We start from the raw sequence: 124,341 nt of genomic DNA, 5'->3' as shown, positions 1-124,341 counted from the left end.
GCATGCGCAGACCAGCTGGCTGGTGTGTTTACGGACATATTCAATCAATCCCTATCCCAGTCTGCTGTTCCAACATGATTCAAGAGGGCCACCATGGTTCCTGTTCCCAAGAAAGCTAAGGTAACTGAGCTAAATGACTTTTGCCCTGTAGCACTCAATTCCGTCATCATGAAGTGCTTTGAGAGACCAGTTAAGGATCATATCACCCCCACCCTACCTGACACCCTAGACCCACTCCAATTTGCTTACCGCCCCAAAAGGTCAACAGACGAGGCAATCACACTGCACACTGCCCTAACCCATCTGGACAAGAGGAATACCTATGTAAGAATGCTGTTCATCGATTACAGCTCAGCATTTAACACCATAGTACCCTCCAAACTTGTTATTAAGCTCGAGACCCTGGGTCTCGACCCCGCCCTGTGCAACTGGGTCCTGGACTTTTTGACGGGCCGCCCCCAGGTGGTGAGGGTAGGAAACAACATCTCCACCCCGCTGATCCTCAGCACTGGAGCCCCACAAGGGTGCGTTCTCAGCCTTCTCCTGTACTCCCTGTTCACCTTATGACTGTGTGGCCATGCACTCCTCCAACTCAATCATCAAGTTTGCAGACAACACTGCAGTGGTAGGCTTGATTACCAACAACGACGAGACGGCCTACTGGGAGGAGATGAGGGCCCTCAGAGTGTGGTGTCAGGAAAATAACCTCACACTCAACGTCAACAAAACAAAGGAGATGATCATGGACTTCAGGAAACAGCAGAGGGAGCAGCGCCCTATCCACATCGATGGGACAGTAGTGGAGAAGGTGGAAAGTTTTAAGTTCCTCGGCGTACGCATAACAGACAAACTGAAATGGTCCACCCACACAGACAGTGTGGTGAAGAAGGCGCAACAGTGCCTCTTCAACCTCAGGAGGCTGAAGAAATTTGGCTTGTGACCAAAAACACTGACAAACTTTTACAGATGCACAATCGAGAGCATCCTGTCGGGCTGTATCACCACCTGGTACGGCAACGACTCCGCCCACAAACGTAAGGCTCTCCAGAGGGTAGTGAGGTCTGCACAACACATCACCGGGGGCAAACTACCTTCCCTCCAGGACAAATACACCACCCGATGTCACAGGATGGCCAAAAAGATCATCAAGGATGAAAAACAACCACCCAAGCCACTGCCTGTTCACCCCGATATCATCCAGAAGGTCGAGGTCAGTACAGGAGCATCAAAGCTGGGACTGAGAGACTGAAAAACAGTTTCTATCTCAAGGCCCCCAGACTGTTAAACAGCCATCACTAACATTGATTGGCTGCTGCCTACATACTGACTCAAATCTCTAGCCACTTTAATAATTAAACATGGGATGTAATAAATGTATCACTAGTCACTTTAAACAATGCCACTTCATATAATGTTTACATACCCTACATTACTCATCTTATATGTACAGATGACATCAGAATTTTACATACACCTTAGCCAAATACATTTAAACTCAGTTTTTCACAATTCCTGACATTTAATCCAAGTAACACTTCCTTGTCTTAGGTCAGTTAGGATCACCACTTTATTTTAAGAATGTGAAATGTCAGAATAATACAAGAGATAATTATTAATTTCAGCTTTTATTTCTTTCATCACATTCCCAGTGGGTCAGAAGATTACATACAATCAATTAGTATTTGGTAGCATTGCCTTTAAATTGTTTAAGTTGGGTCAAACGTTTCAGGTAGCATTCCACAAGCTTCCCACCATAAGTTGGGTGAATTTTGGGCCATTCCTCCTGACAGAGCTGGTGTAACTGAGTCAGGTTTGTAGGCCTCCTTGCTCGCACACACATTTTCAGTTCGGCTCACAAACTTTCTGTAGGTTTGAGGTCAAGGCGTTGTGATGGCCACTCCAATACCTTGACTTTATTGTCCTTAAGCCATTTTGCCACAACTTTGGAAGTATGCCTGGGGTCATTGTCCATTTGGATGACCAAGCTTTAACTTCCTGACTGATGTCTTGAGATGTTGCTTCAATATATCCACATAATTTCCTTTCCTCATGATGCCATCTATTTTGTGAAGTGCACCAGTCCCTCCTGCAGCAAAGCACCCCCACACCATGATGCTGCCACCCAGTGCTTCACGGTTGGGATTGTGTTCTTTGGCTTTTCTCCAAAAAGTACGATCTTTGTCCACATGTGCAGTTGCAAACTGTAGTCAAGCTTTTTTTTTATGGCGGTTTTGAAGCAGTGGCTTCTTCCTTGCTGAGCGGCCTTTCAGGTTGTGTCGATATAGGACTCGTTTTACTGTGGATATAGATACTTTTGTACCAGTTTCCTCCAGCATCTTTACAAGGTCCTTTGCTGTTGTTCTGGGATTGATTTGCATTTTACGCACCAAAATACATTAATCTTTAGGAGACATAACGCGTCTCCTTCCTGAGCGGCTGCGTGGTCCCATGGTGTTTATACTTGCGTACTATTGTTTGTACAGATGAATGTGGTACCTTCAGGCGTTTGGAAATTTCTCCGGGGAATGAACCAGACTTGTGGAGGTCTACAATTTTATTTCTGAGGTCTTGGCTGATTTATTTTGATTTTCCTATGATGTCAAGCAAAGAGGCACAGTTACACCTCCAAGTGACTCAAATTATGTAAATTAGGCTATTCTAAAGCCATGACATCCTTTTCTGGAATTTTCCAAGCTGTTTAAAGGCACAGTCAATTTAGTGTATGTAAACTGCTGACCCACTGGAATTGTGATACATAAGTGAAATAATCTGTCTGTAAACAAAAATTACTTGTGTCGTGCACAAAGTAGATGTCCTAACCGACTTGCCAAAACTACAGTTTGTTAACAATACATTTGTGGAGTGGTTGAAAAATGAGTTTTAATGACTCCAACCTAACTGTATGTAAACTTCTGACTACAACTGTATATTTGTGTTGATTGTGCAGGGTGAGCTGCACAGTGGACTTCCTACTAGGACACACCGCCTCAGTGCCAACAGTATAACTCTGGTTCATAGGCACATTATTACGGCATACAATAACTGTAGGATCAACAGATGCATTCAGGGCGGTTAGGGGGACATTGTAAATTAAGTTACTTACAATGTGTCTGCCAACGCTCCTGGGATAATGTACATATGCTCCAGCATTATGACAACTCAGCGACACATTGGTAGGGATTAATTGAGCTTGTTTTTGGGTCATTGATAGGTCATTATCTCAATGCAGCCTTGAAATGTGTGAGGAGTCCAGGAGTTAAGATGATTTGGATGGACTCCGTCATTCCTGTAGACCATCTTCTGTTTCCAAAAGCTGTCAAAGTTATCTATAAAAGTAATCCCAGTAGAGCTACAGTAATCTTTTAGCCAGGCGTGTATTGCCAGTAACCTGCTGGATATGTCACACCTGCAGCCCAATGACGGTATAGGACGTGAAATAACTGGCAGCTTTTTGGAATCCTTCAGTGCTAAAATCAGTTATTTAAAATCCATTTTCAGAAGTTTTGAGCTAGCCCTCCTGATGCCGCTTGACCCCACATGGACCACGACAGCATCAGGTCCCTGCCTTTGTCGAAGAATGATCGGAAACAGCCTTGTAATGTCCTGTACTCGTGCTCCAGGATAGCACAGGGTTTTTGCCTCGGAAACCAAGATATTTCTTACAATAGATCTGCCGATGACGAAAGCACGTTACTGTTTACAGCCATGTTCGGGTTTGCCACTTATTCTTAAGTTTCTCTTGAGTTGTTGTTCCCCACCTGCGGACTTAGGCTCATCACGGATAACTGGGTCATGACAGATGCACACTGCATTACGCGAGTCCAGCATGCAACATGCCATTAAATTGGCGGTAGGATTTATATCAAATATAGTAACATACTAGGCATCCGAGGAGTAAACCCAAACAGATTGAACACCCATATATATCCTGGTGGTATATGAAACCCTTCCAAAGACTGTTTTCATATTGTTCTCCTAATGTTACCAAAGGAACACTCTTGCATGCCCACCAATCTCAAGGCCACAGCACAAGAAACACTAACACTGATACTCTTTCTGTACCTCAGCCAGGATGTGGCACTGTAAGGCTATAGGCTCGCACGTCAAAGGGGGAAAAGCAACAAGATAGTTAGCTACACTGAACAAAAATATAAATGTAACATCCAACTATTTTAAAGATTTTATATAAGGAAATCAGTCAATTGAAATAAATTCATTAGGTCCTATCTATGGTTTTCACATGACTGGGAATACAGATATGCATCTGTTGGTCGCAGATACATAAAAAGAAAAAGGTAGGGTCCTGGATCAAGAAACCAGTCAGTATCTGGTGTTACTATTGCCTAATACAGTGCGACATCTCCTTCGCATATAGTTGATCAGGCTATTGACTGTGGACTGTGGAATGTTGTCCCACTCCTCTTCAATGGCGGTACAAAGTTGCTGGATATTGGCAGGAACTGGAATACGCTGCCGTACAAGTCGATCCAGAGCATCCCAAACATGCTCAATGGGTGACATGCCTGGTGAATATGCAGGGCATGGGAGAACTGGGACATGTTCAGCTTCCAGGAATTGTGAACAGATCCTTGCGACAAGGGCCTGTGCATTATCATGCTGAAACATGAGGTGACGGCGGTGGATGAATGGCACAAAAATGGGCCTCAGGATCTCGTCACGGTATCCCTGTGCATTCAAATTGCCATTGATAAAATGCAATTGTGTTCATTGTCTGTAGCTTATGCCAGCCCATAACATAACCCCACAGCCACGATGGGACACTGTTCACAACATTGACATCATCAAACCACTCGCCCACACAACACCATACACGCTGTCTGCCCGGTACAGTTGAAATGGGGATTCATCCGTGAAAAGCACACTTCTCCAGCAGCCATCGAAGGTGAGCATTTGCCCACAGAAATCAGCTACGACGTCAAACTGCAGTTAAGTAAAGACCCTGTTGAGGATGACGAGCAGGCAGATGAGCTTCCCTGAGACGGTTTCTGGAAGTTTGTGCAGAAATGGTTTGGTTGTACAAACCCCCAGTTTCATCAGCTATCTGGGTGGCTGGTCTCAGACGATTCCGCAGGTGAAGAAGTGGGATGTGGAGGTCCTGGCCTGACGTGGTTACACATGGTCTGCGGTTATGAGGCTGATTGGACGTACTGCCAAATTCTCTAAAACGACATTGGAGGGCAGATTATAGTAGAAAAACATACATTCATTTATCTGGCAACAGCTCTGATGGACATTCCTGCATTCAGCATGCCAATTGCACACTCTCTCAAAACATCTGTGGCATTGTGTTGTGTGACAAAACTGCACATTTTAGAGTGACCTTTTATTGTCCCCAGCACCAGGTGCACTGATCATGTTGTTCAATCAACTTCTTGATATGCCACACCTGGATGGATTATCTTGGCAAAGGAGAAATGCTCACTAACAGGGATGTAGACACATTTGTGCACATTTTATAGAAATAAGCTTTTTGTACAAATGGAACTTTTCTGGGATCTTTCATTTCAGCTCAAGAAATATGGGACCAACAATTTACATTTATGTGTAGAAACATTAACTTGAATTCAAAATACAATATGATGTCTTTCTCATCTGTTCTGATCCAGGTTGCACATGTACAGACTGATCCTGGTAGAGCATGACATGAAGACAGAGGAAGGCTATGAGCAGTCCATCATAGTGGAAAAGATGATCTGCCATCCTGACTGAAATTATAATCGTCTTCTGTGGGTAAGAAAGAGCCATACAAGGACCTCATGATTTGCTCAGACATACAGTATAGTGCAAACTGTTTCTAATAAAAATAGGCCGGTATAAACTTTAGATATCACCACTGTGTCATTTGGAAGAGTGACTAACCTGAGTCACTTTCATAGACATGCAGCTGAATAAGGAATGGCAGCCAGTATTAACATAATAGAGACACGCAATCATATACAAATGTAAGCAAAGTTTGAAATTGTTTTAGTCAAACATTCTAGATGTTATTATCGCAACTATTAACAATGTACAGTACATTTTAGTGTGATTTATGTATGCAGTAGCAGCAGACATACTTCAGATTATTTTCAATGTGGCTACTTGCAGCTTTCCATCTCCTCCACCCTGGTCTTCTTGTGTCTCCCCAGGATTACTCAGGTGGGCACCTGAACTGTCAGGGTAGAGATGGTAGGTGGTACATCCATGGGGGTTAACCAGCTTTGTGAATGGTAAAGGCTGCAACACCACCCAAAAACCTACTGTCTTCACCCACGGTGGTTCTTTAATTCCCTGGATCAGTCAGGTGAGTTAGGACTCATCATTTATGAGGCCTCAGGCCTAGGCTGTGTAGCTGCTGAATAAGATCACATAGTTGAAATAATGGCACCAAAGACCTTGTAGGGATTAACTGACTGTACCATGGTGCAGCAGAACTGGTGCAACACATGGATGGTAAAGTGAGTTGGTGTAAAACAAGTGGTAATGCATGAGATTACCTTTAATGTAATTTATCTTTCATTTGCAGACAATGGCTCAAAACGGAATAAAACTCCCATATACACTGAGTGTACAAAATATTAGGAACATGCTCTTTCCATGACAGACTGACCAGGTGAGACCAGGTGAAAGCTATAATCCCTTATTTATGTCACTTGTTAAATCCACTTCAATCAGTGTAGATGAAGGGGAGGAAACAAGTTAAATAAAGATTTTTAAACCTTGAGACAATTGAGACTGATAGATTGGGTACGCTATTCAGAGGGACATTTGGGCAAGAAACGATTTAAGTGTCTTTGAACGGGGTATGGTAGTAGGTGCCAGGAGAACCAGTTTAAGTGTCTTTGAACGGGGTATGGTAGTAGGTGCCAGGAGCACCAGTTTAAGTGTCTTTGAACGGGGTATGGTAGTAGGTGCCAGGAGAACCAGTTTAAGTGTCTTTGAACGAGGTATGGTAGTAGGTGCCAGGAGAACCAGTTTAAGTGTCTTTGAACGGGGTATGGTAGTAGGTGCCAGGAGAACCCGTTTAAGTGTCTTTGAACGGGGTATGGTAGTAGGTGCCAGGAGCATCAGTTTGAGTCTGTGAAGAACTGCAACGCTGCTGTGTTATTCACACTCAACAGTTTCCTGTGTGTATCAAGAATGGTCCAGCACCCAAAGGACATCCAGACGACTTGACACAACTGTGGGAAGCATTGAAGTCAACATCACAGGGCCAGCATCCCTGTGGAATGCTTTCAACACCTTGTAGAGTCCATGCCCTTATGAATTGAGGCTGTTCTGAGGGCAAAAGGGGGTGCAACTCAATATTAGGAAGGTGTTCCTAATGCTATGTACACTCAGTACGTCCTAGATGATAAAATGTATTATAATAGAAAAGGTGCTAATTACTGTCCCTCTGTTTATTTATAAGTCTATTGAACAAAATATATCAACATAATGCTAACAATCTACAATACAAGATGACATTTATTTAACAAAGTGATATCATTGAACTCAAAATTGGTCTTCTACTTAAGTGTTCTATTCGTGTTAGATCCAGCAGCTTTTTCAGAGGTCCTCATAGCACAAAAATGGATCTTTAGCATTATAACCCTCACAGTAACCTTCACCTCAGGTGCCAGAGGTCATGGGTCAACCTCAAAGGTTATAGGTCAGAGGGGTTCCAGGTGAAGAAGTCCATTCCCCGGAGCTCCTCAGGCAGGTAGTCCTGCTCCACAGGGGCACTGAAGGCAGGGTTGTACTTGTAGCCCTCAGCGTAGCCCAGGTCCTTCATGAGCTTGGTGGGGGCGTTGCGAAGGTGCAGGGGAACAGAGGGTAGGGGGCCCTTATGGTTCCTCAGACTGGCCTTCACGTTACCGTACGCCTTGTAGATTTCTACCGACTTAGGAGCCCTGGCCAGGTACACCACACACTGAGCCAAGATCACCTGAGGGTGGGAGGGAAGGAAGGAGCGAGGGGAGGAAAGGGAGTAGAGGGAGAATTACCTTTATTAGCATTTTGATATGGCCAAATATCAAAAGGCATACCGGATACCATGGTCAGAAAATAAGGAGTTCCTCAGGTAAAATCCAATGTCTCTCTTTATTGTATCCACAACATAACAAAGAGCTTATATTTAACAGAGGCAGATGTAAGGACAACTCTTGGTTGCCCTTGGTGACAAGATTTAAGTCTCACCTCACACTCTGGCATCCCGATGAGGTGGCAGGCCTGGAAGGCAGATACAGCCTGAGGAAGGGCAGAGGGATCTGCCATACCTGAACAAAAGGGACAGGACATCCAGTCAGAACACACCAGAACCTTGTCTAGGCCTTTGAGTTGTAAGGGAAGACTCCTTCCATGGCTCTGACAGGTGCAGACCAACAGAAAGTAGACTCTGCATACAAATGTCAGGGCAAAAATAAGATTAGTCTGGGATGATACCAAAGACGCTAGATCATGTTTGTTGACATAATAGTTTGGTACAGGTAATTAGTGCTTGAGCAACATGTTTTATAAATACATTTTTTTTTACATTCTCCTCCTTACAGTGTTTTCTGAGGTTACGCCAATGCAATGGTTAATGTAATTGGGTCAATAACTGATTAAAACAATGGTTTGATGTAAACCTAGACGCATCACACACCCACGTCTTCACTAGAGAAGCGGACTAGTCTGCGAGCCACGTACAAGGGGTCCTCTCCTCCCTCCAGCATGCGGCCCAGCCAGTAGAGGGAAGCATTCTCGTGGGAGCCCCTCATTGATTTGTGCAGCGCTGAGATGCAGTTATAGTGCTCCTCACCTTTATGTAACAAACAACAAAGTAGGGTTGGATGGGTGGGAAAATGACCATATAGATCTAGAGAGAAATAGAAATGCATAGAAATACACTATATACAAAAGTATGTGGACGCCCCTTCAAATTAGTGGATTAGGCAAATTTCAGCCACACCCGTTGCTTCATCAAAATATCTTTTACACTAACAAAACTTAATAGAGCAGCATCAGATTCAGTTCACACAATAGAATAGTGATGGAAGTCTACATGTCATCTCTTGTGGACAGATTCTCATGAACATGAAACAACGAGAATCTGTCAAGGCTCACGTAGAATGTGACCACAAGCAGCAGTTGTTCCTGGTTTGGTGTTTTTGGCATGGATTATTTGGAGAAATCACGATTGGGCAAAGGCGGTGAGCTTAAACTAGTGCGTGGGTTGTCAAGCCTGTGTGAGGATAATTGTTTTTGTTTGCGAGTGAGGAGACTTTGCTTCCTTCCTTTACACAAAAGGTAATCACAATTGTTATTGGCATTCCCTTCCAGATGTAAAACAGGAAATGACAAACTTTCGCGAAATAATTTTACTTCCGGGTAACTGAGATTAGTCTACATGCAATGATGTGAATGAATTTCATCACTGTTTTTTTTTAGGAAAAACATTAAATAGAGTAAATGTAGAGTTAGGCCTATAGCTGGTAAATCCATATATCCTGGGTGTCTAGCAGTTAAGAGGCTGCTGGGCTGGGTCTAGGCTATATTTGTGTTCCTGCTGTATAGTTGATGTACATTAATCATTTCTGGGGAAATTCCGGTTAGATTTTAAATTTGGCTAGCTCCTTGAACCCCATAGGCTTAATTAGGTTCTGGATTCTCTCTGGAGGCCTCAGTCTCCCCAGAGCATTTAACCCACCATTGCGGTGATGTTCTAGCCTGGTCCTGTCTGTTTGACCTGTTTTAGCATCATTGTAAGGCGTGACAATGACCATATGAGTTGACAAGACAGCACTAAACAGGTCTGGGACCAGGCTAGTGAGGGTCTATCCCTTGCTTCCAGTGGCAATGGTCAATGTCCCATTATGAGACAGGTTCAAATTAGGACGGCTATGTCTCATTTGTCACTCAGGTGGTCCCTCTTTCACCTCTCTCCACGATGGATAACTCCCCCACCTCAACCCTCCATATCCCATCCCACCTCCCGAGGCATTAGCCCACCTCCCGAGGCATTAGCCCACCTCCCGAGGCATTAGCCCACCTCCCGAGGCATTAGCCCACCTCCCGAGGCATTAGTTTGTTGACACAGCTATTTTGGATAAGCCTTCATCCACCTGGAGGCCTCCTTCAGCACCCGAAATAGGACACACGGAAACAAGGCAGGCGTCCTGTAAATCAACCAGGCCATGGAGGATGATGGAGCTCAGGGGGTCTCATAATAAATTGCCACGCCAGCTGGCACAAACCTTTCAAGCCCATGACAGACAGCCCTCTGTCCCTGGTGGTGTGTTGGCAGCAGCAGTCAGAGTCAAAGGGTCCCCAGGATCCCCCCAAAAACCCATGTATCCTCTCATTTGCAAAAGAGCCATACACTCTATGGCACGTTTGAAGTGGTTGATCCATTTACCAGTAAATCCTGAGAAGTTTGACAGGGAAGTGTTGAGAGGGAAAATACCAGGAATTTTGAGAAGACTCCTCTACCCATCCTCCACTGAGGTTGACAGAAAAAGTAAAGCTGAGAACCAGAGGTTAAAAGAGACTGGGATCAAGTCCCTTCACCTTGACTTTTCAGACACTAATGCACATAATAGAAGAGTTATGACAGGTACTACATACTCTACGACCACACCAAAGAGTCTATCAATCTCCTAAGTGTCCTCTGACTAACATATTCTGGATATTCAAGGATTCCAGTAAGATGACGCTGACAACAACCAGTCCATGCTTCTAAAGCATCAATCAAGTGCAGTGAGCCACAATAGCACTTGGCAGGCTGGCACCATGGTGATATCACTTGTACAGTCACTGTCTGAGGGTTTTAACCTAATTAGCGCAAGCCGTCTGGCCTGAGTCAGCTATTGTAGGGCATATTGAAAGAGTCTACTGTACGTATTAGAGGGCAAAGTGTTCTTTGGCTGGATCTGGCTGCATATCTCAGACTCAGAGCAAAGGGGAAGTTATCTCTACCAATAGGACCAGCACATTCACCATTTCACAAGAGACCTCTGAAATACACCTAAACTATTCACAGGTCCATTCCCATGAGCTGACAGACAGACTGCTTGGGTTATTATCTCTGGGCTGCTGCTGTGGAGCCAACCAGACAGGATGTCACCACTCTGTCATTATCAAATTGAATCATGACAAGTAACATCATTTGTCATCTAAATTTTTAAATGTCTGTTAGTCCAGTGAGGGGCAGTGTAAAAGAACATCCTAGAAAAGTCAAATGTCCACTGACTACAGCTGAATCGATTGAAAATAATGTACTCTAATGTTATGGTTGAACCATTGAGGAGCATCAAGATCATCAGTATGCTGGAGTTTCAATTTAGTGTACAGTTTTTCTCCATGCACCTGTTAGTATGATAGGTGTGCGACTCCTATACTCTTTTCTATTGAACCATTGGACTCACCTGCTTTGTCATAGAGGATATGGGACCTCTGAAGGCCCTCCTTCACATGCTCCTCCTGCACCACAATGTCATGTGGGGTACTGCCAGATCCTGATTGGCCAGGACGGGCTGCACCCACCCGGGCCTGGACAGCCAGCTGGAGTCCGTTGAGCCCCGCCCGGGCGTCGCCGTCACACAGGTGGGCTATGGTGTCCAGAGCCTTCTGCTCAATATAGACCTTTGGTCTACAAAACATGAAAACAGAAACACATTCAATAATAACAAATAAGAAATGTTTAGCTCCGATTATATCAGGCCTAAATGGCACAGAGAAAAGTGACAATAACTGTGTCTTTTTGCTATACTGCACATAGAAGCGTTCTCATCCAACATCCAATAGAGACCTTGCTGCTCAGAATTTGACTCCTGCAAACAGGGTGCTATGGTTTTTGGATGATCCTCCAGATCCCCCAGCCAACGACCTAATCGTTCATCCCCAGATCCAAACGCTTGACCCTGATGAACAGCAACCGGTACGACGCCACACTTCGAGACCCTCTCACAGCGGCAGGCCCCCCCTGATGTATGGTGACATAAACCAGACCCACACAAGGGGCACTCTTCAATTTAGCCAAGGCATGATGAGCAGTGTCCTTGTACCAGCACCTGGTCTCATACCATGTGTCGTTCTCAAATGATCCCATCTCTAAAACAAGTACACAACAGAGACTTGATCGACTTGGCCACTAGTGATGGAGCAAAAAAAATGAACAAAAAAAAATGTGATAGTTACATATCAGGCAGATATATCGTATTGTTTTGACAATATCACAATATTATTTTTGTGCTAGTTGGCTGAACCGGCACCAAAATAAAATTACAGTACTGAATCGCAATACATATAGAATCGTAATACATATTGCTTCGGCACCTAAGTATTGTGATAATATCGTAACGTGAGAGCTCTGGCAATTCACAGCCCTATCGGCCACTAAGGTGGCAAATAAACAAGCCCTTACCAACAACCACATTATGGAGTCAGCAGGGGAGCATCTTTATTGGACTTGGCCTGGGTGACAATGTCATTGCAGGAGCTGGAGAGAAGTTAGCCTGGGTGTTCTTCTGGTCTGGGTGTCAGGTTAGACAGTCAGGACAGTGTTGAGCCGACAGTCCTGTGACAACATGAGAACTAACGGGGAGAGTGGAACGTGGCCCCTGGCCCCCGGGGCGATGCAAACACCCTCCACCAGCTCCAAGTGGGTCAGGACATGTAAACATCTCGTTACCGATACTGACCCCCTTAATACTGATCCACATAACTCAAACCTAACCCACCATGCCAGGGACCTGCCACCTGAAAAACACATCATTCTTGACTAGAACTTCAGTTTATTGAGTGGCCTCCAGAAACCTAATCATAACTAAATGTATCCATATAATTTGGCATATATTCTAGTTTGACATGTGTAATCATCTATCGAGTTGATTTATGAAGTTCATCATTCTAATCATTTGAGATACCGGTAGGGTGACCGTATTATTAAGTGCATAGATCCATCTCCAGACATGATAAGGGTCCATTCCAAATCAAAACAAATATCACACATATATTATTTGGTTTATGTAAAGACAAGATTAAATAAAGAATTGTCTGATGGGTGACAATATTAGCCGATCACTTGTGAATGATATATTATCACTTGTGAATGATGCCTAGCGTGAGGCAAGAAACATGCATAATTGCATTTGCGGTCACTTTTGATAACGGTGTTTTCCCGCTAATAGAACATTCGCTCTTACAGCCTACTGCCGTGTGCACATTGCTGCGATTAGAATGTGAAGAAATAGCCTAATAGTTCATCAACATTTTAAGCTAAATGTTCTGATCTGTGGCATCAGCCTCATTGCATAATTAATATATATTTTTTAATGCTAATAGTTGTATTAATTTGGGATCAATCACGTCCCACAACTGTCCCAGACTATGTTTGGAATAATTATTTATTGCACAGAATAGATCAACTTTAGGACTATGGGGGATAGTAGATTGACATAGGCTAGTGCTTTTTCTGTTCGTTAGGCCTACTCATCTTGTTGGCTGACAAGAAGTAAATGTGGACAGTAAATGTGGACACCTTGGAATTGGACAAGGACACGCGCAGTTGTGGCCCGATGTGTCGCTCTTCACTTTTAGCTTGTGGGAAAGACCCAATCAGGTGATGGAAAGCCATGTGAGGGAGGTGCTTCGGAGCGCGCAGCACTCAGGGAGAAGGGAATTAGAAGTATTATATTCAGCCCAAAGGCACAACAGCCACTGGCCGCAAAAGCCAGGACATTTTTTAGGGGGCATTACATCCACACAAAAGGGATGCCGCCAGGACATTTGAGGCATTATCAAGTGCTTGTCAAATTGTGAATGAGAGACTGTTGAAGTGTATACAGCTGGTGCAAAAAACTAAGCAGAGCTCATGCCTTTCAAGCAACTTTTTTCATATCATCATTAGTCGCATCATGCAGTCTTAGAATGTATTGCAAATCTAAACATATAACCCAATCTTTGTAGAACAACTAAAGTTACATTAATACCTCTAAATTAAGCATATAGGAGGACCTATTTCTTTGTTAACCACAACACAGAATAGCTGCATGTGCGCACTCCCTCAAATCGTTTCTATTTTATACAGCTTTGTTCAATTGCATTCTTCATACTATAAAATCTAAAATAATGCCACGAAATTCCAAGCAAATATTGTCTGCTAAATGAACTAGTGTAGCCCACAGCCATATGGCATAGCCAGATCAGGACCTAACATAAGGACATCTGAGTATCCTATTCTGTTCTTCTGAAATAGACTACATGTTTCTTTAGACCTGTCTAAAATCAAATAAAAAATGGTTATATTGTGAAGGTGTAGGCATGTATTTATTAGACTTTTAAAAATGTAGATGTTTCAAAGTTCTGCATCAGCGGCTTGTAGGCTACATGTTGAATCCATACTGTTACCTGGCAGTTATTTGCTTGACAATCACAGACTGACAAAATGTTGTGACCGCCACAGCCCTAGGTACCAGTGTGCCGATTCTGATCCATAAGCCGAAATGAAACAATAGATCTATATAGTAAATACCTGCGGGTAGATGAATAAAATATACTGTTTAAATGTTGACATTTAAGCCACTAAGTGTGACATCTGAACCACATGCCATAGCTATGTGACACCAACAGCTCATTGGATATCCTACCAACCTTTCAATTCTATTCATGACTTTTGGCATACAATGAAATGATGTGAGGAGGGAGATAAGGGAGGGCACATACTAAACTAGTCTTATCTAGCTGTCCCAGTGGGACCTTCGTGTGAAACATACAGCCAAACATGCCTGTCACCTCCCTTGGCTTGGACTCCAGTCAAGACGATAGCCCCTTTTTAATTTGATAGGGGTGAGAGAGGAAAGCCAGGGCTGAGACCATTTTTTGCTGATGCAGTGTGGAAAATGTCTGGTTTAAAATGTTCCTTGGAACAAATGTATAGTTTGATAAATTTGACAGAACAAGATAGGATGTAAAGATGTGATGTAATAGAAAGTGTTGGTCCACCTGAGCGTAAAAATCTGTACACAACCAAAGAGCATTTCACTCCATGGCCTGCACCTGTACCAAGATCTTTAAACACAAATATAACATCTAATGTTAGCTCAATCACCACCACCACTCAATCACACCCATGTTGACCATGAAGGCTTTCTGCCATGAATCTGGTACACTGTTAAAACTGAGCCCTCATCTGCTGCCAGCAGTTAACAGATGTCTCACTTAAACAGGCTAGGCTATACCGACACACTCCCCTCCATCTCTGTCAACAGAGAGAGAAATAGATAGGAGAGAAAGGAGAGAAAAAGGAGAGCGCGAGCGAGGTTACTAGTTCATTTAGCAGACAAGATTTGCTTAGAATTCCATGGCATTATAGTATATTATTTTAGAATATGAAGAATACAATTGAACAAAGCTGAATAAAATAGAAAGGATATTTTCTCCAAGAGAGAGAGAGAGAAAAGGAGAAAAAGAGAGAGGGCGGAGAGAGAGAGAGAGAGAGGGAGGAGAATAAGGAGAGAGAGAGAGAGAGAGAACACAACTGCCAGGGCTGTCTGCCTATAGTCAGGCCTGCCAGGCCATAAATGACCTAAAGGAAAACATTTTAAGGTGGGCACAGAGTAGAGAGAGGACGTCCCCCTCGACCAATCAGGGTTCAGGAATCCCAGACTTAAGGATGACGTGTCTACACCGCACGTTCCGTGATAACAAAGCACTCATTCCGAGAGGAGGGGGTATCAGCTACTTACTCTGATCTGAGCTCGGTTGGGTCTAACTCGTCTTGATCTATGCGGTCGCTGAGATCTTCTCCCAGTACACTGATCCCCAGCGTAGCGACGGCCCTGAGCAGGATCAACCCCATTGCCTCCACAGACAGCTTGTCCAGAACCAGGACCCTGCACCTGCTAAGCAGAGCCGCGTTCACCTGGAACGAAGGGTTCTCCGTGGTTGCCCCGATCAGAGTCACTGTCCCACACTCCACATGAGGGAGGAAGGTATCCTACATACAGGCAGACAACAAGAGACATAGAAAGAGAGTGAAGAGAGACATGGGAAGAAAAGAGAAGAAGGTGTTGAGCATCCCAAAAGTTGTTCAATATCAAGGGTGAGTCACAGGGCTTTGATTACCTGTGCATGAAATACCATTTGCACTATACCTCACTGTACATTGGTTTAATAGGGTAGCTGTGTAAAAGCATTATAGGGTACATGGTTAAAATACAAATCTATCTCACGCATGCGCTATTATGGCTATGTTTTCCCTCTTAGCACCGCTTTAGCCCGAGCACGGTGTAGAGAGTCGGCCCTGGCTCTAACTGCCTGTTAATTGTTATCAGAATTTACACAGACACAATATTTATTTTATTTTTATTTTACCTTTATTTAACCAGGCAAGTCAGTTAAGAACATATTCTTAATTTCAATGACGGCCTAGGAACAGTGGGTTAACTGTCTGATCAGGGGCAGAGCGACAGATTTGTACCTTGTCAGCTCGGGGATTTGCACTTGCAACCTTCCAGTTACTAGTCCAACGCTCTAACCACTAGCCTACCCTGCCTCCCCTATAAAAGGGTCGTCCTGTGCCACAGTGAGTCCTTCATATTATACTACACAAAATGGAGACAGTAACTGATAAGAAGGATATTTATTGCTATTTTCAGAGTGATACTTGTTTACAATGTTATTGTTACTATAGTTTGTTAAACTTTGTAGGTATATTAAAACAATTGTGGCATGCTGTACGAAGCAATTATTTCAGATCGGATTTTCTATCAAAACCCATCTGTCCATTATAGTGCAATTAGTTCTTTATGAGGTTGGTTCGGTTTCGGTTCGATTATAACTTTTTTTAAAAGGCATTAACTGCACCATGCATTATGTGGGTTGAATGCTGTAACACAGAATAAGAATAAGATAATTAATAAAAGCCCCATGATGGTAGTCACTGCTCTTACTGCTTATCACTTACTAACCATCATTTACTCACATTACTTTAATAAAATATTTCAGTTGTGTATAATACATTTGATGACTTTATTTCATTCCAAGTCATCATCTCATCTCTATAGAGCTGATGCCTACGCTGTCTGACAAAATCACTATCTCAGTAGTTCTTACTAAAGGTATACTTTTGACTGCTAAATACCAAATATAAATCACTTAGATCATGTATTGAGAAGTAGAGATACCTTGCGAAGCAACTACTCTCGATCGCTTTTGATCGAGCTCTCTTATGTCTCTTCTCTCCGTCTCTGCCACATACAGACCGGACAAGTAGTTGGCTCAATGCATTATGCTCATTGTAGTTAATTACCATGTTTTCTGTGCTAAACTATGTAGAATATTGGCCTGTTGGAAACTACAATTACATCGGACAGTTCAGGCTGGATCTGATTAATCTCTTGAAAAATAGAACAAAATGGAATTCATATATTTGCACCAAAGTTGGTAAATTAGTTGTCAAAAAAAACAAACAAAAAAACAGAAATTTCAGTTAATCATTCAGCACTAGTCCATTATGTTACATTTAGAACTAAATATGTTTTAGTCGATATGTACTGGTCAGGGATGTGGACCACAGATGCAGATGAAGTACACACCATTCTTACTACTGTTACACAATGGTGTGGAGTTGTGAAAGAAAAGAATGGCCACTAACATGCAACATAAATCTGAGGCGTTATCTTGGCTAGTTAGGTGATGTGATACCATATTCTAATAGTAGAATTATGCAAACAATCTCTCTCTCAAATGGCTTCAGGGAATCTGATTGAGATACTACTCTAACAATCTATGAATCTTTCCAAGAATCTGTGCTAGATACAAAGAGGGTGGATAATGGGTATTGTTTGAGGAAATTAAGTCTTTATTTTGGGATCATGGGATGGACATTCCTATACTAGTGTGGTTGAGACCGCGCAGACAGACTAGCATGATAGCCAATCATAAGTGTACAGAGATTTCTGACAAATGTGTGGCTGTAGCTAGGCAAGGGCAACTAAATAATTTGGCCTACAACTCCATGGAGTACACTACTCATTATGAAAAATGTGATAAGACATAAGATGAGTGAAATTAGACCTACACATTTTCATAAAAATAAATGTCATCATTGGAATTTGCATCTTGGAGTGATACCCTTTACCCTTTGTCGTTATTATTGGCTGAAACCTGAGCCCAATTCTTCTTATTGGCTGGAGCACTTTGGTTGTTATTACCTGTTGTGACTTGTTGAAGCGATGGATCTCATCTATAAAGAGGATGGTCTTCCTCTTCATCAGTTTTAACTCATTCTGGGCCTGCTTAATGACCTCTCGCACCTCATTGGTGGATGTGCTGGTGGCAGAGAGAGAAACGAAGCGGGCCGTGCCCCTCTTCTTATTGCCGCTGGCTATGATGTGGGCCAGGGTGGTCTGGAAGGAAGGACAGAGATACATAAACGTAAGAGTTCATAGTGACACCATATCTAATTCTTAGAATTCTTATCCATCTGAAGAAAGCGAGTACCTGTGAATACTTCTCGTTCAAAATATGATTACTACTAATGATGAAGATAGATACATAACATGATTCCCTCTTATGTGTGGGGCCCTATGTGAAACTTATTTTTCTTCATTAAATCCTTGGGAATGCAGGCAAGGCACCTAAAATCATGCATCTACTGATCCTTCTGCGTGCCACTGTCACAGCGTTTCCATCTGTATTTTATAGGCCTATAATGCATTTTCCAGTCCCTATAATCCACAGATGGAACCAAGTCCCCTGGTCCCTGCCTAGAAGACCCTGAAGGCAAATTCATAAATCTAGCCTCCACTGTAAATCCTGGAGTCCAGCTCCATAAATCTCATGAAAACTGACCCATGACACAAGAGAGTCAGCGAGAAAGGGAAAGTGTTAAGAGGCATGCTGTTATGGTGGTCAGTCAAGTCCGAGGTAGCTGGCCTATTATGGTGTTAACAGTGCAGATAACGCAAGACTCCAGCCAGTCACTATACAGTATCTAGGCCTAATGGGAGAATTTCAAGCAGTTCCAATTATGTGACTGCCATCCGTGGGCATTGCAATAATCACATGAACTCAGTCAATCATCATCAAAAAACTGTAGAAATGGCCTTATCTTTAGGCTTAACGTTATGTAGGCACTGGGCATATGCACCTATTGTTACATTCCAAGGCTGCTGCAAGGTCTTCCCTGCCCACAGGGGTCTCGTGTTCTTGAGCAACGACAACCTCAGGGGATGGTTGGTTGAAATCAATATTTGCCTGCTTTATAGATTATTTTTCTAACAAGCTGCAACTGAGCAACACATTGGTCTGGTCTAAAAAAAAACAGCGCTGATGCTGGTATGAGAAGTTGCTGTTGCTGCTGTTGTCAGTCCCACTTCTTCTTCGATGAATTTCACCTGTGGTTGGCATCCAATAAATACTTTGCTGAAAAAAAAGCATATTTTTAAAATACCCTTCTATCTAACACGACACTCACAAAAAAATAATAATATATATATATATATATATATGTATATATATATCATACTCCACTATTTAACCCCTGTGTGGTGTTTGGGTCTGTGGGCCCATTTTCAATGTTTACTAAAAGAAAAATGATACAATTAATACTTTTTTTCAAACTGAGACTCATTGACCTTGTGTTATTGTACATGTTCTTCACAGAAAATTAGCCATTTTCACACTGTGCAGCCCCCTACACATTTATATTACATATGTGGTGTTCAGGTCCACTGGACCTGAGGGTAATAAAAGTGTGGGAAAGTGTGTGTGTGGGTGAAAACAAGTAAAAATTTAACAAAAATGTTTGCTGTGTGCCTTCAATCTGTTTTCCTCCTCCCTGGGCCTGCCGTTTCAACATAGCACCAAGAACCTGTCTGTTTCCCTGCCTGTTGCCCTCTTTTCTCACTCTTTACCCTTTGTAGTGTGTGAAACTACACAATGTCTTGTGAGAACATGCACAATGTTATTACAATATATTATTTTAATACATTGTAAATATTATTTTCCCACACTCTACCCCAACCAGGTGCAAATTGGGGGAGGGACACACCAAATAAATAGCTTTGCATATGTGGCTACTTAACACAATCAATCAGTATGGCAAAAATTATCTCTGCTCAGAGGGCCTTAGAAATGTTTTAGCAGAGAGAGAAACTAGTGTGAAAGAAGCATCTTCCACTTGGGAAAATCATGAATTTTGTCCCTGTCAATTCGGAGTCTGACAGGGAGTTGGATGAAGAGGATGAGACTGATAATAAGCCACCCCCACATTCCCAGTGGGTCAGAAGTTTACATACAATCAATTAGTATTTGTTAGCATTGACTTTAAAATGTTTAACTTGAGTAAAACGTTTTGGGTAGCCTTTCAAGTTGGGTGAATTTTGGCCAATTCCTCATGACAGAGCTGGTGAGTCAGGTTGAGTCAGGTTTGTTGGCCTCCTTGCTCACAAGTTTTCTATAGGATTGAGATCAGGGCGTTGTGATGGCCACTCCAATACCTTGACTTTGTTGTCCTTAAGCCAACAACTTTGCCACAACTTTGGAAATATGCTTGGGGTCATTGTCCATTTGGAAGACCCATTTGCGACCAAGCTTTAACTTCCTGACGGATGTCTTGAGATGTTGCTTCAATATATCTACATAATTTTCTTTCCTCATGATGCCATCTATTTTGTGAAGTGCACCAGGCCCTCCTGCAGCAAAGCACCCCCACAACATGATGCTCCCACCCCCATGCTTCACGGTTGGGATGGTGTTTTTTAGCTTGCAAGTCTCCCCCGCTTTCCTCCAAACATAACAATGGTCATTATAGCCAAACAGTTCTATTTTTGTTTCATCAGACCAGAGGACATTTCTCCAAAAAGTATAATCTTTGTCCCAAATGTGCAGCTGCAAACGGTAGGCTTTTTTATGGCGGTTTTGGAGCAGTGGCTTCTTCCTTGCTGAGCGGCCTTTCAGGTTATGTCGATATAGGACTCGTTTTACTGTGGATATAGATTAGAGGTCGACCGATTATGATTTTTCAACGCCGATACCGATTATTGGAGGACCAAAAAAAGCCGATAGCGATTAATCGGCCGATTAATAAAAAATGTATTTGTAATAATGACAATTACAACAATACTGAATTAACACTTATTTTAACCTCTAGTGACACCCCATCCCGTGAACGGGACAGTTGTCATCATCTGACACTAATTAGCATAACGCAACGGACATAAATATTACTAGAAATATTCCTATTCATGAAAATCACAAGTGAAATATATTGAGACACATCTTAGCCTTTTGTTAATCACCCCATCATCTCAGATTTTCAAAATATGCTTTATAGCCAAAGCTAGACAAGCATTTGTGTAAGTTTATCGATAGCATAGCATTTTGTCCAGCTAGCAGCAGGTAACTTGGTCACGGAAATCAGAAAAGCAATCAAATTAAATCGTTTACCTTTGATGAGCTTCGGATGTTTTCACTCACGAGACTCCCAGTTAGATAGCAAATGTTCCTTTTTTCCAAAAATATTATTTTTGTAGGGGAAATAGCTCCGTTTGTTCTTCACGTTTGGCTGAGAAATCGCCCGGAAATTGCAGTCACGAAAACTGCGAAAAATATTCCAAATTAGCTCCATAATATCGACAGAAACATGGCAAACGTTGTTTATAATCCATCCTCAAGGTATTTTTCAAATATGTCCATCGGGACATTTAGTTTTTCAGTAGGACCAGTTGGAATAATGGCTACCTCTGTATTTTACGCGAGAATCTCTCTGGGAGCATCAGGTGACTACTTGCGCAATGTAGCCGCCTATGGGTATTCTTCAACATTAATTTTTTTTTACCATTATTTAACTAGGCAAGTCAGTTAAAGAACAAATTCTTATTTTCAATGGCGGCCTAGGAATGGTGGGTTAACTGCCAGTTCAGGGGCAGAACGACAGATTTGGTCCTTGTCAGCTCGGGAATTTGATCTTGCAACCTTCCAGTTACTAGTCCAACACTCTAACCACCTGCCTTACATTGCACTCCACAAGGAGCCTGTGTGGCAGGCTGACTACCTGTTACGCGAGTGCAGCAAGAAGCCAAGGTAAGATGCTAGCTAGCATTAAACTTATCTTATAAAAAACAATCAATCTTAACATAATCACTAGTTAACTACACATGGTTGATGATATTACTAGTTTATCTAGAGTGTCCTGCGTTGCATATAATCGATGCGGTGCCTGTTAATTTCTCATCGAATCGAGGCCTACTTCGCCAAACGGGTGATGATTTAACAAGCGCATTCGCGAACATAGCACTGTCTTTGCACCAATGTGTACCTAACCATAAACATCAATGCCTTTCGTAAAATCAATACACAAGTGTATATATTTTTAAACCTGCATATTTAGTTAATATTGCCTGCTAACATGTTCACCTCAAGCTGAACCTCGGCAAGACGGCGCTGCTCTTCCTCCCGGGGAAGGACTGCCCGTTCCATGATCTCGCCATCACGGTTGACAACTCCATTGTGTCCTCCTCCCAGAGCGCTAAGAACCTTGGCGTGATCCTGGACAACACCCTGTCGTTCTCAACTAACATCAAGGCGGTGGCCCGTTCCTGTAGGTTCATGCTCCACAACATCCGCAGAGTACGACCCTGCCTCACACAGGAAGCGGCGCAGGTCCTAATCCAGGCACTTGTCATCTCCCGTCTGGATTACTGCAACTCGCTGTTGGCTGGGCTCCCTGCCTGTGCCATTAAACCCCTACAACTCATCCAGAACGCCGCAGCCCGTCTGGTGTTCAACCTTCCCAAGTTCTCTCACGTCACCCCGCTCCTCCGCTCTCTCCACTGGCTTCCAGTTGAAGCTCGCATCCGCTACAAGACCATGGTGCTTGCCTACGGAGCTGTGAGGGGAACGGCACCTCAGTACCTCCAGGCTCTGATCAGGCCCTACACCCAAACAAGGGCACTGCGTTCATCCACCTCTGGCCTGCTCGCCTCCCTACCACTGAGGAAGTACAGTTCCCGCTCAGCCCAGTCAAAACTGTTCGCTGCTCTGGCCCCCCAATGGTGGAACAAACTCCCTCACGACGCCAGGACAGCGGAGTCAATCACCACCTTCCGGAGACACCTGAAACCCCACCTCTTTAAGGAATACCTAGGATAGGATAAGTAATCCTTCTCACCCCCCCCCTTTAAGATTTTGATGCACTATTGTAAAGTGACTGTTCTACTGGATGTCATAAGGTGAATGCACCAATTTGTAAGTCGCTCTGGATAAGAGCGTCTGCTAAATGACTTAAATGTAAATGTAAACATGAATTTATTTTAACTTGGGAAATTGTCACTTCTCTTGCGTTCCGTGCAAGCAGTCAGGGTATATGCAACAGTTTGGGCCGCCTGGCTCATTGCTAACTGTGTGAAGACCATTTATTCCTAACAAAGACCGTAATTAATTTCCCAGAATTAACATTGAAGGTTGTACAATGTTACAGCAATATTTAGATTTAGCCATGCCACCCATTATATAAAATACAGAACGGTTCCGTATTTCACTGAAAGAATAAACGTTTTGTTTTCGAAATTATAGTTTCCGGATTTGAACCATATTAATGACCTAAGTCTCGTATTTCTGTGTGTTATTATGTTATAATTAAGTCTATGATTTGATATAGCAGTCTGACTGAGCGGTGGTAGGCAGCAGCAGGCTCGAAAGCATTCAGTCAAACAGCACTTTCGTGCGTTTGCCAGCAGCTCTTTGCTGTGCTTCAAGCATTGAGCTGTTTATGACTTCAAGCCTATCAACTCCCAAGATTAGGCTGGTGTAACCGATGTGAAATGGCTAGCAAGTTAGTGGGGTGCGCGCTGATAGCGTTTCAATCGGTGATGGAAACAGGTGGCTGTAGACAGGGAGCGTCATAGCGTCATTTCCGGTCACAACTTGCAGACTTGTTTACGTGCTGCTGTGCGGTCTGTTGCCAACCTTACTTTGCTACCTGACAACTTTACAGTTTTTACTTTTTAATTAACGTTTATATTTTTAATTTTTCCCTCACTCAACTTTTTTTCCGTTCCACCTTTTCACTCCGGACGTTTTATCTGGACATGGTTCATCAGGACTTCCAAGAGCCGAAGCTAAGTAGTAACATTAACATGATGCCTTCTAATTGCAGTCGCTGTACTCATAATAAACAGGAGAATCATCACCTATCCACATTGACGGGACAGTAGTGGAGAAGGTGGAAAGTTATAAGTCCCTCAGCGTACACATCACAGACAAACTGAAATGGTCCACCCACACAGACAGTGTGGTGAAGAAGGCGCAGCGGTGCCTCTTCAACTTCAGGAGGCTGAAGAAATTTGGCTTTTACAGATGCACAATCGAGAGCATCCTGTCAGGCTGTATCAACGCCTGGTACAGCAACTGCTCCGCCCACAACCGCAAGGCTCTCAAGAGGGTAGTGAGGTCTGCACAACGCATCACCGGGGGCAAACTACCTACCCTCCAGGACACCTACACCACCCGGTGTCACAGGAGGGCCAAAAAGATCAAGGACAACAACCACCCAAGCCACTGCCTGTTCACCCCGCTATCATCCAGAAGGCGAGGTCAGTACAGGAGCATCAAAGCGGGGACCAAGAGACTGAAAAACAGCTTTTATCTCAAGGCCATCAGACTGTTAAACAGCCATCACTAACATTGAGTGGCTGCTGCCAACATACTGACTCAACTCTAGCCACTTTAACAATGGAAAAATGTATGTAATAAATGTATCACTAGCCACTTTAAACAATGCCACTTTATATAATGTTTACATACCCTACATTACTCATATCATATATATATACTGTACTCTATACCATCTACTGCATCTTGCCTGTGCTGTTCGGCCATCACACAATCAAATATATTTTTTATGTACATATTCTTATACATTCCTTTACACTTGTGTGTATAAGGTAGTTGTGAAATTGTTAGAGGTTAGATATTACTGCATGGTCAGAACTAGAAGCACAAGCATTTGGCTACATTTGCATTAACATCTGCTAACCATGTGTATGTGACAAATAATATTTGATGTGTCTAACTCTTCTACCTTGGCCTGCTGTAACTATATATGTGAGTGAGATGTTAGTCAAATTCCTGAACTAAGTGTTTTCATCATTCTAGATTGCAGCCGGTAGCAACACGAAGAAGTGCCGTGATGTGCGTGGACCCAAGGACAGGAAGACACAGTACACATGCATCAAGTGCAAGAAATACATTTGCAACACACACACACAGCAAAACTCTGTCCCTCATGTGGTGTGTAGACCAGCCTTAATTTGTGTTTTTTAAAAATCACATTTTATTTTTAAAATAATGATAGCACTTTAATTGATACATTTGACCTAGCAGAGGTAAATGGCAAATATTAACTATGCTGTCAATATTTTTTTACATTTAACCTTTAACTAGGCAAGTCAGTTAAGAACAAATTCTAATTTACAATGACGGTGTATTGCTTGTAATTGACGCAAGTCAACATCTAAGTATTTAGTAGTTTTACATAAACTGTTATGGCTGTATTGTTTAAAAACCCAATAATGTTTTGGGTCCGTCAGACCCGCGAACATTGGGTGAATAACAAAAACATGAACACCACACAAGGGTTAAATCTATTTAGTCCTACTTCAGGCCAACAGCCTGAAAGTATGAGCCACCACCACGTAACACACCCTGTACCTCTTCTGATATCAAACCTCACACACCCAAATACCTCTCTGCAGCTGCCACCACAACCTCTATTTTCTGCAATTTATGTTCCATCCCTGCAGGACAGTTGATAACCATTGTTATAAATGCCAGAATGACAGTCTTACTGAAACATATCACATGGTGTATCCCTCCGTACTGGTACAGATCTACTACTCACACCACACCTCACAGGATCCATCCCCCTTGACCCATCTTCCTTTACTTTCTTCAAAGCCTCAGCATATGACAACTTCTGCTCGTCAGTCATAAACTTCATCATCACTCACGTGTTACTTTCGTTTACAACATGGAAACACAATCTAGATTATATGTATATGTTTACAAAGTAGAACACCACACCTTCCCACATCCAGGTGGTCCCCATAGGATCAATGACGGTATCTCCTGAGAATCCAACAGCGACCTGAGAAGGGTGTGTTCTCCTACTACTTTGTTTTGTCCGAAATATTCCTCGAGCGTGGTTGGTCGCAGTTTCTCCGCCAGCGGCTTATCGATATTCAGCAGTGCGCGCACAGGTGTAGTATCACACGGGGTCTTTATTAGTGTGTTCGATGCAGGGGGGTCGATGCAAAACTGTCCCGTCGCTTTACCTGCCCCCATCTCGTCCGGTGAATGACGTTTCGTTCCTTTGCTGACAGCAGTGCTGGCAATCGGTTTATTCGATAAAAATGTATTTCGTTCACTTTGAACTGGACCCTTATTTATGTTGGTCTGAAACATCCTGAAAATCGGAGAGGGCGGCGCGGTACTTTTCCTCGCCTCCGACGAGTCTGTCGTGTTGACTGTTGGACTAGACGCTTTGCTAGAAATGCGAGGTTTCTTGAGAGGTGGTCCGTTCATGTCTTTACTGGTTGATGTCGGACAACTGTCATTGTTTAACAAACATCTGTCCAGATGGGCATTGATTTCTGACGCCGCGAAATCCTTAAAACAAACGGGACATTGTACTGGCTCCGCAACGCTACCTGCTTCTTCGCTCGCCATGTTTTCTTTCCCGCTAAACTTGACCTCACCACGTGACCATAACACCGACACTTTATAAAAATATAATATTTGACATTTATTATAGCAGTTAAAAAATAAAAAAGATGACTTAAGATTTGTGTTCACTTGCAGCATGTGAGCCATTGCTGTCTGCCAAGGACGGGGTCAGAATTTATTTGAAGCATTACGGGATTTGTAGTTTATGGTCTGCAGATAGTGGGCTTCTGGGCTACAGTCGATAAATCAATTAAGCCACTTCAGTTTTACAAACAAAGATGCAATGGAACAGGTGACAGATGCAATAAATGAATTATCTTTTTCTCCATTATCCAAATGTATATCAATATCTCTTGCCAGGAGTAACATCGCCTGCATGCATGTCTGACTGTCTGTATTTCCTCTATTCAGCTCAGACAAGACGCCCAGCAGCCATGAGAGACAGGCACCAGAGGTCCCTCTGCAGAGGAGGACAGAGAGGGCCCACCATAGTTGGGGTCTGCCAGCTTGCTGAAAGCAGAACAACGTAGCCAAGCTGGCATTCTTCTACTACCTGGAGAGGGCGGAGACCAGGATGGCTCATAATAATGTCTAGAACAGAGCGAATGGAATGGCATCAGCTATTTGGAATGGCATCAGCTATTTGGAATGGCATCAACTATTTGGAATGGCATCAGCTATTTGGAATGGCATCAGCTGTTTGGAATGGCATCAGCTGTTTGGAATGGGGCATCAGCTGTTTGGAATGGCATCATCTGTTTTGAATGGCATCATCTGTTTGGAATGGAATCAGCTATTTGGAATGGCATCAGCTATTTGGAATGGCATCAGGTATTTGGAATGGCATCAGCTGTTTGGAATGGAATCAGCTATTTGGAATGGCATCAGCTATTTGGAATGGCATCAGCTGTTTGGAATGGCATCAGCTGTTTGGAATGGAATCAGCTATTTGGAATGGCATCAGCTATTTGGAATGGCATCAGCTGTTTGGAATGGCATCAGCTGTTTGGAATGGCATCAGCTGTTTGGAATGGCATCAGCTGTTTGGAATGGCATCAGCTGTTTGGAATGGCATCAGCTATTTGGAATGGCATCAGCTATTTGGAATGGCATCAGCTATTTGGAATGGCATCAGCTGTTTGGAATGGCATCAGCTGTTTGGAATGGGGCATCAGCTGTTTGGAATGGCATCATCTGTTTGGAATGGCATCATCTGTTTGGAATGGAATCAGCTATTTGGAATGGCATCAGCTGTTTGGAATGGCATCAGCTGTTTGGAATGGCATCAGCTATTTGGAATGGCATCAGCTATTTGAATGGCATCAGCTATTTGAATGGCATCAGCTATAAGAGCGTCTGCTAAATGACTTAAATGTAAATGTAAATGTCTATTTGATACCATTCCACTGATTCTGGTCCAGGCATTACCAGGAGCCCATCCCCACCAATTAAGGTGTCCCCAACCTCCTTTGGTAGGCATATTATACACTGACTATAGAAAACATGAGGACCACTTTCCTAATATTGAGTTGCACCCCTTTTGCTTTCAGAGCAGCCTCAATTAGTTGGGGCATGGATTCTACAAGGTTTCGAAAGCATCCCACAGGTTGACTCCAATGCTTCCCACAACTATATCAAGTTGGCTGGATTTCCTTTGGGCGGTGGACCATTATTGAAACACATGGGAAACTGTTGAGCATGAAAAACCAGCAGTGTTGCAGTTCTTGACACTCAAACCGGTGTGCCCTGCACCTACTACCATACCCTGTTCAAAGGCACTTCAATCTTTTGTCTTGCCCATTCACCACACATACACAATCCATGTCTCAATTGTAAAATCCTTCTTTTACTCTGTCTCCTCCCCTTCATCTACACAGATTTGAAGTGGATTTAACAAGTGACATCAATAAGGGTTCATAGTTGTCACCTGGATTAACCTGGTTAACCTGGTGGTATGATATGGAAAGAGCAGGTGTTCCTAATATTCTTTACACTCTGTTGCCGTGTCTTTGGCTATGCCGGATTAAGTGATATGACATGCTATTCTATAAAATAATTTCTCCGTAATTAATATTACCTGATTGAGCTAATCATGTAAATGTTATTAACTAGAGAGTCGGGGCACCACAAAATAATATTTGTAGAGCTGTTATCTTCCGAATAACCTCTTAAAGACCTAGTAATATTTTACATCAATAGCAGTCAATATTAATCGTCATCTTAATTCAGTCTCATCTGAAAGTTGTAAATTCTTGGTTATCTGCACGAACCCTGGCTAAAAAGTTGAATCAGCAATACAAAATTATGTTTAATTATTTATTTACTAAATACCTAACTAATCACACAGAATTACACATACACATAATTAAATCATAACTTGATTACAAATGACGTCATAAAGGAAAACGTCCCTAGCGGGCAGAACAGATATGACAGCTGGTTACACGAAAGAAAAGGGCTGAGTTTGAGTGAAAGAGCGGGAATACTGAGGAACAAAGGGCGAAGCTGTGCTATCGTAAATACAGAATCTTATGCATTCTAAATTACCGCCCATTTGGAAGAGGAAAATGGAATAAATATTTACTCTGATCTGCGCTTCGGTAGGTTGGTGGTAGATGGAAGGCCGTGTTGCCCAACCAAGTCCTTTGTCCTTTGAAGAATGTCTCTGCTGGTAAATTGAATACGTTGTAGTAACATGTGTGGTAGATGGGATACTATGTCTGTTCCTTCCTAACCTGCGTTTGCAACTGCTGTTGCTAACTCAACGGCTAGGAGGTATCACTTCTGTAGTAATAAGAGTTCAACGTTCATACCATTCGCAACCAAAGCTCACGCTGATGTTGGCTTCGATCTGTAGTTATTATCTGAACCATTCTGACATCGGACCGTCGTCCTCACATCCTCGGAACAGGAGGTTACATTGTCGTCAAGGCTTTATATAGGAAGGGAAAGGAGGGCGTGTTTGAAAAGTTTTATAGCCCATGTCCGTTCACAGGGGCTGGCCACTGATTGAGCATAGCCCTAACCTTATGAAAACCCAAATCTCACATTTTAAAAGCTAAAATCACATTTCATCCCATCACGAATAATTTCATATTCAAACATTTAATTTGAACAACAATTCCATGTGAATCCGATAACTCCGATGTGTAGACTTTCCACTGTAGAGTTTATGTCATCTTATCATTGATGAGAATGTTTCAGATGACAACCGAAATGACATCATATTCTTTAAGTACCACCGCATATGTTAAATTTGTCGGATTACCAGAATATAGTTAATTTCCCCCACCTTCTGATGTTCCCAGAATCTCTATGTTAACCAAATGGTTTGTAAATGTAACATCAGTAGGATAGAGAGTGGAAAAAGGGGGGAAGAGGTATTTATGACTGTCATAAACCTACCCCCAGACCAACGTCAGGACACCATGTATATAGCAGATTTAATGCGTCCTTTTCTTTTGTCACGCCTATGAAGTTTATGGTTGATTGGTACCATCTAGTGTCATAGTCCCTTCACTGCAGCATGCTGCAATCTACTGTGTCACCAAGAAGGGGCTTTAACACAACCCCCCAAAAAGAACAGAACCAAGATGCAGTCAGCGTTTTAGCCACAGGGTGGCATCTCTCTCCACTTTGAAAAAGGAGCCAATAGTTTGACTCCATACGCTGTTGTACGGTTTAGTTCGGGCTTGATAAGAAGCCATTATGCAGTATCCCAAAATAGAATAATATACCTGTTACATAGAATTAATTTGTGCACTATACTGCATTCTATAAGTAGTCAAAGACCAGTGCTATGGTTCACAATCTTATAGTATAAACGCATTTTAGAGCAGTTCCTCAATTTCACCAGAGACAGCAAAAACTTGAATGAGTTTTTATTACATTTTTTGTTTCACCTTTATTTAACCAGGTAGACCAGTTGAGAACAAGTTCTCATTTATAACTGCGACCTGGCCAAGATAAAGCAACGTAGTGCGACAAAAAACAACAACACAGAGTTACACATGGGATAAGCAAACACACAGTCAATAACACAATATAAAAATCTATGTACAGTGTGTGCAAATGTAGTAAGATTAGGAAGGTAAGGCAATAAATAGGCCATAGTGGCAAAATAATTACAATTTACCATTAACACTGGAGTGATAGATGTGCAGATTATGTGCACGTTTTTATACTGTGGTGCAAAAGAGCAACAACAAAAAAATAACAATATGGGGATGAGGTAGTTGGGTGTGCTATTTTCAGATGGGCTGTGTACAGGTACAGTGATCGGTAAGCTGCTCTGACAGCTGATGCTTCAAGTTAGTGAGGGAAATATAAGTCTCCAGCTTCAGTGATTTTTGCAATTCGTTCCAGTCATTGGCAGCAGAGAACTGGAAGGAAAGACAGCCAAAGGAGGTGTTGGCTTTGTGGATGACCAGTGAAATATACCTGCTGGAGTGCATGCTACGGGTGGGTGTTACTATGGTGGCCAGTGAGCTGAGATAAGGTGGGGCTTTACCTAGCAAAGACTAATAGATGACCTGGAGCCAGTGGGTTTGGCGACGAATTTGTAGCGAGGGCCAGCCAATGAGAGCATACAGGTCACAGTGGTGGGTAGTATATGGGGCTTTGGTGCCAAAACGGATGGCACTGTGTTAGACTGCATCCAATTAGCAGAGTTGAGTGTTGGAGGCTACTTTTTAAATGACATTGCCAAAGTCAAGGATTGGTAGGATGGTCAGTTTTACGAGGGTATGTTTGGCATCATGAGTAAAGGAGGCCATAATTTGCAAATAAATTCATAAAAAATTATACAATTTGATTTTCTGGATTTTGTTCTTCTCTTTTTGTCTGTCATAGTTGAAGTGTACCTATGATGAAAATTACAGGCCTCTCTCATCGTTGTAAGTGGGAGAACTTGCACAATTAGTGGCTGACTAAATACTTTTTTGACCCACTAGGTATTTGTACTTGTCCACATATTCTAAGTCAGAACCGTCCAGAGTAGTGATGCTAGGCGGGCGGCAATCGGTTGAAGAGCATGCATTTAAGAGCAGTTGGAAGCCACGGAAGGAGTATTTTAAGATCATTTGGAGGTTTATTAACACAGTGTCCAAGTGCAGTTGATTGGGGTAGGCTGCTATTCACCAGACCAGTGAACTCTTTTGGCCTGTGGCGAATGCAAGGGAATCCAGGGTCTTTTCCAAACATGCCACACATTGCCACGGTTGTTTTGGTATCTCTGCTACCATGCTACCCCCAGTGTCTGGCTGGCAGCGTTAGCCAGCTGATGTGGTGCAAGCCTCCATGTCCTTTCACAGCCAAAATGTGTCATTGTTGAGCAGCTCTGCTTTGCTGATCATATGTGAGTGTGTTTTGAGGCAATCACTTTATAGAGAGATTTTTTATTTTAAATACAGCTGCCTGACATTAACAGACACCACAGGGGGGAAATAATAATAATTTATATAATAATAATTTATATACAGGGAATTTTATAATGATATGCTATTTAGTGTACATTATAAATTCTCCGCCATTGGTGAAAGCAAATCTAATGATGTTGAAGTACGTGAATACAGCCCAACTAATAACTGATAATCGTTCATTGAAGTGTAAAGGTCATGGTCCAATCAAAACACGTGAATTGCAGTGCGACATTTACAACAGGTTATCCAATAGCGCTAGCTATTTACATCCGGACGCAAGTCTCCAAATTTGCAAGCAAGCTACAGAACCCCAATAATCTCAGATTTGCTTACTTGCATGTCATGTTTTGCCTCAGCTCTTGTTAGTTTTACGAGTTACTCTGACATTTGTTAACATGTTGTTTTTATCTATGAATCATTCCCTTGTGCTATTATCATCACCTCTACTATGGCAACCAGTGATTTCTACCCTTGCAAACCAAGATCATTCTCATGTCTGCTGACATACTTAGCACCCAAACAGGCCATTTGTACACACATGCCAAAGAGAGCTGACTGTCTGATCAGAAAGTATACGATGGTGAAAGGCAGAGAGAGAGTGAGGGAGAAGGAGAGAGAGGCGGGGTGTCGAGAGAAAGAGAGAGAGGCGGGGTGTCGAGAGAAAGAGAGAGAGGCGGGGTGTCGAGAGAAAGAGAGAGAGGCGGGGTGTCGAGAGAAAGAGAGAGAGGCGGGGTGTCGAGAGAAAGAGAGAGAGGCGGGGTGTTGAGAGAAAGAGAGAGAGGCGGGGTGTCGAGAGAAAGAGAGAGAGGCGGGGTGTCGAGAGAAAGAGAGAGAGTGAGGGAGAAGGAGAGAGAGGCGGGGTGTCGAGAGAAAGAGAGGGCGGGGTGTCGAGAGAAAGAGAGAGAGGCGGGGTGTCGAGAGAAAGAGAGAGTGTCGAGAGAAAGAGAGAGAGGGGTGTCGAGAGAAAGAGAGAGAGGCGGGGTGTCGAGAGAAGGAGAGAGAGGCGGGGTGTCGAGAGAAAGAGAGAGAGGCGGGGTGTCGAGAGAAAGAGAGAGAGCGGGGTGTCGAGAGAAAGAGAGGCGGGGTGTCGAGAGAAAGAGAGAAGAGGCGGGGTGTCGAGAGAAAGAGAGAGAGGCGGGGTGTCGAGAGAAAGAGAGAGAGGCGGGGTGTCGAGAGAAAGAGAGAGAGGCGGGGTGTCGAGAGAAAGAGAGAGAGTGAGGGAGAAGGAGAGAGAGGCGGGGTGTCGAGAGAAAGAGAGGCGGGGTGTCGAGAGAAAGAGAGAGAGGCGGGGTGTCGAGAGAAAGAGAGAGAGGCGGGGTGTCGAGAGAAGAGAGAGAGGCGGGGTGTCGAGAGAAAGAGAGAGAGGCGGGGTGTCGAGAGAAAGAGAGAGAGGCGGGGTGTCGAGAGAAAGAGAGAGAGGCGGGGTGTCGAGAGAAAGAGAGGCGGGGTGTCGAGAGAAAGAGAGAGAGGCGGGGTGTCGAGAGAAAGAGAGAGAGGCGGGGTGTCGAGAGAAGGAGAGAGAGCAATGGAGAGAGAGAGAACGACCTCTCAGCAGGTGTGTCTCTTAGACACCCTTTGCTGTCACCTGTCACTCTTCTGTCAGTGGGTCAAACCCTCCTGTCCTTTGGGCAACATGGAGCTGAAGGGTGGGGGTTGACAGAGTTTGGAGCGGTGGATAAGAGGTAACGGTGTAGTAATGTTTGGGCGTTGCTAACCCTCTCTCGCTCTCTCCTAATCAGTGTACTGCTGCCATCTCTCTTAACCTTCCTCTCTGAAGCCTCTGAATTCTCTCTCTTAGAGAGGCTCCCGTTGGTCACTGAGATTAAAGACAGAGCGTAGACTGGAAAAAAGAAAGTGAAGAAAGGAAAGGGTAAAAGCAGGTGGAAGTAGAGGAGTGCAGACATGGAGAGATTCTTCAACGGCAGGGACATTTGGCTAGTGAGCAGTATGTGTCTGATGGCTTCATACCTCTGGCACAGGCTCTGGGATTTACTCTGCTACAGGAGGACGGCTAAAGAATCCATTCCCTCTAATGTGCAGGTAGAGAAGAAGGCTTTTTGATGTCTTGTAAATAAGAAAAGTGTGGAGTCTGCTTTATGACAGTGGTTGTTGTGAAAATGCTACTCGTTGCTATCTCACAAAGCACTGGAAAGCATGCAGCACCTGGGTCATGTGACCTACAGATGCAGGATCTTAATTTGATAACACTATTGTTAGTGAGAATTTTCCTGCGCCGCGGGAAATGCAGATGAGCTTTGTGATTTATATAAATTCACTGAAAATCCGCACTAACACACGGTTTTATTAACAGTATTGTACAATCACCGGTCAAATTAAAATCCTACATATTTAGGACTTTAGCTAGAAAGGCATGGCTTTGGAATGTTGCTTTTACACTATTTCAGTTTGTTCATTTGAGCAGGGCATGCTGTTACTGTAGCTTTAAAACAGTATGAAACCCCCCACAGTTCTGGCACAGATATGATGTTCCATTGCATACAAGTCTGAAGTAGAACACAGCCCATCAGTACCTGTCAGCACCGTAGTAAGATATGAGAAGGCCTTAGGCATTGGAACCTCACACTTTACACGTAATATGACCACATGTTGTTTCACCAGCTTATATTTCCACTGAAAAACTTTCCAGCAATTCCGTGACGGTTGTAGATGCCCCAGCATTTCTCACTTTCAACACTAACTTAAGTGTATTAAAAATATTTAAGGGGACAAGACAAGCATGTTTTTTTTGTATCATGTAGGCCTACACACTGAGGAAACATAGAAAACATAATTCCATTCATTTAGCCCGGAATGGTAAGAGCTTCAAGTTGATATGGACCCATGATGGAATGATGTAACGGAACATGATCTGTGATGTCCCAGCTATGCAAGATGCAACTGAAGTATATGGAGGATAGCCCCTCAACTGGTTGGAGAGTATAAGAGTTATGTCTTTGACATTATGGACATAAACATAATGGTAAATGGGTGATTTGGAAGAGAAAAAGACCATTGAAAAGATAGAAGCCTACAGTTATATCTCTGTCTCTTTCTTTCAAGGCAGCTGGAGTAGTACAGAACAGTTTTCTAGTGGTTGTTAGCACCTGGCATCACGTTTAATATCAAATCAAATGACATTTTATTGGTCACAGAGATGAACTACTAGTAGCATCATTAGGAACATGAAAAAAAAAGAAATTTCAAGACTACTGTGTGATAGAACTAAGATGCCTGCTGACATAGTTCTGTCATACCCACAAGATACCTGTTTATACAGCCATCCCTTCTGTTTATTGACGTAATGAGACACTTGTTGTATCCTTGTTTGTATCCTCATCTCCTCACAGTTGTTACCATGGTGAACACAAGGTCACAAATCAGCAGTGTGTGTGTGTGGGGGGGGGGGAGAGAAAGAAAGAAAGTACATTTTGTAGTGCTCAATGTCATATGGGTTAGTTAAAGCAGCTGAGCAGGAATATACCTGTTGTCCATCATCACCCGCGGCCATATACTTAGAGTGGTGCCTGTCAGATGGCAGTTGCGTGGGCATGAAGCCCTTGAGATCACCCAATTTGCATCAGTGGAGGGGAACAGGAAGCTGTGCTCTGAGGGGGAACTAGGATTAGAGTTTGTATTTTATTATTGCATCAGGTGTTGTGATACAGTGCAGACAGAGGCGTGGGATCTCCTGTGGCAGTGGGGAATGGGGTATTGTGTATTGTGATTATGATAGGGTGATTAAAGAGGAAACCCATTCCCCGCTGTCACAGGAGATCCCACGCCTCTGTCTGCACTGTATCACAACACCTGATGCTATATTAAAATACAAACTTTAATCATAGTTACCCCTCAGAGCACAGCTTCCTTTCTCTCCCACTGATGCAAATTGGGTGATCTCCAAGTACACGTCCTTGTTCTCCTCACGTACAGTACAGTTATCATTGCCCTGAAATGACCAGGGTAGACATTCCTATCTTTACTTGAAATTGGCCTATACGCCCAGATCAATCTCTCTGCTTCTCTCTGTTGTCCTAATCACATCTCTGATACCGCTGGTAACCACCACAGCTCTGCTGGCTGGGTGTATCATCTACTGGAACATTTTGTGCCTCAGCTAAATGTCACATTCAATTACTGAGCTCAACACATTGGATGGGGTTGATTGAATGTGTGGTAGTAGTGTTGAAGAGTAATGTGAGCTGAGAAGCCCAGCAGTGAATGGATTTTAAGCCACCTCACTGTACAATAGGCCTTTAATGTAGGAGTATGTTGGTAAGGAAGAAGTACAAGTATGTTGGCTACTACAGAAGTTATGATACTTGATTCCATAGTTATCACCAGTTGAATAGTTTTTCATTGCTAAAAACATTTGATTGAAATGACGTGGAAACAACATTGATTCAACCCGTGTGTGCCAGGTGGGAGGGCTCCGTTCATGTTACGGCATTGCAGCATCTGTTTTTTTGTAACTGTGTACTACATCTCATTGGTCTGTACTGTTGTGCACCAGCTGTTTTTGACAGTGTCTCACTGTGTTTCTGTAACAACAAAGGAGTAGATGGCCTCCCTCAAAGCATTTTTTTTTACGTAACTGAAGAAAAGCAATGACAATAGATTTAGTGTAGCCTATCGTTACCCCAGAATGGTATCTCATTATCAGTCTGTGTCCTATGGTATCATAAATAGTTCAGACTCTAAACTTAGATAGCATTGAGGCTCCATAATCGCACACAGGTGAAAGTGAATTGTTTTCAAATAACTGCATCCACCGATTAATCATTCTTAATCTTGGCGCTGATTTAGTTGAAGTTGATCAATGACGCAGCCAATCAGTAAAGCTTCAAAGACAAGATGGAGATCTATCACCTTCTCCTGTTCCCCTCTCTGGCGTGGTATCTGGAAGATCTGCACCACTATTAATACATGTGGCTAAGCTTCCAATATGGAACTCAGAACATCCAGTCTTGACTCGCTTGTTACAAATGAACAGTGTCTGCGTTTACACAGGCAGACGTATTCTGATCTTTATTTCACTAATTGGTCAATCAGATAGGCTCTGAAAAAGATCTGAGGTGAAAAGATCTGACTGGATTGGTCAAAAGACCAATTAGTGTAAAGAAGATGAGAATTGGGCTTCCTGTGTAAACGCAGCCAGTATGGGGTCCTCTATGGTAGATGCCTTACATTTCAGACTGGCCACTATCTTCTAAACATGCCAGTGAGTACTATTTCATTCATTGCGTTCTGTACCCTTTTTTGATCGTTTTTGTGTTTGTCAGCCAAACTGAGTTTTTCCCCATATGATCTAGCAATATTAACACATTTGGCGTACCCTAACTTCTATTCCATCATTAATGAGGACTGCTCTGACTCATCAAAACCATATCGATGTCCTTGGGCCAATCAGAAATGAGTCTCCTTTTAGCTTAACTAAGAGCACCACCTGCTGTCAAGTGTTGAGAAATACAGAATTTGATCAAGCAGAATGTGGCACTTCTAAATCACCAACTACCATTTACTTGGTTTTGCATGATGAAATAGTAATGACGTCATAATAACCTAATAACACGTAATATGTCTTCTTGCACAATCAACCAAAAAATGTAATGTCCTAACAATACACATTTAGCATAAAACATAAATCATGTGTTTATTGAATTTAAATGATTTATTTTACACTAAATTCTGCTCAATTTTATACTCATCTTGTCTTGGAGACCATGGCCTAGTGTTTCACCCCACAAGTTTGACACATTTTAGTCGAGAGAACGAGGGAACACTGGGGTGTCGGGAGAGGGAACAGAGGGGACGTCTCAGCTGTTAACAGGTGTTACGTTTCTTGGCTGCCACGCACATTTCTGCCCCTTACTTTCCAAGAGACAGACAGGAATGAGAGAGAGTCGGCAGGCTGGATGGTGTGACGGGGGGACAGGGCCATGGGAGAGGAGGGGGCTAGGTGTCCAACCACAGGCCCCCCCAGCAGGCAGCACACGACCCTGGAGCGTCCCAGGACAGTGTGTTCTGGGTGAGGGAGGCAGAGGTCCATTTATAACGGTGAAGTTTGTCGCCTTGCCAAACAAACACCCCTCTAATACCACACAGGTCACTCCACCACACAGTATATTCCCCGGCAGAGATTGTTTATCCTGCTAAGTATAGCGCTTGGTTAAAATTAACTGTATTTATGCAGACATTAGCATTATATAGATTGTGAGTGTGCATGCAGATGTGTGTGTGTTTGTGCCACGGCTTTCACGCTTGCCCTAGTAGTGTCATGATATAAGTGCTACAGTTCTTGCTAATACTCACTACTAATAAGGAGTGTAATGTGATTCAGCAATATCAGTTGACAGTTCTTTCCTTTCTGCATCTAACAATAGAGACAATCTGTGTCTTTTGCAAGTGGGTAATTGGGATGTGAATAAGAATATGTAGGAATGACAGTTTGGCTTTGCAGATTCTATTTATGTGACAAGCCTTCAGGGTATATCCATTTACCCCAATACTGTCTTGCAGTGACCTAGAGAACTGTTTGTTCTTAGTCTGTGGACCAAGTGAATAGGTGTTCCAAATCTACAGGGTCAATCAGGACACGCTCACACACACAGTCACACACTCACACACACACACACACACACACACACACACACACACACACACACACACACACACACACACACACACACACACACACACACACACACACACACACACACACACACACACACACACACACACACACACACACACACACACACACACACACACACACACACACTTGTTGTAAATGCTCCACACATAGCACCTCCATTTGGCAGACACTGAGAGGGTGGGGCGGGACTTGAGTTTGGGCTCTCTGACGGCTATTTCTCCAGTTTCAATGTAAAGTGTCAGTGAGATGAACTCGATCTCTGGTTTATGTAATCAGCCCCACTACTGAAGCCTGTTACTCCTCCCGGCCTCACCCACAGTTAAATGGCCTTACAGTGCCCCTGGCCTCGAGTGATATGAAGCGCTATTACTGTGAAGCCATATTGACTTTAGGGGTAGATCTGGACACTGTTCGCCATATCTGGGAAAGCTTTCAAAGTTTTTCTCAGTGTTTTGTGGTGCACTACTTCAAGATGGAGTTTACCGCATGCTCCTCCTAGGCCTGTATTGGAGGACAGACATATTTGGGTAAATAATATCCACTGTATATTCTTCAGAGCTCTATATTCTCAGATGTACTATTGAGTTCCACTGTTGATCAACCACAGTGTTAAATTTAATTAGTCAGTAGTGTGAGTATTTGAATATCCAAAGTTGATTTATGAGCAATGTGTGTGCTGTGCAATAATCCTCTGAGGCAGCCTGGACTTTCCTTTCCCCTTGCTCACTTGCCGGCCAGCTCAATGGAAATGTTTTACTCCTTGAAAGTGTTGCATGCGTAAGGTAAGGTAAACCTCTACGCTTCTAAAAGTGACACAAGTTGAGCCGAATGACATACATTATCGAAATTCATCTGTTGGTGTCCAAGGACAGGTGCGAGTCCTGCAAATGTGAGCCCAGCTTATCTGGATGTCTCCTTAGTCGTATCATTTCTGGATCTAGGACGGGCTTGGAGGGCATTAGTTGGCACACGTGTCAATGATACAACAATCATATAAAGTGTCCTCTTTGTTGAATTCAAGTTGCATGGTTAAAAATATATTACCTATCTACCACTGAACAAAAATATAAATTCACCATGTGAAGTGTTGGTCTCATGTTTCATGAACTGAAATTAAAGATCCCAGGAATGTTCCATATGCACATGAAGCTTATTTCTCTAAAATGTTGTGCACAAATTTGTTTACATCCCTTTTAGTGAGCATTTCTCCTTTGCCAAGATAATCCATCCACCTGACAGGTGTAACATATCAAGAAGCTGATTAAACAGCATGATCATTACACAGGTGCACCTTGTGCTGAGGACAATAAAAATACATTCTAAAATGTGCAGTTTTGTCACACAACACAATGCCATAGATGTCTAAAGTTTTGAGGGAGCATTCAATTGGCATGCCAGAGAACTGAATGTTAATTTCTCTACCATAAGCCACCCCCAACGTTGTTTTAGAGAATTTGGCACGTCCAACTGGCCTCACAAACGCAGACCACGTGTATGGCGTTGTGTGGGCGAGCGGTTTGCTGATGTCAGCATTGTGAACAGAGTGCCCCATGGGGGTTAGGGCACGGGCAGGCATAAGCTACAGACAACGAACACAATTGCATCACCTTATGTTTCAGCATGATAATGTCACATGTCGAAAGGATCTGTGCACAATTCTTGGAAGCTGAAAATGTTCCAGTTCTTCCAAGGTCTGCATACTCACCAGACATGTCACCCATTGAGAATGTTTGGGATGCTCTGGATCGACGTGTCCAACAACATGTTCCACTTTCTGCCAATATCCAGCAACTTCACACAGCCATTGAAGAGGAGTGCGACAACATTCCACAGGCCACACTAGCCTGTCACAATAGCCTGATCAACTCTATGCAAAGGAGATGTCGTGCTGCATGAGGTAAAAGGTCACACCAGATACTGACTGGTCTTCTGATCCAAGCCCCCTACCTTTTTTTTAAAGGCATCTGTGACCAACATATGCATATCTGTATGCATGTATGCAAGTCATGTGAAATCCATAGATTAGGGCCTAATGAATTTATTTCAATTGACTGATTTCATTATTTGTTATATTTTTGTATTTTTTATTTAACCTTTATTTAAATAGGCAAGTCAGTTCTTATCACTAAATTCTTATTTACAATGATGGCCTACCAAAAGGCAAAAGGCCTCCTGTGGGGATGGGGGCTGTGATTTAAAAATAAAAATAAATACAATATAAATATAGGACAAAACACACATCACAACAAGAGAGACAACACTACATAAAGAGAGATCTAAGACAACAACATAGCAAGGCAGCAACACATGACAACACAGCAAGGTAGCAACACAACATGGTAGCAGCACAAAACATGGTACAAACATTATGGGGCACAAACAACAGCACAAAGGGCAAGAAGGTAGAGACAACAATACCTCACACAAAGCAGCCACAACCGTCAGTAAGAGTGTCCATGATTGAGTCTTTGAATGAAGAGATTGAGATAAAACTGTCCAGTTTGAGTGTTTGTTGCAGCTCGTTCCAGTCATTAGCTGCAGCGAACTGAAAAGAGGAGCGACCCAGGGATGTGTGTGCTTTGGGGACCATTAACAGAATGTGACTGGCAGAACAGGTGTTGTATGTGGAGGATGAGGGCTGAAGTAGATATTGCAGATAGGGGGGAGTGAGGCCTAAAAGGGTTTTATAAATAAGCATCAACCAGTGGGTCTTGCGACGGGTATACAGAGATGAGGATCATTGGTGGAAAATCTGATGGCCGAATAGTAAAGAACATCTAGCCGCTCGAGAGCACCCTTACCTGCCGATCTATAAATTATGTCTCCGTAATCTAGCATGGGTAGGATGGTCATCGGAATCAGGGTTAGTTTGTCAGCTGGGGTGGAAGAGCAGCGATTACAATAGAGGAAACCATGTCTAGATTTAACTTTAGCCTGCAGTTTTGATATGTGCTGAGAGAAGGACAGTGTACTGTCTAGCCATACTCCCAAGTACTTGTATGGAGGTGACTACCTCAAGCTCTAAACCCTCAGAGGTAGCAATACCACCCGTGGAAAGAGGGGCATTCTTCTTACCAAACCACATGACCTTTGTTTTGGAGGTGTTCAGAACAAGGTTACGGGTAGAGAATGATGGTTGGACACTAAGAAAGCTTTGTTGTAGAGCGTTTAACACAAAATCCAGGGAGGGGCCAGCTGAGTATAATACTGTATCATCGGCATATGGATGAGAGAGCTTCCTGCCTGAGCTATGTTGTTGATGCAAATTGAGAAGAGCATGGGGCCTAGGATCGAGCCTTAGAGTACTCCCTTGATGACAAGCAGTGGCTGAGACAGCAGATGTTCTGACTTTATACACTACACTCTTTGAGAGAGGTAGTTAGTAAACCAGGCCAAAGACTCTTCAGAGACACCAATACTCCTTAGCCGGCCCACAAGAATGGAATGATCTACCGTATCAAAAGCTTTGGCCAAGTCAATAAAAATAGCAGCACAATATTGCTTATAATCAAGGGCAATGGTGACATTTTTTAAATCTTTTTTTTAACCTTTATTTAACTAGGCAAGATCAGTTAAGAACAAATTCTTATTTTCAATGACGGCCTAGGAACAGTGGGTTAACTGCCTGTTCAGGGGCAGCTCGGAGGTTTGAACTTGCAACCTTCCGGTTACTAGTCCAACGCTCTAACCACCAGGCTACCCTGCCGACATCACTGAGGACCCTTTAAGGTTGCAGTGACACATCTATAACCTGAGCTGAAACCAGATTGCATACCCGAGAGAATACTATAGACATCAAGAAAGCCAGTCTGTTGATTATTGACAAGTTTTCCAACACTTTTGATAAACAGTGTTGGAAACAAAATAGAAATAGGCCTATAACAGGTAGGATCAGCTTGATCCCCCTTAAAATAAAGGACTGCCTTCCAAGCAATTTGAACCTCCCCAGAAAGGAGAAACAGGTCAAAAAAGTTTGGAGATAGGCTCGGCGATGATAGAGGCAGCAACCTTAAAGAAGAAAGAGTCTAAACCATCTGACCCAGATAACATAACTCATATGGCAGGCAAAAACCTGAGAAAAATCCAACTAGGAAGTGGGAAATCTGAAGTTTGTAGTTTTTCAAGTGATTGCCTATCCAATATACAGTGTAATTGGGGTTCGATTGCACTTCCTAAGGCTTCCACTAGATCTCAACAGTCTTTAGAATGTTGTTTCAGGCTTCTATTGTGAAAGGGGAGCGAATAAGAGCTGTTTCAACCAGTGGTCTGGCTGAAAGCCTTTAGTTTAGTCACGCACGCGGCCGTGAGCACGAGCCCCGTTCCTTTTCCTTTCTCATGACAAAAGAAGTGTCAGTTTGGATTATTATTGAAGATTTATGATTAAAAACATCGTAAAGATTGGTTATATACATCGTTTGACATGTTTCTACAAACTGTTATGGAACTTTTTTTTACTTTTCGTCTGGACTTAGTGCCCTCGCCTTGTGTATTTGGATTACTGGACCAAACGCGCGAACAAAAATGAGTTATTTGGACATAAATGATGGACTTCATTGAACAAAACGAACATTTATTGTGGAACTGGGATTCCTGGGAGTGCATTCCGATGAAAATCATCAAAGGTAAGTGAATATTTATAATGCTATTTCTGACTTTTGTTGACTCCACAACATGGCGGGTATCTGTATGGCTTGTTTTGGTGGCTGAGCGCTGTACTCAGATTATTGCATGGTGTGCTTTCGGCGTAAATCTTTTTTGAAATCTCTGCCCTAACATAATCACATGGTATGCTTTTGTTGTAAAGCCTTTTTGAAATCGGACACTGTGGTTGGATTAACAACAAGTTTATTTTTAAAATGCTGTATAATACTTGTATGTTTGAGGAATTTTAATTATAAGATTTCTGTTTGAATTTGGCGGCCTGCACTTTCACTGGCTGTTGTCAAATTGATCCTGTTAACGGGATTTGAGCCTTAAGATGTTTTAATGAAGTGGTGATTAAAGAGCTCAGTCATGTGCTTCTTGTAAATAACAACCACATCCTCAACATTAAGGGACAAGGTCAGCTGTGAGGAGGAGGGTTTATTCTACAGATCTTTAACCGTTTTCCAGAACTTCTTGGGGTTAGACCCACAGAGAGAGAACTGCTCCTTAAAGTTACAAACTTTAGCCTTCCGGATAGCCTGAGTGCACTTATTTCTCATTTGCCTGAACAATAGCCAGTCAGCCTGAGTATGCGTGTGCCGAGCCTTTCGCCAAATGCTATTCTTGGGGTGGAGTAACTCTGCATGATCACGGTCAAACCAGGGGCTGAACCTGTTTTTAATTCTCATTTTCTTTATGGGTGCGTGTTTGTTAACAATACCAATGAAAATATAAAAAAGAAGGTTCAAGAGTCTTTGACAGAGGGGATCAAGCTGATTCTGTACCATTTTACAGAGGTCAGTTCATGAAGGAAGGCTTTCTCATTAAAGTTTTTCAGCAAGCGTCTATGACAAATCAGGAAATGTCATTTCAATAAGCAGCCATTACAGACACAGGCTGTAAAACAGTGATCGCTAAGGTCATTACAGAAAACACCAGACTGATATCTATCAGGATTATTTGTGAGGATAACATTGAGGAGAGTAGCCTTTTCTGGGTGTTTGGAGTCACTTTGTGGGATTGGTAATAATCTGAGAAAGATTTAGGGAGTCCCATTGCTTTAGGACTTTGTCAGGTGGTTTAAGCATGTCCCAGTTTAGGTCTTACCTAGCAGGACAAAATTCAGGCTTAGTGTAAGGGGCCAGGAGTGAGCTTAGGGCAGGTAGGGTACAGGTTGGTGCTGATGGAGGATGATAGCACCCAGCAACAGTCAACAAAGAGCTATTTGAAAGTTGAATGCTTAAAACCAGCAAATCAAATTGTTTGGGGACAGACTTGGTGGAGACAACCGAGCACTGAAGGTGATCCTTGGTAAGATTGCCACTCCCCCACCTTTGAAGGTCTGTAAAGTATATAACCAGAAAGGTTAACATCAGTGTACAAAACGCTCTTCCTTAACCACATCTCAGTAATGACCAACACATCTGGATTGGAGCTGTGAACCCACACTTTCAATTGATTCATTTTTAGTAATATGCTTCTAGTGTTAACGTGCAGAAAACCCAGGCTTTTACGAGAGCAGAAATCAGTGAAGCAGATATCAGAGCACAAGTCCGAATTGGGGCTAGCAACAGTAGATGGGCCAGGGTGTACATGCACATCAACAGTAATACAATCCAGGCACGGCATAGTACAGGGAGAGCTCTGCAGTGCTGGTTTTTGACATCTGAATGTGCATCAGATGGCAACAATATCATATTGTACAGCAATTTCATCAGGTAACAAGAATCCAAAGCCGGCGAGAGGTGGTTAGAATAGGATGGGAGGCCAAAAGTCAGTGTAACCAATAGTGAGTCAGAGTCCTGAGTGTGGGAACCTGTCCCACAGTTGGGTAAAGAAAGTTTGTAGTCAATTTTACCTCATGCAGGAGTCATGAGGCAAAATGCACAATAATTTTAAAAAATATATAACAACTTTGGGCTAGCCATTGTAAGTTCAGAGTCACTCGCCCCAACAGTGTGTGTTGGAGGTGAGCGAAAGCTCTGGAGAGAGGGGGGAGTGTGGTGGGGGTACCTGTACCAGACAGGGGGAGCCAGGCCAGGGCCGACAGTGAACAGATCGCCAGGTGGAACACCAGCAGCAGGCAACAGGAGTAGGTTTCACACCCACGTGGGAGAAGCTTTTATTTCTGGAGTCAGATTTCTTGTATAAAATGCCAGTGGATGGTCTTTGAACAGCAGGAGGGTGCTTCAGAGGATGCTTCAAAGACTCCTGACACTTGTTGTGCCCAAAGGCCTCGACACCTTTTACTTCACGTGCTAATTTAATTTGTATCTGGTCTGTCCTTGCATGCCTGGAAGCCTTAACTCAGCATTCAGTCCCCATAAAGTAAAATATATCAAAACATCTAAATAATAATAATAAATCTTTGTAATGTACTTTATTTTTCTTCTTTGCTTTCAAAATAGCATCAGACCAAACACTACACACTCAGTTCCAGGTTGGATGGTGTAAAATGTAAAATGTAAAATGTTGAAAATGTTGCATATTGCATTTATTTTTTGTTCAGTTTATATATGAATAACAACATAACATAATATATAATATGTATTTTTGTCTTCCGAGATGTATATAGTGTAATATTGGGATGCAAACTCAAAATGTAATACATTTCAACTCTATATCTGACATGGTACAGAGGTGTCTTATTTTTGTTAAGATCATAATCATGTGTGTGAGGTGTATACTTTTGTTTCAAAGTAGATTTGTTTAAGAATACCAAGAAACACAGAATCATATAATTTGTTTTGGTACTGCCCATATGAAGCTTGTTTTTGGTCACTGGTCCAGGAATTATTGAAGAATTGCAAAATTTACCTGGAGCTAACTCTGCAGATAGCACTACTGGGTGATTTGAAAAGTCATATTCAATTGATCAATAATATAATAATACTTTTAGCAAAACATTTTATCTTTAATTTACAATCTGTAGAAACTATGAGAACAGAAAGGTTCCGAATTTTTGTAAAACATCGCAGCACAGTTGATAAATATATTGTCATGTTTTGTCATATATTGTCATGTCTTGTCCTTGTGCTTCCCCTTCTGTTCGTTTCCCCCTGCTGGTCTTATTAGGTTCTTTCCCTCTTTCTATCCCTCTCTCCCCCCTCCCTCTCTCTCCCTCTCTCTCTCTCTCTCTCTATCGTTCCGTTCCTGCTCCCAGCTGTTCCTCATTCTCCTAACTACCTCATTTACTCTTTCACACCTGTCCCCTATTTTGCCCTCTGATTAGAGTCCCTATTTCTCCCTCTGTTTTCCGCTTCTGTCCTTGTCGGATCATTGTTTGATGTTTGCTGTGCTGTGTTCTAGTTCCGTCGTGTTTTTGCCTTCTTCAGATGCTGCGTGTGAGCAGGTGTCTATGTCAGCTACGGCCTGTGCCTTCCCGAAGCGACCTGCAGTCTGTGGTCGCGTCTCCAGTCGTTCCTCTCTACTGACGAGAGGATTTCAGTTTTCCTGTTTGTATTTTCCTGAGATAATTTCCAGGATTATCGTTTTTGTTAAAGACTGGAATAAAGACTCTGTTTCTGTTAAGTCGCTTTTGGGTCCTCATTCACCAGCATAACAGAATGATCCGACCACGAATGGACCCAGCGACTACGGATTCTCTCTACTCTACTGTCGAGTTCCAGGGAGCGATGCTCGGCAGACACGAGCAGGAATTGTCTGCTGCTCGTCATGCCGTTGAGACCCTGGCCGCTCAGGTCTCCGACCTCTCAGGACAGTTTCAGAGTCTTCGTCTCGTGCCACCAGCTACTTCCTGGTCTTCCGAGTCTCCGGAACCTAGGGTTAATAACCCACCATGTTACTCTGGGCAGCCCACTGAGTGCCGCTCCTTTCTCACCCAGTGTGATATTGTGTTCTCCCTCCAACCCAACACATACTCAAGAGAGAGAGCTCGGATCGCTTACGTCATATCACTCCTTACTGGTCGGGCTCGGGAGTGGGGCACAGCTATCTGGGAGGCAAGGGCTGAGTGTACTAACGATTATCTGAACTTTAAAGAGGAGATGATACAGGTTTTTGATCGTTCTGTTTTTGGGAAAGAAGCTTCCTGGTCCCTGTCTTCCCTATGTCAAGGTAATCGATCCATAACGGATTACTCTATAGAGTTTCGCACTCTTGCTGCCTCCAGTAACTGGAACGAGCAGGCGTTGCTCGCTCGTTTTCTGGAGGGACTCCACGCTAAGGTTAAGGATGAGATTCTCTCCCGGGAGGTTCCATCCAGCGTGGATTCTTTGATTGAACTCGCTATTCGCATTGAACGACGGGTAGATCTTCGTCACCGAGCTCATAGAAGAGAGCTCGCGTTAACTGTGTCCCCCTCTCCCCGACACTACCATCTTTCCCCACTGACTCAGGTGTTGAGCCCATGCAGCTGGGGGTATTCGCATCTCGACTAAGGAGAGGGAACGGAGAATCACCAACCGCCTCTGTCTCTATTGCGGTTCCGCTGGTCATTTTGTCATTTCATGTCCAGTTAAAGGCCAGAGCTCATCAGTAAGCGGAGGGCGACTGATAAGCGCTACTACACTGTCCTCTCCGTCAAGTACCTGTACTACCTTGCCGGTCCATCTACGCTGGACCGGATCGGCAGCTTCCTGCAGTGCATTAATAGACTCTGGGGCGGAGGGCTGTTTTATGGACGAAGCCTGGGCTCGGGAACATGACATTCCTCTCAGACAGTTAGGGGAGCCCACGGTCATGTTCGCCTTGGATGGTAGTCCTCTCCCCAGTATATTATGTGAAACACTACCTTTAACCCTCACAGTTTCTGGTAACCATAGTGAGACCATTTCTTTTTTGATTTTTTGTTCACCTTTTACACCTGTTGTTTTGGGTCATCCCTGGCTAGTGTGTCATAATCCTTCTTTTGATTGGTCTAGTAATTCTATCCTTTCCTGGAACGTTTCTTGTCATGTGAAATGTTTAATGTCTGCTATTCCTCCTGTTTCTTCTGCTCCCTCTTCACAGGAGGAACCTGGTGATTTGACAGGAGGGCCGGAGGAATATCATGATCTGCGCACGGTCTTCAGTCGGTCTAGAGCCACCTCCCTCCCTCCTCACCGGTCGTATGATTGTTGTACTGATCTCCTGCATCCGCTCCTATCCTTGTTGCACCTGACGTCACTAAACAGTTCATTGTCGAGGTAGACGCGTCGGGGGTGGGCGTGGGAGCCATTCTGTCCCAGCGCTCCCATACTGACGATGGGGTCCACCCTTGCGCGTATTTTTCTCATCGCCTGTCGCCGTCGGAACGTAACTATGATGTGGCTAACCGCGAACTGCTCGCCATCCGTTTAGCCTTAGGCGAATGGCGACAGTGGTTGGAGGGGGCGACCGTTCCTTTTGTCGTTTGGACTGACCAAAAGAACCTTGAGTACATCCGTTCTGCCAAACGACTCAATGCGCGTCAAGCTCATTGGGCGTTGTTTTTCGCTCGTTTCGAGTTTGTGATTTCTTACCGCCCGGGTACTAAGAACACCAAGCCTCATGCTTTATCCCGTCTCTTCAGTTCTTCTGTAGCGTCTACTGATCCCGAGGGGATTCTCCCTGAGGGGTGTGTTGTCGGGTTGAATGTCTGGGGAATTGAGAGACAGGTCAAGCAAGCACTCACTCACACTCCGTCGCCACGCGCTTGTCCTAGTAACCTTCTTTTCGTTCCTGTCTCTACTCGTCTGGCTGTTCTTCAGTGGGCTCACTCTGCCAAGTTAGCTGGCCACCCCGGCGTTTGGGGTACGCTTGCTTCTATTCGCCAGCGGTTTTGGTGGCCTACTCAGGAGCGTGACACGCGCCGTTTCGTGGCTGCTTGTTCGGACTGCGCGCAGAATAAGTCCGGTAACTTTTTTTCTGCTTCTGCTCCTGGTCTTGCTGGGTCTCAGTCTGTCCCCAGCCACCGCATCTCTCCTGCCCTTGCTGTGTCTCAGTCTGTCCCCTGCCACCGCATCTCTCCTGGTTCTGCTCCTGCACTTGCTGTGTCTCAGTCTGTCCACAGCCACCGCCTCTCTCCTGTTCCTGGTCTTAGACTTGCTGTGTCTCAGTCTGTCCCTAGTTGTTACTCTCCTGGCCTGTTTGGTCCTGATTGCTCTAACGCTTACAGTTCTCTACCCGTGTCTCATTTTTATAAGTGTAATAGCCCTAGATTCCCTCTTCATCGTCTCCCGTTACGGTCCAGAGGAGAGGAGTTGGGTTCTTTCTCGGGACGTGCTGGACCGTTTGTTGATCTATGATTTCCTCCGTTGCCGCCAGGGTTCCTCCCCGAGTGCGCCAGGAGGCGCTCGGTGAGTGGGGGGGTACTGTCATGTTTTGTCATATATTGTCATGTCTTGTCCTTGTGCTTCCACTTCTGTTCGTTTCCCCCTGCTGGTCTTATTAGGTTCTTTCCCTCTTTCTATCCCTCTCTCTCCCCCCCTCCTCTCTCCTCTCTCCCTCTCTCTCTCTCTCTCTCTCTCTCTCTCTCTCTCTCTCTCTCTCTCTCTATCGTTCCGTTCCTGCTCCCAGCTGTTCCTCATTCTCCTAACTACCTCATTTACTCTTTCACACCTGTCCCCTATTTTGCCCTCTGATTAGAGTCCCTATTTCTCCCTCTGTTTTCCGCTTCTGTCCTTGTCGGATCATTGTTTGATGTTTGCTGTGCTGTGTTCTTGTTCCGTCGTGTTTTTGCCTTCTTCAGATGCTGCGTGTGAGCAGGTGTCTATGTCAGCTGCGGCCTGTGCCTTCCCGAAGTGACCTGCAGTCTGTGGTCGCGTCTCCAGTCGTTCCTCTCTACTGACGAGAGGATTTCAGTTTTCCTGTTTGTATTTTCCTGAGATAATTTCCAGGATTATCGTTTTTGTTAAAGACTGGAATAAAGACTCTGTTTCTGTTAAGTCGCTTTTGGGTCCTCATTCACCAGCATAACATATATGGCAAGTAGAAATTCAATATGGATGGTGTTATAAGAGAGAGATGGGAGGGGTTGAGGGGAGCTGAAGGGTAGGACTAATGACAACAAGATAACTAATGTAAAATATACTGTGTCCATAAAATACATATACAGTAGGTTAAGAACTTTTGTGAAACAGCACAGTTGAAAATATATGGCAAATAGAACTGGATGGACTTCAGAAATAGATGGGAGGAGTTGAGGGTAGCTGAAGGATAGAAGTAAAAGCAAACAAAGGATAACTATTGCTAAATAGATTGTGCCCGTAAAATTGACAGTGCATGTCAGGGCAAAAACCAAGCCAAGAGGTTAAAGGAATTGTCAATAGAGCTCCGAGACAAGATTGTGTCGAGGTACAGATCTGGGGAAGGGCACCAAACATTTCTGCAGTATTGAAGGTCCCCAAGATCACAGTGGCCTCCGTAATTCTTAAATGGAAGAAGTTTGGAACCAACAAGGTTCTTCCTAGAGCTGGCTGCCCAGCCAATCTGAGCAATTGGGGGAGAAGGGCCTTGGTCAGGGAGATGACCAAGAAACTGATGGTCACTCGGACAGAGCTCCAGAGTTCCTCTGTGGAGATGGGAAAACCTTCCAGAAGGACAACCATCTCTGCAGCACTCCACCAATCAGGCCTTTAAGGTAGAGTGGCCAGACGGAAGCCACTTCTCAGTAAAAGCCACATGACACCATGCTTGGAGTTTTCCAAAAAGCACCTAAAGGACTCTGACCATGAGAAACAAGATTCTCTGGTCTGATGAAACCAAGATTGAACTCTTTGTCCTGAATGCCAAGCGTCACGTCTGGAGGAAACCTGGCACCATCCCTACGTTGAAGCATGGTGTTGGCAGCATCATGCTGTGGGGATGTGTTTCAGAGGCAGGGACTGGGTGACTAATCAGGATCAAGGGAATGATGAATGGAGCAAAATACAGAGAGATCATTGATGAAAACCTGCTCCAAAGTGCTCAGGACCTCAGACTGGGCGAAGGTTCACCTTCCAACAGGACAACGACCCCAAGCACACAGCCAAGACAACACAGGAGTGGCTTCAGGACAAATCTCTGAATGTCCTTGAGTGGCCCAGCCAGAGCTAGGACTTGAACCTGGTTGAACATCTTTGGAGAGACCTGAAAATAGCTTTGCAGCAACTCTCCCCATCCAACCTGACTGAGCTTGAGAGGATCTGCTGAGAAGAATGGGAGAAACTCCCCAAATACAGGTGTGCCAAGCATCATACACAATAATACTCTATGCTGTAATTGCTGCCAAAGGTGCTTCAACAAAGTACTGAGTAAAGGGGAGGATAAGTTCATTAGAGTTACCAGCCTCAGATTGCAGCCCAAATAAATGCTTCACAGAGTTCAAGTAACAGACACATCTCAACATCAACTGTTCAGAGGAGACTGTGTGAATCAGGCCTTCATGGTCAAATTGTTGCAACGAAACCACTACTAAAAGACACCAATAATAAGAAGAGACTTGCTTGGGCCAAGAAACACTCGCAATTGACATTAGACCATTGGAGATCTGTCCTGAGGTCTGATGAGTCCAAATTTGAGATTTTTGGTTCTAACCGCCATATCTTTGTGAGACGCAGAGTAGTTGAACGGATGATCTCTGCATCTCTGGTTCCCACTGTGAAGCATGGAGGAGGAGGAGTGATAGTGTGGGGGTGCTTTGTTGGTGACATTGTCCGTGATTTATTTAGAATTCAAGACACTCTTTACCAGCATGGCTACCACAGAATTCTGCCGTGATAGGCCATCCCACCTGGTTTACGCTTAGTGGGACTATCATTTGTTTTTCAACAGATCAATGACCCAAAACAGACCTCCAGGCTGTATAAGGGCTATTTAACCATGGAGAGTTGATGGAGTGCTGCATCAGATGACCTGGCCTCCACAATCACCTGACCTCAAACCATTTGAGATGGTTTGGGATAAGTTGGACCGCAGAGTGAAGGAAAGGCAGTCAACAAGTGCTCAGCATATGTGGGAACTCATTCAAGACTGTTGTACTAGCATTCCTCATGAAGCTGGTTGAGAGAATGCCAAGAGTGTGCAAAGCTGTCATCAAGGAAAAGGGTGGCTACTTTGAAGAATCTAAAATACAAAATATATTTGGATTTGTGTAACACTGTTTTTGGTTACTACATGATTCCATATGGGTTATTTCATAGTTTTGATGTCTTCACTATTATTTGACAATGTAGAAAATAGTAAAAATAAAGGAAAACCCTTGAATAAGTTGGTGTGTTCAAACTTTTGACTTGTACTGTATATATTTCAAAAAATCTATATGGAGGATTGGATATGATCCAGACAATTATATTGGTGGAAGCTACAATCTATCTGCAATATTAAATCTGATATATCCCATACATTTTTTTATAATTAAATAAACACTATCTGACCCTGATTTAGCCCAGTGCAGTAAAAGGTTAAATGAATGTATTATAGTTTATGACAGTTTGTCCCAGACAGACCACTTCATCAAGCACGTTTGGATAGGTTTACAGGGTACACTGTTGAGGGGTCCAATTACCAGGCCCTATGTTAAAATGTATCCTTAACTGTCTTAACTCTGTATGAGTAGGCTAAGTGTGTGTGATGGTGTGGGAAGGATCTGGCTTGATGTGTTAGTCAGAGGAGAGACACAGTATTATCATGGCTGTTACCCTTCTCCTATTTAAGCACAGAGGCTAAAGACCTTAAGCTCTTTCTTAGCCAGGGGACTACAGGCTACAATCGGAACCTTTTTCTTGCTCCTTCAATGGGTGGGCGCACGTTTATAGCCTTTTCGCAGCCAGAAAAGAGCTTTCCGTAGCAGTATACAGTGCATGTGGAAGGTATTCAGACCCCTTGACTTTTTCCATATTTTGTCACATTACAGCCTTATTCTAAAATTGATTAAATATATATTTTTCCCTCATCAGGTAGCCTAGTGGTTAGAGCATTGGGCCAATAACCGAAAGTTTGCTGGATCAAATCCCTGGGCTGACAAGGTAAAAATCTTTAATGGTTTTCCTCTTCTTCTGATGACGAGTATGAATGATCGGACCAATGCGCAGCGTGGTAAGTGTTCATGTTATTTGTATTGGAACAGAAACACTAAACAAAATAACAAAGAGAGTGAAACGAAAACGAAACAGTCCTGTAAGGTGCAGCAACACAAAACAGAAAACAACTACCCACAACCCATAGTGGGAAAACAGGCTGCCTAAGTATGGTTCTCAATCAGAGACAACAACTACCCACAACCCATAGTGGGAAAACAGGCTGCCTAAGTATAGTTCTCAATCAGAGACAACGATTGACAGCTGCCTCTGATTGGGAACCATACAAGGCCAAAACCAGAAATACAAAACATAGAACAAAAACATAGAATGCCCACCCCAACTCACGCCCTGAAAAAAAGGAACTAAGGTCAGGGCGTGACATAACCCACTGTTCCCCCGTAGGCCGTCATTGTAAATAAGAATGTGTTCTTAACTAACTTGTCTAGTTAAATAAAAGTTAAATATATATTTTTAAATCAATCTATACACAATAACTTTTTGTAATTTTTGCAAATGTATAATGTTTTGTAGCCTTATTTACGTAAGTATTCAGACCCTTTGCTATGAGACTTGAAATTGAGCTCAGGTGCATCCTGTTTCCCATTGATCATCCTTGAGAGCACACAGCTAAGACAACACAGGAGTGGCTATGGGACAAGTCTCTGAATATCCTTGATTGGCCCAGCTAGAGCCCGGACTTGAACCCGATCGAACATCTCTGGACAAACCTGAAATAACTGTGGAGAGACGCTCCCCATCCAACCTGATAGAGCTTGAGAGGATCTGCAGAGAATGGGAGAAACTCTCCAAATACAGGTGTGCCAAGCTTGTAGCGTCATACCCAAGAAGGCTAGAGGCTGTAATCGCTGCCAAAGGTGCTTCAACAAATCTCAAGTTATTAATGTTTTATGCATTTGCAAAAATGTATACAAACTGTTTTTGCTTTGTCATTATGGGGTATTGTGTGTAGATTGATTAAGGAACTTTTTTTTTAAAGTCAATTTTAGAATAAGGATAAATGTAATAAAATGTGGAAAAAGTTAAGGGGTCTGAATACTTTCCGAATGCACTGTACGACTGTCTTACATACTGTGACTCAATACTCACATGCAGTTATTTCCCTGATGTTATCACAATCATTCTTTTTCCAGCCTCTCGTAAACACTGTGTAGCTGTTAATTACTATGCCAGTCATTAATAAGGATCTCATTTAAAAAGTTCCCTTTTTGCAAACACAGCTGTTCTGTGAGAGTCGCACTTTTGACATGATTGTTGGATATTTTGAGTTGACTTAAAAATGTCCCTGACCGCTTATAAATAAAACAGGTCAGTGACCCCCCTCTCCATCTGTAAGCACCTGCTCAGGCTAATCATGGTGAAACAACCAAGTGAGATTGAAAAGTCTATAACCATTTGCATGCAAATAAAGTAAGAAACTAAACAAAGTGTCTAGCGTCGTCCCAGACAACTTTCCACTCTGCCTCAGAGAGAGGAACTGTGTACACTGGCCATTTTGACACTTGGCAGGTGGGCCAGAGACTGGCTACGGTGGTGGGCTTAACATTTAAAGGCGCTCAGATGTCTGACAGCCCCTCCAGAGCCAAACTGCTGCCCCTCACGGCCTCTCACAGCCCCCCGCCCCCCTGGCCAGTCCCCTGCTGACGTCGGCTGTGCCGTTTACATTTATGTAGACGGGCTTATTCCATTCTTAATACCACCTCCAGTAAGGAGAAGAGCAGAGGTGTCAAGCAGTAGGTGAGAGACAGGGACAATCTCACGGCCGGATGACTGTTAAGTCAGAATTCTGAAGGTGTTTCCACAGGTTACACTGACAGTTACTGGCTGTATTTTTCTGTTTTCACTCTTTATGGATTTGAATTTAGTTAGTTTGATTTTCTTCATTTTTGTTGTTGATAAATGAGCATTTTATTCACATATCCTTCATTAAATCAGCTTGTCTGTACAGTTGAAGAGGAGCACATAGGGATAAGCCTGGCTGCGTTTTTCAAAAGAGTTGTCCCGTCTGTCACTCGGACGTTGGTCATCAACCTTTCGGTGACCCTTTTTCTGTCTCGATTGGGTGTCCTAACGTGATTCGGTCATGAGTACAAAGATAGAGTTCACTAACTCAACGCCTGGAAAGCCAAGCACGATGGATAACCTAACTGACTGCACTGGTGCCGGCTTGGACCTAATTCAGAATCGCATTGAGTCTCTGAGCAGTAAGATGGACAGGCTCATCAACATCCAGGAGAAGGTCCTCAATCGGCTGGACGGAATAACCCAGGACATCGATGGTATCGAAAGGGACGTGGAAACTCTGAAGGTGGACAACGAGGAGATCCATATACCTGCAAGAGCCCTAACTCTTCCCCTGGCTCAAACCCACGGTACAGGTGTGGTGGGCGAGGTGAGAGAGATGTGTCATGAGATGAGCTCCATCATGATGGCGTTGGACCAGCGCTCGGAGAAGCAGGCTGAGAAGCTGGACGGGATGGAGAATCTGGTCCTCAGCATCCAGCAGGTCATCAGATTCATCGGGGAGACCGTAAAGAGCTCCCGGGTTATGGAGATGATGTTTATGCGTCCTGCAGCACACAAGGCCCCCAAGTCCAAAGACAGTAAGGGCAAGGTGGACGTTAAGAGGCAATCGTCTGCAGAAAAGAGCGAGAGCTCAGTTACTAAGAAGACTGACAAGGTGAGACTGGAAGCTCAAACTGCACTAACCAAAGAGGTGTGTTTGTGCAGGTCTATGTAGACTGTATTAAGGGTTCTTTATTAAGGCACTTTATGAACTCTTTACTTAACAAAACTCTGGATTATGTTCATGTGAATTTAATAATAAAACACTTGTGTTCAGGTGTTAATTTAGAATGGATTGATGTTATGGATGTTTTGATGGGCAACGTAGGTTAGATGAATTGCTGGGTTCACTGTTTCCTCATGCTCCTGCAAATTACATGTCCTTCAAAAATGTGCACATTGTATTCAGGCTCGGAGATAAGGTGCTCCATGTTTCCATGTTTGGTTTTTGATTTGGTTTAGTTTTATGATGTTGGCACCGCAGAGGAAAATGATCAGAGCAGCAAAGCTGGCTAGTCAAGTGGAGATCTGTTTCCTAAGGAAGGATTGTGGCTTGGCTCATGCTGTTTTTCCTCATGAAGTGGTGGAAGATGTGTCAAAGCAATATGACTTTGGGACATAGCGATCTCCACTGCTTGTATAGTGCCATGCAGAGCACGCCATATTGTATGGAAGGAGCCAAAGCCTTGACACTTACAGCCAGTGTTGGAATTGGTGGGGAACATTCCACCACCTCACAATCAAGTACAGTGGTATATGAAAAACAACATCTGTTTACAATGCCCAACCAAAAGGACTCAAATATGCCCCCACGTTTCACCACCTACAGTAATACACTTATTGCTCTGCTCATACTGTACATTCGCCTACATTCTACATTCGTCCTTGGCCTATAATGTGGCCACCGGCATCTGGGGTGCTGAGTGTAAGGACTCCCCCCTCTCACTTTCTCTCTGTCACTCTCTCTATCTCTGTCTCTCTCTCTTGTTTTCTGTATATCTTTCTCTGTATTGCGGTATTTCTCTCTCACCCTCTCAGTCCTGTAATGGCATGTTGAGAGGTCCCAGCGTGGATATACTGTAGACGTACTATGGTTTCAGTGATGTGTGTTGATATCTGTTACCTATATATGCATTACAATTCAGAGCATCCCCCATGTACATTGTTTCAGATAAATCTATTCATAACTCTTCATTAGAAATCCAGTCATGGCAACACTGTCAAACAGCCATTGATTTAAAGGGTCTAGTAAATGATTGTTCTTCACACTGCGTGCTACATTTGAGGCTGGCACAGAGGCTGGCACAGAGGCTGGCACAGAGGCTGGAACAGAGGTTGGCACTACTTCAGATGTGAGTGGCACAAACTAAGCCTGAGATGATTGACCTGTATAGGACAGTGTGTTTTTAATGGTGGAGTGGTTGTACCCTGTAGATGCTTTACTCGGGTGATCGCTCTTACTTGGGATGGAAGGTTGGGCCAGTAAAATAAAATATCTTCATTTGAACAGTGTCTCGCAGCAGTTAAATAATCCTGCAGCAACAGGAATGTCAATTATTATGTGGATTATAATTCAAGGACATTTTTGTAGGGGTTGAGTCTGAAATTCTAAAGTGGAATGAAAAAATGTTTTAAGCCTAGTTAAACCTTGCATGTACTATACATTTGTATTTCCTGCTACGCAGGAAAGTTCTCTGTGATGACAGAGTGATCAAATTAAGATATTACATCTGTATGTACTAGCAAGCATGTGAAACTAGTTAACGACTCAGTGATTTTAGGGAAGTAACTAGAAGCATTTGGTACTGGACTGATTAGGTTACAGAAAGAGAAGAATTTGAATCATAATGTCAACTGTCCAGTGCACTGAGTTAAGTAGTCCAAGCACAATGAGTAGCACTGTTTTTGTTGTAGAAGGTTAACTTAAACCCAAATCCTCTAGGCTTAAGTCCCAGTCACTTCCTTCCAACTTCAACAAGCACTTGAAGTTGTTGATTCAATGTGACCAGCAGTAACACACTGAGAGTGGTCTTAGACACAGAGACACTGAAGGTCAATGGCTAGTACTGTCTGTTATTAAAGCCTTAAGTGGGACTTATAGATACCTCAAAGCCAGTTATCATCCCATTCCATTACTGGCATGAGGGTGGATGCCAGATTGGCATCTGTTTTCATGCCCAGGGTCTATTACCTGCAAGCAGAGACCAACTCATTTAGATGGTGAATGAGATATATTGTAGTGTAAGAGTTTCCACATGTCATGGTGTATAGTAGTGTGGAGTATGTGTACTAGGAAATTCGGAAAGCGGTCCTGTAAATAGGTACTGGTGCAGGATCTGATAATTGCAATGTATTCAGACCCTTATTTGGTGAGTTAAGGGTCTTTCCATTTCAACACAGTTCTAGCACAAAACCTCAAACTACGATATAGACTTGACATTTTCAGCTTGACTTGAGGTTAGAACTCAAACAGCAACCAAGGGGTCATATAAGTCCACACGTAAGGGCATACATACCTCTGTGATTGTCTATTGGCTACTGTATGACTCAGATCACCAGGAATTCTCGTTGTCGTCAGAGCTCTCGCCAGGCGGTGGCTCCAGCCTCCGGCCGTCTCCATTCACCTCTAAGGTGTGAGATGACTGTCTACCGCAGACATTTGTCAATGTGCCCCCCCCCCACACACACCACACAAACCACACACATATCAAACCACACACATATCGTACCACTGTGGAAATCCCCATCCTCAAAATATCTCCTCTGCCTTACTACTGATCAGTGCTTACCTCACAACCAACAACACGCCTTGAGACATTTTTTAAAGATGTTGATCTGCTCATTAAAGGACTGGAGTGTTTACTATAGTACTGGCATCTAAAACTTAGGGGGTAGCCCCCTCGGATTCGAAGTCTGTTTGAGAAGACTTGTTTGGTTGGTTGAGTTGAAGGGGTTTAATGGCACGGCAGGGAGCCCAGCCAACAGCGAGTTAAAGGACTGGAGTGTTTACTATAGTACTGGGTAGCTGGATTCGAAGTCTGTTTGAGAAGACTTGTTTGGTTGGTTGCGGGCAAGGTGGTGATTGACTCCGCAGTGCCCTTGTTTTGACTGGGCTGAGCGGGAGCTGTACTTCCTCAGTGGCCTGATCAGAGCCTGGAGTGTAGGGCTGATTAGGTGGAGGTACCGTTCCCCTCACAGCTCCGTGGGACCATGCCCAGGAAGCCAGTGGAAGCAGGAGCGGGGTGACGTGAGAGAACTTGGGAAGGTTGAACACCAGACGGGCTGCGGCGTTCTGGATGAGTTAATGAAGGGTTTAATGGCTTAAAGGACTGGAGTGTTTACTATAGTACTGGGTAGCCCCTCGGATTCGAAGTCTGTTTGAGAAGACTTGTTTGGTTGGTTGCGGGCAATTTCTCCGCTTAGGGTCAGTATTGCATTCCATCGCTCACAGAGACAAGTGATTAACTATAAATTCACAGCCTCGCACATATGTACCAACCTATCTATACATCTGCTGTGGACAGTCAACATCATGCTTTGACTGAAACAAGTTTGGCTTTGTAGTTTGTATTAATACAGTACCAGGATGCTAACTTGAATAAAACAACTGATCAGGCTAGGCTACATGTTTTGACGGTTACATTCATGTTCCTTTCATCTTTAACATCACATTCAGTCATTCATTTGATTCATTTCACATATTGTAACACGTGTTTTCATTTTTCATACTGTCAAATGTTAATGTTCATTTGTAACCTACTCCTCTCACTACCACTCCCCGGCCTCCTTACCCTCTCTAACAGTGTCATAATCCATCTCATGTTGCAGACCATTCACCATTGTCCAACTAGCATTGCCATGTTGTCTGTCTCCTTAACAGAAAACTACCTCTACTAAAGCCACTAAAGGGACTCAAGAGATGATAACCACTAAATGTGAACCCAAACCTAGTAGACCGGAGACCACTCACAGTCACAAGACAACAAGGCTCCACGGACCAAAGCATTTTCTCACCTTCCGCAAACTCTGCGGAAACTTTGTACGTGTAAACTTGCTCACAGAAAACATGTTTATCATGAAGTTTCTGTGCAGTGAATATTGTAATTACATAGTGGTAGCGGTTTCAGGGAAATATACATATTTTACCTCGTTTTGAAGAATGTTGAGATGTAAACCAAATGCAGAACGTGATGATCTTATCTTTCGTTCTTCCCTTCCTTTAGTCAAAAGATCACAAGGGGAAGGATGGGAAGGAGAAGCCCAGTCTGAGCACAAAAGGTCTGAAAACACAGAAGAAGAAACCCCCAGATACAGCAGGTGTTCACAGTACATTAAAATGTGTCAACAATAGCTCACAGCCGTACAACACACACACAGTGACCTTTACCAGTCAAAACAAACTAACTCACACACAGCAAAACTCACAACATGTAACATGTGAGATGTAAACAACATGTTTCTGAAAGCTTAGAGAGCGGGAGAAGAAAATAGACTTCCTTGAATGATACTACCTTGGAGCCACACAAAAGATAACCAACCGGCTAGTCACAGCAGTCTTCCCGTCAGATGTAAACAACAGTATTGCGCTAACAAGCACATCATGAAACCAAAACATCGAAGAGAATAAAAAAGATTAGACTGACACTTCAGACAACCACCTGCCATCATCTTAGGAGGATACTAGGAGTGTGTTGACATTCTGAGATATTGTGCAATCATCTGATTAGAGTTACTAAAGTGAAAATCATGCAGGTGGTTGAATTAATTATAACTGTATCCCCTTGGCCATTCTGTTTGTTCCAATGCAGACACCATCTCCCTGAGGAAGCAGGCGTTGCTGCTAAAGGAGGTTCAGAAGCTCAACAGGGAGAATGCAGAGAGATCATCATCAGGTCACCAGCAGCAGCTTACCCCTGATGGCGTCTTGGACCTGGAGGCAGGATCTGGAAGGGCCTCAGAGGGGTTGGGGTCATCACAGACTGGGTCCCTCAGCCCGAACCTGCTGGACTTGATCCTCGAGGGCCCCAAGGCCCACGTGACCGAAGAGGAGTCATTGCCTGAGGAGGAGAGGAAGGCAGCAGGAGATGGACTAAAAGTGGAGGAGAGGAAGGAGGAAGAGGAGGTCATAAAGAAGCAAGAGAAGGAAGACCACCTCAGTGAATCGAAGTTCAAGGAAGAGGAGCGAGAGGAGGAGCTGTTGAAAATCACAGAGCAGCCTGAGGAGGTTAGAGGAGCAGAGGAGAGAGAGGGGAATAAAAAGGAGGAGGACAGTGCAGGCCCATCAGAAGCTGCTGATATGTCAGTTAAGGATCTCCCTCCTCTCCCACCCTCCCCTGAAGCTCCAGGAGAGACTGGCTCTATTCCAGAGAGGTAGAGTATCCCCTCTACCCTCGTCAATCCCTTCCTATTTATTTTATTTGATGTATTTCTTTGTTTCGTTCTCTGTCCCTCTCATTCTCTCTCTTTATTTCTCTCTCTACTTCAGTACCATTCACTCTGTGATCCCTGTCTTTCAAATACACACACTAATTTCTAAAATAAACTCAACAAAAAAAGAAACGTCCCTTTTTCAGGACCCTGTCTTTCAAAGATAATTCGTAAAAATCCAAATAACTTCACAGATCTTCATTGTAAAGGGTATATACAGTGTTTGCCATGCTTGTTCAATGAACAATAAACAATTAATGAACACACACCTGTGGAGGCACTCACAGCTTACAGACGGTAGGCAATTAAGGTCACAGTTATGAAAACTTAGGACACTAAAGAGGCCTTTCTACTGACTCTACTGACCAAAAGAAAGATGGCCAGTGTCCCTGCTCATCTGTATGAACTTGCCTTAGGCATGCTGCAAGGAGGCATGAGGACTGCAGATATGGCCAGGGCAATACATTGCAATGTCAATACATTGAGACACCTAAGACAGTGCTACAGGGAGACAGGATAGACAGCTGATCATTCTCGCAGTGGCAGACCACGTGTAACAACACCTACACAGGATCGGTACATCCGAACATCACACCTCACACCTGCGGGACAGGTACAGAATGGCAACAACAACTGCCCGAGTTACACCAGGAACACACAATTCCTCCATCCAGTGCTCATCCAGTGCTCAGACTGTCCACAATAGGCTGAGAGAGGCTGGACTGAGGGCTTGTAGGCCTGTTGTAAGGCAGGTCCTCACCTGACATCAGTGCCTATGGGCACAAACCCTCCATCGCTGGACCAGACAGGACTGGCAAAAAGTGCTCTCCATTGACGAGTCACTGTTTTGTCTCACCAGGGGTGATGGTCGGATTCGCATTTATCGTCAAAGGAATGAGCGTTACACCGAGGCCTGTACTCTGGAGCGGGAACAATTTGGAGGTGGAGGGTCCGTCATGGTCTGGGGCGGTGTGTCACAGCATCATCAGACTGAGCTTGTCGTCATTGCAGGCAATCTCAACGCTGTGCGTTACAGGGAAGACATCCTCCTCCCTCAGGTGGCACCCTTCCTGCAGGCTCATCCTGACATGACCCTTCAGCATGACAATGCCACCAGCCATACTGCTCGTTTTGTGTGTGATTTCCTGCAAGACAGGAATGTCAGTGTTCTGCCATGGCAGGCGACGAGCCTGGATCTCAATCCCATTGAGCACATCTGGGACCTGTTGGATCGGAGGGTGAGGGCTGGGGCCTTTCGCCCCAGAAATGTCTGGGAATTTGCAGGTGCCTTGGTGGAAGAGTGTGGTAACATCTCACAGCAAGAACTGGCAAATCTGGTGCAGTCCATGAGGAGGAGATGCACTGCAGTATTTAATGCAGTTGGTGGCCACACCAGATACTGACTGTTACTTTTGATTTTGATCCCCCCCTTTGTTCAGGGACACATTATACAATTTCTGTTAGTCACATGTATGTGGAACTTGTTCAGTTTATGTCTCAGTGGTTGAATCTTGTTATGTTCATACAAATATTTACACATGTTAAGTTTGCTGAAAATAAACGCAGTTGACAGTGAGAGTACATTTCTTTTTTTGCTGAGTTTATGTTTGTCTATTCCAGTTGTGAAGGCCACAACAGAAGTGCCTCCTCTCAGTCTCTGGAAGCTGCAGAACACGACCAGATTGAAGAGTGCAGCACCAGCAGTAAGCGTCGTGTGGCGGAGGAAGACCTGGGAGTGGAGGACCACAAGAAGAGTCGGTTGGAGGGAGGAGCAGGAGAGGAATATGTGAGGCAGGGGGAGAAGGAGCAGGGGGATAGGCAGGAGGAGGAGGAGGAGGAGGAGGAAGGAGAAAGACCAGAGGATGAGGATGAGGGATGGGGCATCTTCAAGGCAGATGGGGTGGATATCCGTGTGGAATTGAAGGAGAGGATGGGAAAAGAGAAGAAGCCGGATCAGTCTACAGAAGTCAGGCAGTCTACTGTGGAACAGTTCTTCATTGGTGAGGACCAGCATTTTTATGGGGCACTGTGGCTTTAAGTCTGGGGGAAAGGTGATAAGTACTGAGGGAGGAACTTGAAATGCACACACTCAAATCAACGATTCCATAAATCACACATTAATCTCAGTGGAAAAGTTACGCAAACAAATATTAGGATTTGTCCTGATATGAAGTCCAATAGATTTTTGATATGGTGGCTATTCTTTCTCTTTTTGTAGAAAATATTCATAATCATATTGAATTAGGGTATAAAAAAGCATGCTTCTTAGGAGTAACAAAGTATGAGAGTACTGTAGTCTGCATAACCAACATTGTATCTCCTTTCTCATGTTTACCACAGTGTGTTAGTTAGCACAGGATGATAACTTGATTATGAGGTACCATTAATAGAGCCACATGCTAACTGATTAACAATACAGCTTCTATTTCCCCTCCATGCTACTGTTTGCTAGGGCTCACTTGAAAAATAGATGTCAATCTCTATGTGACTTCCATGGTTAAATGGTTAAAAATGAAATAATTTTGTATCATATCTCCTTTAAGATAAAAGCTCTCCTCCTCCGGCTCCATTCAACCATCGGATGGTGTCAGCCAAACCGAACCAGATCAGCAACTTCTACACCATCAACAGAGCAGAGGTTCTCGGAGGGTAGGTGTACCTATCCTGTTCCTAGAGATACATAATGATTTGAACCACAAGGTCAAATTTGAAATGACTTTTCAACTTCAAATTCAAGAATAATTGTATCCATCCGCTGTGACCATTGTGAGGTTCCAAAGAGTCACATAAAATAGTGCCTGCTTAGGCCGATCGCTCCCCAGAGAGCACAGAGAGCACAGAGAGCACAGAGAGCACAGACAGAGAGAGCACAGAGAGCACAGAGAGCACAGACTGCACAGAGAGCACAGACAGCACAGAGAGCACAGAGAGCACAGAGAGCACAGAGAGCACAGAGCAGCACAGAGAGCACAGAGAGCACAGAGAGCACAGAGAGCACAGAGAGCACAGAGAGCACAGACAGCACAGAGAGCACAGAGAGCACAGACAGCACAGAGAGCACAGAGAGCACAGACAGCACAGACAGCACAGAGATCACAGGCCATCAACGACTCCTCTCCATCGAGCTCTTTCCTACATTGTACTGAGTTATTATACATTTGTCAATTATTAGTCGAATCTCCATTGTCTTTTGGAACAAAACTCATGGAACAAATTATATCTCACCTAAATCATAGACAGAGAGGAACAGAGGTCCTCAACAATGTTGAGTTGTGTAACCCTCCCCTCCTCTCCTCTCCTCTCTTCTCCTCTCCCCTGGTTCATAACTCCAGAGTCAGGGCAGTTATTTTTACTGAAGGCCTTTGGGGTATGTGAAACCATACCCCCACTGCCAGCTGTGAGCTAATCTCTAAGTGTTAATCTACATTTTCAAAGAGTACTTTGTGGCTTTAAGAGTACTTTTAATTCATTTAATGAATTAAAGGAGAAATGAACAATACAATACCTTCACAAAATGACATTACTTTCTTGTATTGGAGGAGAACTGATTTAGTATCCGAGGACGTACTGATGAAATAGTTTTGATAGTTCAAGTAGTTCATCTTCTGACTGTTCAATCCCCCTCCATTCAGGGGACATATTACCTGGATGAGTAACATTATAGGATTTGTGACTTACAGGTGATCGTTGTGCCAACTCTTAGTCAGAGGGAGAGGGAGTAAGGTTGCGTTATAAAAAAGAAAATGAGTCTGAAACTGAAGACACCTTACTTATTTTTTCCGTCTCTCTCTTAGAGGTCGTTTTGGCCAGGTGCACAAATGCATGGAAAACTCCTCGGGTCTCACCCTGGCTGCCAAGATCATCAAAGCCCGGAGTCAGAAAGAGAAGGTACTAATTCTTAATGAGTAAATGTACTTGGAATATAAACTGAATAAACTACACTTGTTAAGGTTGAAAAAAACATCTTCGAAGGCTATGTGCGTTTTGCATGCATTTAAAAAACCTCTACCCACCTTGCAGCTTCCTTGAAAAAAAAAGTAAGTTAATTTGAAATACTTTTTGAGTATAATTCTTTTGTTGTTGAAAATGTGGAATTAGACATCTGAACATAACACTCTAAAAACCTTTTCACTCTAAAGAAGTGGATGGACGGGGAATATGTTTCTTCCGCATTTTCTGATAAATTTTAAATTTGACACAGAATAGAAGAGCCGTACACTGCTTGCTAGCTGCAAACGAACATCTGACACCTCTCATTGTGTGGTTGGTGTGTGTTTGGCATGTAGGAGGTGGTGAAGAATGAGATCACGGTCATGAACCAGCTGGACCACGCCAACCTGATCCAGCTCTACGCCGCCTACGAGTCCAGGAACGACATCATCCTGGTGCTGGAATAGTATGTTCCCTCCATAGAACTAAATAAAACATATCAGCATTATATTGTACACTATATATACAAAAGTAAATGCCCCAATCTATAGGGCCAACTGTAAAGTTTGGTGGATGAGGAATAATGGTCTGGAGCTAGCTAGCTGCATTTGCTAGCTCAGTAAGTGAAGCTTAAAGTGCTTGTCCTTCATTTTGGAAGAAATTGTTTTGTTCAAAACTGTTAAACTATTGCCTTTCTCACTCTTTGATTTAACTACTCACCACATTTTATACACTGCAGTGCTAGCTAGCTGAAGCTTATGCTTTCAGTACTAGATACAAGAGCTCTGAAAGGCTGGAGGACGTCCTCTGGAAGTTGTCATAATTAGTGTGTAAGTCTATAGAAGGGGGTGAGAACCATAAACCTCCTAGGTTTTCTATTGAAGTCAATGTACCCAGAAGAGGATGGAAGCTAGCTGTCCTCTGGCTACACCATGGTGCTACCCTACAGACAGCGGTTGAGGCTACTGTAGACCTTATTGGCAAAGTAGTGTTTTAATCAGTTATTTGGTGATGTGATTATTTTTAGTATAGTTTTATCTAAAAAGGATAATTTTTAAAAATGTTTTACAATTAGATTTTTTTTTAAATGAAATTTCACTGAGGAGGATGGTCCTCCCCTTCCTCCTCTGAGGAGCCTCCACTGTTGGAAAGCCTTTCTACGAGAGTGAAGGTTGTTATAGCAGCAATGGAGGGACCAACTCCATTTTAATGCCCATGATTTTGGAATGAGATGTTCAACAAGCAGGTGTCCACATACTTTTTGTAATGTAGTGTATGTCTATGGTTCTCTGTCTCGCTGTCTGTTCCTTCCCACAATGTTTTCTCAACCCTCATCTTTAAGCTTAAATTCATTTGACATCATTTTTATGCCATGATGCCACTGTAGATAGAGAATACACGATAGGTCAGTGCACTGTCTTGTAGTATCTTTAAATAAATGGATTTTGAGGAAACTTGAATGAAATTAAATGACAGTGAATGTGTTCAGGAAAGTACAGCAGCATTTTGAGTTTACTGATTCAGACCATGGCACATGCAGTCTTTACTTCCTAGCAACCCCAAGCTCAAGTCCTGTTTTTGGGCAATTTGCTTTGTACGTTTCTGCAGCATCCTAATGTGTTTTTGTGTGTGTGATTGTAGTGTGGATGGAGGGGAGCTCTTTGACAGGATCATCGATGAGAACTACACTCTGATGGAGCTGGACACGGTGCTGTTCATCAGGCAGATCTGTGAGGGCCTGCAGCACATGCACAAGATGTACATCCTCCATCTGGACCTCAAGGTAGACTACCACACTGTGTTTGACAGGGGCGGTGAGCAAAGAAATACATACTTAATGCTTCAGATCAGTGTTAATGTGCCAGTGGTCATTGTTTTCCATAGCCACTGATGTTATTGATAGCATATCAGATTGTACACAACAGGCAACAATGGTTTCCATATACTACTGTGTTGCTATTGTTTCACCTTTTTCAGCCAGAGAATATTCTATGTGTGAGCAGAGTCACGAATAAAATTAAGATCATCGACTTTGGACTTGCCAGAAAGTAGGTTTCATATTCACATGAATCGTCCACTTGAATTAGCATAATTGTATATCATATATGATGTATCAGTGCATGCAGCATTAAACTATTGTATTTGTATTGATAGATTCCCAATAAAAATAAGCATCTATTCCCCCTAGATACAAGCCCAGAGAGAAGTTACGAATAAATTTCGGCACCCCAGAGTTCCTGGCCCCAGAAGTTGTCAACTACGACTTTGTGTCATTCAACACCGACATGTGGAGCCTGGGAGTGATTACATATATGCTGTGAGTACACACTCATTTATTTATGGAACCTTTATTTAACTAGGCAAGACAGTTATGAACAAATTGTTATTTACAACGACGGCCTACCCCCCTGGCCAAACCCTAACCCGTAAGGTGCTGGGCCAATTGTGCGCTGCCCTATGGAACTCCCATAGCACTGACGCCTCTAGCACTGAGATGCAGTGACTTTAGACCGCTGCGCCACTCAGGAGCCCAAACACACACACACACACACACACACACACACACACACACACACACACACACACACACACACACACACACACACACACACACACACACACACACACACACACACACACACACACACACACACACACACACACAATAAAGACTCTTCCTCTTCTTCCACAGGCTAAGCGGTCTGTGTCCCTTCCTAGGTGACGACGACAATGAGACTTTGAATAACATTCTGGCCTGCCAGTGGAATTTTGAAGAGGCAGAATTTACAGACATCTCAGAGGAGGCCAAAGACTTCATCTCCAAACTCCTCGTCATCAATAAAAGGTATCATACATCTGCTTGATTTCAAAATACTGTGCATTCAGAAAGTCTTCATGCCCCTTGACTTTTTCCACATTTTGTTACGTTACAGACTTATTCTAAAACAGATTCAATTGTTTTTTAGTTTTTTTTGCTAATGTATAAAATATAAAACAACAGATATCACATTGAACGGAGCTGAAGGTTAGGACTAATAACAAATAAGAACAAAATAACTCATGTAAAACATAGTGTGTTCGTAAAATGTATATGGGTTATTAACTTTTGTGAAGAGCACAGTTTGAAAGATATGGCAAATAGAATGGACATCAGAAATAAATGGGAGGTTGAGGGTAGAGGAAAGACAGGGGTAAAAACAAACTAAATAGAACTATCGTAAAATAGACTGTGTCCATAAAATGTATATAGTATGTATAAGCTGGAAGTAGAGGCCTAAGCATTGTTGTTTACTACTCCAATTAGAGGAGGGGTGGTAGGGTTAGAAAGTAATACACACACACGCACACGCACACACAAAGGTTTGGACACACACATTGCTCAGTTTGGCGGGGCGGCCTGCTCTTGGAAGAGCCTTGGTGGTTCCAAACTTCTTCCATTTAAGAATGATGGAGGTCACTGTGGTCTTGGGGACCTTCAATGCTGCAGAAATCTTTCGGTACCCTTCCCCAGATCTTTGCCTCAATACAATCCTGTCTCGGAGCTCTACGGACAATTCCTTTGACCTCATGGCTTGGTTTTTGCTCTGACGTGCACTGTCAGATGCGTCTTTGTATAGACATGTATGTGCCTTTCCAAATCAAGTTCAATCAATTTAATTTACCACAGGTGGACTCTAATCAAGTTGTAGAAACATCAAGGATGATCATGGAAACAGGATGCACCTGAGTTCAATTTCGAGTCTCATAGCAAAGGGTCTGGATATTTATGTAAATAAGGTGTTCTGTTTTTTCATTTTTCATGCCAAAATTTCGACAAAACCTGTTTTCACTTTGTCATTATGGGGTATTGTTTGTAGATTGATGAGGAAAACAATTATTGAATATATTTTAGAACAAGGCTGTAATGTAACAATGTGGAAAAAGGAGTCTGAATACTTTCTTGAGGCACAGTATATTGCACCACGTATACTGTATATTTTGCAATAAAAATCTAAAATCTATTTTTTCTTCTATGACATTTTACATCTGTTTGTATATATATATCTGTGTGTTTGTGTGTGTAAACACTGTGTGTTTGTGTGTGTTTTTCTGCAGTTGGAGGATAGGTGCCTCTGAAGCGTTGAGACATCCTTGGCTCTCTGACACAGTCCTCCATCACCGTCTTCATGAAAAGGTACAGGGCACCCACTCACTTCTTATAGACAGGATAGGATGGGATCACAGCTCTTATGTTGCTACCATATTATGAAGTGGTGTAGTTCTACTGATTGGTTTGCTCTCGTTTAGAAGTTTTTTAAAATTGTTATTGATTCATCTTTGTGTTTTACAGAAGAACATGTGTAACCGCTCACGCAGATCTTCATGCGTACCCACCACAGATAGTTGAGGTAAGTCTCTAACCCTTCCTTATCAAACCTCACACATTTTCTCCACTATGACACAATCCTACTGCATATTTGAACATTTGTGCAAATACCTCATATAATCAAAGGGGATGTTTTACCTAAAATATATTGTTATATCCCACGTCAGGATTCAGCTCTCAATCTCAACAAAACAGTAATGTCTTCCTAGAGACCACCAGGTGTAGGCTTGTTTCAATATTTTCCCATGACAAGAAAGTCAGATCAGATTTAGCTCAGAAATGTTGACATTGCTGAAACTGAACTGTTTTCTATCCCTTTATGTTTTGAGCAGCATGATGACTTGACGGAGCCAGCGGTGGCCACTTGGACCAAGCCTGCTGTACACCTGTAGAACTACCAGAGCTTACCTGTATGAACACATTTAAACTGTTAAAACGCCATAGGTGGAGGAGTGTGTCATGTGTGGTAGTGCAAAACCAAGAGACAGACAAGGCAATTCAGCACTCAAAGAGGATTTATAAACTGGTTAAAAAAACACGGCCAATAATCAACATCAACAGCTGGCCCTTTATGGCAATAACTGAATGTAATCGTATTCTTCCCCAGTGATTTATTTTCTCCCAGGGCAGAGAGAGCTTCAAACCGTCGTCATTGGGTGCTGACTGGTCCAATGGTTAGGCATGTCCTCCTCACTGCTCTCTCTCTCCCTCTCTGAACGCCACTGCCTCCCCATGTTCTGCCACCCTAATTGCAGCCAGCTGTTCAAGATGTGCAGCTGCAGTCAATTAAGTCTCTGTGGAGAGATGCCACACCTTGTAATGAGTTGTTTATCCACCAAGTGGGGCCAAAAGCCGGCCTTTCCCACCCTTACACCCCTCGGATGCTCACACACCGCCCATCCCTGCTTCAACTCGTGGTTTGTACAGGCCAATGCCCCGATAGAGTCAACTCTTGACCAGGCATTTAATCCAAGGCCATGGAGGTACACCCCTGTACCTCTAGGGGTCATACAACAAAGGTTGATGTTCATCATCTCCATGGTTCACCCTCTTCATGGGTCTGGTTCTCGGCCACCTTCTGGGGCACACACGATAACTGGTTATTGAGAGGGGGAAGGCTCTCACCTCCATGCGTCTGTGCCTCCTCATCAGCTTTCCCGTTCTCCTTTGAATGACAGCGGCTCGCCTTTTTCCACTTGGGCCTCAGGGTTTCTGCAAAGTCTTGGGTTATTATCACAGAAATGTTCAGAAATGTTTGTTTTACCTCAGTTTTACCTCAAGCCCCTTTTCTTTCACAGGACATTTCTTTTGGTCACCTCCAGCCCTTCTTGGAAAACCATGCTTCTTCAAAATTTTCAAAATAGAGCACCCTGCCTCAGCTCTGGTCAAAGGACATTTGAAGGTCCATGCCAGGAGTTTGAGGTTTCTCCATTTCTGAACATCCCTTTTCATTGGTCATACTCACCACCACAGTGCCGTCTTGGACATTTACCTCATGGTAAAGGTGGGGCTCGCTGTCCCCTGGTGGTGTACCTGATGGTAGTTGACCAGTTTCTGTGGAGTTGGAAGACGCTCCCTGAGGCCCCCTGGTAACCAAGAGCTTGGCAAAGTCTTGGGTTACCATATAACCATCATCCATCTTAATGAACTTGCCTGACCATAGTAGGCCCCCTGACTCCCAGGCCCACTCTACAACACTCCACCACTCCTGGGGAGGCTCAGTAACATAGTTGGTTTGTCAGGCTAACCCATGTCTTGTAGCTCTTCCATTCATGTTTGACTGGGTGGATGACTGGCAGAGCTCCACTACCCCCTTGGCCTCTTCCTGTCTTTAAAGGGGATTCTTCTTCTCTGGCTGTGACTTTTTCCTCTGCGTCGTGTCAGAGGTTTGACCTGAGGGTGAGCCAGTTGCCTCAACCGCCCTGTTGGGTTCTTTGTCTCACTGCCTTCTGTGCAATTGATCCACCTGCTGGCAGTTCTGTCTTCTGGGCTTTGGAAAGAAGACTCACGTCAACCATGGTTAGGCACTTCAGACTTTAAACCTCTTCACTTCTGAATCACAATTCAACCTTCCTTCAGACCTCTTAACTCATGACGAAACACTCACCAGAGTATTGGGCTGCTTCCCTCTTGGCTGGTAGTGCCCTTCTACGGGCTTACCCCAGTCTCCCCACCAGTTTTTGATTTTGGCGCACTGGAACTTCCCTGGTCTCTGCTGAATCCTATGGACCGCCATCTCCCTGTCACCACTTCACCATCAGGGGACCTTGAAACCTCTTCTGGGGAAAACAACGTGGGAGAGTCATCAGTGGAATGTATTTGGACTGACATTCTTGTTGGTGTGGTTGTCCTGGGAACCCTCCGTGTAACCATGCTCTGGTCCAGGTTTTCCTTTTCGGGGTTCCTTTAATCTTCTCTGGCCATGGGTTCTGGACATACAGGCTGTTTTCTCTTCGGTCAATGGGCTGTTCTGTGGTGTGGGTAAACAACTCACACGAAGGAGCAAACATGTCCCCTGAAATGGAGAGTGGGATTTGATCCCACCAGAGCTCCGTCTCCCCCCTAGTCCAGGACTTGCCTCAGCAGATGGCTGTGTTGATGCTTTTCACGCAGTTGCACCTCAAGGCTACTTAGCCTCTCCTGCTCCTTTTTGAGCAACAAGAAGATCTGCTCCCACTTGGCCCTCCAGGCCATATTAGATGTCTCCAGCCTGTGAACGACATCCTGCATTTACTGAACCGCATTGCGTTTTCCACTTATGATTGCAATTCAGAGGCTTTTCCTGCCATGGACATCTTCTCCTCCATCAATTCCACCACTTGGCTTCCATCGCTGACTTCTTTGCCATCTCTTCATTCCTTTTCAATTCACTTATGAGGCTCTTCACTGCCTCCTGCTCAAGCCTTCTTGCTGCCTGCTCCTCTTCCAGACAGGCCTGCACATTGTTCCTCTTCATTGTTCTCAATTACCTGGGCAGTTCCTGCTCGGTCTGCTTGCTCTTACTGCTTGTCCAGCACCTTTGTGGAAACCCCTGTTCGTTTTGAACTGGGATGCAGTTTTTCTTCCAACTGGGCCAACATCCCAGCCTGGGCTTCCCCTTGTAGCTCTGCCCTCTGCCGGCAGATCTTTAAATTCTAGGTGCTGGCTACCTGCTCCCTATGCTCCTTTTCTGCACACTCATGAGCTACCTCAGAGACCTCCAGGACCCTCTTCAGCTGCAGCTTTCCTGCCTCTAATTCTTCTCACCTGAGCTTTTCCTCTGAGCCGAGCATTAATTTTCATGAGCTTTTCAGATTGCTCATTGGCAGCATGAACTACCTCTTTAAGATAAATGTTCTCGATTCAGAACAGTGACCTCTTCTTCCAAAGTCACTACAACATCCTGGAACTTAGTCTTTTCCTTCTCACCTCTTCCCCTTGGTCCCTGCACTTCTCCTGAAGGCTGAGGACCATACTTGATTCTCTTTCAGTTGACTTTACAGCCAGGTTACCCTCTTCCTGTTGCTGAAAGTCTCCTCTTGCAAGGTGGCCATGACGCTCTTCTTGTAGGACGGCGCACAGGCACCCCAGACGCTCCTTCAAGGCCTCTTTGCTGGTCTTCTCTTCTTCAAACTGCCTATTGAAGGCTTCCTTGGCCTGGTCAGCATCTAGTAGGGAGGCCCTCGTGCCCCTGCTGCCCCTGGGTGTCTGCTAACAGGCATCTGCTCACTTCTTCCTTTGCCTTCCCCCTTGAAGTATCAGCTGGCACTTCTTTGTTACAGCCACAGGTGGCGGTACTTACGTCTTGCTAAGCACTGTTCAGTCTTCTAGCAACATTTTTCATGTCACTGATAGCTGCAGTGATTTCTGGATCCACAAGGAGCTCCTTTATTAAACTAGGCAAGTCAGTTATGAACAAATAACTTTTTACAATGACTGCCTACCCCGGCCAAACCCAAACGATGCTACCGCCCTTTGGGACTCCCAATCACGGGCGGATGTGATACAGCATGGATTCGAACCAGGGACTCTAGTGATGCCTCTTGCATTGAGATGCAGTGCCTTAGAACGCTGCGCCACCCAGGAGCCGAGAGTTATTTATGGCCGGTGAGAAACTCAAGACTACCTTCAGAGCTCTTCAGTGCTCCCTTATGTGTGGTGCTTAGTCCCCTCCGTCGCCAACCACCTCAAGGTTGAGGGACTTGACATCCATTCTTCTGCCAGCAGCATTTTCTCTTGTAAAAACCAACTTAAAAAACCCTGTCCTCACAGCCTACAGGGCACCATAACTTGTCTAAATGGTTGTTTCAGGTTTCACTACCACACGGGGACACTCACATTCTCCACCAGTGTAACAACTCCGTAGATGGAGGAGTGTGTCACGTGTGGTAATGCAAAACCAAGAGACAGACAAGGCAATTCAGCACTCAAAGAGGATTTATTAAATAAATAAAGGTTTCACGGGTAGCTTGGGGAATCTTCATGTCCCAAAAGAATGTTCTCACAAAGAAATGAGGCCAATAATCAAAATCAACAACTGGCCCTTATGTCACAACTAAACATAAACGTAAGTCACTGGGGAAGATAATCTTTTACCCCAGGGCAGAGAGAACTTCAAACCTTCGGCATTGGGTGCAAACTGGTCCAATATTTACGATAAAACTTTGGTGTGTCCTCCTCACGGCTTTCTCTCTCCCTCTCTGAATGCCACTGCCTCCCCATGTTCTGCCGCCCTAATTGCAGCCAGCTGTACAAGATGTGCAGCTGCAGTCAATTAAGTCTCTGTGGAGAGATTCCACACGTTGTAATGGGTTGTTTAGCCACCAGGTGGGGCCTAAAGCCGGCTTTTCCCACCCCTACACCCCTCGGATTCTCACAAAACCTACACCTATTGAACTACACCTGTAGAACTACCTGAGCTGTGTGATGAATGGACAACACATGTTATCTTACTTTTACAAAGTAAAAGTACTATTCCCACAGTTTAGTGTGAAAGCGTAGAGCCCTTGAAGACTGGAGGGTGTAGTGAAAGATATTTAGCTAGATATGTGAATTTAATCTACAATGCAAGACAGTATAACAGAACACCAACGCCTAACTGCCCTGATCTTGTAAATACTTTGGGGATTTTGTCAGACAAACTAGCTGAACTTTTATCCGAAGTGTGTTTGTTTCCCTGCTCATACAGTTTTACTGTTCTCTTCCTTCATGTGTGAATTCATTTTGATTCACACATCAGTTATCCACAATGCACCTCACAATATATGCTGTGATGTGACTCTGATCTCTTTTTAATTTCATTTTCTGCTAATGTAAAAGGGTTCCATGTTGAGTACTGTACCCCACTTTTCCTCTGAATGTGAGTGTATTCATGCAAACCGAGGGATTTTCCTGTTTAATTTGACCGATAGATAGACCAATGTCATATGTTTGTTGTTTGTTTTGTGTTCTCGTGACATTTGGCGTAAATAGATCAAATATGCAGATGTGTGTTTAAACCCTTTAATGCCGATCTGGAGTACTTAACACTTTTTCGGTGGCATCAGTCTGGGAAGGCATTGTTATCCTGTTTTCATTTTCTTAAAATCTTTTGATCCGTTGTTTTAATTGCTGTTGATATATTCTATATTGTATTTTTGGAAAAGCTGTGCTTTCTCTAAGGAAAGAGTTGTACAAATGGATATGGTTGTGAACAATGTTTTGTAACAAGATGATTGGCAAAGTAAAAAAATGCCTCCCAGAACTGCATCTAAGGGTTAAGTTCAGTTCGTTGTGATTTCACAATTCACACACACACACACACACACACACACACACACACACACACACACACACACACACACACACACACACACACACACACACACACACACACACACACACACACACACACACACACACACACACACACACACACACACACACACACACACACACACACACACACACACACACACACACTCAAGCTCTAGTATGTCCACTTTATATTGTTATTTATTTAAATCAGATGAATTCATCAAACTAATCATAGCATTGAAGGAAAAATACCTTGTTAGAAGTGACATGTTCCTATGTCTGAAGTCATGTCCTAAATTATACTTGTTCATGTGTGTATAAAAAACAAACATTTTTACTTTAAATTAAAATAATCCAAGTCTTATCATTTTTTTTCTTTCTTTTATTTAAAAACCTTTGTTTAAGATTAAGCAGGTAATTTTTATTTGGCCTATGTTGTTAATTTTAATTGATGAAAGCATGTTTTTGGCTTGCATATGCTCAGTAAAACCAATATCGTACATATATGACACATGATGCATCATTATTTCAATGTGTAGGGTTGGGCTTAATAATTTGCATTGTTAATATTGTTGTTTGTTAGTGCTTGTCTGCATGTTATCATATTGTAATCAAATAAAAATGACTTTATTACCTTCCATGAAGGTTGGCTATTGGAAAGTATACTACCTATTAGATTAAAATATTGCTAGTATTGAATGTTTTAAACTTTTTATCATTTCCTCTATGGTATATATATTTTCTCAGGTGTACAGATGTATAGACTGTGAAATTGCTTTCTCTTGTCCACTGAACATTGATCGTCATTGTTTTGAAGGTTAGAGTAGAATAGATTCTGTAAAATCTTTTCTATATAAAACATTGTCCTTTTTCTGATCCAAGCAACAGAGTGAAAATCATTTTGAATTCGATATGCATTTGGAAGTGTTGTCGCATTAAAAATGAAATAAATATTACAGAGAAAGGAAAAACAACTTTATTATCACAAGTGTCTTTTCATTGAAATTATCTGGAAAGCAAAACTGTGCTGTATTGCCAATGTTAAATTAGAATACATCATTCGATCTGAGTCCCGTCACTCAGTGTTGGTGGGTTCCTGATAATGTTGCCCACATGTCCAGCAGAGGGCAGTGAAACTAGGAAAGAAATCAGTATCCAACTCACAATTTCAATATATACTGAACAAAAATATAAAAGCAACATGCAACAATTTCAACGATTTTACTGAGTTACATGTCAAATTAGGAAAGCAGTCAATTGAAATAAAAGAATTAGGCCCTAATCTACGGATTTCCCAAGACTTGGCAGGGGCACAGCCATTGGTGGGCTTGGGAGGGCATAGGCCCACCCACTTGGGAGCCAGGCCCAGACAATCAGAATGAGTTTTACCCCAATAAAGGGCTTTATTACAGACAGAAACGATGGCGCCAGAGGGGAGGGCTGCCGTCTTATCGGCTCTTAACCAACCATGCTATTTTGTTAGTTTTTTGCGTTGTTCGTAACTTGATTTGTGCATAATGTTGATGCTACCATGTCTTATGCCTGAAAAGAGCTTCTGGACATCAGAACTATGATTTCTCACCTCAAACTGGATGAAGAGTTCTTCAATGAGTCGGACGGGAGGGATATACTACTACAGACACCCGACCAGGCCAAGATCCCCGTGATTTGCTGCAGAAGGAAACTGAGATTTTGTGGAAAAAGATCAGGGTTCCTTGCAAGGATCAGGTGATGAGTGAAAGCAAGTACCAACGGGACATCACCGAATCGTGGCTGAACAACAACATTTAGAAGATACAGATGGCGGGTTATACACTCCATCGGCAGGACAGAACAGCAGCCTCTGGTAAGACACGATGCAAGGGCCCATTCATATTTGTGAACAACAGCTGGTACACAATATCTAAGCATGTCTCAAGGTTTTGCTCGCCTGAGGTAGAGTATCTCATGATAAGCTGTAGACCACACTATCTACCTAGAGAGTTTTCATCTGTATTTGTCATAGCTGTCTACATACCACCACAGACCGATGCTGGCACTAAAACCGAGCTCAATGAGCTGTATACCGCCATAAGCAAACAGGAAAACATTTATCCAGAGGCGATGCTCCTAGTGGCCGGGTACTTTAATGCAGGGAAACTTAAATCAGTTTTACCTAATTTCTATCAGCATGTTAAATGTGCAACCAGAGGGAAAAACAATTCTAGACCACCTGTACTCCACACACAGAGACGAGTTAAAATCTCTCCCTCGCCCTCCATTTGGCAAATCTGACCATAATTCTATCCCCCTGATTCCTGCTTACGAGCAAAAATGAAAGCAGGAAGCACCAGTGACTCGGCCTAAAAAAAAGTGGTCAGATGAAGCAGATGCTAAACTACAGGACTCCTTTGCTAGCACAGACTGGAGTATATTACGAGATTCTTCCGATGGCATTGAGGAGTACACCACATCAGTCACTGACTTTATAAATCAGTGCATCGAGGACATCATCCCCACAGTGACATTCACACTCAGCTAAAGGGTAGAGCTGCCGCTTTCAAGGAGTGGGACTCTAACCCGGAAGATTATAATAAATCTCGCTATGTCCTCCAAAGAAACATCAAACAGGAAAAGCATTAATACAGGACTAAGATCAAATCGTACTACACTGGCTCCGACGCTCGTCGGATGTGGCAGGGCTTGCAAACTATTACAGACTACAAAGAGAAGCACAGCAGAGAGCTACCGAGTGACACGAGCCTACCAGATGAGCTAAAATACTTCGAGGCAAGTAACAATGAAACACGCATGAGAGCACCAGCTGTTCCGGACGACTGTGTGATCACGCTCTCTGCAGCCAATGTGAGTAAGATCTTCAAACAGGTTAACATTCACAAGGCCGCAGGGCCAGACGGATTACCAGGATGTGTACTCCGAGTGTGCGCTGACCAACTGGCAAGTGTCTTCACTGACATTTTTTAACTCTCCCTGTCTGTAATACTGACATGTTTCAAGCAGACCACCAAAGTCCCTGTGCCCAAGAACACTAAGGTAACCTGCCTAAATGACTACCAACCCATAGCACTCACGTCTGTAGCCATGAAATGCTTTGAAAGGCTAGTCATGGCTCACACCAATACCATTATCCCAGAAACCCTAGATCCACACTAATTTGCATACCGCACCAACAGATCCACAGATGATGCAATCTCTATTGCACTCCACACTGCCCTTTCACACCTGGACAAAAGTAACACCTATGTGAGAATGTTATTCATTGACTACAGCTTAGTGTTCAACACCATAGTGCCTTCAAAGCTCATCACTAAGCTAAGGACCCTGGACTAAACACCTCCCTCTGCAACTGGATCCTGGACTTCCTGACGGGCCGCCCCCAGGTGGTAAGGGTAGGTAATAACACCTCCCCCACGCTGATCCTCAACACGGGGCCCCTCAGGGATGCATGCTCAGCACCCCTCCTGTACTCCCTGTTCACTCATGACTGCACGGACAGGCACGACTATTATTAAGTTTGCTGATGACACAACAGTGGTAGGCCTGATCACCGACAACAATGAGACAGCCTATAGGGAGGAGGTCAGAAATTTGACCATGTGGTGCAAGGACTACAACCTCTCCCTCAACGTGATCAACATATAGGATTACAGGAAAAGGAGGACCGAGCACGCCCCCATTCTCATCGACGGGGCTGTAGTGGAGCAGGTTGAGAGTTTCAAGTTCCTTGGTGTCCACATCACGAACAAACTATCCAAGCACCAAATGATCCAAGCACACAATGATCCAAGCACACCAAGACAGTCGTGAAGAGGGCACGAGAAAACCTATTCCCCCCAGGAGACTGAAAAGATTTGGCATGGGTCCTCAGATCCACAAAAGGTTTTACAGCTGCACCATCGAGAGCATCCTGACGGGTTGCATCACTGCCTGGTATGGCAAATGCTTGGCCTCCAGAGGGTAGGCACTACAGAGGGTAGTGCGTATGGTCCAGTACATCACCGGGGCCAAGCTTTCTGCCATCCAGGACCTCTATACCAGGCGGTGTCAGAGGAAGGCCCTAAAAATGGTCAAGGACTCCAGCCACCCTAGTTATAGATTGTTCTCTCTGCTACTGCACGGCAATCAGTAGTGGAGCGCCAAGTCTAGGTCCAAGAGGCTCCTAAATAGCTTCTACCCCCCAAGCCATAAGACTCCTGAACAGCTAATCAAATGGCTACCCAGACTATTTGCAGACCAACGCTTTACATGTTGCATTTATATTTTTGTTCAGTGTCCCTCAAATTCAAATCTGGACATGGAAGTCACTTCCACTGCTTTTTAAAATGATTCCCCTCGAATCAAGCACTGATTAGGCCTGGGACACCAGGTGAGTGCAATTAATTATCAGATAAAACAGAAAACCAGCAGTACTTTGGACCTCGTAGGGTAAGATTTGAATGCCCCTGATTTAGACCATTGAAATGGTATAGCATAGGCCTACTCTGTCATGCTCATCAGGCTCTCATCAACAAAAGCAATCTTGAAAAGTTGCAGCAGGTACCTTAAAATCCAGGTCTGATGGTATAGGTTTGTTTACACATTAGGGTCTCCTTTGTTTAATGGGTTGTCAATAGACATTTGTTCATGGCATGGCTATCGTTGCTATAGCATGTATCATATATTAAAGGCAACAACATGCCCCTTCATTCTTTAGTTCAGATTATGTGGCTAGGATTGCTATTTGGCTACAATATAGCCAAATATATAAACCATTAATAAACACTGTAGATATTTATTATTTGTAAGGAATGAACATGCACGCAAACACACACACACACACACACACACACACACACACACACACACACACACACACACACACACACACACACACACACACACACACACACACACACACACACACACACACACACACACACACACACACACACACACACACACACACACACACACAGATTAAAGCACAGAAGATTCCAGGAGCCTAATTAAAAGCAACTGAGGAAGCCACTGTGTGATACAGTTTGTTCACCTGAAAAAATAAACAGAGGACTAGAGTGTGTGGGGTGGGGTGGTGGAAGGGGTTTAGCTGAGCTATGCTGGGAAAAAGCGGGAATCGGGGATTTTTAACAGGGGTCAGAGGAAGGGCTTAGAAACACAGAATGAACAGAAAGAGAGAGGGAAAGAGAAAGAGAGGTGTGTGTGTGTTGTAAATGTCCACTTGATGTTTTATTTTCAGTACAGTTCTAGCCTTTTAAATATGTATGGTAATGTTTTTACTGTAATGAAAAACACACAAGTGTGTGCATGTGCGTGTGTTACAGAAATTGCCTCTAGGTTGGTCTGGAGGTCGAAGGAGTTCTTATGGTATCTCAGATCTCCTTCTCCGATCTGCTGCTACTTAATCTAATCCACATAACTACCTTATCCCCTCCGTCTAGTTTAGCTATCTCTCTCTCTCCATTTTCCCACAATTAGGATTTAAATTTGGCTTATAATAACCGTGCCTGAGTAGAACTGGACTTGGCACTTAGCTCAGTGTTATGTGCTATGCTCTTCGTCTCGGCCGGGCTGTAACACACAAGTAAAGTTAATCAAAGGACAACAATCAACCCTGTCCACTCCAACACTTAGCCTGCTAGCCCGGCCAGCTCTGATTGGCTCGTCGGTCCCGATGATGTCATGAGAAACATGATTGAATTAAGAGGACAGCCAAGGCGAGAGAAACATTAGCGTCTAGTTAACTGGGGCTGTGTCCAATTGTTGTTATGAATTGATTAGTCTGGTCTGGCCTGTGTTTATGCTTCCTATATGAGGCATTCCCCTGGCTGGCTGCTGTCTGGACAGTGGGAAATATGCTGATAATGGCAACCATTGTTGGATTCGTACTCTGGTAGCTAAGAAAGAAATGAAAAAGGTAGAGCCTTTTGTTGTTGGTTATATAGTAGTTATTGTTATCATCTGAATGTTGCCTGTATTCTTAGCCATATTTTTGTGTTTGAATATCAGTGCCTTGACAATGGGTGAGTTCCTCTGCCCAGGCGTTGCTGACACATGCCAGATCTTTCAACACCTGGATAGGTATTTTCCGTCGTATCAGCTAACCACAACATATGATATAGCAATCTGGTACCTAACGGCACAGACGATGATGTGGCACCCAACCATTGGTTGATGCATGCAACGTCTGAGCAGGGGAATGGGACCATTGTAGCGATGTTATGCTGCGTTCAAGACAACTCCGAACTCCAAAAAGTCATTGTAGAACGATGAGGTACGGGTTTCCCACTTGGAAAGTATCAGAATCAACCAACAGGAAGCTCTACTCAAAAAAAAACATATGCAAAAAAGCATACCTGCTGCTAGCCACCTGCTAGCCTAGCTACCTTCTACCTGCTAGCCTAGCTACCTTCTACCTGCTAGCCTAGCTACCTTCTATCTGCTAGCCAGCTACCCCTAGTGGCGACCATCTTTGCCATTCATCCAGTGTGAATTTTCCTACCAAGACAGAGTGAGGCCCTCAGGTAAGGGTGGTCTTCCCAGTATGACTGCTCTCTCTCCAGAACCAGAACATTATGTAGTTGAATGTTAAATTGTGATAACGACTTGGAAAGTTCTGCCTGATTGAAATCAAAGACGAGATCATAAGTATAATTGAACAAATATCAGTAAATATCTTATTGTCTTAAAACCTAATTTAACTTGTTTTCATATTTGTTGATTATTTCACCACAAGACAGGGAGGGTTCAGAAAGAGTTCAGATATGCAAACCAGAGCGAATCCGATCTGGATAACAGGTCATATTACTTTGAACATGCAGTCATTTGGATAAACAGGTGAAACTGATTTCTGTCCAGTTTTTTTTTGTTCTAGTTGCATTTGAGAGCCTGAGGGCTGGGAGCAAGCTAAACAGAGAGTTCTGTGTGACAGACTCAAGAAGCCCTAGATCCCTGGTCCAAGGCCCAGCTTGGGATGGTGAGAAATTCAATTTAAGACTGAAGAGAAAAAAGCCCCCCACTCCCACCCCAGAAATCCCCCTCCCCTCCACTCTCCCCCTCCCCTTTGTCCCCTCCATCCCCCCATCCACATCTCCAGGGGCGATGTGGAGGAGCTAAACCAGAACCAGATGTGCTTATTGGGCCTAAAGATAACAAATAGTGCCTGAGTTCCTGTCAGTTACAGACCACCGGAGCAAAGACACAAAGAGTGAAACAAGCAGCTTTACTTACATGATGTATGCCTCTTTGTCGTTGTTTGTTAAATAAGAAATGTCTTTGTGTGAATAAGTCTGAATGTCTTCACTGGAGCAGAGTGAGGGAGGGGGTATAATATAAGTGGCTCATTCTGTCGAATCCCCTGATCTCCTGGTGGGTGTTGGGGGCCAGCTCCACTGAACTGCTGCGGGGTAGCGTGTGTGTTATTGTGTGTGTAGACTGGTTGCTGTTTGAAGAGGCTGGAGGGTGTTTGTTATGTCAGGGCAGGGGATGGTGGTGGTGAGGGTGCAGGTTGAAGGTGGAGGTGGAGGGGAGGCACTGAGAGGCCCAAGTGCCATTTTGGCTCTGAGAAAGCAGGCTGTCAGCAGTGACCCAAGGCCCCTGGGTGGTACGGTCCACAGTCTGTTGGCCAATATGCCAATACCACCCGCCCACACACACAGAGAGGAAAGATAGGGAGTGGAGGAAAGGGCAGAGGGAGGGGAAAAGTGAAGAGAGAGATAGAAAATGGGAGAGATAAAGATATGGAGGGAATGAGAGAGAGGAGAGAAAGAGTAGAAAAAGAGCAAAAGAGAGAGAGGACAAGTCTCAACCCACACAGCCTTCCCACGGATATGCTAAGTGTCCTTTGTAACAGGAGTTTCCTGTACGTAATTAAACAATATTGTCTCTCTTCATAAGGGAGGAGAGACTGGGAGGCCAGGGCAGGTTGAATGTGAGTGGGAACATTCTCTTTCCCTCCCCCTGTTCAGTTCATAGAAGAGCCCTGGAGGTAGCCCCCGACGTTTGTCCAAGCAAGAGTCTCTCTCAATTCAGTTTCAATTTAATGGGCTTTATTGGCATGGAGGAAACATATATTTACATTGCCAAAGCAAGTGAAATAGATAATAAACAAAAGTGAAATAAACAAGAAAAAATGAACAGTAAACATTACACTCACAAAAGCTCCAAAAGAATAAAGACGTTTCAAATGTCATGTTATGTCTATATACAGTGTTGTAATGATGTGCAAATAGTTAAAGTACAAAAGGGAAAATAAATAAACATAAATATAGATTGTATTTACAATGGTGTTTGTTCTTCACTGGTTGCCATTTTCTTGTGGCAACAGGTCACAAATCTTGCTGCTGTGATTGTTGACTGTGGTATTTCACCGAAAAGATATGAAAGTTTATCAAAATTGGATTTGTTTTCGAATTCTTTGTGGGTCTGTGTAATCTGAGGGAAATACATATATCTAATATGGTCATACATTTGGAAGGAGGTTAGGAAGTGCAATTCAGTTTCCACCTCATTTTGTGGGCAGTTTGAACATAGCCTGCCTTCTCTTGAGAGCCTGGTCTGCCTTTGGTGGCCTTTCTCAATAGCAAGGTTATGCTCACTGAGTCTGTACATAGTCAAAGATTATCTTAATATTGGGTCAGTCACAGTTGTCAGGTATTCTGCCTCTGTGTACTCTCTGTTTAGTGCCAAATATAATTATAGTTTGCTCAGGTTTTTTGTAAATTCTTTCCAATGCGTTAAGTAATTATCCTTTTGTTTTCTCATGATTTGGTTGGGTCTAATTGTGTTGCTGGGGCTCTGTGGGGTCTGTTTGTGTTTGTGAACAGAGATTCAGGGCCAGCTTAGGGCGTTCTTCTCCAGGTTAATTTCTCTGTAGGTGATGGCTTTCTTATGGAAGGTTTGGGAATTGCTTCCTTTTAGATGGTTGTGGAATTTAAAGGCTGTTTTCTGGATTTGGATAATTAGCGGGTATCGGACTAATTCTGCTCTGCATGCATTATTTGGTGTTTTACGTTGTACACTGAGGATATTTTAACACAATTCTGCTTGCGGAGTCTCAATTTGGAGTTTGTCCCATTTTGTGAATTCTTGGTTGGTGAGCGGACCCCAGACCTCACAACCATAAAGGGCAAAGGGTTCTATAACTGAATGAAGTATTTCCTAATATGTATGTCAAATTTTCTGTTCCTTTTGATGGCATAGGAGGCCCTTCTTGCCTTATCTCTCAGATCATCCACGGCTTTGTGGAAGTTACCTGTGGCGCTGATGTTTAGGCCGAGGTATGTAGAGTTTTTTGTGTGCTCTAAGGCAACGGTGTCTAGATGGAATTTGGATTTGTGATCCTGTCAAATGGATCTTTGTTGGAACACCATTATTTTTGTCTTACTGAGATCTACAGTCAGGGCCCAGGTCTGACAGAATCTGTGCACAAGTTCTAGGTGCTGCTGTAGAACCTCCTTGGTTGAGGACAAAAGCACCAGATCATCAGCAAACAGTAGACATTTGACTTCTATTAGGATGTTCTAGTGCGTCGCCAATTCCTTATATATACTGTATATGGTGTGGGGTGGCATATATACTGTATATATATATATATATATATATATATATATATATATACACTGCTCAAAAAAAATAAAGGGAACACTTAAACAACACAATGTAACTCCAAGTCAATCACACTTCTGTGCAATCAAACTGTCCACTTAGGAAGCAACACTGATTGACAAAAAATTTCACATGCTGTTGTGCAAATGGAATAGACAACAGGTGGAAATTATAGGCAATTAGCAAGACACCCCATAATAAAGGAGTGGTTCTGCAGGTGGTTACCACAGACCACTTCTCAGTTCCCATGCTTCCTGGCTAATGTTTTGGTCACTTTTGAATGCTGGCGGTGCTTTCACTCTAGTGGTAGCATGAGACGGAGTCTACAACCCACACAAGTGGCTCAAGTAGTGCAGCTCATCCAGGATGGCACATCAATGCGAGCTGTGGCAAGAAAGTTTGCTGTGTCTGTCAGCGTAGTGTCCAGAGCATGGATGCGCTACCAGGAGACAGGCCAGTACATCAGGAGCCGTGGAGGAGGCCGTAGGAGGGCAACAACCCAGCAGCAGGACCGCTACCTCTGCCTTTGTGCAAGGAGGAGCAGGAGGAGCACTGCCAGAGCCCTGCAAAATGACCTCCAGCAGGCCACAAATGTGCATGGGTCTGCTCAAATGCTCAAACGGTCAGAAACAGACATGATGGTGGTATGAGGGCCCGGTGGGGGTTGTGCTTACAACCCAACACCGTACAGGATGTTTGGCCTTTGCCAGAGAACACCAAGACTGGAAATTCGCCACTGGCGCACTGTGTTCTTCACAGATGAAAGCAGGTTCCCACTGAGCACATATGACAGACTTGACAGAGTCTGGAGACGCCGTGGAGAACGTTCTGCTGCCTGCAACATCCTCCAGCATGACCGGTTTGGCGGTGGGTCAGTCATGGTGTGGGGTGGCATTTCTTTGATGGGCCGCACAGCCCTGGGTTCCTCCTAATGAAAGACAATGCAAGACCTCATGTGGCAGGAGTGTGTCAGCAGTTCCTGCAAGAGGAAGGCATTGATGCTATGGACCGCCCGTTCCCCAGACCTGAATCCAATTGAGCACATCTGGGACATCATGTCTCGCTCCACCTACCAATGCCACGTTGCACCACAGACTGTCCAGGAGTTGGCGGATGCTTTAGTCCAGGTCTGGGAGGAGATCCCTCAGGAGGCCATCCACCACCTCAACAGGAGCATGCCCAGGCATTCTAGGAAGGTCATACAGACACGTGGAGGCCACACACACTACTGAGCCTCATTTTGACTTGTTTTAAGGACATTACATCAAAGTTGGATCAGCCTGTAGTGTGGTTTTTCACTTTCATTTTGAGTGTGACTCCAAATCCAGACCTCCATGGGTTGATAAATTTGATTTCCATTGATAATTTTTGTGTGATTTTGTTATCAGCACATTCAACTATGTAAAGAAAAAAGTATTTAATAAGAATATTTAATTCATTCAGATCTAGGATGTGTTATTTTTGTGTTACCTTTATTTTTTTGAGCGGTGTATATATATATATTGGCTTTTTACCAAATTACCGTACAACAGACTACGTATTCACCCTGCACAACAAGTGTGCGGTTAAATTTGGCAACAAATTGGGGGGTGAGACAGGGATGCAGCTTAAGCCCCACCCTCTTCAACATATATATATATATGTTGTTAAAGAGTTTAAGTGTAGCCAAATGTCATTTGTGGTCTGTATATTTTATAATTTCATTCAGGATACCATCAACCAGAGGTGTGGACTCGAGTCACATGACTTGGACTCTAGTCACAAATATGATGACTTGCAACTTGACTTTGACTTTAACACCATGGACTCGTGACTTGACTTGGACTTGAACCTTCTGACTCGACCTGACTTGATACCTTCCCCAACTTGATACCCTCAATGGTTTTAGGAACTGCTGTTCCTAAAACCATTGACATACATTAGCGTACTGTAACCACACAGAGAGAGAGTGTGTGTGTGTGTGTGTGTGTGTGTGTGTGTGTGTGTGTGTGTGTGTGTGTGTAAGGTTGAGCGATTGTGTACAAGCCTACATCGCCCAATTGCTCCCCATAGCCATCCTCGATAGTTGATCTCTATTGGGGGGTGGGATCTTATTTATTTATTTGCATGGAAATATAAAGTTTATTTGGAAAGTAATACATATATAGATATTTTTAAAAGCAGTCATGATTTGCGTAAATGTAATATACTAATGATTACTCTTGTTAAAAATATGAAATGGTGAGACTTGACGGTCTTGACTTGAGACTTGACTCAGACTTGCCTGTCTTGACTTGGGACTTGAGTGCTAAGACTTGAGACTTACTTGTGACTTGTAAAACAATGACTTGGTCCCACCTCTGCCATCAACCCCACAGGCCTTTTTGGGTTCGAGGGTTTGTATTTTGTCTTGTAGTTTGATTGGAGTTTTGTATTTGATCATGTATATGTTTTTGCTGTTTATTCTTTGCTATATAGAAAAAAAGATTGGCGAAGTGGTTTATCCATATGTCTCCATTTTGGATAGATAACTCTTTGTGTTTGTTTAGGGTTTTCCAATTTTCCCAGAAGTGGTTAGATCTATGGATTCTTCAATTACCATGAGCTGGTTTCTGACGTGCTTTACCTTCTTTTTCCGTAGTCTATTTCTGTATTTTTGCGGCGCAGGGTAGCCTAGTGGTTAGAGCGTTGGACTAGTAACCGCAAGGTTGTGAGTTCAAACCCCCGAGTTCAAACCCCCGAGTTCAAACCCCCGAGTTCAAACCCCCGAGTTCAAACCCCCGATTCTGCCCCTGAACAGGCAGTTAACCCACTGTTCCCAGGCCATCATTGAAAATAAGAATTTGTTCTTAATTTACTTGCCTGGTTAAGTAAAATAAAAAAATAAAAAAATCAATTGTATTAGTGATTCAACATAGGGAATGCATAGTCTCAGGTTTTATGGGTCTCTATGTTTTTGGTGGATAGGTTTCTCAATTTCTTTCTTAAGCTTTTGAATTCTTCATCAAACCATTTGTCATTGTTAGTAATTTTCTTATGTTTTCTGCTTGAAATTTTTAGATTTGATAGGGAAGCTGAGAGGTCAAATATATTGTTTAGGTTTTCTACTGCCAAGTTTACAGCTTCACTATTACTGTGAAACATGTTGTCCAGGAAATTGTCGAGAAGGGATTGAATGTGTTGTTTGCTAATTGATTTTTGGTATATTTCCACACTATTTTCCTTCCATCTATAGCATTTCTTAATATTATTCAGTTGCTTTGGCTTTGATGCCTCATGATTGAGAATAGCTCTGTTCAAGTAGAGTGGGATTTTGCTGTGATCTGATAGGGATGTCAATGAACTGACTGTGAATGAACTCAGAGACTTGAAGCCTACCATTGACTATGTACATACCCAGCATCCAACAGAGCTGCAGGAGTTGTGACCCATTTTTGTTTGTTATGTTGTCATAGTTGTGTCAAGGGGGGAATATGGGGAGGGAATGCTGTCACCTCCAGGTAGGTGTTTGTCCACCTGTTTGCTGAGGGTGTCAGGTTATTGTCCAGTTCTGACATTTATGTCACCACAGACTAGTACATGTCCCTGGGCCTGGAAATTATTGATCTCCCCCTCTAGGATGACTGTCATCTTTATAGTATGGGGATTCTATTGGGGGATATAAGTAGTATACATGAGGAGATTTTTCTCTGTTGAGATAATTTCCTTATTATTGTCTAGCCAGATGTAAAATGTTCCTGTTTGGACAAATTTAATAGAGTTGGTCAGGTCTGCTCTATACCAAATTAGCATACCCCCTGAGTCTCTTTCCTTTTTCACACCTGGTAGTTTGGTGGATGGAACTACCAGCTTTCTGTAACCTAGAGGGCAAAGTGTGGGTCCATCTCCTTTATACCATGTTCCTTGTAGGATGACAATGTCTGTATTTCCTATTTATTTGATGAAGTCTGGGTTCCTGCTCTTTAGGCCAAAGGCAGATGACCTCAGATCTTGTATATTCCAGGATGAGATAGAATAAGTTGGTGTTCCATCTTGTATAGTGTTGTTTTTGTGTGGTTTAGGCCCGGACTATCACAGTAGGGGCGAGCAGAGCATGTTGAGCATCTGATATATACCTCTAAGGTCACAGGACGGGGCTTGGCGGGTGTAATAGTGGGGGTTTGGCATATTGCTCTGCTGATGGACATATGTCCTTCTGTCATGTTAAGGTCCTTGCCGCAGGGGTGGGGGGCATGGGGTGGGCAGAAGGGGTATAGGTCTGATATGGGAGGGGTCTATATAGGGTGTTGCCAGGGTTTGCTTGGATTGGTCTTAGCGAGTTGGGGTGTGGCTGGTGATGCTGTGGTCTGGGTGTAAGTCCTCTTAGCGCGGGTTCAGGTCCTTCAGGAGGGGGTCTTGCAGGTCTGGGAGGATGTCTCGCTGGTCTGGGCGGGGTGTCCATTGCTATATTGCGCCTGTGTGAGGTGATGGGGCTACGGTTGAGGGTGACATCCTTCAGGATCTCTCTCTTCTGTCACCTTCTCTTTTTTTCTTGCTCTCTTGCTCTCCTTCTATCATCCCTCTCTCTGTCTCTCTCTCTCTCTTTCTTTGTGTGTGTCTGTCTCTCTCTCTCGCTTTCTCTTTCTCTCTCTTTCTGCTTGTTCTCAGGGCCCTAGGGAAGGTGGTTCTGATTTGCGTGGGGGGAGCAGGAACAGACAGAACAGCATTTATGTTCAGTTAATGGCAGTACACGTGTCCCGTCCAGCGCTGGGTACACGCTGGGTGACTGATCTGTTGTGAACATTGCTGAGGTTTGCAACCAATGAGAGAGCACTGTCCAATTATCCCTTTCAGACCACAACCTCATTTATCACCTTTCACCTGGATATCTCCCAGTGACAATGTCTGCACTGTTGTAGCACGGTGTTCTAATGAAGATATCACTGTTGGAATTATGGCATTAATATATAATAATAATATAATAATAATAATATATGCCATTTAGCAGACGCTTTTATCCAAAGCGACTTACAGTCATGTGTGCATACATTCTACGATAACAACATTAGACCATTAGACCATAACAACATTAGACCATAACAACATTAGACCATTAGACCATAACAGCATTAGACCATTAGATCATAACAACATTAGATCATAACAACATTAGACCATTAGATCATAACAACATTAGACCATAACAACATTAGACCATTAGACCATAACAACATTAGACAATTAGATCATAACAACATTAGATCGTAACAACATTAGATCATAACAGCATTAGACCATTAGATCATAACAGCATTAGACCATAACAACATTAGACCATAACAACATTAGACCATTAGACCATAACAACATTAGACCATAACAACATTAGACCATTAGACCATAACAACATTAGACCATAACAACATTAGATCATAACAACATTAGACCATTAGACCATAACAACATTAGATCATAACAACATTAGACCATAACAACATTAGACCATAACAACATTAGACCATTCTATACATTGCTCAGTGAATTGAGATATTTCATGACAGCAGAAGTTAAAATTAGGCCAACCTTTGAACTTGGAATGATTGCTGTTGATTATATTTGTTTAACCATAATTAGCAAGATGGATTTTAAAAAATCGTACTTTACCCATACCCTCAAAGTTGTTAGTACATGGCGTTACTTTTATGTATGATCAAGCCGCCTTTCAAGAATGGTTGAAACATGACATGAAATGAAAACATCCGCCTCCCCCCACCCACACACAGATTGATTTGCATTCCTAGGGGAAACACAGTGGCTTGCTGTGTCCAGTGTTTTCAGAGCGCTAATCAAATGGCGGAGACAAGGTTCCCTTTAATGATCTGGGAGGGTCGCTGCTGCTGGGTCACTCACCATTGTGGCTCCATATCATCTCTAAGCTGGGCCCTACCTCTTGTTAGGGGCTCCTTTCAATGTTTACCCGTCCCCCTGTCTAACCCCTAGGCCTGTCCGGGGTCTCTGTTCTGCCAGCCATGTTGAGAGGCCTCTGAGTAGCACGACAGAAGGGAGAGCTGGTTCCATCCATCATGGGCTGTTATGTGGGCTGAGGTTCAGGCATTGGTCTGCTCTGTTATGGGTCTGGTTGCTTCATCAAAAGAGCCCAGGCTGCAGGATGCTAGTGGAGGCCAATCCTCAAACTCAAGGCAGTCCAGAGGATTATGTGTGTGTCAAATCAAATTTTATTGGTCGCATACACATATTTAGCATATTTATTACGGGTGTAGCGAAATGCTTGTAATATGTGTGTTCGTGTGTATTCAGCTCAGAACTACTGAACCAGACATATAAAGTAGACATCTCTCATCTATCTGACCTCCTACCCATGTCCACTTATCCTGGCCACGAACATACCCCTCTGTTGTGTTTGGTAGAATCACACACACACACACACACACACACACACACACACACACACACACACACACACACACACACACACACACACACACACACACACACACACACACACACACACACACACACACACACACACACACACACACACACACACACACACACACACACACACGCACACACACACACACACACACACACACGCACACACACACACACACACACACACACACACACACACACACACACTGGTACATAGGCTACATAAATACAGTTCATATACATACATCTCTCTGCTATATCCTCCCATCCCACCCACGGAGGCTGTTCTCCTTCCCAGTGCTGAGTGATCAATGAGCTGAAGCCCTCTGCTGCCGGGACCGTAAGTACGGAGGGAAAAAGCCTCTAGCTCCAGCCTGTTTTCTGTCTGCATGACTCACAAAAACATCTCCCCCAGCCAACACAAACACCATGTACTGTAAGGCACCCAATGGCAAGCCCAAGCCGACTGGCCTGACCGGCCGCTGCTATTGTGCCGTAAAAGGTTCCCCACTAAAAAAATAAGACAGGAGAGGAGGGTCCTCAACATTTCTAGACAGACAGACAGACAGACAGGAGACATGGTGATTGGTATCCCTTTCATACACAGACCAATATCACACTATTTTACCATGCCTGCTTTTTATACCAGCTTTTTTTCTGAAAGGGGTTTGGGGGTAAAAATCATGGCAAATTAAAAAGCACGAATACCTAATTCACATAGGATTTACCGTATGTTGCTAGAAAAAAATATTGAGCAATGTTCATGGTCCCCTTTCAAAATCTTGCCGGCATTCACCTTTTATATCACCATTACTTTTGCCAGGAAGGAGCAAGAGACATTCAACTTTGACCCTGTTGCTGTGACCTGAGTGACAACAAGCTCTTGACAGACAGTAAATTCCTCTTACAGAAATACAGCCCTGCTTTCATTTCTTCACATTCACAACAGTAAGTTAGCAGCTCGCCATACTTGTAAATAATTACCTGTTAAGTTGAATAAAAAGTTGGCCACAGTTAAACTGAAAATGTTGTCAGATATATTCTGGTAATTATATGATCTGGTTAGCAAACTAACGTTAGCAAGAACAAGCTAGAAAAGCTGAATGTTTAGAAAGTAGTTTTTAGTTGTCTTGCTTGCTAGATTGACATATCCTTAATACATTTTTAAACAGAAAATGCCACCTCAGCATTAGGGCTGCATTTATATTAAGCCGTAGGCAGAACTTTACCCGAAATGATTACTAGGTTCTTTGCCGGAAATAAAAGTTTGGGCTTTGATACTGACAATAACTTTTAGATATAAAGAAAAGGAGGAAAATAGTTGGAGGTGAAGTTAGCAGAAAAACGTCTTAGTATGAAAGGGACCTAGTCATGACCACAAAATGTAAAAACCTCAAAAGTTGCTACACCACTATGTCAACAGAGTTCAGTGCTTATTATCGGATGTATGATTCAGATGAATGAATAATCATATTTTTGGGGGTAAAATGTATTTTATAACATAAGGAATGCAATTTCATCCCCCAAAATGTATTGGGTGGACACCCTACCCTGTAACCAAAATACAGGTATCGGGTATGTGTGAATGGTTCTCTGCTTTTTTTGCAGGTAAGTGTATTAACACTTCCATTGTTTAACATCTCACTAATTTGAAATACAAACAGCCCCCATGGTTTAAAAAGAAACCCCACCCCTACCAAATTACCAGTTACCAACTAATATGCAAGAAAGTGGTAAATAAGGGTCTGTTTGAAAGGGGGTCATATAAACATAGCATAACATATAAACATTCACAGGTAATAAACCACATCTTCTGTCTGAAATGGGTATGAGACAAGTTGAGACAGGGTCAGAGTGAGAATGGGTATGAGACAAGTTGAGACAGGGTCAGAGTGAGAATGGGTATGAGACAAGTTGAGACAGGGTCAGAGTGAGAATGGGTATGAGACAAGTTGAGACAGGGTCAGAGTGAGAATGGGTATGAGACAAGTTGAGACAGGGTCAGAGTGAGAATGGGTATGAGACAAGTTGAGACAGGGTCAGAGTGAGAATGGGTATGAGACAAGTTGAGACAGGGTCAGAGTGAGAATGGGTATGAGACAAGTTGAGACAGGGTCAGAGTGAGAATGGGTATGAGACAAGTTGAGACAGGGTCAGAGTGAGAATGGGTATGAGACAAGTTGAGACAGGGTCAGAGTGAGAATGGGTATGAGACAAGTTGAGACAGGGTCAGAGTGAGAATGGGTATGAGACAAGTTGAGACAGGGTCAGAGTGAGAATGGGTATGAGACAAGTTGAGACAGGGTCAGAGTGAGAATGGGTATGAGACAAGTTGAGACAGGGTCAGAGTGAGAATGGGTATGAGACAAGTTGAGACAGGGTCAGAGTGAGAATGGGTATGAGACAAGTTGAGACAGGGTCAGAGTGAGAATGGGTATGAGACAAGTTGAGACAGGGTCAGAGTGAGAATGGGTTGAGGTGGTGGAGAGATGTAACGTAACAGATCACTAGTTTGAATTGTTTTTTTACCTCAGACCAATTTATCCCTAGTTGGCACTGCGGCCTTAAAACGCCATGACATCTCACTGGAATGAAACCTTTTGCACCGCAGTCCACAGCTTTTGTTACTAAAGCACTGTACCCTGCAGTTCTATTGGGGAGCCAAACAACCTTATTCTTTTGTGTTCCAGATGCCAAACAGAATATCGAATGTTTACCATGTTGGATGTGATTGGTCTATTTGTAGTGATGGACACACACACGCACACACACACACACACACACACACACACACACACACACACACACACACACACACACACACACACACACACACACACACACACACACACACACACACACACACACACACACACACACACACACACACACACACACACACACACACACACACACACACACACACACACACACACACACACACAGTGCGGGTAGAGGGGTTAGTGTGGGTCGTGGGAAAGGGACAGGGGGATACCTACTGTAGTAAGTTGTACAACTGAATGCATTCAACTGAAATGTGTCTTTCGCATTTAACCCAACTCCTCTGAGTCGGAGAGGTGCTGGGGACTGCCTTAATCGACATCCACGTCATCAGTGTCTGTGGGTTAACAGTGGGTTAACTGCCTTGATCAGGGGCAGAATGACAGATTTTACCTTGTCAGCTCGTGGATTGGGCTCTTGGGTGGGATCACTGATTTTTGGCCATACCATCCTGTCAGAGTGAAAGCAGGTTCACAATTCATAGCTGGTCTTTTCTTGGATTGGCATTTCTGGTCAGACCAGGGTCCACCCTGCTTTTATACAAGGAAAACAGGAAAAGAGCCACACAGTTCTGCGGTTCATTCCTTCGACCATATTCACTTGACCACACAAAGGCAGCCTGTGTGAGAGAGACATTTATGTGTTGTGTGTGTGTGGCAGAACAGACATAAAGATGTAGTGTTCTGTGTGTCTGTTTTGTGGCAGTTGTAGATGATGATCGTACTGTTTTATACATAATGGGGATGAGGGGTTTAGTACTGTTGGGAAATACTGTTTTTATTACTACATGCTAGTGGTGTGTGAGTCAGCTGTTTGTTCACCCGCAATTCCTAATAACCCATTTGCAACTGCCCTACTATGGGCCTATGTGATAAAATGAAACTCTAACCTGTCTTCCATGTTGACACAAGACTAAATAAACCCTTATTCACCAGAATAATGTAATTCTACATTTTTTTATATACAGGGGGCACCGGGACAGAGTCAATGTGCGGGGGCACAGGTTAGTTGAGGTGATCGAGGTAATATGTACATGTAGGTAGAGTTAAAGTGACTATGCATAGATAATTAACAGGGAGTAGCAGCAGCATAAAAGGGGGGGGATGCAAATAGTCTTGGTAGCCATTTGATTAGCTGTTCAGGAGTCTTATGGCTTGGGGGTAGAAGATGCTAAGAAGCCTTTTGGAAGCTAGACTTGGCACTCCAGTACCGCTTGTCATGCGGTACCAGAGAGAACAGTCTATGACTAGGGTGGCTGGAGTCCTTGACAATTTTTAGGGCCTTCCTCTGATACCACCTGGTATAGAGGTCCTGGATGGCAGGAAACTTGGCCCCAGTAATGTATTGAGCTGTACGCAGTACCCTCTGTAGTCTACCCTAAGTAGTGCCTTGCTGTCGGAGGCTTGAAGCTCTCAACCTGCTCCTCTACAGCACCGTTGATGTGAATGGGGGCATGGTGATGATCACTGCGCTGTAGTAAATTAATAGCATTCTCACATAGGTGTTTGTCCAGGTGGGAATGGGCAGTGTGGAGTGCAATAGAGATTGCGTCTTCTGTGGATCTGTTGGAGCGGTATGCAAATTGGAGTGGGTCTAGGGTTTCTGGGCTAATGGTGTTGATGTGAGCCATGACTTGCCTTTCAAAGCATTTCATGGCTACAGACGTGAGTGCTACGGGTCGGTAGTATTTAGGCATGTTACCTTAGTGGTCTTGGGCACAGGGACTTTGGTGGTCTGCTTGGGACAGGTTGAAAATGTCAGTGAAGACAGTTGGCCAGCGAATGCTCGTAGTACACGTCCTGGTAATCCGTCTGGCCCTGAGAATGTTGACCTGTTTGAACTCAGTCGTCCGGAACAGCTGATGCTCTTATGCATTCAGTGTTGTTTGCCTTGAAGCGGCTCTGCTTCCCTTTGTATGTGACCAATAAAATGTAATTTGATTTGAATTAATGCTTCATCTAGTTGGATTACCAGGATGTGTACTACGAGCATTAATTTCTCTGTCATCTATGCTTCTTTTGAGGAGGGACCGGGTAGAAAATGCATAAATTCAACAACAATTTTGTGCAAAATGTTCAAATGACATCAGTTTTACATGTTGTAAGGAAATAGAAAGATGTGAAAATTACCCATCATGTTTCTGATAATATTTCAGTTGAGTTTGGATGCAATATCTGGTTGAAATAGCTTCCTATGAGCTTTCATGATGATGATAAAGATACAGTTGAAATCGGAAGTTTACATGCACTTAGGTTGGAGTCATTCAAATTTGTTTTTCAACCACTCCACAAATTTTGGCAAGTCGGTTAGGACATCTACTTTGTGCATGACACAAGTCATTTTTCCAACAGACAGATTATTTCACTTATAATTGTCACGCCTTGGTCATTGTATTTTGTGTTTTTGTTATATGTTTGGGTAGGCCAGGGTGTGACATGGTTTATATGTTGTTTTTCGTATTGGGGTTTGTAGTATTTGGGATCGCGGCTGATTAGGGGTGTTGTATAGGCTTGGCTGCCTGAGGCGATTCTCAATCAGTCAGGTGATTCTCGTTGTCTCTGATTGGGAACCGTATTTAGGCAGCCTGAGTTTAGCTTTGTATTTCGTGGGTGTTTGTTCCTGTCTCTGTGTTGTAGTCACCAGATAGGCTGTAATTAGTTTCACGTTCCGTTCTGTTGTTTTTGTATTTAGTATCAGTTATTTCATGTACCGCGTTTTCTTTCATTAAAGTCATGAGTAACCAACACGCTGTATTTCGGTCCGACTCTCTTTCTTCAACAGACAAACGCCGTTACAGAATCACCCACCACTCATGGACCGAGCAGTGTGTAAACTGGTAGCAGCGAAAGGAGGACGTTATGGAAGGTAGAGGCATGGAGTATACGACGTGGGAAGAAATCGACAGGTGGGCGGCCGACCCAGAGAGAGTGCAGGAACCCGCCTGGAATTCGCTTCAGCAGTGCGAAGAGGGCTACAGGCGAATGGAGTCAAAAAGGAAAACACGGCGACGCAGAGCGAAAACCGAAAGTAACCCCCAATTATTTATTGGGGGAGGGCGCAGAGAGAGAGTGGCTGAGTCAGGGTTCAGACCTGAGCCAACTCTCCCTGTTAATCATGAAGAGCAGTTGCAGTGGGAGAGGCTGCACCACTTGGAGAATTGGACATGGGAGGAGGAATTAGACGGTAAAGGACCCTGGGCTCAGCCTGGAGAATATCGCCGTCCCAAGGAAGAAATATAAGCAGCTAAAGCGGAGAGGCGCTGGTATGAGGAGGCAGCACGGCGACGCGGTTGGAAGCCTGAAAAGCAGCCCAAAAAATGATTGGGGGGGGGCTAGAAGGGAGTATGGTTATGCCAGGTAGGAGACCTGCGCAAACTCCCTGTGCTCACCGTTGGGCTAGAGAGACCGAGCAGGCACCGTGTTATGTAATGGAGCGCACGGTATTTCCAGTGCGGGTGCAGAGCCAGGTGCGGCACATACCAGTCCTTCCTATTGGCCGGGCTAGAGTGGGCATCGAGCCAGGTAAGCTTGGGCAGGCTCGGTGCTCAAGAGCTCCAGTGCGCCTGCACGGTCCGGTCTATCCAGAGCCACCTCCACACACCAGTCCTCCGGTAGCAGCTCCCCGCACCAGGCTTCCTGTGCGTGTCCTCGATCCAGTACCACCAGTTCCAGCACCACGCACAAGGCCTCCAGTGTGCCTCGCCTGTTCAGCACAGCCAGCGCTTTTCTCCTCTCCTGCGCTGTCGGAGTCTCCCGCCTGTTTAGCGCAGCCAGAGCCTTTCTCCTCTCCTGCGCTGCCGGAGTCTCCCGTCTGCCCAACGCCGCCAGTGCTGCCAGTCTGCCCAGCTCCGCCAGTGCTCCCAGTCTGCCCAGCGCCGCCAGTGCTCCCAGTCTGCCCAGCGCCGCCAGTGCTCTCAGTCTGCCCAGCGCCGCCAGTGCTCCCAGTCTGCCCAGTGCCGCCAGTCTGCCCAGCGCAGCTAGTGCTCCCAGTTTGCCCAGCGCCGCCAGTGCCGCCAGTCAGCCCAGTGCCGCCAGGCAACCAGTCTCTTCCAGATCTGCCAGACAACCAGTCTCTTCCAGATCTGCCAGACAACCAGTCTTTTCCAGATCTGCCAGGCAACCAGTCTCTTCCAGATCTGCCAGACAACCAGTCTCTTCCAGATCTGCCAGACAACCAGTCTCTTCCAGATCTGCCAGACAACCAGTCTCTTCCAGATCTGCCAGACAACCAGTCTCTTCCAGATCTGCCAGACAACCAGAATCTTCCAGATCTGCTTGTCAACCTGAATCTTCCAGTTCCGCCAGCCAGCCAGGATTTACCGGAGCCTACTACCTGCCTGAGCTTCATCTCAGTACTGGGCTGCCCCTCAGTCCCAGGCTGCCCCTGTCCCGAGCTGCCCCTCTGTCCCGAGCTCCCCCTCTGTCCCGAGCTGCCCCTCTGTCCCGAGCTGCCCCTCTGTCCCGAGCTGCCCCTCAGTTATGTGGGGATCTGGGTGAGGACTATTAGGCCATGGTCGGTGGAGAGGGTGGATTATCCCAGGACACGAAGGGGAGGAACAAGGACATTAATGGAGTGGGGTCCACGTCCCGAGCCAGAACCGCCACCATGGACAGACGCCCACCCGGACCCTCCCTATGCTTTTGAGGTGCGTCCGGGAGTCCGCACCTTAGGGGGGGGGGGTTCTGTCACGCCTTGGTCATTGTATTTTGTGTTTTTGTTATATGTTTGGGTAGGCCAGGGTGTGACATGGGTTTATATGTTGTTTTTCGTATTGGGGTTTGTAGTATTTGGGATCGCGGCTGATTAGGGGTGTTGTATAGGCTTGGCTGCCTGAGGCGATTCTCAATCAGTCAGGTGATTCTCGTTGTCTCTGATTGGGAACCGTATTTAGGCAGCCTGAGTTTCGCTTTGTATTTCGTGGGTGATTGTTCCTGTCTCTGTGTTGTAGTCACCAGATAGGCTGTAATTAGTTTCACGTTCCGTTCTGTTGTTTTTGTATTTAGTATCAGTTATTTCATGTACCACGTTTTCTTTCATTAAAGTCATGAGTAACCAACACGCTGCATTTCGGTCCGACTCTCTTTCTTCAACAGACGAACGCCGTTACAATAATTCACTGTATCACAATCCCAGTGGGTCAGAAGTTAACATACACTATGTTGACTGTGCCTTTAAACAGCTTGGAAAATTCCAGAAAATGATTTCATGGCTTTAGAAGCTTTTGATAGGGTAATATAGACATCCTTTGAGTCCATTTGAGGTGTACCTGTGGATGTATTTCAAGTGCTACCTTCAAACTCAGTGCGTCTTTGCTTGACATCATGAGAAAATCAAAAGAAATCAGCCAAGACCACAAAAGAAATGTAGACCTCCACAAGTCTGGTTCATCCTTGGGAGCAACTTCCAAACCCCTGAAGGTACCACGTTCATCTCTACAAACAATAGTACGCAAGTATACTCACCATGGGACCATGCAGCCGTCATACCGCTCAGGAAGGAGACAGATGTCTCCTAGAGATGAACCTACTTTGGTGCGAAAAGTGCAAATTAAGCCCAGAACAACAGCAAAGGACCTTGTGAAGATGCTGGAGGAAACAGGTCCAAAAGTATCTACATCCACAGTAAAACGAGTCCTATAACGACACAACCTGAAAGGCTACTAAGCAAGGAAGAAGCCACTGCTCTAAAACTGCCATATAAAAGCCAGAATAGTGTTTGCAACTGCACATGGGGACAAAGATTGTACTTTTTGGAGAAATGTCCACTGGTCTGATGAAACAAAAATAGAACTGCTTGGCCATAATGACCATCGTTATGTTTGGAGGAAAAAGGGGGAGGCTTGCAAGCCGAAGAACACCATCCCAACCGTGAAACACGGGGGTGGCAGCATCATGTTGTGGGGGTGCTTTGCTGCAGGAGGGACTGGTGCACTACACAAACAGATGGCATCATGAGGAGGAAAATTATTATATGGATATATTATATATTGAAGCAACATCTCAAGACATCAGTCAGGAAGTTAAAGTTTGGTCTCAAATGGGTCTTCCAAATGGACAATGACCTCAAGCATACTTCCAAAGTTGTGGCAAAATGGCTTAAGGACAACAAAGCCAAGCCCGGACCTCAAGCCTACAGAACATTTGTGGGCAGAACTGAAAAAGCGTGTGAGAGCAAGGCTGACAAAGCTGACTCAGTTACACCAGCTCTGTCAGGAGGAATGGGCCAAAATTCACCCAACTTATTGTGGAAGTTTGTGGAAGGCTACCCAAAACATTTGACCCAAGTTAAACAATTTAAAGGCAATGCTAGCAAATACTAATTGAGTATATGTAAACTTATGACCCACTGGGATTGTGATGAAAGAAATAAAAGCTTAAATAAATCATTCTCTCTACTATTATTCTGGTATTTCACATTCTTAAAATAAAGTGGTGATCCTAACTGACAGGGAATTTTATGTCAGGAATTGTGGAAAACTGAGTTTAAATGTAGTTGGCTAAAGTGAATGTATACTTCCGACTTCAACTGTAGCACCTCTATAGACAGTCCCTAACTACACATTCACATTCTCCTAGGATGCTGAAAGAAAGAAATCATATTTCTCCATTTGTTACGTTGGTATAAAGGCATCGGGAGACAAGCGCAGGAATGCGTAACAGGGTTTTTTATTGACCCAAATTACAGCGTGCCATGTAAAGGCACAGACCTCACAAACATGTATACAAAACACAGGGTTGAAACCCAAACAAAAGAGTGAGGAGTACCTTGAATAAATACACCGGGGTGAGACCCGTAACATACACACACACAATGATTCTACACGGGACGAGACCCGTAATCATCTGCGCAATACAATCGTCACGAAAGCCAAAAACAACACAGCACAGGTACTCACACGAACAACGGACATTGTAACAATAATCGACAGGACAATGGTGAACAATGGGCACACTTATACCAATTACTAATCAATAGGAATAGGGACCAGGTGTTGTCATGTTTGTCATTTATTATCATGTCTTGTCCCTGTGCTCCCCATGCTATTCGTTTCCCTCTGCTGGTCTTATTTGGTTCTTTCCCTCCTTCTATCCCTCTCTCTCCCCCTCCCTCTCTCACTCTCTCGCTCTCTCTTCTCTCTATCGTTCCGTTCCTGCTCCCAGCTGTTCCTATTCCCCTAATCATCATTTAGTCTTCCCACACCTGTTCCCGATCCTTTCCCCTGATTAGAGTCCCTATTTATTCCTTTGTGATCCGTTCCTGTCCCGTCGGTTCCTTGTATTGTATTCACCATGCTGTGATTGCGTTTCGCCCTGTCCTGTCGTGTTTTTGCCGTGATTGTGTATCGCCCTGTCCTGTCGTGTTTTTTGCCTTCATCAGATGCTGCGTGTGAGCAGGTGTCTCTGTCGACTACGGCCTGCGCCTACCCGAAGCGACCTGCAGTCTGTGGCCGCTTCTCCAGTTGTTTCCCCTCTACAAGTCTAGAGGATTTCTGTTATTCCGTTTTGGACTTAAATAAACTCTGTTTCTGTTAAGTCGCTTTTGGGTCCTCTTTCACCTGCATGACAGAAGGAACCGACCAAGGAATGGACCCAGCGACTTCAGACGCTCGTTACACTGCCGTCGAGATCCAAGGAGCCATGCTCGGCAGACACGAGCAGGAATTGTCCGCTGCTCGCCATGCCGTGGAGAACCTGGCCGCTCAGGTTTCCGACCTCTCTGGACAGTTCCAGAGTCTACGTCTCGTGCCACCTGTTACTTCCTGGCCTGCCGAGCCTCCAGAACCTAGGGTTAATAACCCACCTTGCTACTCCGGGCAGCCCACTGAGTGCCGCTCCTTTCTCACGCAGTGTGAGATTGTGTTCTCTCTCCAACCCCACACATACTCTAGAGAGAGCTCGGGTTGCTTACGTCATTTCACTCCTTACTGGCCGGGCTCGAGAATGGGGCACAGCTATCTGGGAGGCAAGGGCTGATTGCTCTAACAAATTCCAGAACTTTAAAGAGGAGATGATTCGGGTTTTTGACCGTTCAGTTTTTGGTGGGGAGGCTTCTAGGGCCCTGGCTTCCTTATGCCAAGGTGAACGGTCCATAACGGATTATTCCATTGAGTTTCGCACTCTTGCTGCCTCTAGTGAGTGGAACGAGCCGGCGCTGCTCGCTCGTTTTCTGGAGGGACTCCACGCAGTGGTTAAGGATGAGATTCTCTCCCGGGAGGTTCCTTCAGATGTGGACTCTTTGATTGCTCTCGCCATCCGCATAGAACGACGGGTAGATCTTCGTCACCGGGCTCGTGGAAGAGAGCTCGCATCAACGGTGTTTCCTGCTCCGCATCGCAACCATCTCCCTCCTCTGGCTTTGAGACTGAGCCCATGCAGCTGGGAGGGATTCGCATCTCGAATAAGGAGAGGGAACGGAGGATCACCAACCGCCTGTGCCTCTATTGCGGAGTTGCTGGACATTTTGTTAATTCATGTCCAGTAAGAGGCCAGAGCCCATCAGTAAGCGGAGGGCTACTGGTGAGCGCTACTACTCAGGTCCCTTCATCTAGATCTTGTACTACTATGTCGGTCCATCTACGCTGGACCGGTTCGGGTGCTACATGCAGTGCTTTGATTGACTCTGGGGCTGAGGGTTGTTTCATGGACGAAGCATGGGTTCGGAAACATAACATTCCTTTCAGACCGTTAGACAGGCCTACGCCCATGTTTGCCTTAGATGGTAGTCATCTTCCCAGTATCAAATTTGAGACACTACCTTTAACTCTCACAGTATCTGGTAACCACAGTGAGACTATTTCTTTTTTGATTTTCCGTTCACCGTTTACACCTGTTGTTTTGGGTCATCCCTGGCTTGTATGTCATAATCCTTCTATTAATTGGTCTAGTAATTCTATCCTATCCTGGAACGTTTCTTGTCATGTGAAGTGTTTAATGTCTGCCATCCCTCCCATTTCTTCTGTCCCTACTTCTCAGGAGGAACCTGGCGATTTGACAGGAGTGCCGGAGGAATATCATGATCTGCGCACGGTCTTCAGTCGGTCCCGAGCCAACTCCCTTCCTCCTCACCGGTCGTATGATTGTAGTATTGATCTCCTTCCGGGGACCACTCCTCCTCGAGGTAGACTATACTCTCTGTCGGCTCCCGAACGTAAGGCTCTCGAGGATTATTTGTCTGTGTCTCTTGACGCCGGTACCATAGTGCCTTCTTCTTCTCCGGCGGGGGGGGGTTCTTTTTGTTAAAAAGAAGGACGGTACTCTGCGCCCCTGCGTGGATTATCGAGGCTGAATGACATAACGGTAAGAATCGTTATCCGCTTCCCCTTATGTCATCAGCCTTCGAGATTCTGCAGGGAGCCAGGTGCTTTACTAAGTTGGACCTTCGTAACGCTTACCATCTCGTGCGCATCAGAGAGGGGGACGAGTGGAAAACGGCGTTTAACACTCCGTTAGGGCATTTTGAGTACCGGGTTCTGCCGTTCGGTCTCGCCAATGCGCCAGCTGTTTTTCAGGCATTAGTTAATGATGTTCTGAGAGACATGCTGAACATTTTTGTTTTTGTCTATCTTGACGATATCCTGATTTTTTCTCCGTCACTCGAGATTCATGTTCAGCACGTTCGACGTGTTCTACAGCGCCTTTAGAGAATTGTCTCTACGTAAAGGCTGAGAAGTGCTCTTTTCATGTCTCCTCCGTTACTTTTCTCGGTTCCGTTATTTCCGCTGAAGGCATTCAGATGGATTCCGCTAAGGTCCAAGCTGTCAGTGATTGGCCCGTTCCAAGGTCACGTGTCGAGTTGCAGCGCTTTTTAGGTTTCGCTAATTTCTATCGGCGTTTCATTCGTAATTTCGGTCAAGTTGCTGCCCCTCTCACAGCTCTTACTTCTGTCAAGACGTGTTTTAAGTGGTCCGGTTCCGCCCAGGGAGCTTTTGATCTTCTAAAAGAACGTTTTACGTCCGCTCCTATCCTCGTTACTCCTGACGTCACTAGACAATTCATTGTCGAGGTTGACGCTTCAGAGGTAGGCGTGGGAGCCATCCTATCCCAGCGCTTCCAGTCTGACGATAAGGTTCATCCTTGCGCTTATTTTTCTCATCGCCTGTCGCCATCTGAGCGCAACTATGATGTGGGTAACCGTGAACTGCTCGCCATCCGCTTAGCCCTAGGCGAATGGCGACAGTGGTTGGAGGGGGCGACCGTTCCTTTTGTCGTTTGGACAGACCATAAGAACCTTGAGTACATCCGTTCTGCCAAACGACTTAATGCCCGTCAAGCTCGTTGGGCGTTGTTTTTCGCTCGTTTCGAGTTTGTGATTTCTTACCGTCCGGGTAGCAAGAACACCAAGCCTGATGCCTTATCCCGTCTGTTTAGTTCTTCTGTGGCTTCTACTGATCCCGAGGGATTCTTCCTTATGGGCGTGTTGTCGGGTTAACAGTCTGGGGAATTGAAAGACAGGTTAAGCAAGCACTCACGCACACTGCGTCGCCGCGCGCTTGTCCTAGTAACCTCCTTTTTTCGTTCCTGTTTCCACTCGTCTGGCTGTTCTTCAGTGGGCTCACTCTGCCAAGTTAGCTGGTCATCCCGGTGTTCGAGGCACTCTTGCGTCTATTCGCCAGCGCTTTTGGTGGCCGACTCAGGAGCGTGACACGCGCCGTTTCGTGGCTGCTTGTTCGGACTGCGCGCAGACTAAGTCGGGTAACTCTCCTCCTGCCGGTCGTCTCAGACCGCTCCCATTCCTTCTCGACCATGGTCTCACATTGCCTTAGACTTCATTACCGGTCTGCCTTTGTCTGCGGGGAAGACTGTGATTCTGACGGTTGTCGATAGGTTCTCTAAGGCGGCACATTTCATTCCCCTCGCTAAACTTCCTTCCGCTAAGGAGACGGCACAAATCATTATTGAGAATGTATTCAGAATTCATGGCCTCCCGTTAGACGCCGTTTCAGACAGAGGCCCGCAATTCACGTCACAGTTTTGGAGGGAGTTCTGTCGTTTGATTGGTGCGTCCGTCAGTCTCTCTTCCGGGTTTCATCCCCAGTCTAACGGTCAAGCAGAGAGGGCCAATCAGACGATTGGTCGCATACTACGCAGCCTTTCTTCAGAAACCCTGCGTCTTGGGCAGAACAGCTCCCCTGGGCAGAATACGCTCACAATTCGCTTCCTTCGTCTGCTACCGGGTTATCTCCGTTTCAGAGTAGTCTGGGTTACCAGCCTCCTCTGTTCTCATCCCAGCTTGCCGAGTCCAGCGTTCCCTCCGCTCAAGCGTTTGTCCAACGTTGTGAGCGCACCTGGAGGAGGGTGAGGTCTGCACTTTGCCGTTACAGGGCACAGACGGTGAGAGCCGCCAATAAACGCAGGATTAAGAGTCCAAGGTATTGTTGCGGCCAGAGAGTGTGGCTTTCCACTCGCAACCTTCCTCTTACGACAGCTTCTCGTAAGTTGACTCCGCGGTTCATTGGTCCGTTCCGTGTCTCCCAGGTCGTCAATCCTGTCGCTGTGCGACTGCTTCTTCCGCGACATCTTCGTCGCGTCCATCCTGTCTTCCATGTCTCCTGTGTTAAGCCCTTTCTTCGCACCCCGTTCGTCTTCCCTCCCCCTCCCGTCCTTGTCGAGAGCGCACCTATTTACAAGGTACATAAGATCATGGACATGCGTTCTCGGGACGGGGTCACCAATACCTAGTGGATTGGGAGGGTTACGGTCCTGAGGAGAGGAGTTGGGTTCCGTCTCGGGACGTGCTGGACCGTTCACTCATCGATGATTTCCTCCGTTGCCGCCAGGATTCCTCCTCGAGTGCGCCAGGAGGCGCTCGGTGAGTGGGGGGTACTGTCATGTTTGTCATTTATTATCATGTCTTGTCCCTGTGCTCCCCATGCTATTCGTTTCCCTCTGCTGGTCTTATTTGGTTCTTTCCCTCCTTCTATCCCTCTCTCTCCCTCCCTCTCTCACTCTCTCGCTCTCTCTTCTCTCTATCGTTCCGTTCCTGCTCCCAGCTGTTCCTATTCCCCTAATCATCATTTAGTCTTCCCACACCTGTTCCCGATCCTTTCCCCTGATTAGAGTCCCTATTTATTCCTTTGTGATCCGTTCCTGTCCCGTCGGTTCCTTGTATTGTATTCACCATGCTGTGATTGCGTTTCGCCCTGTCCTGTCGTGTTTTTGCCGTGATTGTGTATCGCCCTGTCCTGTCGTGTTTTTTTGCCTTCATCAGATGCTGCGTGTGAGCAGGTGTCTCTGTCGACTACGGCCTGCGCCTACCCGAAGCGACCTGCAGTCTGTGGCCGCTTCTCCAGTTGTTTCCCCTCTACAAGTCTAGAGGATTTCTGTTATTCCGTTTTGGACTTAAATAAACTCTGTTTCTGTTAAGTCGCTTTTGGGTCCTCTTTCACCTGCATGACAGGTGTGCGTAATGACAGTTTTATATGCCATTTAACAGTTCCGGAGGGATCCGTGACACCAATCCTGTTCCTGAGTCAAAAATGTGCCTCTATTTGGTTTATAATTTTACTGCAAGAAACATTCTGCAGGAGTTAAAATCAGAACCTTCTAAAGCAGTGGGCTAAAACAGAGTGTTTCTTGGTGGTCTTAAACAAATCTCTTTGAAAAACAAAAGTTTACACCTCATAACTTCATGGTTATGGGCTTAAAAAATGAAGACAACTGTACCATGTCAGATATTGAGTTGAAATCTATTCAATTTTGAGTTTGCATCCCAATATTACACTTTATACACATTACAGAAACTGAAATATAACAAAACCACTTCACCAAATCTTTCCAAATTTCTCAGGTTTTCTCTCATTGAATGAAACTCCGATGTTGTCCTTTTTTGCCTCTGTGGACTGGATCAACGGTAACGTTGTCTGCCCATTCCCAAAAGCATTTGGCGACTGGCATGTAAGCTAGGCTATTTGGCGTGCATACAGTTAGCGCCACAGTTTATGCTTATGCACTAAAATATTGAAAGAAAACCTTAATGTAGCATATAGATATAAATTGCACAATAACTATGCATTTATGGATTTTTTAAGGTATTGTTTTGTCTTTATTCAACCTGCCTGCGACCCACCCGCTCTTCATCCACACAATATTTCTTAAACCCTCAACCCGCCCGCCTCTGACTGCAGGTTATGAGTCAACCTGTGCATCACCACTAACTGCCATATACAGTGCCTTGCGAAAGTATTCGGCCCCCTTGAACTTTGCGACCTTTTGCCACATTTCAGGCTTCAAACATAAAGATATAAACTGTATTTTTTTGTGAAGAATCAACAACAAGTGGGACACAATCATGAAGTGGAACGACATTTTTCGGATATTTCAAACTTTTTTAACAAATCAAAAACTGAAAAATTGGCCGTGCAAAATTATTCAGCCCCCCTTAAGTTAATACTTTGTAGCGCCACCTTTTGCTGCAATTACAGCTGTAAGTCGCTTGGGGTATGTCTCTATCAGTTTTGCACATCGAGAGACTGCAATTTTTCCCATTCCTCCTTGCAAAACAGCTCGAGCTCAGTGAGGTTGGATGGAGAGCATTTGTGAACAGCAGTTTTCAGTTCTTTCCACAGATTCTCGATTGGATTCAGGTCTGGACTTTGACTTGGCCATTCTAACACCTGGATATGTTTATTTTTGAACCATTCCATTGTAGATTTTGCTTTCTGTTTTGGATCATTGCCTTGTTGGAAGACAAATCTCCTTCCCAGTCTCAGGTCTTTTGCAGACTCCATCAGGTTTTCTTCCAGAATGGTCCTGTATTTGGCTCCATCCATCTTGCCATCAATTTTAACCATCTTCCCTGTCCCTGCTGAAGAAAAGCAGGCCCAAACCATGATGCTGCCACCACCATGTTTGACAGTGGGGATGATGTGTTCAGGGTGATGAGCTCTGTTGCTTTTATGCCAAACATAACGTTTTGCATTGTTGCCAAAAAGTTCCATTTTGGTTTCATCTGACCAGAGCACCTTCTTCCACATGTTTGGTGTGTCTCCCAGGTGGCTTGTGGCAAACTTTAAACAACACTTTTTATGGATATCTTTAAGAAATGGCTTTCTTCTTGCCACTCTTCCATAAAGGCCAGATTTGTGCAATATACGACTGATTGTTGTCCTATGGACAGAGAGTCCCACCTCAGCTGTAGATATCTGCAGTTCATCCAGAGTGATCATGGGCCTCTTGGCTGCATCTCTGATCAGTCTTCTCCTTGTATGAGCTGAAAGTTTAGAGGGACGGCCAGGTCTTGGTAGATTTGCAGTGGTCTGATACTCCTTCCATTTCAATATTATCGCTTGCACAGTGCTCCTTGGGATGTTTAAAGCTTGGGAAATATTTTTGTATCCACATCCGGCTTTTAAACTTCTTCACAACAGTATCTCGGACCTGCCTGGTGTGTTCCTTGTTCTTCATGATGCTCTCTGCGCTTTTAACGGACCTCTGAGACTATCACAGTGCAGGTGCATTTATACGGAGACTTGATTACAAACAGGTGGATTGTATTTATCATCATTAGTCATTTAGGTCAACATTGGATCATTCAGAGATCCTCACTGAACTTCTGGAGAGAGTTTGCTGCACTGAAAGTAAGGGGCTGAATAATTTTGCACGCCCAATTTTTCAGTTTTTGATTTGTTAAAAAAGTTTGAAATATCCAATAAATGTTGTTCCACTTCATGATTGTGTCCCACTTGTTGTTGAGTCTTCACAAAAAATATAGTTTTATATCTTTATGTTTGAAGCCTGAAATGTGGCAAAAGGTCGCAATGTTCAAGGGGGCCGAATACTTTCGCAAGGCACTGTACATGACAGCTGTTGTCATTTACATGCGTGACCTTTTTATTCTTCCCGTGACACGAAAATGTAACATAAATATAAATCATAAATCTGTTGTTTATTTTAATTATTAGATCTGAATAAAAATAGGCCTATTTAGTGCTAATTTAATAGAGGGGCCTATTAAACTGCTTATTTATAATGATCAAATACCGGTGTTGGAGAAGATACTCTGAAAATATAGTTTAGCAAGCGACCAATTACTTCACAATAAAATATGTTAAGCTACACTAAAGCTACTCTTAACAACAAAAATGTTTACTTAACTAAAGCTACTTAAAAAAGTAGTTAGCTACAAAAACTACTTTGTGAAAAACTGTCATATCTAAATAAAACATTTCATAGAATAAAATTGCAAGAACAGTTCACTCTGGAGTCAGATGTTAACAGAAGTTGTAATTAATCCTATTAAACAAACAAAAAAATGTTTCAAGTGAGATTTAGGCAGGTCTGATGCTGAAAAAGAAAGTCAATTGTTGCCTCGTTCACCTATATTTTATTTGAAGTAAAAACAAAAAGTAGTGTGCAGTTCCAATAGATACACTACTACATGGCAAAAATGTATTTAACTACTGAAAACACTACCCAGATTAGAATTTATATGAACTACCACCAAGCTACTACAAAATGTAGTTGAATTACTAATTGAACTATACTGAACAAAAATATAAACGCAACATGTAAAGTGTTGGTCCCATGTTTCATGAGCTGAAATAAAAGATCCCAGTAATGTTCCATTATTTCTCACACATTTGGTGCACAAATTTGTTTACATCCCAGTAAGTGAGCATTTCTCCTTTGTCAAGATAATCCATCCACCTGACAGGTGTGGCATATCAGCAGGATCATTACACAGGTGCATCTTGTGCTGGGGACAATATAAGGGCACTCTAAAATGTGCAGTTTTGTCACACAACCCAATGACACAGATGTTTCATGTTTTGAGGGAGGGTGCAATTGGCATGCTGACCACAGGAATGTCCACCAGACGTGTTGCCAGAGAATTGAATGTTCATTTCTCTACCATAAGCTGCCTCCAATGTCACTTTAGAAAATTTGGCAGTATGTCCAACCAGTCTCACAATCGCAGATCACGTGTAACCACACTAGCTCAGGACCTCCACATCTGGCTTCTTCACTTGCAATACCATCTGAGACTAGCCACCCGGAGAGCTGATGAAACTGAGGAGTATTTCTGTCTGTAATAAAGCGCTTTTGTGGGGAAAAACTCATTCTGATTGGCTGGGCCTAGGCCCTCCCAAGCCCACCCATGGCTGCACCTCTGCCCATTCATGTGAAATCCATAGATTAGGGCATAATGTATTTATTTCAATTGACTGATTTCCTTAAATGAACTGTAACTCAGTATAATTGTTGAAATTGTTACATCCTTGTGTTCATATATTTAGTAAATACAGTAAATACATTTGAAATGACGTATAATCATCTATAAATCATAAACAACAGGTGTTACATAAATCTTACTTAATTATATGCTTAATAAACCATGCAATTGTGTTTTTGACCATTTTATAAGCAGTTTATAAGAAAGTATTCCTTAATGCCATTACAAATCATCAATTGTTGGTAGTTTGAAAATGTCAAACAAGATGGAACACACGGCAGTGCATGTGTGTGTGTTGTGGGCTGGGAGGTACACCACGCGACCCCTGGGAGAGGAGGAAGTGAAGCCGTAGCACTGAGGTAGAAGTGAGGAACAATGGCCCACACACATCCTGATCCTGTGGCTGTCACACTCACAGTCACCCTACACACACACACTTGTGAGTCAGGAGACACAATTCCCCCCTTCTCCCACTGTTCCAGGTTTTTGTTTCAGGCTCTGTTACTGGCTGGGCTTGTCTCTTTGGCTCAAATGCTTTTCTTTCCCTGAAAAGTATCTTGTTTATTTTTTGTCGCTTTTTAAAATGTCTTGTGTCCCCCCAATTTGTCAGAGTCAGGGTGAAAGCATCCAGGCTGCGTAGAGGACAACCACAATGACAGGTAAAAGTAGTAGAAGCTTCCTGTCTGGAATCTCAGGGTATTTGGAGTCGAATGGAATGTTGAATATTCTCAGAACATCAGAAATGGGAATACAGTCCACTTGTACAGACAGACGGACCACTTTGGGACACTTTCAGAGTCAGTTGGTGTGAACACTGTACTCCCAGAAAGTATGTAAAACACAAGCAGGATTTGTAAGTTGGAAAACAAGCTCCAGCTGCTTCTGACCTCCACCCTCCATGCTCTCCACTCCTGTGGCACTTGCCTTCCCCCCTCACCCCCAATCCCTTCAACCCCCAACGCTGTCTCAGCAGACCCCTCTCTCTCCCCTGCCCAATCTGGCAGACCATCAGGAGGACATCAGGACCTGCGGGCCCACGCAGCGGTGCACCAATCAGCAGAGAGGGGGAAACTTTCTGCTGGTTACCTCTCTCTCTCTCCCTCTCTGAAACCCACTTTACAGAAACTCAGCAGAAATGAGTACAGAGTTAGGGGCTAATGTACCCACACATGTATCCTTCCCTCAAACCCTTTATCCCCCTGCAACCTTCCCACCACCATCCCTGTCTGTTTGAATATCTGGCTTCTCTTCCTAAATCTAGCTACAAACACCCTGATATCCAGGACAACTCATTCCAATAGAAAAGCTAAACACCCCCCTATTCTAGCAGCACCATTCATTCGTCAGTTCCTCAATGGCAGCATAACTTCTGGTTGAGAATAGAATGTTCTGGCAATTAATCGTTGTGAGGAAAGTCCTCAACATTTTCATGCTCCGTTTGCTTTGCCCAGGCCAGGGCTGTTTTCTTTGATGAGTCCTTGACAGACTGACCCCAGTTCTTTTCACTGCAGAAGACTGAAATGCAGACTCAGAAGACTGAACTGCTGTCAGGAGTTCAACAATGTAAAGAGGCGCCAGGACCACCCATGACTTCGGCCATATAGGCAAAAATAGATGGGCTGCGATGGAGCTAGCTGTGGTCCCATTTGCGGTAGCTCACTGAACAAACACACTAAAATGCTGACAGACTGAGAAGGGAACACACAACACTGCTACTCTTACTTCTACCAGCAGAGGGTGACAAAGGCTCTGGAAAAATAACAGCCAACATGACCTCCTGTTTTCCCCTAGTGTCAAACATAACATCTTCAATTACATTCATAACTAAAGAGGAAATTTAAGCAGGGAGTTATGAACACTTTCTGCCAAGCAAGCAAAGAGCTGTAACAAAATTTTATGGGCGAGGTCGGGGATAAAATCTGCTCATATTGAAGGATTGTGTGAGAGAGAGAACCACTAAATGTTAGATTGACAGGAAAGTGGCATATCTTTCAATAATTGAATTTTTAACTTATGTCTTGGATTTCAACAATAAATTCCAGAACTGGCCATTGTGTGTTTGCCACGTGATGAAGACAATGAACCCATAGTGAAGCCGTATAGTTCTACCAAGAGGTCACCCCACCACATGCTCTACTCCCATACCATCCCCAATGTATTATGGACGTCAGGGACTGGTCTTAGTTTAATCATACCTTTCCTTCCTCCCTGGTCCTCGCCCCGGTCCAAAACGTAAAACAACCTCACCACTAAGCGACCATCAGCGCCACTCCTCCGCCCACTCCGGCACCTCTCCCTGCCATTCCCATGGCGACGGCAGCTAAACCGGCCAATCCCACGCAGCTGTTAGGACCTTGGCGGTCTTGAGTGACTCCGAGGTGGCATGGCCGCAGGGCTGCACAGAGTAAACAGGACGCTGGGGGATGAGAGTGTGGAGTCAGCAGCCTGCCAGGGGTATAGAGGAAAGAAGGCAAATCCCACAGATTCAGTGCTCACAAACAGAGAGGGCCGCACTGAGCTTAGTGAGGAGGACAGGAGAAGGCTTTGGCCTGAGGTGGGTGAAGGGGGAGGCAGTCAGTCTTAGTGCTGGGGAATTAACTCTAGAAGAGTTACAGTACATTACACTGTATCATAGTGTAAAATGTAGTGTGTTTGAATGACTGATCAATAAATGTATTTCTAGCTAATTGTGTGTTGGGCTCTGTCAGGGGTGCACATACTGTACCTCGTAATAGTGACATATACTTGCCAAACCCAAGACTGAAACAAAAAACCATTTTCTCATTACTGTCCCCTAAATGATGTATAGATACAGTGCATCAGATCACACCAACCAACTGGAATCCTAGAATACTCTTTTGTGTCCAGGATCCTCCAGGGTTAGATGGATGCTAAACGGCCCTGTCATTTTACTATGTCATTTTTTTGATATCACACTGTCCTCCACCAAATAAAATACACTTTACATCTATAAAGAAGTCTTGAATTCACCCATTCTCCTGCCTAGACGGACTGGTTGAAGAGAATGAGTAGCCAGTATTCACATGTTAAACACACCGCCTGTTTCCAATAATATGACCGTCGTGGGTGACGACAGGTTTAAAAGTGATTTACCGGAGCAGACTTTTATTACAAATCTTTTTTTGCACCATTCCCTATGCTGCTTTAAGGCATCTATCCTGGCTGTTCCAGGCTGGTGCTGAGGTCCTATACTAAATAGACCTGTTGGCTTCCGACTGCTTTCTCTCTGACACCAGTGATAGAGATAGATGAGGTGGAATGAGATGGAGGATTAGGACTAAAACTATCCCTGGGATGAAGTGCTTATAAACTGGTTTATAAAAACGTTGGGGTCAGTTTAGTTTAGCCTCACTGACTTTAGGTGATTATAATGATTTCTCATAACATTCAGTACTTAGTCATACCTGACTTGCCTAGTTAAATAAAGGTTAAATCAAAACAAAAAAATACATGATTCTGAAAACATGTTTTTTTTGGGGGGGGTTAACATTAACAATGTATACTTCAATTGATTTATAAAGGGGTTTCTGGGTAATTTATAAACCAGAAATGATTTGTTTATAGATCATTTTGACTGTAAAAAAACATTGGTTAAAATAACCTTTTTATAAACCACATTCTAGAAGTATTTTGAAGTATACTTTATTGTTGTGTCACCCTTTTAGTAGCTAGCGCTCTAAGACGAATAATGTGGTTTCTAAGCAAATCATCTCTTATTGCACAGTACCACAAATTGGTGACAACTCAGAAAATACAAGAATAAAACAGTTCTAAAATGAATAATAGATATTAATGAAAAAACATAAGAAGACAACCAAATCACAATTCGACAGAGCAGAGCATGACAGCAAAACCGTTTCTTCTCAGTTTTAATGTCCTTGGAGAAACCATTTTCCACCAGTGGTTTTTTATTATTTTCTTTCAGAATCCACATCCAAAGCAGTGTACTTACTCTGTGTTTTGATAGATTTTGAACCAGTCATTTGGCTTTTGTCTCTGTGCTAAATACGCCAAGGGGAGAGACGAGAGAAGGAACCAGTTCAACCAGGAAATAAAGACATACTCTGTACGTCTGTAATATCCAGCCTGATGAACTAATGACACACCTGTCTTTCTCGTCCAGCTGGAGGGAGAAAGACATCACGACGGGGGTTGCCTGTGTGCTGCTCTTCCAATAGGCAGTTGAGCTAGAAGACATAGAGACATAATGTAAACTGTTTCAGTGGACACTACCTTGTAAAGAAAACATCTGATGTATATATAGCATGTGTCAATTACAGTTATGCTATTAAAAACCAGGAGAGAGTTGTTTGATTAACCGAAAGTGAATTAGTTGATTAATGAATTACTTATATATTTTACCTCAGTGTGCCTCAGTGTAGAAAGTACAGTAACAATATTATACTGTATGTGAATCAGGAGAGAGTGACTGTAGTTGTGTTTCATAGAAACGTTTAAAGGATGGATGGAGAAACGATCCGTTCGAGTTAATCTGAAATCGATCTTATTTCACCTGGACATGTGCTGCCCCTTTCCAGGATTACTGATGCGTGTAAGAAAAGGCACACTGTTAGAGGGGCTTCCTCTGAACCCTACAGCCCCAGAAACAGCCTGTAATTTGATGGGAATGCTTTTAGGAATTCCATATTTCAGTCAAGGGCAGAGAACCCTGTGTAGACAGGTAGAGGGGCCAGGAGACCTGGGGATTACAGCGTGCCTACAGTATATCAGTGTGGCTGATATCCTCTCAGAAATTACAGGGATTCATGTTCTTAATAATACTTATATTATCAGTAGTAATATAATATAGGCTTGTGTGTGATCTATGGCATTATTGTCCATAATAAAAAGTTGTTCAAAAGGGGTATTTATTGAGATGAAAAACAAACTGGATTAAAAAGCGTGTAATAAAATGACTGGTAACACTTTACAATAGGTTACATGAATTAGGGAAAGGGGATACCTAGACAGTTGCACAACTGAATTCATTCAAACGAAATGTGTCTCCCACATTTAACCCAACCCCTCTGAATCAGAAGACTTATGCAACATGAATGCGTCTAGTTCACCTTATAGCAACTGCTCCAGATGGCTGTATGGTCCACAAGACTGCATGTCTGTAAGTGGGGAGAGCTTTAGGTTTTCATAATCACTAACAGTCCAGTTAGGGAGCATAATTAACATAATGGATGCAAGCGTCATTAAGATTGTGATTTGGGCAATCTATTTAATGAAACAGTGCTCTGGCTTGTGTCCAGTGGGTTTATGACTCTGGAGATTTGATGGTGGGGTAATTCAGAAGACACTGACTTGGATAGTATAGAAAAGGTAGGCCTTCCTACCTACATCAATGGTATTGATACGTCCTAGGTTTATATTGTCTTGAAAGCAAATTATACACTGAGATACTTTTCCCCTTAGGGCCACCGTACTGACCACTGGATCGGATTACTCGAATAAGTCCACTTTGATCCCCCCCGTAAATACTATAACATGTTTCAACTGAATTGATTTCCGTTATGCACAGTGTGCAACAATCACTTATAGCGGTACGTATTCCCATAATAAGCACAGACATCCAACCATTGTTCCAGATAAGCATGCAGTTGCACTTAAGGTGTGTTAGTACCTTCTGTCGAGATCATTTCCAGTTAACAATTGTCTTTGCTTCATCCATTTGTCTCAGGAAAGAGGAAGGAGAGGAGGGGTTGGTGGGGTGAGGGGAGTAGGCTTGAGAGCCAGGGAAAATTAACAGCTGTGTTTCATAGGAGAAAGAGCAGAATTTGAGGCATGCCTGATTAGAGGGCACATCAATTACTTCTCTTTCTGGTGTGTGGGGTCTGTGCTGGACTGGCCCCTGGTGTGCATGCTGAAGCAGCGAGCATGAAATGACTCTAAATTGGCCGTGTTTGCCCTCAGAGGAGCGCTCTTTTAGATGGTATCCCGGTCCCACAGGGAGGTGGTCCACAGGGTCACTGCTTATTCAATTAGTCCTGAACCCACGGCTCCACAGCTCCCAAGACTGGCTACAAACTGAACAGAACAGGGGAGGGGGGACCGGGAAAGAGTGTGAGAGAGAGAGAGAGATAGTGTGGAGAAATTGGCGGGTTGGGAAGTGGTGGGTGGGCAGTTTGAGAATTATGTTCAGTGTGGTTTTATTTATATTTTTACTAAAGAGCGATGAGTGAACAGAGGAGCCGAGAGCAGAGAGAATGCTGGGGATGTGTATAACTAAGCTGGTATTACCTACAAACTACAGAGAAAACATACTTTTTTCTGGCAATAATTTAGGTCAACGAGTTGATAATATTTACTAGAGTCTTCTGTATATCATGCCATTGTCATACACCTCAGCACTGGATTTCAGCTATGTGCTATTGTCTCAGTCATCACCCAGTGCAGGTTGGGCCTGTAACCAGAGGGTGGCGCTTTGATGACACGTGTTAACTGGCTGTTTAGGACTTCAAAGCCCAGATGATGAGAGGTGCACTGATTCCAAGAACCAAAACATTATTCTTCCTTCTGCGAAGTCCACCAGATTATAAAGAACATGTGAAGACAATTATATAATTATATACACAGACATTGCAGTTTACAATATTCGTCATCTGCGATTCAGAGTTAGAAGTTTTAAATGCAGTAATCCCATTTATACTGTACCCCTGAGAATCTAATACAGTTTGGTTAGAGATGGTTCCAGAGAGTTCATTTTTTTCTCAGGGGAAGTTCTCGACTTCTCCCTGAAACACCAAATAGGATGTGAATAGCAAGATATAAAAACAATGCTTTCCCATCCCACCTCAGCCAACAGCCAATCTCACATCCCAACTATAACACACAGACTGTCTCAGCCTGGATGTCATTGCCAAAGGTCTGCTCTTTCGCTGCCTGTAGGAAAAATATGAATATTCTTGTGCAACGGACGATGAATTTATAGACATTGACACTTAGACTAAACAAGGTGGCGGTGATGACAGGGTCTGTAGAATCTGACCGGTTCAGTGCCACCGGTCTATGTCACTGTATGGGTAAATAAATGCCTATGGCCGTGGCATTCTAGCTGTCCTGTGCCACCTATACCTACCTCTGCTATAGCACAAAATGTGTCGTGGACAGACGCACGTACAATCAATGGCATCGTAGCGCCTGTCAATAGACTGTGAGATGCGACGACTAACAAGGAACTTTGTTCTGGTACTCAGATTTTCGTCACGATTTCGCAGATCTTTAGAATTTCGGAAGCGGAGGGAACATTTGGCCCGAAGACTTGCCTGAAACTTGCATAGACATGAGGGCAAAGTTGCCGCCCTGTTTCCGCTCTTCATTCTAATATATTTTCAAACGCTTCTGCCCACAGAACAGTGCAGTCAAAATTCATTTTTTTAATGTGTGATTTTTATAATCAGAGTTATTTCCGGATATCTGTTGGTTGAAAATACCATTTACACAGAATGTTTTCCTGGGCGGGAGTTTCGGCTTGCCTGGTAAATTGGTTAATAGACCAATAACAGCTAATTTTACGTTTTCCTTTCTGCACTCAGACCACTCCCAGACATTCAAGTTTTGCTTGAGAAATAGTTTTTTTTGCTAAAAAGTTATTTTTGTCAATTTTAATGGAACACTATTACACTAGGTACTTAATAGATGGGTTAGCTGATAACGTCACAGAAACTATGCACACATTTCAATTGGGCAGAAGTCTGTACAAATAGCTAGCAACAATGACAAGAAAAGTATTAATAGGATCATCATCTAATTGTCCTTCTCATAACTCTTACAGAATTTCCACATGGATAGGATATTGGAAATTTTATCAGTTTACTGGAGAATAATTTATTTTTAACTCAAGACAAAATCATTTATAACTGAATTTTTCCAGTACAATAAAGATTCAGCAAATCCCCTTAATGTTTGGGATACCTTTAAATGTACCTTCAGAGGTCGTTCAATTCAATATTCATCCATACTAAAAAGCAGTTTCTGTCTAAAGAGACAAGACTAACAAGGGGAATACATGAACTAATAATACAGGTAGATTGCAATAAAAATGATACTACAGAGATACAAAATAAGTTAAAGGAAAAACAAAAAGAACTGGAGGAACCTATTCAAGAATGATCTAATGTAATCTATTACAGAAATAAAGCAAACTGGATGGAATATGGAGAAAAATGTACCACATTTTTCCTGAATCTCCAACACAGGAACGTTACCAAAAATAATTTGTAGAAATAATTTGTCATCTATGATTCTCCAAATTATATTTTAAAAGAGAAAATAAATATTTTCCTTCTCATCTTCACCGACTGAGTGACGATTACTGTAAGGAATTATTTCCTAATAATAAAAAAGTGTACAAAAAATGTACAAAAAGATCAGTGCGAATGACAAATTACAGAGGAATCATTTTTGAGGCTATTATATACTTTTATATACTTTTTCATATGCTCCATTGTTAGATTGTTTTAACTACTCCTATAGAAATGGTAGTCTGTCAGGTACTCAGCAGGAAGGTCTGATTTCTCTATTATTAAAACAAGACCCAGCTGGCAAATATAGAGACTTGGTCTATCTAAAAAAAACTGGAGGCCCCCTTACACTTCAATGTTGTGATGCAAAAATACTAGCGAAATCTATAGCTCTCGGGGTATTGTTCATCCTGATCAGACAGGTTTCTTACATGGACGATACATTGGAGATAATATACGACAACTACCAGAAATAATAGAACATCACGAAACGTCTAAGAAGCCAGGCCTAGCATTTATAGTGGATTTTGAAAATACCTTTGATAAAGTAAGACTGGATTTTATTTATAAATGCTTGGATTTTTTAATTTTGTAAAATCGGTAAAAGTCATGTATAGCAACTCCAGGTGTAAAATAGTAAATAGCGGCTATTTCTCAGAGAGTTTTGAAATGTCAAGAGGATTTAAACAAGGATGTCTGCTGTCACCATATCTATTCGTTATGGCCATCGAAATGTTACATTCAGATCCAATAACAACATTAGAGGATTAGAAATCCAAGGCTTAAAAACAAAGGTGTCCATGTATGCCAAAGACTCAAGTTTTATATAAGTCTGCATGCTAGATCCCTGCAATGTCTCATTGAAGATCTAGATAACTTTTCTGTACCTAATTATGATAAGCGTACAATATTACGTTTGGATCTTTCAAAAATAGTTTTACATTACCCTGCAGTTTACCTATAAAATGGGCATACTTGGTATTCATATCACAATAATATATAAATAAGCTCTCCACAATGAATTTCAATAGAAAACTTGTAAAAATAGACAAGATCCTGCAACCATGGAGAGGTAAATACCTGTCTATTTATGGAAAAATTTCCCTGATTTACCTCCTTAGTCAGATCTCAGTTTACTCACTTACTTATAGCGTTGCCTACTTCTGATGATTCATTTTTCAAATTATATGAGCAAAAAGATTTAGCTTTATCTTGGATGCTAAACCAGACAAAATAAAACGTGCCTATCTATATAATGAATATGAATTTGGTGGATTGATATTATTAAATATAAAAGCACTAAACCTCTCTCTAAAAGGTTCTCTTATTCAAAAGTTTTACTTGAACCCTAAATGGTTCTCAAGTAGATTACTAAGAAAAGCTCATCCATTGTTTAAAAATAGCCTTTTTGCCTTTGTGTAGATTGCCATGTCTCATTTTCGATTAATTGAAAATGTTTTTTTTTTTCAAAGTATCTCTCTTATTATTGTACAGAATTGTTGCCACCAACAAAATGTTGAATATTTGGAGCGTACATTCATTGCTGCTCTGCAGATTTTGATACAGGATACAGAATCAATAGACCATTTATTTTTTTTGTACTGCCCTCAAGTAGCCTGTCTCTGGTCTCAGGTTCAGGAATGGCTGAAAATGCATAACATTGATCTAAAATTGACCCTATAAATAGTTTTGTTGGGAGATCTGGAGAGACCTGGTCAGTCAATGACTAATATACTAATACTCTTAGTAAAAGTATTTATCTTCATCTCGCAATCTGTGTATTATTTTCGATTAGATAGATTCAAATTGTATGTTACATCACAGTATAATTTAAAGATACATTTGAAGTTGGAAGTTTACATACACCTTAGCCAAATAGATTTAAACTCAGTTTTCCACAATTCCTGACATTTAATCACAGTAAAAAATCCCTGTTTTAGGTCAGATAGGATCACCACTTTATTATAAGAATGTGAAATGTCAGAAAAAATAGCAGAGAGAATGATTTATTTCAGCTTTTATTTATTTATTTCAGCACATTCCCAGTGGGTCAGAAGTTTACATACACTCAATTAGTATTTGCTAGCATTGCCTTTAAATAGTTTAACTTGGGTGAAACATTTCGGGTAGCCTTCCACAAGCTTCCCACAATAAGTTGGGTGAATTTTGGCCCATTCTTCCTGACAGAGCCGGTGTAACTGAGTCAGGTTTGTAGGCCTCCTTGCTCGCACACGCTTTTTCAGTTCTGCCCACAAATGTTCTATAGGATTGAGGTCAGGGCTTTGTGATGGCCAATCCAATACCCTGACTTTCTTGTCCTTAAGCCATTTTGCCACAACTTTGGAAGTATACTTGAGGTCATTGTCCATTTGGAAGACCCATTTGCGACCAAGCTTGAACTTCCTGACTGATGTCTTGAGATATTGCTAGTGGTTAGAGCGTTGGACTAGTAACCGGAAGGTTGCGAGTTCAAACCCCCGAGCTGACAAGGTACAAATCTGTCGTTCTGCCCCCGAACAGGCAGTTAACCCACTGTTCCTTGGCCGTCATTGAAAATAAGAATATGTTCTTAACTGACTTGCCTGGTTAAATAAAGGTAAAAATAAAGTAAAAATAAAATAATAAAATAAAATAAAGGTAAAAATAAAATTTAATAAAGGTAAATATAGCCACATAATTTTCCTGCCTCATGAAGCCATCTGTTTGTGAAGTGCACCAGTCCCTCCTGCAGCAAAGCACCCCCACACCATGATACTGCCACACCCGTTCTTCACAGTTGGGATGGTGTTCTTCGGCTTGCAAGCCTCCCCCTTTTTCCTCCAAACATAATGATGGTCATTATGGCCAAACAGTTCTATTTGTGTTTCATCAGACCAGAGGACATTTCTCCAAAAAGTACCATCTTTGTCCCCATGTGTCCCCAGGTTGATTTCTTTTCATTTTCCCATGTCAAGCAAAGAGGCACTGAGTTTGACATCCACAGGTACCCCTCCAATTGACTCAAGTTATGTCAATAAGCCTATCAGAAGCTGCTAAAGCCATGACATCATTTTCTGTAATTTTCCAAGCTGTTTAAAAGCAGTCAGCAGTGTATGTAAACCTCTGACCGACTGGAATTGTGATACAGTGAATGATACGTGAAATAATCCGTCTGTAAACAATTGTTGGAAAAATGACTTGTGTCGTGCACAAAGTAGATGTCCTAACCGACTTGCCAAGAGTATAGTTAGTTAACAATACATTTGTGGAGTGGATGAATAACGAGTTTTAATGACTACAACCTAAGTGTATGTAAACTTGGTGGTGCTTGCCTACGGAGCTGTGAGGGGAACGGCACCTCAGTACCTCCAGGCTCTGATCAGGCCCTACACCCAAACAAGGGCACTGCGTTCATCCACCTCTGGCCTGCTCGCCTCCCTACCACTGAGGAAGTACAGCTCCCGCTCAGCCCAGTCAAAACTGTTCGCTGCCCTGGCCCCCCAATGGTGGAACAAACTCCCTCACGACGCCAGGACAGCGGAGTCAATCACCACCTTCCGGAGACACCTGAAACCCCACCTCTTTAAGGAATACCTAGGATAGGATAAGTAATCCCTCTCACCCCACCCCCCCTAAGTTTTAGATGCACTATTGTTAAGTGACTGTCCCACTGGATGTCATAAGGTGAATGCACCAATTTGTAAGTCGCTCTGGATAAGAGCGTCTGCTAAATGACTTAAATGTAAAATGTAAATGTAAACTTCTGACTTCAACTGTATGGTGCTTAGAAATCCGAAGAGGGTGGCCAGCTGAGATAGGTGGGATGGGCTGAGGGAAGCTGAGGGTTGGGATGTGGAATTGGAGACGAGTGGGAGTTTCTGGGCGGGGGATAAAATGACGGTCAAAGATAAAAGTAAAAAAATAAAGTCACAATAAAACAGGACAAGAAGTAAGTTTGAGTGACACTGAGGGACAGTGTTTTACCAAGTAATACCTGTTTGCCTGAGGCTGATGCAGTGCAGTTGTTTGTACACATGCATATACACACACTCTCATTCAAAAGCACACATGTGCACTTACAACGACACACACACATGTAAATAGTGCTATACATGCACTCAGACATATTCAATTGGCCTTGATGTCTTTTGTTTTTTGTTGCATGGTTGTTTTCAGTTTTTTCTTTTGTCTTTCTCTTTTTTCTCTTTTGTTAATTTTGTTGTTTGTTGGTGCATTGGAGGACGGGGGCGTCTCGGATGGTTAATGGGCAGCTCTTGGGGAACTGTGGTGGGGGATCTTGGAGGGCTGGTGGCCTGGTGGTTGGGATTGTGGTTCGGTGGCTGATAGGTCGCTGGTTCGGGTCCACATTTTTGACCTTGTGGGAGATCTGTTGACGTGCCCTTGAGCGGGACGTTGCTCCTGGTTGCTTCTGTGTGTCGCTCTGGATGGGAGTCTGTTAGATGACTAATGTGATGTAGTTGTTGAGCTGCTTCACTGCAAGTAGATTGTACGTTTAAATATTCAATAATAAAAAATAACAATGACAAGAAACTGCCATGTGGGGAATCGAAAGTGACTCGTTTCAACTAGTTTCATCTTGGTCTTGATACCATGTCTTGTTTTAAGATGTTTTGACCGATTTCATGTCAATGCTAATATGGCTAAAATTCACTAGCTAGCTAACCAACAACTGTAACAATGTATTTGAGAGACAACAAGTGGTCATTGTGCAAATCTATGTATGTTTTCAACACAAATTGCAGACAAAATATAGTTTACATGTTATCAACAATCTAAGCCAAGACAGTTTGTTTTGCCCCATAGTTGCACACGGGTCGGTTTGGTTGCTAAGCAACTGACATGTCAATTGTTACTCAGAAGTGATTTGACATTGATATAAAAATGGCTGCATTGGGCCTTTAATCAAGCATCTGATGCAATTATGCAAGATTTTTGTTCTGTGTTTCCAAGATTAGGTGCTGTGACAGGCAGAGTGCATCTGTTTACTTTCCCAAGCATTTGAGTCCATCAGGAAACAGTGATGTCTAGCTCTAGACTCAATCTATGATAAATTCTCAAAAGTATGAGATAATGAGTCAAAAACCCTACGTGTGTCTGCTCTGTTTTTAATGATAATCTACTTTTATCACTGCAAGTGTCTGGAAAACAAGCTTCGAAAATCAAAAATCCACTTTGGGTTACATTAACCTGCCTGCACTGTTGGAACACTGTACTTTCTATGGGAAAATGAAGGGAAAATGTTGAGCTGTTACTTTGCTGCAAGCAGCTGAATCATCTGAATAAGAAGACTAGAGAAACCTCATCAGAATTAAGTACAAATGACTGTGGTCCCGGAGAGCCAAGTTTGAGGTTTCATTCGGTGGGGGAGGCCAGAGTCCAGCCAAGCAGCCAGACTGTGTCAGAGGCAGACTGGGCAGTCCAGAATGCAGTACTTACCGGAAATCATGGCAGTTATGATTGAGTTCCTGTTGTTGACAGCTTTTTTTCCAGTAGAGCAGGTTTCTGCCAGGTTTCTTTTTTTCTCTGGCAGCATTTAGAACACAGAGCACAGAACGACCACTGTGGACGCCGTTTAGTAGTGTGCTGTGGGCCACTAGAGCACTGGGCTTCGCACCAATCCTCTCAACCCCAATGTTAT

At 43.6% G+C, this 124,341-nt stretch overlaps 2 protein-coding genes across 9 annotated transcripts; one reads left to right on the top strand and one right to left on the bottom strand.

Moving 5' to 3' along the window:
- Nucleotides 1-7,213: 7,213 nt before the first annotated feature.
- wrnip1 (WRN helicase interacting protein 1) lies at nt 7,214-26,745 on the bottom strand. Of its 2 annotated transcripts, XM_046322597.1 has the most exons (7): nt 26,050-26,737; nt 18,177-18,371; nt 15,708-15,958; nt 11,388-11,611; nt 8,627-8,782; nt 8,179-8,258; nt 7,214-7,927 (listed from the first exon to the last, which is right to left on the bottom strand). In XM_046322597.1, exons 1-7 carry the CDS (start codon nt 26,692-26,694, stop codon nt 7,646-7,648), a joined length of 1,833 nt encoding a protein of 610 aa, XP_046178553.1. In that variant the 5' UTR covers nt 26,695-26,737; the 3' UTR covers nt 7,214-7,645. The 2 variants fall into 2 exon arrangements, with proteins under 2 accessions (XP_046178553.1, XP_046178554.1); XM_046322598.1 differs by lacking the exon at nt 8,627-8,782 and having other exon boundaries at nt 26,050-26,745.
- Nucleotides 26,746-33,761: 7,016 nt separating this feature from the next.
- Nucleotides 33,762-75,577, top strand: LOC124009787 (myosin light chain kinase 2, skeletal/cardiac muscle-like). 7 transcript variants are annotated; one of them, XM_046321950.1, is made up of 15 exons: nt 33,762-34,151; nt 59,851-60,009; nt 60,194-60,287; nt 60,779-61,340; nt 63,018-63,397; nt 63,941-64,046; nt 65,192-65,285; nt 65,684-65,793; nt 66,969-67,110; nt 67,305-67,375; nt 67,516-67,644; nt 68,020-68,172; nt 69,423-69,501; nt 69,658-69,715; nt 70,026-75,577. In XM_046321950.1, the coding sequence occupies exons 1-14, from the start codon at nt 34,014-34,016 to the stop codon at nt 69,712-69,714; spliced, it is 2,274 nt and encodes a 757-aa protein (XP_046177906.1). In that variant the 5' UTR covers nt 33,762-34,013; the 3' UTR covers nt 69,715; nt 70,026-75,577. The 7 variants fall into 7 exon arrangements, with proteins under 7 accessions (XP_046177906.1, XP_046177909.1, XP_046177907.1 ...); XM_046321947.1 differs by lacking the exon at nt 33,762-34,151 and adding an exon at nt 55,118-56,085 and having other exon boundaries at nt 60,194-60,248; XM_046321946.1 differs by lacking the exon at nt 33,762-34,151 and adding an exon at nt 55,118-56,085.
- The last annotated feature ends 48,764 nt before the right edge of the window (nt 75,578-124,341 follow it).

This window comes from Oncorhynchus gorbuscha, linkage group LG22 (genome assembly GCF_021184085.1).
Source record: "Oncorhynchus gorbuscha isolate QuinsamMale2020 ecotype Even-year linkage group LG22, OgorEven_v1.0, whole genome shotgun sequence".
Lineage (NCBI taxonomy): Eukaryota > Metazoa > Chordata > Actinopteri > Salmoniformes > Salmonidae > Oncorhynchus > Oncorhynchus gorbuscha.
The sequence above is the reverse complement of the archived record's forward strand: the minus strand, read 5'-3'. Positions and strand labels throughout refer to the sequence as shown.

Bases quoted from the DNA above. Each gene is read 5' to 3' on its own strand.
- wrnip1 (XM_046322597.1), bottom strand. From the start codon at position 26,694: ATGGCGAGCGAAGAAGCAGGTAGCGTTGCGGAGCCAGTACAATGTCCC. The intron at 15,959-18,176 runs GTAATAACAACC...GCCTGTATGTAG, and splicing joins GCTTCAACAAGTCACAACAG to GATACCTTCCTCCCTCATGT. The intron at 8,783-11,387 runs GTGAGTCCAATG...TGTTACATAAAG, and splicing joins TATCCTCTATGACAAAGCAG to GTGAGGAGCACTATAACTGC.
- LOC124009787 (XM_046321946.1), top strand. From the start codon at position 55,489: ATGAGTACAAAGATAGAGTTCACTAACTCAACGCCTGGAAAGCCAAGC. The intron at 56,086-59,850 runs GTGAGACTGGAA...TCTCCTTAACAG, and splicing joins TTACTAAGAAGACTGACAAG to AAAACTACCTCTACTAAAGC. The intron at 63,398-63,940 runs GTGAGGACCAGC...ATCTCCTTTAAG, and splicing joins TGTGGAACAGTTCTTCATTG to ATAAAAGCTCTCCTCCTCCG.